The sequence below is a fragment of the Molothrus aeneus genome, chromosome 10, assembly GCF_037042795.1.
Source record: "Molothrus aeneus isolate 106 chromosome 10, BPBGC_Maene_1.0, whole genome shotgun sequence".
In the NCBI taxonomy this organism is placed as follows: Eukaryota; Metazoa; Chordata; class Aves; order Passeriformes; family Icteridae; genus Molothrus; species Molothrus aeneus.
Window position 1 is genome coordinate 8,945,944 of NC_089655.1, and position 144,179 is coordinate 9,090,122.

At 43.4% G+C, this 144,179-nt stretch overlaps 4 protein-coding genes across 5 annotated transcripts; 1 reads left to right on the forward strand and 3 right to left on the reverse strand.

Moving 5' to 3' along the window:
• Window positions 1–18,615: 18,615 nt before the first annotated feature.
• On the reverse strand, window positions 18,616–23,539 carry FAM124B (family with sequence similarity 124 member B). Its single transcript, XM_066556765.1, has 4 exons — window positions 23,453–23,539; window positions 21,218–22,527; window positions 19,268–19,742; window positions 18,616–18,877 (listed from the first exon to the last, which is right to left on the reverse strand). The coding sequence occupies exons 2-4, from the start codon at window positions 21,935–21,937 to the stop codon at window positions 18,819–18,821; spliced, it is 1,254 nt and encodes a 417-aa protein (XP_066412862.1). The 5' UTR covers window positions 21,938–22,527; window positions 23,453–23,539; the 3' UTR covers window positions 18,616–18,818.
• A 10,118-nt stretch (window positions 23,540–33,657) lies between these two features.
• CUL3 (cullin 3) lies at window positions 33,658–88,856 on the reverse strand. Its single transcript, XM_066556644.1, has 16 exons — window positions 88,701–88,856; window positions 70,047–70,244; window positions 62,649–62,762; window positions 56,078–56,238; window positions 55,085–55,199; window positions 53,583–53,811; window positions 51,801–51,946; window positions 48,767–48,943; window positions 47,563–47,733; window positions 46,088–46,195; window positions 42,807–42,931; window positions 42,344–42,440; window positions 41,263–41,397; window positions 36,137–36,323; window positions 35,254–35,399; window positions 33,658–34,651 (listed from the first exon to the last, which is right to left on the reverse strand). Exons 1-16 carry the CDS (start codon window positions 88,764–88,766, stop codon window positions 34,520–34,522), a joined length of 2,307 nt encoding a protein of 768 aa, XP_066412741.1. The 5' UTR covers window positions 88,767–88,856; the 3' UTR covers window positions 33,658–34,519.
• A 21,597-nt stretch (window positions 88,857–110,453) lies between these two features.
• On the forward strand, window positions 110,454–129,176 carry LOC136560802 (guanylate cyclase soluble subunit beta-2-like). Of its 2 annotated transcripts, none has more exons than XM_066556858.1 (16): window positions 110,454–110,497; window positions 111,927–112,000; window positions 112,983–113,077; window positions 113,270–113,430; window positions 113,840–113,939; window positions 115,063–115,283; window positions 115,372–115,477; window positions 117,147–117,250; window positions 118,747–118,963; window positions 120,525–120,845; window positions 121,565–121,713; window positions 123,911–124,057; window positions 124,342–124,496; window positions 125,943–126,157; window positions 126,246–126,368; window positions 127,058–129,176. In XM_066556858.1, the coding sequence occupies exons 1-16, from the start codon at window positions 110,495–110,497 to the stop codon at window positions 127,228–127,230; spliced, it is 2,364 nt and encodes a 787-aa protein (XP_066412955.1). In that variant the 5' UTR covers window positions 110,454–110,494; the 3' UTR covers window positions 127,231–129,176. The 2 variants fall into 2 exon arrangements, with proteins under 2 accessions (XP_066412955.1, XP_066412956.1); XM_066556859.1 differs by having other exon boundaries at window positions 127,079–129,176.
• A 567-nt stretch (window positions 129,177–129,743) lies between these two features.
• Window positions 129,744–136,014, reverse strand: CCDC195 (coiled-coil domain containing 195). Its single transcript, XM_066556828.1, has 3 exons — window positions 135,608–136,014; window positions 133,984–134,245; window positions 129,744–131,071 (listed from the first exon to the last, which is right to left on the reverse strand). The coding sequence occupies exons 1-3, from the start codon at window positions 135,864–135,866 to the stop codon at window positions 130,939–130,941; spliced, it is 654 nt and encodes a 217-aa protein (XP_066412925.1). The 5' UTR covers window positions 135,867–136,014; the 3' UTR covers window positions 129,744–130,938.
• Window positions 136,015–144,179: the final 8,165 nt, after the last annotated feature.

Here is a 144,179-nt window from a genome sequence, read left to right on the forward strand (position 1 = left end):
AACAAACAACTGCTTTGAAACCATAACTCCTGTGAAGTTTTAGGGACCTGATTTGCTCCTTACTGAAAAAAGTGTGAAAATTGGAATATTGACAGGAACATCAAGAGAGTTGAGATTCATTAGCATGAAGCTCACATCAAAAGCAAGGCACACACTGAGATAAATGCCCTCGGAGGCCAAGCCACAGAAGGTGCAGCTCACGCAGGATGCGCTGGTCACTGCAGAGGCCACTCCATCAGCTGGTGTGCCACAGCAGAGGTGATGAGCTGGCTCATTGTTCCTGCTAAATTATGCATGCTGGATTGGGGAGGGAGGGGGGAGGGCTGGGGTCAGGAGTGAAATCAGAAATCATTCCAGTTCCTCGTGTGCCAGATCACTGGAAACGGCTCCATAGCTGCTGCTGGCAGCAAGGCAGGGCACACACAGGCTGTGCAGGCAGGCACTCCCCACCACAGGAATTCCCCTGTGACTGCCCTGCTGATCAACAGTAGGGATGGATCAGAATGATGCATCAGTGTCCTCTGCAGTGAGCTGGAGAAAGTCCTCTGTGTTAATCCCACATTATCACAGGGATCCAGAATTGCCTGGCTTAATCAGGAACGAGCAAACGCTTTGGGGCCCAGCAGAGCAGAGCTCCCACTGAGCAGCAGGAGTCTGCCTGAACCCGGCTGGGCACCAGGGGGAGGAGGACTGAGTTCTCCTGTCATTTAGCATCTTCACATCAAAGTGTGTGAGGAAAAGGCACACAGGAAGGCTGGGCTGGCTCCTCCTCTGCCCAGCCATAGTGGAGTGTTGGGAAAGCTTCAAAGATGTGTGCTGGAGGGAAAAACACAAACAACCCATATACTTTATACATATATATGATGTTGCTCTGACTTATAAAAATGCATGAGTGTTCAAACCCTTGAAACAGCCTGACAGACAGGCTCTCACTTCCCAGCCATCCCTAGCTCTGTGCTGAGGGATGCAGGGATTGCCATACTGAACTGGATATTCCAGTTCCTCTCAACAACAGCCCAATATAGATTTCAAGGCATTTGCTTATTTTAATTCATATGCAAGTCCATCCCACAATGGAAATTCTTCCTTTTGGAGATGCTTATCTGGTGGCTGGGTGTTTAGTCTTAAAAGGACAGAGTCCCAGAGGAGCTGTTCCCAAATGCCTGGGATGCAGTGGCTCCCAGCAGCCCAGGTGCTATGAGCAGGCTGGGTGGCAGGCCACAGGAGCTGTGGAAAGCCATTTGGTGACTTCCCACCCCTTTTCCCAGCCCCACACGGTGCTGGCACTCTGTTTGCTAGCAGGCCTGGGCAGCACAGCTGCAGAAGGTGCTGGCAGAGGTGGAGCACCAGCCCTGGCAAAGCAGCCCTGCACCCTGGGCTGCTGGCACAGCAGGGATGCCCATGGATCACCCACAGCAGGAGCTCACTCGGGCCCTGGGAATCCTGCCAGCAGCCCCAGGAGCTCTGCTCACCCCTGGGCATCTGTGACAGCAGCTGAGTGCTCCTTATCAGTGCTGGGAGATAGGGCAGGATGAGAGCAGAATAACAAAAGCCCTGAAACGTGATTTATGGAGGAAAAAATAAACTTAGTATTAGTTTCCAATGGCATTTAAGTTTGAGAGGCCAGCCAAAGCTTCATTTTTTTTTACAAAAAAAAAATCTACTTGACTGAAATACTCTTTCCTACAGGGATTTCTCTGTGTTGTGCTTAGGCAGTGCTATAACAATAAACAGGCATCCTTGCCTTAAGGGACTGCAGATACTGCCAAAGCAGGCAACATTTTAAACCTACAATAACCTTTCTCTAATTGCAGAAGTCAAGCCAGACAGCCCAAACAGGCACAGAGCTGGGAGAGCACTTCAAGGAAGAGTGACACAGCATGGGCTTTCACCCAGGCACTGCTGCCAACTGGCTTAGAGAGAAACTTTACATCACCCTAAAGCCCAGAGACTGCCTTCAAAAAACTAACTGGCTCCTCAAATGCACATACAGCTAATGGTCTGTGAACTGAAGCCAATGTGTCATTTCCCAGCCTCCCCAACAAGTGGTGGGGACCAAGGGGAACATGGAGATGCAGCCCCTGACATAGAGACAAATGTTTCTGCACTGAGCCCCAGGGAATGCTTGGGGGAACCAGAGGAAGGGGTTCCTCTGGCCCACAGCACACAGGCTGAGAGCTGCTACCATTATGCCAGGAAGCAAGGAGGTAAATGACTCTTTCTAATCAGTCCTCCCCTGAGAACTGAGGTTAGCAGGAACTGGGCATGCTGGGGAAGCTGCTCAGCTTTGCTCCTTAGTTGCTTTTCACTGATAAAGATCCATGGTAGCTCATTGAGCATCAGCCTGTTATGGGGTCACTAATGGTTCCAGTACAGCCTCTGGAATATTTTAACTGGGTTGGAGAGGGATCAAAAGTCTCTAAGTAGGCTGATCCAAACAGTGGCATTGAATGCATTGAATGCATTGACAGAGCCCAGGAGCAAGGCCCTGTGGCTGGGAGGAGACCTGGGCTCCCTTCAGCTCCCCAGCAGCACTGGGGTGAGACCAGGCACAAAATCCAGCCCACTCCAAGCCTTCCTTCCCGAAGCCTTCATGGGGCTGTGGACCAAGGCCCTTTCCCCCGGCTCACACACTAGAGGGGCTCAGACACTTAATTGTAAACCTAGTCAATTTTTACAGTTATTGTTTATGAGCTAAGAAAATTTAATGTGAAATCCTACATTGTTGGGGTTTTTAAAATAAATTAAATTGAGAGCAGCCTCCCCCCAGCCTGGTCCACAGCACTTTCCTCAGTGATGCTCAGTTGGAAGGATCTGGAACTCATCACCACACCATCTGCTCTCTCTGCCAGGTGATCAATCATCCTGAAAGTTTAAACACCCACATTGCCTACTCTATTATAGTGCTCAAATCCACCTATTTTAAACAGTGGAAGGGAGGACATGCTGTCCCCTCATGGCACAGCAGTCAAGCCCCACATTCCATGCCTGCCAAGCTATAAAACCCCAATGTTTCCTACTTTTCACACTCAGCACTGAGACAGGGAATGTCCTTAGGATGGACAGACAGAGCTCTGTGTGACACCACCCTGTAACAAGGCTGCAGGAGCATCCCAACACATCCCTGAGGAGGGATGAGCGCTCCCCAAACCCACCTTCCCTCTGCCCACAGGCACAAACTTTGCTGGGAGTAAAGAGCAAAACCAATGCCTCATCCTGCTCTGGTGATCAGCTCTGGAGGTGCACAGAGGGCTCCTTCTCCATAGGACACAGGTAAATTCAGAAACCAGTGAAACCAGTGAAATCCATCCCCCCTCTGCTAGGAGCAGGTACAAGGCTGGCCCAGACCTACCACCTTCATCCATCCCTAAGGGACAGTGATGAGTCTACAGGAAAAGTGTGTGGAAACTCATTTTCCTCGTGCTGTCTGCAGGAATTGCACAAGGTGGGTGTTTTGGGCCACAGGAAATCACTGCCTGAGAAGAGGAGTGGCCCCCAGTGTCACTGAGGTTGGCTTTGCCCTTCCCTGCCTGGCTCAGGGCACAGGCTGGGTGCTGCCAAGGGAGGTGGCAGAGACCCCAGCTCTGCTCCCCCTTGGGTCCCCCTGCCCTGTACAGCACTTTGTGCCTCAGAAGCATCACTGTCCTGTTGGGGTGGGGCTGTGCAGAGCAGAACCCAGCAGAGCCTGCCAGGAGAGCAGCAGGCAGCCTTGCAATACTGCTGGCTCCTCTGGCAACTGCAGCACAAGGCTCCTGTGCTCTGGACTTGGGACACGGTGTGCAAGGCACCAGGGCAGGCACTGCTGTGTGGAACTCCAGGAAATGCCACAAAGCCTTTACTGCCACGTCTGCTCCTAGCAGATCATTACACCCAGACTATTGACAGAGATCAACTGAATGCAGAGCTTCTTACAATGACCCCAGATGACACATGCTGTCACCCCTGGCTTAGAACAAATCCTGGTCAAAAAGTCTCTGTTTGTCCAGATTGGCAACAAACTGTTTGTTTTCTTAAGCAAGAACACCAGGTAGTGCACAAATTCATGATTCATTCTTCACCACAAAGATCTCCACCCCAGGTTTGTGTAACACACAAACCTGACTTACTGAGCCTCTAAAACCTTTTCCTCAGCTTACCTGGAGACACCAGCCAGCTTCACTGTGCTGATCTTCATCTACCAAGAGAAACAGCTGGAGCAGCTGAGGGCTCTGCTCATCACTTCACAGTTCCAGCTCCTGAATGTGGCTCTCCCATGTTGGAAATGGGAGCTGCAGCTGTGCAGGCTGCAATTCCAGAAAACAGGTGGAGGTTCAAAAAAGCAACTCTAAATTGTCTCTATTGGCACTCGATGGGAAAGGAAGTGATTTATGGCACTGTTATGGAGGGCATGTGCAGTACCTAAGAGTTTCCAGGCACACTTACAGACAAGCCTTCCCTAACTCCCACGAGCCTTGCTGTGATAGGGACAAAATAAGAAAATGGAGTGGCCAGGGGAGGAAGTAGAATAAAGTTGAAATATATGAGGATTTTCTAGAGGAGTATGAGATTTAGGGAATTTAGGGGAAAATTAGGCATTGAAGTTTTGTACTAAAACATCCTGGCTTTTCAGTGAAGATATCCAAGGGGCACCTGCACATTGAACAATTGCCAAAGGGACACTGAGCCATACTGTCACTTCAGAGAGGCCACTGTAGGCACCACAGGATCCATGATAACAGAATAAATCTGATAGATGCAGTGTCCAGCCCAGACCTTTGAGCCTCCATCCAGCTGAGGTTCTCTCAGTCCCAGCCATCAGACAGGACAGGACAGAACAGAACAGAACAGAACAGAGATGAATCCAAGCCTGGGTGTGAACCCCCCTTCAGAGCCACTTCACCTGCCAGAGCATTGCTAGGCAGAAAAGGATTTCCAGAAACACTCACCTGAGTAATAACTCACTGTCACTGGGAGCCAAAGGTGGCAATTGTCCCTGTGCCACTGACCAGCCAACCCTGCTATTCTCAGTTAGAAATGACAAGGACAGCCCACAAGACCTGCTGCCTCAGGACTTCACCCACAAGTTCCCCATGGAACTTGTCTTGAAGACAGGTTTCATGAAGAAAAAGGCTTTTTTGAGCTAACAAAGCCACATGAGGGTAGGCCAAGACTGATAATTAAAACTCTGGCAAATGATCCCAAAATTAAAAACTCAGTTAACGTGTGTGCTTTGGGAAAGAACACAAAGGGCCAGGATTTAATTTTCCTTAAGTCAGCACACAAAATAATTGGCTAATGACAGAGACACAGCGGTGCCCACTGAGATTTCTCTGGAAAGGAGAGGAAGATAAATGTATTCAAGACAGAAGTAGTGTGAGCTAAGGTGTTTTAATTCTCTCCTTCCCCATCCCCAGGTTTCACTCAGTGTCACTCACAGTGCTGGGTTTTTACCAATGTCTACATCTGACACATTTTCAAAGCCCAGAAGTGAACAGCATTTAAAACACAGAGCAAGCTGCTTGAAAGAGCTTCCCAACATTTATACAAACAACCTGGGGCCTTTGAAAACATCTCAAAGCCCCCGTGTCCCACAGAGACCCTCCCTCCGAGGGGGGAGCTCTGCCTTTGGCCCTGAGCACAGGAAAAGGCTGAGCTGCTGCAGCAGAGGTTGGTCACATCTGCCTGAACATCTGGTGGCCATCAGCGCTCCAGGCGGGCGGTGTGATCCCAGCCCTGGGCTGCTGCCATCTCTTGCTAATGGACAACGTACAGGCTCGTCATATGCTGGGCTGTTTGTTGGATTCTCCTCCTGTTTCCATGGGTTTCCTTTCCCAACAGCCATGTTGCAGGAGGAGCAGTAATCACATCCAGCAGACAGCTCCCCAGACACCCCGTGCGTACACGGCTCTGTCAGCAGCGGTGGCACTGCCACCCACCCTGCAGGGACAGCTCCACCTCGGCCTGGGAACACTGCTGCTCAGCCTGGGCCAGTCCAGGCTGTTTGCAGCGCTCTCAATCAGCTCCAAGTGCCAATCACAGCGAAATGCTTATAGAGTTTGCAATTATAAAGAAAATGTAGGCTGGCAATTGCATGTCCATCCCTGGCAGCAGGGATGCCCTCTCACCCCTTGAAACCCAGGCATTTTTGTCAGAAGTGCCTTCTCTGAGGCAGCCACGCTGGAAAATCCTTGGCCAGAAATGTGTGAATTAGTCAGGAGCTCTGTGAGTAACAGGAAGGGAGGTCTCAGACCAGATGAGTGCTGCCTCGTCACTCGGGCTCCATGGAAAATGAGAATGGCTTTATTCATCCTGCCACTCACTGCAGGAGCACGTTTCCCCTGCAAGGCTGGGGGTGGTGTGGCCTCAGGGATGTGTCTGGGCAGTGCCCAGCCTGGGGACACCATGGATACTGCCATGGGCCAAATGGGGAACAGGAGCTGTCCTCATGCTGTGTCACCACACACTCACAACGCGCGGAGGAACAGGAGATTTCTGCTCCTGGGAGACAGAGAGGAGCTGATTTAGTGCAGCTGCATGGGTGACAGCCCCACAGCCAGCTGTTGTCAATAAGAGAGCAGCCCTGCCAGTGGGCACTGGATACCTCATGGGCTGCCATGGCTCCAGCAGCTCAGCCTGTGCCAGCACTGCTCCAGAGCAGAGAGCAGCACAGGGCACTGGGCTCCTCAGCTGTGAGAGCCTGCAGAGCCCAGCAGAGCCCCCATCACACCTCTGGGGAGCTGCATGGGGCAGGCCCCACCACCCCACACAGAGCAGAAGAGCCAACCATTCCCAAAGCCCTCAGAGAGGCACCTGAGGCTGACCTGGGTCTCTGAGCAGCCTTGCTGTGCACCACAGGCTCCTTCAGAGCCTTTGCACTGAGCCTGAAGGGATTCAGAGCAGAAATACTTGAGCACACACTTTCCTGAATCAAGGTCCCAGCTCCAGATTGTTTCTCTGTGTTCAAACAACCAGGTTAATAAATCAAAATAAGGTCTCAGAAGAGTCGTGTTCAAAAAGGATTAAAAACATCAGTGTTTTTGCCAGAAATAGTAGGCTCAGACACAGGGTTTGACCCCTCTTCTGCTGAACACACAGAAAACATCTGCTTTGTCAAGCAAAACTATGGAGTAAACTGGATCAAGGTGATTCTGACCATGTTTGTGGTTTCTGAAATCCTTTCTTCAGATGGGTAACAAGCTAATTCATATCCAAGTGTTACAAAGTCATGATATGCATCAATTTTATGGGGGAGCTTTTATGCTTCTAGGTAACAAAGCAATCTACAAAATGTTTAAAAGAGCACAAGACAGAGAATAGAAGCATTTCCATGGCACAGTGTGAGGCCCTCCATTGTTTGTTAGATTTAATGCACAAATAGAATAAAAAAGGAAGTCATGCTGACAAACGAGCAAGTTTATGCCTGTTCAGCACTAGACACTAAAATTCCAGTATTCACCCATCCCAGAGCAATATCACCAGCAAGTCACTGCCCCACTAAATCAGAAACATAGCAGAATTGTGGGGCATAGCACTGCCCCACTAAATTCACAAACAAAGCAGAAGACCCAGCTCTTGCCAAGAGAACTCACACTGACAAAAGCACATTGGGGCTGATTTAGGCACAAAGGTCACCAAATCCCACTGAAACCAGGTACCTCCACCCAAGGTTCTCTTCACCACTGCCTTTGCCCTAAGTTGTCGAATATCCCATAAAATCTGACTTGGAGGTACTGACCTCAGTGGGCTAAGAGAAGCAGTATTTGTTTAGCTTCTCCCTGACCCAGGTGAGGCTTTGGAAGGGTGTCTGATGCCACATTTCCCTGGCTCCTGTGAGGTGCCTGCCCGCATGGCCCATTTGGGGCAGAGACTGGGGCAGCTCCTCTGCCCCGCCGGGAGAGCACAGCCTTCTGCAAGGTGGGGGGCTACACTCAGAGCTTAGCACCACTGAGATCTTAGCACCCTGGGGAACACTCTTGGGAGAGATTGAAACAATCACGGGCACACCAAGCAGAGCAGAACATTGGAGCTAAAATTGGGTTGTTAGAGCAGCCTCAGCAATGCCCTGTGTGTCCCTGAGCCTGCAGAGCCCCAGCAATGCCCTGTGTGTCCCTGAGCCTGCAGGATGAGCCCTGCTCCTGAGCCCTGCAGAGCCCCAGCAATGCCCTGTGTGTCCCTGAGCCTGCAGAGCCCCAGCAATGCCCTGTGTGTCCCTGCAGGATGAACCCTGCTCCTGAGCCCTGCCCAGCATGGCTGGCCTGGCTACACCAGCCAAGGGTGTGGGCAGGAGGGAAAGGGTGGCTTCAGGCTATCACTGACAGCTCCTAATTTCAGTGATTATTTACACAGCCAGCCATCTCCTGGACTCACCTTGCCTTTGGTACCGTGATGACACAGCTAAGCCACTTTGAAATGGTATGAGGTACTCCCATGTTTTAACTAGAACACTCTCATAACTGTTTAGCTCTTGGCTTCCCTCACTCAGTCAGGAGCACTTCTTACAGCACTGGGCCACCTTCCAGGCATAACATCTACCAAAGGTACTGAGTATGTCCCAGTTTTTCTCAGAAAACAGCCCAGAGCAAAGTGACTGCAATACAGCAAGTGCAGGAGAGAACCAGCAGTGAGGAGTCAAATACTAATTAAAACCAAACTGGGAAAAGAGCAAACCAAAACTGCCTAATCTCCGACCCCAGGAGAAAATTATTGCGAGCAACAAACAAAATCACTTCCAGTCATGCTTTGCAGAACCAGCAGTACACAACTCTGCAGGGCAGCAACATGTGAGCAGGGCCAGCCTCAATGTTTCCAACACCCAGGGCTGCTGGACCTGCTTTCTGTCCCTGGCACAGGCTGGCAATGAGCACTGCCCACCTGCACACTGAGAAGGGAACCCATGGGCGGGCATGGGGCTCACCTGAAGCACAAGGCAAACCTCTGCAGATGTGTGACCTCTGAGAGGCAGCACCAGCCACACCTTGGCTGACTGACCCAAGCCACAGCAAAGAGCCCTCAGGACCTGGAATCCAAGGCATGCACAGCGCACAAGTGGAACAGCCACTTCTTGTCCAGGGGAAGGGTGGAAATTGCATGCTGTGAAGGACTTCATTTCCAAGCACAATCAATGCTCCTGCAAAGTAGGACCATCCTCTCCCCAAGATTTTCCAGCAGCCTGGAGTAGTGAGCATGTCCAAAGACATGGGGGGAAAAAAAGACAAGAGTGGTTCAATTAATATAAACATGTATGGAAAATGGAAATAAAACCAGTCATTAATTATTTCTGTTCCCACTACGCACATCCCTCCAAGATACCCTGTTGTCTGTGAGTGCCCAGATTCCCCAAGAAGGGCATTAACTTTAGCCTAGCTGGCCTCTCAACTCCTACTTCAGATGGAAGAAAGACACACTGAATATCTCACCACTGCTCCAAGCAAGAGCCACGTCTTCACTGCCACCCAAAGGCCCCTTCTCCTCCTGCAGATATGCAAAGGCTTCCCTCCCTTCCACCCACCACTGACCAGCCTCCACAGAGCCATTCTCAGCCCCCAGCATCTCCAAATAAAGGCATCACCATTGTTTCAACACATCCCTGACAAAGAGGAGTGCTAAAAACTGAAACAGGGAGTGATGGTGCAGCACAAGAAAACAGAGAATCCAGCCTGAATACCTGAGATCACTGCAGTTTTTACATAGGCCATAACTCTGCATTCATCCTCTTCCTACTTGTCCTCATCTTTCTTTCTAAACAATAATGGGTTGTGTTTGTTTTTTTCCAAATAATAGACAGGGTTCCAACCTCTGGATGCCTGTTCAGGTGTAGAGTCTTGGTGTGCTGTTGAATTTATGTTAAGCCAGCTCATTACCACTGAACAATGGCCTGTGAATTGGCTATTGCTCAAAGAAATCACTTATCAAGGCCATGTCTACCAAAACAAACTGTTAGTGCAAAGTTTTGAAGTGTATGAAAGAAGGATAAAGGAAGAAGGATGTCGCTTTTAATCTGTAAGATTAGGAGATGAGAGATCTGTTTTTTGTTAAAGGGAGTCTCCCTGTGATGTTAGGCAAGCTATACAAAATCCCTGTATTTTCATTTCCTTCTGAATAAAATGAGAATAATACTATTTTCCTATCCAGTGGAGAGGTTTGGATAACTTCAGCCCTAATGCTCTCAATGCCAACCATCAAAATGTCTGTGAAGCGTGAGGTGAAAGAAAAAACAACTCAGCCAACCACATCTGATTGACTGAATTTTTAAACTCAAATGAATTGACTTTCATCCAACTTCCAAAACCCAAACCAACTCCACACGATTAGGCTAAGAATAAGCATGAGGAATGGCACTCTGCAGGGTAATTTTCTGCAGAGGCTGGGAGCCCTGGGAGAGGGGCAGGGATGGGAGCAGCTCCTCAGCCGTGACCGGGCTGTGACAATCTCATTAATTTGGTGCGGCGGCTCCGCGTCCCAGGGGCGTCTGGAGCTCGCTGCTCACCCTGCCAGCCCCAGCTCTGCCCTCACCACAGCCTGGTGGCTTCTGTGGCATCAAATGTAGCTCTGCACCCGGGAGCAGCCCCACTGATGGCTGTCTTGCCCTCCAGAGCAGGCTGGGGCCTGCATCGCTCCAGCGGGAACGGCTGTGAGTGTCCCTGATGGAGGAACCAGGGGTCCTCAGAGCGGCTGTGCTGTGTCCCTGATGGATGAGCCAGGTGTTCTCAGGAGGGGCTGTGCAGTGTCCCCCCTGGATGAGCCAGGGGTTCTGAGGAGAAGCCACGCTTGGAGCTGGGCCCCGTGAGCTGCAGACGTGCATTGGTAACACCCTGGGCACACCTGGCTGGGGAGGGGATGTGGTCACTCCTCTGACACCTTGCTGGACCCAAGGCCAAGTGCATCCTCAGATTTCTGGGGAAATAACTGCAGTGCTTCCTGCATGTTTTGCCAAAGGACACAGCCCAGACCCCGCTGCCTCTGGAGCCAGATCCCCCTTCTCCATGACATGGCGCAGCTGGAGCTGCCAGCCACTGCTGGGAGAAAGGGCTTTCAATCACTAAAAGGGAGAAAAAGAACAGAAAAAAAATCACTTCAAGCTTGGCAAAGCTTTGTGGTAAATTTTCAGTGTTTCTCCCACACAACCTCTGCATCAGCAAGGTTATTATTATTGTTATCACAATTCAAGATTACAGACAAATAGCTTTTAGAACATACAACGGGTGACTGCTTTCAAAACCCATCCAAAATGTCAGTGTTTAAAAGGGGCTGCTGCATGCCCAAAACATCTCCTTTCCCATTACCAGCAGCAACCCTGTGCAATCCTCCATAAAGTAAAACCACATGCTGGAGCATTAATGATAATGGATGGACAGGCTGAGGCTGCCAGTGTGCATTGCTGGGTGTAGGTCAAGCAAGACAGAGCACAAAACAGACACAGATAGAACAAATGCTTTCAAATAATCACCCTCTGAGCAGTAACCATGTGTTGAATCAAAACCATGATAGATCCTCTTGCAGACAAATCCTACCTAGAGAAACAACTGAGAAACACAGACAAGTTTCTAGGTGGCCACCAGGTGTGGGCAGCCAGCACTGCCATCCTCATCCACCTCTCAGAGGCCCAGGGTGTCCATGGTGGGTGTGGAGGAAGGAGATCTCCATTCAACCTTTGCAATACTTGCAAAGTATTTTCATTGTCAGCACAGCTTCCCTCACAAACTGCTCAAACCCAGGCTCTGGTGACGAGCCTGCTCTGAGGATTGTCATTGCTCCTGCCATAAAAACACAGCAGAACACAGGAAATACAGGAGTCCATCAGATCTCACAGCTACACCAGAATCAAGGAAAGCTCAAATTAAACCTGGACAAAAATCCCATCCTGCTCTGGTTTTGGTGAATTGTGTGCACTCCAGGTGCAGCAAGCCCCAGGGGCACCTTGCCAGGCAGCCCCCACCCTCCCTGGGGAGCACAGCCCATGGCAGCACCACCTTGCAGGCTCACCAGGGATGCTCTGAGTCACCAGGGGGGTGGAAGTGGTCTCCACACTTCAAAAGGCCCCAGAACATGCTCTCATTAATCAAACAGCTGAAAATAAAACCCAGCAGCCAGATGAGTGGGGCAAGGGCTGTGAATCTGCAAGACATTAGAATAAAGTGTTTTATGGGTTTTCCTGCCTTCCTCTCCTCCCTGTTGTTTTTCTGGCTGGAGGCTCCAGGTTTTCTCTGAGCACAGCTCTCTACATGCCCCATGAGTGGAAGTGACCCAGCTGGTGCCAGCAGCCTGGCTGGTGCTGTGGGGGCTGCTGGCCTGGCCTGGCCTGGCAGCTCCCACTCTGGGACCTGAATGCCAGGAGCTCCCTGCTCCCAGCACCTGAGTGCTGCCTCTGGGTCACACAGGCTGCTGCCTTGGTGTGCTGCACTCCCCAGCAGGATCAGAGGAGACAGGCTGTGCCAGCAGCAGCACAGGGAGCAGCAGGAGCCCTTCCTCCTGCCCTGCTGCATGGCGAGGGACCAGCGCCAGCCCCTGGCATGTCCTCCCACAGCACCCTGCTCCTGGCAGCCCCTCCACCTGAGCCTGTACTGCACCTCTGGCCCCCACACACCTCCTGCTGCCACCTCTGCCTTGGCAGCAATTCCCTCTGTCCAGAACAAACACCACACAGGGCACAGATGGAGCAGGAGGGTCCTTCAGGATGCCCATGGCACAGAACCTGCCCTACCAATGCCAGCAAAGTACAAACCAAGTGCAAGCTCTCAGAGCAAGAGATGCCTGGGAACAGGGGCTGAGGGGTGCCTTGAGTGGGGAGGCACAGGGACAGCCCAGGGCTGGGCTTGTTCACAGCTCAGCTCCATGGCAAGCAGAGGCAGGGACACAGAGCCCTGGGTGCTGATGAAGGCAGGCAAAGCCAGCACACTGCCACAGGAAGAATTAAATGCTGGGGAGGCTTCTGGCCTGTCATCACTTAGAACTTGTAAATACAACAGTGGTTATGACCAGAGCTGAACAATGAGACTGGAAAGCAGAAGTCTCCACTGAGGCAATTGCTGAATCCAAGCAGCTGAGAGAAGTAAAAGATTTGCTCTTCCCTACCAGAACGTGCTTGGCCTCCCATGGCACCTGCCTGGTCTGCTTTGACACTTTGTGCCAGGGGCTGCAGGGAGAGGTGGCTGAGCTGCTCCAGAGGGTGTCAGGGAGCTGCACCTCAGGGTGGCCACACTTCCAAGCTTGTGAGAAATCTAAACCTCCTGAAATCTGGTTTCACTCCAGCTTGCAAAAAAAGCTAACACTTGTGAAATTTCTCATGACACAGAATGACTTTCCCATCTAGAAAGAATATCTGGTAAACATCAGCGTGAGGCATTTCTGCAATCAGCTGTTCTCTCCACAAAGCCCAGTAGCTCCAAATTAAAACAAGATGAGAAAACCACAGTCAAATTCTCAGGGAAACTCTGCTCTCATCCTACCCCTTCCTCTGGTGTCCCAGCTCACACAGGCTGCCTGGAAACCCTCACAGCTTGTCTTAGTTGTAGATTTTGGTTGTAGATTTTGGAAAGCTGGGAGCCCAGTGCCCTCCTCAGTGTGAAACCACTGAACCTGCCAGTGAAAGCAGCTGGTGGCCAAAGCACCCACCCAGGGCAGTGGGGAGCCAGTGGGACCCTCAGTGGAGCCCAGACAGTGTCACTGCTCCAGCAAGGCACTCCTGGTGGTGGCAGGAGCAGCCTCGTCAGTCACCTTCCAACCACTCACCTTTGGAGAGTGCAGCAACAGCTTGAAGAGCTGGCTGGAGGCCACACAGCATCCACCATGCCCAGCGGACAAGGAAGCCCCCAGGGAAGTAGAATATCAGTGCCATGAAGTGCTGCATTTCATCTAAGGTTTCACAACACCCATTTATTCATGCCAGTTTTGTGCAGCCACCCCAGTGACCATTTCCAGTTCCCAGAGCACTGCATCCAGAGGAAGCTGCTGCTGGTGCTGCTCCCAGCACATCTGGGCATCCTGAGAGGACACTCCTGTCTAACACAGCCAACAAATAAGGGAGGGACAGGAACACAACCAAGGTCTGCTTGCTTAGTTCTGCTGCCAGACTGGAAATAAAACTTCCAGCCACTGGAATGGCCAAAATACATTCCCTTTGTGCTCACTGCACACTCAGAATCCTTTGTGTTATACGGGGAGGTTCCTTTAGTATAATCTCATTTTTTAAAAATTGTTTTAATTGAGAATCCCTGGGGCATTTTAAGCCAACTCTGGTAAAGCAAAAGCAAAACCACAAACCACACTTCCACTTCAACCATGCACTGGTGAAGCTTCAGGTTCAAAAAGCAGCAAGGGGCCAGGATGGCTCAGGTGCCTGCCCAGCACCTGTGAGTGAACTGCTCACACAGTCTCTCCTTGCCAGGAGCTGAGCAGGGATCAGGATGGGCTCTGATGGCCTGGGCTCCCAGTCCAGGCACTCCTGGGAGGGCCATGAGCACGGCAGGGGCTGATCCAGCCCTCCTGTGTCTGCAGCCCCTGACCAAGCAGCAGCAGCACACCCAGCAGGGCCATGCCAGCCCCCAGCACGGTGGCACAAGGGCACAAGGGACAGTGCTGGAAGGGCTGGGAGGCTGGCAATGCCTCACCACGCCTCCATCTCTCACACCACTCCCAGGAGAGCAGCAGTGAGCCAAACCTAAGGCAGGAGCACAACCAGGAACTTTCTCCTCTTTCTCCCAACCAAGGTGCTGAAACCCAGCGAGGCCAACAGGCAGGAGGCTACTTCAGAGCAAGCATCTTTCACCTCCAGTCAGCTGTCAGGGTATCTCACATCCTCTCTTCCAGTTTTGGGAAGGGAGGCTCAATCTCCACCAGCTAGCAGCCCCAGCAGCTCCTGCCTGCTCCTGCCTTCCAGGCTGCACCCTGTGAGGCTTCCTCTGAGCCTGAGATGCTGCTGGAGATGATCCCAATTAAAGAAGTGAGGCTGTCACAACTTCAGTTGCACGAGGGAGATGAGAAAATGAACAGTGTCACTGAGTGTCTGCAGGAACAAATTTACAAACCTAATCACCTCCCAGCATAGCCAGGCTGCCAGTGCCTGAAGAGGGGTGATAGGGGAGAAGAAAGCTTTTGGGACTCTTAAAGAATATAAATTCCCCCTAATAGGAATTGGATCTGTCCCTGCCTGTAATCAGCAGCAAAACTGGGATCCTGAACTGGAATATTAATACAAGTGCTCAATGGGAGATGAAAACCTCTCAAAACCTCTCTCAAATAAAAAGAATTAAACATCAGAAACACAGCACAGCAAACTGCAATGCAGTTGTGTTGTCGGGAGGAGCCTGCTGAAAGGGGAGGCTGAGAAATTCAATGGAAGATGAAACTGCCCCCTGGCAGTGCCTGGGACACCAGATCCATTCTGAATGCACACTGACTTCACACTCCAGATACCCTCCCAAACTTGGGTGTGATCCCCGTTTCTCTTTTAAAAATAGGGTAATTGAATTTTTAGTACAGATTGACCCTCTGCATCCTAAAGAAGACAAATACCTGGGAACAGGAAAGAAGCTCCTAGTGTAACATTTGCTGTGTTTTGTATTCTGTATTTCTGCTGTTAGGGTTTGGGGGTGGGGAACATCTCTGACACTTCAGTGGGGTACCAAGTATCTGGGGTGTTCAATTTAGGATATTGCATTGCAAATGAGCAACTTGTCCTGGAAATAAACTTGATGGGGAGCACCTCAGACACACTGGAGCACAGCTGGGCTGGGGGAGCTGCTGCTGCAGATAGCAGTGCAGAGAAATGCCTTTCTGACACTTAATATTCCTTCATCTGGTCGTTTTAAAGAAATCTTCTCTGATAACCAAATACTCTGATCTTTAATGTGATTAATCCGATTATATCCATGTGTGTGGGTGATAAATGATGACCAAAGCTCTTTCAAATAAAAAGGTTAACTGAATTTTAGTAGGTAATTGTTATAGAGTTAAAAAGGCTAAATTATTCTGATTATGCCAGCCTGTAAAATAATCCAAGGAAAAGACTAAAAAAATATGACTTATGCCAAAAACTTATAGAGGCTAAAAGCTACTGCTTGTCCCTTTTGAATGTTTGCTTAGATACATTATGTTGAGGCATATATAGATGGAAGTATGGAAAAAATAGTGCATTGTTTATCAAGAATAGGATCAGTTCTATAATGACACCTCCTGTTTGTGCCATTGGTACTCGTAAGATGGATAAAAAATGAGTTTTGTTTAACCTCACGTTTTGTCATAGAAATTTTAGCGAAATCTTTCATGTTCGCTGTCTCTTTCCAAGAGCGATTCTCAGGCAGATTTTAAGCAGCGAATGATGAATGATGAATGATGAGTGATCTCATCACGAGTGAGGGCCACAGGGGGGGAAGGATGCCGTGTGCGGGCAGCAGGCGGAGCTGCTGTGGCAGGGACAGCCCGACCTGCCCAGCGCAGCCGCCACACACGGGGACAACAGGAACCCAGCAAACCTGACTGCCATTACAGCAATGGTAACACCAATGGCACGGACAGTGACAATAACAGCAATCATCTGGAAAGAAGGGACAGTAGAGGAGGCGACCACCACTGCCCCAGCCCTGCACAGGTGGGCACCGATTACACACAGCCCAGGCACGGGCTGGGGCTGCCACACTCATCTTCAGCAAAAGAGACAATTTCTGGTTTGTGTTCCCATCACAAACATGAGATTTCTGAAACATCTGCTCACCCCACCAAGCGGCTGCAAGGCTTTGTTTGTACTGGGTGCAGAGCAGGGCAGCAACACGGGTGAAGAGAAGGGAAGTCCCAGCCCAGCCCCACAGTGTAAATCTGGGCAGCTCGGCTGTGCTCACAGAACTGCCTCAGGATCTACCGAGGCCTTCATGAAAGCTGAATTTGGCCCGGAGTTGAGGAAAAAGTGCTTTCAGCATTTGCTTCCCTGAAAGAATCAAGGCTGCCAGCTTCTTTTTAGCATGAGGCCGAGCCTGTGCTCTCACTGACCATGGCAGGGGTTTCCTGGCTGCCTGCCCACACCGTGCCAGAGTGGGGAGCAAGGGAGCCCCCCTGGCTGGGTGCTCGTATCCAGGCATCAGGGGGTGCTCCCGCTGCTCCCGGGCGACTCATCCCTCAGAAACACCACTGTGCTCGCTTCAGAGGAGACCAAATACACAGCTGCTGTTTCCAGGGGCTAAACAAAAAAAGCAACAGCACTCACCCCTTCAGGTTGTGTTAAAGTGACCCCAGAGCAAGTTCTCCTGCTTCTTGTGAGCCCAGTGTCACGGCTTGCTCTCTCAGCACACACCCGGCTCCTGCAAGGACAGATTTCCTCCCTCCATCACCCAGACTGTGCCAGGGACCCAGGAAAAAAGCCTTTCCGTTCAGATGGGACTGCTTATCACCATCCCCCATGGGTACATGGCAGCATCTGTGCCCCCTCTGGGGTCACCCCGTGGCTCACAGGAGTCTCAGGGCCATGTCCCCACTCCTGGCATGGCACTGCCTGGCACAAAGCAGAATCCCACCATCCCCAAAGAAACACACAGCTCAAAATTAGAATCTCAGTTAGAGGGTGTTAATCACTGCTGCCCACCTTGGCTGCTGTCCATCAAAGGAACCAGCAGCTCAGCACCCACAGCACCACGGCCCCAGTGGTCACAGCTGTTCCCACCAGAGCGAGTCCTTTATACCAAGCTCAACACACACCAAAGGTAAAAATCCAGTGAATGAACTGGCCTGTTCTGTAGGTTTTGGCCCCCAAATTGAAGGGTTCGTGAGAATTACTTGGCAGGGCAGAACCAGCTGGAAGGGCCCAGAGCAGGGACTTCCCTATATCCCCTCCAGAATTCAGATATATTTAAGGGAGAAAATACCTCTTTGTTGTACTGTTTGGAAGGTAAGTATCCCTAGATATGGCTCTTCTTTGAATAATTTCACTCCTCCTTCATATTCTTCACATCTATTTCCCGCTGAGATTTATTTAATCCTACTTGAGTAAGAAAACTGATCAAGATGGGAGTTATTTCAGCATCTGTTGATGCTGAATCATGACTTCATTTCTCCTGTCCTTTTTACTCTTGAGGATTTAGCAATTCCCTCCAAGATTCTCAACTTCTCTTGTCTTCTGTTAATTAAAAACCAGCTAGGATTGCCAGCTAATTGCACACTGGTTTATAACAAAGCCTGGCCTGTTGCTGTGTTTATTTTAAGTGTCAAATGAATAGGCAGCAGCAGGTTTTACTGGCACTTCTCTTCAAGTGTGTGGTTTTTGCATGTACTGTGCTGAGCTGGGAAAAAGGTCTCACTAGAAATATTTATCGAGAAATATTTAAAAGATTATTCTTATGTTTAAAATCTTGCATAAAACTGACAACACTGATAGATTTTAAATACCAAAAAAGGAAAACCAGCATGACCACAGTGACCATGCCACGAGCTTGTTCCAGTGTGTCCTAGCAAGGGACAGGGAGTCCCCATGGCTGGGGGCATCCAGCTGCTTGGGCAGCTCAGCCGAGCTGCACCTTCAAAACCCATCTGAAGTTGTCACTGCCTATTTTTAGCATCTTAGAACAGCTGTAGGAGTCACATGGCTTATTCCTATTCATTACACAACATACCTCTCACCTATTGTGCATTAAAAAACAAAACCAAAGCAACAACTTTCTGTAAATACAGTGTTATTTTTTTTTTGCTGCAGCCTTTTAAGCATCTTTCCATGGAAATTCAGTGTCTGCCTCAGTGACCCCTAGTGGGATGTCACAGGACAGAGGTACACCCTGAGCAGCAGCAGCAGTCACAGCACATCCCAAAGCGCTCCGCTGTCCTTTGCCAAGCATGAGTCCATCAAGCACGTTTGGTTTCGGTCATATATAGAATTCCTGCTCCTCGTCCGCTGCTGGCGGGGCCGGGCTGGCCCGCGGTGCTGGCGGGGGGCAGCCCGGGGCTCCGTGCGGGGCTCTGTCCGTCCGGGCCGGGGCTCCGTGCGCGGCTCCGTCGCTCCGGGCCGGGGCTCCGTCGCTCCGGGCCGGGGCTCCGTCGCTCCGGGCCGGGGCTCCGTCGCTCCGGGCCGGGGCTCCGTCGCTCCGGGCCGGGGCTCCGTCGCTCCGGGCCGGGGCTCCGTCGCTCCGGGCCGGGGCTCCGTCGCTCCGGGCCGGGGCTCCGTCGCTCCGGGCCGGGGCTCCGTCGCTCCGGGCCGGGGCTCCGTGCGGGGCTCTGTCCGTCCGGGCCGGGGCTCCGTGCGGGGCTCTGTCCGTCCGGGCCGGGGCTCCGTGCGCGGCTCCGTCGCTCCGGGCCGGGGCTCGCAGCGCCGAGCCGGGCAGGGCAGCCCCGGCTCCGGGGTCCGTCAGCGGCCGGAGGCTGCTCCGCAGGGCCCCGGGGAACAGGCTCAGCGGGCGGCGGCCGCTCCGCACGGCCAGCCCGGTGTCCACGTCGGTCTCGGTTCCCCGCTGCCCGCGGCTGTCGGCCGGAGCAGCCCGCAGGCCCCTGCCCGCCTGCCCGCGCAGCGACAGCGCTGCCCAGCCCTGCTGCGGTGCTGCCGCACCGGGAGCAGAGCGCAGGGGCCTCTGGAGGTCACTGCCCGCCCGCTCACAGCCGGGGGCGGCTTCACTTGGGGCACATTTGGTTTTACCCTTCGGAGCTCTGACCTCCTGGCTCCTCCGCCCAGGATCACCCTGTTTTACAGCGAGAGGGGCTGGCACACAGTCCTGCGGGATTCTTCCACTGCCTGTACTGTCATGCTGCTGGGAAAGCCCGATGTTTGTCTCGAGGGTCCTGGAGCTGCTTTGAACCTGTTGAAAATTAGAGAGAAGCCGGTTATCGCACATTTCTAGCTTGAGTAACGATGATGCTCTCTGTGCTGGGGTCACCTGCAGCCTGACTCGGCACACATGGGGAAGTCCCTGCCGAAGGAGACTGTGGATACAAAAAATCCACATGCATTCCAGGGGAAACTCGATAGTAAAGGAGAGCCACTGCCAGTTACCCCAAAGGGCTTCAGGGAGGAATAACAATTCCATGTGGAGTCTGTGAGCAGAGCCTGGGATTTAGTTTGCAATATGGCAGGAGGTCAGGCCAGGGGGTAAATTGCAGGTACTCAAAAGAAAGATATACAGTAGGGGCTGAAGAGTTGCAGAATAAAGCACTAGGCTGCCAGCCTGCTCTCTGGAGCTTGGACACAAGATACATCCTTGAGTTCAAGTGGCTTACACCTTCCTTTGCAAGGAGCACAGTGCAGCATGGTCACATCCCCAAAAAAGCTTCCAATTTTCCTGCCAGTGAATTCATGTACATCTGTCAGCTCAAAGACCTTGTATCTACAGAGGAAGAGCCACAGAGTAATTTAGGAAGGGAGCTCTGGAGGTCACCTGGCCCAGTCCCCTGCTCCAGTAGGACCAACTTCAAAGCTATGTGTAGACACCCAGGGCCTTGACCACTCCAAAAGGGTGGAAACCAGTTTATAAATTGATATTGATTGAGGCGGCAAGGGCTGCCCTAAGATTAGTGTTCAGAGCAGCACAAAAATAGGCGGAACCAAGTAATTAACTTTACCTCTAACAGAGAACTTCTGGGAGGAAAAAGCCAGGTCAAATAATTTAAAATCCAAATTACAAGAAAAACAACCAGAGGTGGGAGGGGTTATTAGAATAACCCAAACTTCCATTCTACTCACATGTGTAATTCTCACTACATATGATCTCAGCACAGACTTTGTCCTTGGTTTTTTTTTTTTTTAAATTTATATTCATATAACCTCTGGACTGCACACTTAAACAGAAAAGGCAGAGATTTCCTAGGACACAGGTCTTTGTCACTTTTGTCACCTTCAACTCACTTGTGATCTCACAACCTCAATTGCAGGCAGTGCTGTATCAACATTACACTTACAAAGCTTCTGGTTTTGGATGCCAAAAATCTGCTTTGAAAAACATTTATACAGCAATGATTTATCAGAAAAAGATTAGGCTGCTACAATCATTTTTTTGAGGCAGAGGAGGGAAGATGTTAAACTAGTGAACTAGTGTGCCCTAGAAAACATCAATAATCTGCATTTCAGGCAAGCAGTAATGATGTTAATTTAACTGTATAAAAACATTCCAAAGATCAGTGCTTATATTTATCAACAGCATCACAGCACCGGCAGACACCGATTACTGCATTCACAAATTCGAAAGAAAACATGAACAAACAAAATCATAATTTCCATTTTGAACCAGTCCTGCTTCACTTGGAAACAAGTAGATAAAAGAGTCCCACAGACACATACCTTGAGCAGAATTGTATTTCCTTCATAGTCCTGTGTTTGCCACCTGGTGCTGCTGATGGGCACGCAGGGGTTGGGCAGGAGGGGCACCAGCTGCCCGATCTCCTGCACCTTGAACTGCAGGGCCGCCGAGTCGGGGGGCTCGGCCGTCACCCCGATGGGCAGCTGCTTCAGGCACAGCTGCACGGCCACGTGTGGGCTGGAGTGCAGCACAAACACACACAGGGTGCCCCTCTGCACAGTGCCTTCCTTCTGCAGGATCAGCTCGTAGAGCCTCACTGCATCCTCGTAGTTGTCGAAGCTGCAGTGGAGGGTGACGCGCAGGATCTCGGGGCCGTGGCGCACCCGCCTGATGCCCCACACGGGCAGCTGCTCCTCCAGCCCATAGAATTCCTGCTGGGATGGGGCACAGCGGGAATTGGCAAACTGGGCACGCTGGTACCGCCAGGGAGGGCGCTGGAACTGCTCGTGCACCTGGAAGATGCGTTCTTCTCCCAAGTCCTCGTGCAGGAAAAGGAGGATGGATATTCCAGGAAAGCTGCAGCTCCTCCTGTGGTATCTCTCGTAGTATCTCAGCGGAGGAACTCGCTCTGACACCAGGAAAAGGCGAATGTCCAGGCAGAGCCACTCCAGAAGCCGATCCAGAGTTTGCTGCAGAGGGAATGAGCGTCCCAAATGGGTGAGGAGATGCACAGTCATCAGACACTCTGCTCCATCATCCATCGCAAACACTCCAGGCAAAAAATTAAACCAGACAAATTGGTGCCTTCCTTTTACTCTGCCTGGGGAACACAAGGGTGGACTCTGAGCCTTGCAGAGAATGAGTCTGGACTCCTACAGGCTTTGCAGTGACCAGATGAAACAGGTGGGTGAGCACAGTGTGCCCCAGAGGGGCCAGGTGCAGAGTGACAAGGCTTTAAGCGAGCGGTCCCAGGTCACATCCCAGCAGAGCTCGGCTCAAGGCTCACTCCCAGCTCTGGAGCTCTGGGCACTGAGTACCTGTTACCCAAGTGTCCAGGAGCAGCACTGCATCCTCCTGCTCCTGCCGTTCACAACAGGGACAGCAGAGTCACAAGCAGCGATTTCCCAGGGTGAGGCGATGCCCACTTGTCTCCCGGCAGTGGAAGTGTGGAAGTGGCTGCTCCGGACCCAGCCCAGTCCCACCGGTGCAATCACTGCCTTTTGCAAAGCCCATGTGGCACTCGTGGCTGAAGCCCTCAGCAAATTTCCTTGTAGTCAGCAGGCTGGCTTTGGCTCATTGTAAAATGCCTGTGATCTCTGTGAGTCCCACCCTTCTGGGGCACACAGATAAGCTGTTCTTTGAAAACAAGGAAGGAAAACAAAATAACAAAAGAAAAAACCCAACCGTGTGAATATGACAGATAACAATAAGGGCAGATATAAATCAGGAAAGAGGAGCTTTGGGAAAAAGCCTAGACTCCCAGTTACACCCTTCTCAACACAGGTAACTTCCTGCCTAACTGGAAACCAGGTCCTGGGTTATTGTACATAGCCCACTAAAGCTGGGTACCAGGCTTTCCATTCTCAGTGCCCTCTTTGCTTCTTTTTCCTCCTTTACTTTTTTTTCCCCTGAGATACCCATGTACTCAGCAGCCTTAGGCAAAGTCCAAGGGATTTTTTCTTGCTCCTTGGGTTTACATATTGGTACTTAGCTTACTGCATAAGCTGCAATAGGAATGCTGAAAATACACTGCTTTCCAGCTCTCTTCTAGTGTGAATAATAAATCACACTGTCCCTTCATCCCCCCATTTGCCAGCCCAGCAGCAGCACAATACAGGTCAAGCCAAACCCACTTCCTGTACAGAGCTGCCCCCACTGTAGCCAGTATTTAAATCAAAACTGGGGCCTCTGGTGATCTGTCCAGCTCCATCTAATTAAGAGCAGCACCTCTCTCTCTGCTGACATGCGAGCTTCCCTCCAAACAGCCAAGCACACAAAGCAGTGGTTCACTGTTAAGAAATTCCAGCATCAATAAGTCAATTAATTGTTCAAAATTCAGAACATTTTTTTTTATAACATGACACTAACTTTATATTCTAATAAGTAAAATCTCCAAGGTCTAAAGGTATAAGCAGCAGTGCCTTGGTTTCCTTTAGGGAGATCTCTCTCACGGTAGAAACACACATTCATGCTTTAAAAGATACACTGACACCTATGTACAATAAAAATTAAAAAGACTGTCTAGAAAATGAGGAAAAAGATTATTTTGCACCCACCTGCAACACTTCGAGCAAGTAACTGCTGTTGGGAGGGAGACAAAAAACAAAATCCAGCCTTCAGACAATTGCAGGAAGAGAGTGAAGAGTGCAAGTGCTGAAAACATTAAAATGCTCTAGATGAGCTCTGAACAACACAATTTCACTAAAATATGGAAAAGGAAATGATTCATCAACTCCTTGCTACAGGGCAGGGGCAGGCAGTCATCTGCCTTCCTGCCTGTGAAGAACAGGGGAATTTGCCTGTACAGGAAAACACTGAAACACAAAAAAAAACCTGAACAAAGTCAATTCATCAGGCTTGGGTTGTGGCTGGAAGCTGCTCCCTTGAGCAGGGTCCCCTATTCCCACCCCAGGTGAAGATCCTTGGGCTGCTACAGCACCCCAGCCCCACTGCCCCCTCCCTGGGAGCAGGACCCCCACTCCTGCCCTGCAAACTGCTCCTCCCTCTCAGGGCCCTGAGGAGGAGCCAGGGCAGGCTCTCTTCGTGCAGAGCCATCACTGCTGCCTTGGCAGCTCTCACCCCAGCCCTGCTCCAATCTGCTGGAAAATCTGGTGGGCAGCTGCAGCTCTGGGGTGAAGGTGACAGAGGATAGGGGCTGGGAATTCTTGCAGAGCAAGTGGAGAGCAAGGGCTGGTTAGGGAATGATGCAGAAACCTCAGCCCTCTCCAGCTCCTGCTGTGGCCAGGGGGAGCCAAATTGTTTTCCAGATGGGTAGGTGCCTCCCACAGAGGCTGCTGAAAGTATGCAGCATCTCTCCTGTTTTTACAACAGCCAAAAACCTGAGCCTTACTCACAAAAAGGGCTAAATCTTGAATCCCCCACTGTATTTCTTCTGTGCTTGCTGGGGTGAGACAGGGAAACAGTCACAGCTCTGAAACTCTACCTGATGAAGCTGTCTGGAGAACAGCTTTAGGTCTGGCTCTCAGCTCCCCAGCAGCTCTGGCTCAGGAGCACCCACCAATCCTCCTGCAAGGAGCACGAGAGGAGCTGAAGCTCAGCCTTTGCCTGACCCTCTCCCTCAGAGGAGGGCAGCCCCACCACCCAGCCAAACCCTCCTGTTCCTCTTCCCCTTGCTCTGACAACTCAATATCCTTGGGGAAAGGCTCAAACCAGGCTCCTCAGCCTCGGACAAGGGTGTCCTCATGCCCTCCCTTTGTGTCCAATCCCCAAGCCTTGGGATAAAGCCTGGGTGCATTGGCCCTCACTGCTGCAGCTGCTGAGCTAAGAGCCTCCATCCACTGCTGGGCTCAGGGGAACAGGGATGGCTGCCACCAGAACAGTGCTGGCTTTTGCTGGGTCATCTGAGAAAAGCAAAGTGCTGATTTCACTCTGATCCCTGAATGGAATGAGTCCTTGCCTTCCTCTCTGCCTCCCCTTCCCCCAGCTTCCCAGTCTGTCTGCCAAACAGAATAGCACATTTTTCACAGTGACCTACTGACTGCGCCAAGAAAGATCTCTTCAAGAGATTAGAAAAATATAGCAGGTCAATGGTACATGAAAAGTGGCTGTGCTGAGGGGAGAAGGGGTGAACAATGCTGATATGGGACTCAAAAAAATCAGGGCCCCATTCCCAGCTGGCAGTGACTGGTAACACAGCAGAACATAGAGGGAGCTGCGGGGGCACTCCAGCTGTGTGCAAGAGCAGGACAAATAGGAGCGGGCACTAATGCAGACACTGGTAAGCCATGCTAAATTAAAGTCCAAACATAAACAAGTAATAAACACTTTATGGTATGAAACCTTAGAGAATACTGTCTGCTCTAAATCTAAAATTCTACAGTGGAAAGGCTTTTAATTAATTTAATTTAAAATTCCTTTTCATAATCAATTCCTGAGTTGTGCCTAGTCATCTGCACGGTTCCAAAGGGCAAAGAGCCCTTAGCTCCAGCTGACACCACCAAAACTGATGATGCATCACAGGATTTAATAAGTTCAGAGCAACATCTGTAAGGAAGGTACTTTACAAAGATTATTAGAATGTAATTAACTGGAGAGAGACTGAGTATGTATTACCTAAGCACCTTGGGAGAAGGCCTCATTAAATACATGACTCAGGCTTCCTAATTTCTTTTAAAAACTTTTTTTTTTTTACACCAATCTCAAGCTCTGCCTATAACAAGGACAAAACTACTAAATTAACCTGCTAGATGACAGTTATATACAGCATACACAGTACTGAGATAAAAACCAAGATTAAGACCTTACTTGAATACAAAACTCTTTTCAGAGGTTGTCTCTGGCTTCAAACCCTGTGACTCCAATCCATCACCACTTTGGAGGAACTAAAGACCCAATAACCAAAAGACCAAAACCCCATCTAGCCTACTGCATTTATTTAAGTAGACTTCTTTCCCAAGGTATTCTTATTTCTTATTTTTAGCAAGCTATCAGAAAGTAGTGATCCAGCAAGAGTCTGTCAGCAGGTGATGCAGGCTTTGGGGCAAGGGCAAGGCTGAAAGCAGCACTGAGACACAGAGATGAGCTTCCCAGTAGTAACAAACATGCTGCAGAAAGGCACTGCGTGGCCTTGGCTGGTTGTCATACTCAACTCTCACCAGGTGATGTGTGCTCAGCCAGTTACAGGGCACTTGCAGACAGTTCCATTTTTCCTCAGTTTTCAGTTTGTCTAAAATATTTTTTAAAAAAGCCAAGACACTCCATGCACCCAAACCAAGACCCACTAAATGTAATGAGCCAGTTGGAGGTTATAGCAGGAACAAGTATTTATAACAAAGATCAGAGGAGGGGTCAGGTTGGAAGGGATCTCCATGGGACATCGGGTCCAACCTCCCTGCTCAGGCAGGGCCAGCCCAGAGCACATGGCATAGGATTGGGTCCAGACTGTTCTGGAATATCTCCAGTGAGGGGAGACTCCACACCCTCTCTGGGCAACCTGATCCAGTGAAGTTCTTCCTCACATTCAGGTGCAACTTCCCGGGCATCAGTTTCTGCCATTGCCTCTTGTCCTATTGCTTCACACCACAGAGCACAGCCTGGTCCATTCTCTGGACACCCTCCCTCCAGTCTCTTATAGACACTGATTTGATCCCCTCTCAGCCTTCCTGAGACTGAACAAGCCCAACTCTCTCAGCTTTTCCTGTGGTGTCCTGACTTTGAAGAGGCAGCTTTTAGCACTGACCCAAGATGGCATCTCCAGGATCCCTCTGCCACATCCCCAGTGTCACCCTTCCACAGGTCAGAGTGGGACAAGGGGGAGGTCAGCCTGCTACGTGTGAATTTAAGTGCCCAGCTCCAGAGACTCATTTCTGAAAGATTGAACCCAGCAATGTTTATATACATTACACCTCAATTAAAAATCATCCAGAAAAAGAAAACAGGCAGATCTGAGCAAACCCAAGACTTGCAGGGCCCAGTGAAATGTTTAATCAGCTCTCATTTGGCATTGTTGAAGGGCACTCAGAGCAGCATTCTTGGAAGGCCAGCAGCAGCCCGGCTGTGACTGCTCCCTGCCGAGTGCTAATAAGGGCGAGTCCCCAGGAGGCGCTGACCCCGCCAGCCAGGCCAGCTCCAGCTCAAGGAACAAGTCAGACCCACGCACTCTGAAAGCTTCTAATTACTCCCTTTCCTGAAGACAGCCTTCCTGAGATACAGAATAATACACCCAAACTTCTAATTAAAAGAGTCTTGGCCTGGATCCCACATTATTCTGGAATTGCAGATTTGCATAATTAAGTTGATACCAAATGCTGTGACAGACAAGCTGCAGGAGATTATTAGCCTCATCTTTAACAGAATTTCAAAAGAAGCAAGATCCAAACAGCCAACAAATATTAGCAGAAGTGGCTCTCAAGGTCTAGGAAACTCAGACTTTACTGGGATCTGGTAACTTTACAAAGGAAAATGTGCACATGAACTCAAAAGCCATTGTAAGGCACCACCAGGCTCTAATGTAGCATCACTCTGAGGACTCCAGGACTTCTTATTGTGAATTTTTCCTCCCAAAACCAGGACTGCTAAAATGACTGCTATTCATAAACAGAGGCTGGAAGTTGCACCTTCTGGTGGATGCCCCTTTTCTCCCTCCAGTTTTACTCAGGCAAACAGGAGCACAGGGCTCTCCAGACAACTTCCTTGTCCTGCCTACAGCTAGTCCAGGTCAGCAGTTCCAGGACTGGGGAGGTGAAACAGGCCTTTCCCTCCTGGGCAGCAATTTGGTTCTTGCTCTAGGACAAACTGCTGAGAGCAGGCAGACTGTCAGCTGGCTGCAGACCCAGGCAGATACTGATGTGAGGTACAATCACACCATATTTGCAAGATTTTCTTTGCAGGTAAAAAATGTGGAAAAAAACCCCTCAGAGATTGTGTTTGAGAAGCCCAGAACCACCAGCCTAAACCTCAGTGGCTTAGAGTGGAATGGGACAGAGTGCACCTACCAGTCTGTGAACTTCTCTAAAAAAGCTGGGCTGTCCTTGAAAAACTTGGCTTAATTTAAAAGATTGTAAAAATAGAGACATTCACATGATCATATTTCCTTAAAGCAAGGACTAATGCTGCGGCTTTCTTTCCACATATTGGATAAATACAGTGTGGTCAAAAATGAGGCTTCAAGTACTAACCTAATGAGAACAAATAGCTGAGATTAAAAACAAGAGGATAAAAATACCTAAAACATAAAACACGATCCTAACAGCCCACCTGGACAGGAAGCATGATTGTCCTTGGGCAACAAGACCACATCCATGGATTTTTCAGAGCACACTTTTTACTACAGCTAAAGTGCAGAAGATGCCAAAGAAGCTAAAGATGCTAAAAAGTACAGAAACAGAGTGATTTGAAAACCTGGAGCCTATCTCCTATCCTTTGTGATAGTATTTTCACTCTTTTCTACTATTCACCAATTTCTAAAAAGCTAATTTTTCTGTTGCTCTTCCTTTTATGATGCCATTATTACCCCAGCAGATTGAGAATAAATATTATTCCATGTTGATATCATCTGTATCACAACCATCAGACAAGAGCAGAGTGGTGCAGTTTCAGACATTACTCCCTCACCTGTGTTCAAAAAAGACCAGCAGTTTCATTTGAATCACAAGAACTTATACTTGCCTCTTTGTGCAACTTGCATCCCTGGAGGAACACAATCCCCAGCTTCATCCAAGAGTGCAATGAGCAGCAATCTCTCCAAGGGAAGAGGCAGCTGAGCTGTCTCTTCATGGAGCACCCAGGGCTCAGTCATGCAGCCTGGGGCTTGGGATGAATTCCTGCAGGTGTCACAGGCGAGTTTCCCAGCTCAGGCTGGATCACCAGTCACACACCAGCACTGGAGCTGTCACCCTGCTGGCATTAGCACTGCTCATCCAGCAGAGCAGTCAGCAGCAGACCAGCACCTGTGGTGAACACACCAGAGCAGGGCTCTTACAAGAGCTCAGTGCTGAAGGATCCAGCAGGTGACATTGACTGGTGTGTTGGTGCTGCCCCTGCTTTCACACTCCCCTCTGGGTACCACACCAGCACTGACCAGCTGCTCACTGCTGCCTGGGGAGCCAGCTGCAGTGTCATTCTGCCCAGTGCAGCACTTCATAGCAAGAACCTCTATACAACTGAAAAATCACAGTTCATGATCAAATTTCATCACTCAAAGAACATGACACGTGCACAGGAAATACCCTGTTTCCAAGATTTCAGGTAATACTCTTTTTGGGGGAGCTAAATCCTCTGATTTCCACAATACCTGTTTCCTTTTAAAGGTAATGACCAGTGAGCCCACGTCCTGTCACAGTGTGTAACTGCAGACTGACTGCTGGAACAACAGAGCTCAAGACACCAGGATTTCAGCCTTAGACAGGGTTGTTAGTATTTTTCTGTTCATTTCTTGAAACCACTCCAAGTTCAGGATGTGCAAGACTCTCAGTACATGCTAAGTCTCATAAGTCACGCCAGCTGTGCCATACTTATCTAAAGAAGTGGTTACAGCAAGGAAGAAATAAATAATAAATATATTTATCACTGTCAACTAATCCACATCCTTCTGTGGCCTGTGGAAATCTCAAAAGGTCTTCAGCTCTTAAGAAACATGTTCAAGAAATAAAATGTGGCATCATAACTTAAAAAGGTGTCCCATGACTAGATTAAAAAGCCATGATTTTCAGATTCAATTTACAGATGTGTTTCGTTTCATCATCTGACACCGTGTATGTAACTCTCAGTCCTCATTCACCTCAAACATTTCTTGCACATGGGAATTTGCTTTTCCTGCCAGTCCATGCTATTCCAAAACACATTCTTAAAAGTTTTGAGACACAAACTGCAGGAGCAGCTGGTTAAAGACGCTGCTGGGTGTTTAACAGAGCTTCAGTCAAGGAAAGCAGAGGGTGGGAAGGTACCCAGGACGCCCTATGAGACAGGAGGCAGTGGGGTCCCTGCCCGGGGCACAGCTCCGGATGTTCGCAGCAGGTCTGCTCTGCACTCCCCACATCCCAGGAACACACAATGGCATGCTCTAAGTGCCCCAGGCTGCCCAAAGCCACCAGCACGGGTAACCTCTTACACATGGTGAGCACAAGTTACTGAAGCTGCCTTTTGCACCCCTCTGCCCTGTGACATCCAGCACTACCTCAAACATGTTTTACCCCAGCTCTGTCGCTCCCCCCAGAGATTCACCTTCCTCCCCGCAGGGCAGCCTGAGCGACGACAGCAAACAGCCCTTGGGAGCAAACACACCTCCCTCTGCTGCCCTGAGCATCCCCCACCTTTGCTTCAGCTCCTGCCACACCAAATACCACTGCTCTGACAGGGTTTGAAGGAGATGGCACGCAAATGAAGTGAAACACAGCAGCACAGTGTTCACAGAGGAGGAAGAGAGGAGCTCTTAAGATCCAAGGATTCCTCTGTTGTATCTGGAATAAAAGTTTTAAACTGCAGGAGAAAGATTAACAAAACATCACTGCTATATGTTCAAATGTTACTTCTTTTCCTACCCTGTGTTCATCTCAAAGCTACTGCATGCATTAGCTCCCATGGACTTACTCCCCGTGAAAGCTCCAGTTTTGGAGAAGAAAGGAAGGAAGCAAAGAGCAGAAGTGAAGTTGTTTATACAGTTGACACATACTGATGCCAGCTCAACAGGACTCTGCTGGGGCAAGAGGTCCAGCCATGTCCATGCAGTTACACCCAACCACAGCTAAAAGATTCAGAATATTAAATGCAGTTTGGGGGCACAATCTATGAACACTTCCCTGCACAGTGAAGGACAGAAAAGTGGGTGAACTATTATCCTGTACCTTTATCCAGCTTTCAGCTGGATATGTAAGTTCTGCATCATACAATCTTTTCAAATGAACATTCCAGAGGACCAAGGAACCATTAAACTTAAACTTTGGACTGAGCACAATGGTTATTGCATTTACTGTCCAAGCTATCAAAATGAGAGTTTCAACAGAAATTCACCTTTGTCCCAGACACACACAAGATGATGCCAGCTATGCACATTATTTAGTCCAGTTCTAGGCTGTCAAACCAACCCTTGCTCTAAAGGGCTCCGTGGAAGGGGGAGCTCAGGATCAGAGCGCAGCTCCCCCTAAGCACCACGAGGAACAAAGCAGAGCCAAAGGGTTGGATTGAGCTATAGAGGTTCTGGCCAGTTTTGGACATGCAGAGGCCACAAGTAGTTCCAGTTTTTGATACTTCTGAAAAGACTGGAACCCCATCTCTGTGCAAGCTTATCCCCACAAATCAGCATTATGAAAGGCTCTATTATCATATGTGTATATATATATATATATATATACAAGTGCCACCCATCAGGTACTACACAATTTGATTGCAATACATGGGAATAAAAATACTTCAACCACCCAGCATATTTAGTGCAAAGCTTCTGTTTCCACAGGGTGAGGGAAAGTAAATCTGACACCAGTGGCTGATTCTAAATGAGCAGTGGCAAGTAGAACAAATTGTGTTACATTGGAAGCTTCAGGGTCAACAGAGCAAAGTTTGTCTTTGGAAAAGAGGAAAGACATTGCATTCAGGAGTAGTTTAACATCACAGACTTGGTCTGCTTGGCATTCATTTATTCTGTGAATTGCCAGTGGGGAAACTGTATGGATTAATTCCAGGGGACACAAAGAGTAAACCAAAGCTGTAAAGGTAGCGAACATGGAAAAGAGCAAGAACTGCACCAGGGATCCATAGGATCATCACATTTGTTATGATGGTAAATGAGGAATACTCTAAATACTTTTAAATAAACTCATGTACAAGGAAAGTATATACCTACACTTCTTCACACAGCTATAAAACTCAAACCCTACTTCTAATTTTAAAAATTCCAAAGAACTAAACTCCATGTTTATTAAGTCTTGTTAATGCCTTTAGCTGCACATTAATGCAAAGAAACCAAACTTATTAATAATTGCACTCACACATGTAACTACAATCCTACTAATGATATTTTAACAAAATTACAAAGAAGCTTTAAGTAGAAATTAAGAAGGAACTGAAATTAGATAAGGCTTAGCAGAATTCTACTATAGATTGTAAATGAAATCCCAGATACAAACGTGTAAACATCAAACTCACCTTAAGCACAGTACTAGTGATGTCTTCTTGTCTCTTACTGGAACTTTCACGTTCTCCATTTTTCAATCCTCTACCTCATGTTCAATGGCCAAGGGCATATTTTTGAAATCTGACTTCAGCAGAAGTCTCTTCCTGAATAGTGTCTTCAAAATTCTATTAAAATGGAAACTATGCTCTTAATATTTTTTACTGAAAACAGCCATCACCACCTGCTGTTCTTCTGGCAAACACTCTTGCCCACACAGCTTTTAAAAAGACACTCTTCAACACCTAATTATACAGTCATTCACACAACATTCAGCCTCCCAAAAGCCACCAGAAGTAGGAAACTTCAGCTGATGTACAACAGAAGTACAGAGGCAATGCACAGGACAAAGACATCCTGTCCCAAATCACAACACTCATGTCTCTGTAAACTTTACAGGGAAAAGGACTTGAACTCATTTCTCCCTGCAAAGCACATGGGAAAACATTAATATGCAATATCACAACATTGATGCTAATAAAGAGTCCTTTATACATAAAAGAAAACCTTCATATTGGTACATGGAAGAGTAATTTACATTTTGAGGAAGATGTTTCTGATGACTTTAAACAAAATCAAAACCCCAGATCAGCTCCCTGTGTTTAGTACTGTTGTACTGGCTGTACAATGACCACATCTCTACTAAGATTTGCATACCCTGTGCAGAGACAAAGGTGTTTTAGTAACAGCCAGAAAACACCTTTTCAATAGGGCCAATGGTCCAGCTCTTTCCTTTGGGGCTAAATTCCTGATGGACAAGGCAAGAAAGTTCTTCAGCCACCACCTCCTTCTGCTGGTTCAAAAACTACTCTGTGGGTGTGTAGGTGTGTTGGGGGTGTGCAGTAAACTTAAAGCTTCATAAATAAAGCTTCCAAATAGTCAAAAATATCATCCTAATTCCAGTCCCTCTCTTTAGAAGAAATATCCTGCTCTTGAACAGCAGCCAGGACTTGTACCTTAACAGGCTGCAGAGGGCTAAAATTGTGGGGACACATTGTGAAAAACACCCTCCAGTCACACTGAAATGTTGCACCAGCACCATGCACTTGTTCAGCACAGCCCATCAAGAACTGCTCTGGCAGATGCTCTATAACCAAGCTTTTCTTTTTGCTTCATTTCCAGCTCTTCATATTAGAAAGCCCATCCCAACTAGATTTATCAAGATCTATGGGTGAAAGTAATATGAACCAAGACAAAAAATACTGTTTTGAATTAAAGCAGAAAAATAGTTATGCTGGGAAAGCAAAGAATATGTGCACTGGAATGTCGGTTTAATAAAAACTGCAGTACAATGCACACTCAAAAATTTCTAACTGTGAGAAGAATGATGCCACCAAACTGCTATTTTTAATCTATTTTTGCAGCATACTGTCAAGAAGAAAAAAAGTTTCAGGGTAAGAACTAAAAATTTCATTACAGTAACAATTTTTTATTGCATGTTTAAAATGCATTTTTAAAAACAAATAGTGCACGCTGGCTTCACTTTAATCTCCTGAAATATGCATTTATGATGGGAAGCCCTGGGGCTACAGCTCCATCTATGATGTTTATTAACAAAATATAATCCCAGTACATCCCCAGGGGACAGTATTTAATTCCAAAGATTGTCAACCCTGTACTCTAACACACTTGAATTAGTTGTTTGTGTACACTAAATCCATTTATTTTAAATTTATTTTGTCTACATTTAGTGAAATAAAAACATCGCCCTGTACAATCCACCATCAGCAGTGAGTACAACAGCAAAAATTATTATACAGTTTATACACACTAAAATCTTGTCCTTTTTCCTATAAAGAAACCAGAAAAAACCTAATCAATATAGAGTTTAATTTAGAAGAACTCAAATTACAGAAGGGAAAGCCAAAATTATTACGGTCTTTTCTGAGCCCCCAGAAGTTCCTGATTCATGTTGTTGGAACAGTGAGTGCAGCTGGAAGAGTGAAGCATGCTCAAGTTGTCTTCTTGGGTCTTCAAAAAATTAGCAAGTATTTAAATTAAACATGTCTAGTTAAAAAAAAAAACATTTGAAGCAGAGCAAGGTAAGTGGGAATTTTGCCTTACCACTTGTGGTTTCTTTTAAACCCAACTTATACAATGCGCGAAGTGCTAAGCAACACTACAGAAACACATTTACATCAACACTGAAGATCTGGGGAAATGAAATTCCAACAAATTTATTTTTTTAAATGAGCTGTATTTTCTAAAGTCATTTTTATTTCTCTGTTTTCATACAGTATTGAAAACAAACGCAGCACATTCACATTTTCCCGAAGAATTGTAAGGATGATCTCTACAGGGATAACGTTGAAAAGCCTGAAGCTCAATTAATTCATGTCAAAAACTCTCAAAAGGAGTAAAAGGCTTGATCTGAATGGTCTAGAACATGTACTGTAATTTAATAGAGAAGATGGTCGTCTTAATATTAATGATTTAAAAGAACTTCCCAGTTCATGCGAAGAGTATAGTCCAAGAATAAATCAAATTTTCTGAACGCATTTTATGCTACGTAAGTGTATACTTTGCGATCCTCAGGTGTTCGTGCCAAATATTCTCTCTCAATAAGTCCTTCAATACGTTTTTTAATAACAACTGGACTTGGTAAGAATCGGGCCTTCAGCTGCTGAGTTACCTAAAACAAAATAAAGCCAACAATATAAAATCACAGCGCAAGGAAGATCTTGATGTACCCTAACAGAACACAACAACCAGAAAAATGTATTAACACAGAGATGGTGACAGCTACAGAGCATAAAAAGCAGCTTGCAGACTTCTGACAGTGCCTCCACTTGCTTGCTCATGTTGGGGTATGATTCAAAGCTCCACAGAGGCATGGTCACAACCTGAGAATGCTCCCAGTTTCACAGCTCTGAGGGAGTTCAGGAGGGCAAAATGTGTCATGTCCTGGAGCTGTGTGAGCTTAGCAGTGAAAAGCAGCAGGACTGCTTCTCTGCTCAGTAACATGATCAAAGCCAAAAATAATGTAAAGCACACTGGTTTGCTTTTCAAGCAATTTAACATCCAAGCAGCACTAAAAGTAGGAAGGAAAATTAGATACACCCGTGAGTACATCCTAAAGTGAAGAGTAAGGATTTAGGTGTCTTCAGAGAGACATGGAGAAAAGAAAGGATGGGTTAAATACAGCATCCCTCAAAAGCCTTTCAGAATCATGTTAGTAAGAGCTGTGTAACTTTAATGAGATAATAGCAAAAGCAAAACTCAGTACCAGCATACCTCTGCTACTAGCACATTGTGTTGCATCTTCTTTCTAGATTTCATTATCCGAACTATAGCAGCTTCTATCTCATGTTTTCTGTCATCATCTACTTTCTGCCTTGTTTCTTTCCTTTCTGGATCAGATTCTCCTTGTTTGGCAGCAACTTAAAGAAAATAGAGAATGTAAATTATGTTAGCAAAATTAAAATGTGTTTCATTGTGTGTTAGCTTCACTATTTATTTCATCTAGACATCAAGTTATATTTTCCTGAGTTTTGACATTTTCAAAGTTGATTTTTTTTGTTTAAATGAAAAGCAGCCACAAGAACATACTAACACTTTCTGGCATATTTTGATAGCAACTGACAAGATAACAAACTGTTATTTAATTACGACTATGTTAAAATTTGAACAGTACTCAAATCTGCTTGCAGGCACAAGCACCAGCACTGCTATAAGCTAATGAAGTGGTTATTATACACTCAGCTTCCCTTATTTGTTAAACCCAAATCACTGCCCAAAACCATTATAAGCTACCTGGTACTTGAAAATGGCTGTTGTATCATGGGCTAAAAACATCACTCATTTCACTGAAGTACAGCAACTTATGAGGCAATTTTCCTATTTCTGAATCAATCAGTAGCATATTTTTCATTTTATTATTTAATTTGGATTTTATTTTTCTTTCAGTATTTCCTGTAAGAGATAATTACAAATTTTGTAAAGTAAAAGGCTTAACTGACTTCCATACTGTTCTTGGCATTTGAATTTTCATTTTGATGCAACTAATCACCAAGAAAAAAAAATTCTCTCCTTTTACCTCTATGGACATCAATCCTGCAAAAGATAATTTGAAGTTTTAGGGCAGACTGCAAGAGAGTAGAATATAAAGCTGACTTACCCGTCTGAATCTTGACTCTGTGTAGTTTCGATGTGAACTGATCATTCACTGTAAATATGTGACCATTTTCTATTTCTTTTGACTTGGGCTCTTTTGTGAGGACACGTTGTGTTGGTTTGCCACATGCAAGGGACTGTAGGGCTCTAACCAGTTCTCTTTCAGGGATATCAGTTTCTTGCTGAATTTCCTAAAGAAGAATACTTTGTTAGCTCATGGCTGTGGCAGAAGTTTGTGTGTTGCACACAACATCAGGGATTGCTTAAAGTAAAACTGTGATAGTTGTGGCACTTGAAAGGTCAGGACTCGTTCAGCAGCAAGGTCTCAGTGGGTACTGTGCAAAATGATCCACCTGGGTCAACACTCAGTGAATTCTGTCACATGAACAGTCACCACGAGCTGAAGGAGAAGAATGAATAGCCAGCTGTTCCATTTCCCTGTAACTTCTGAGAGGGCTGAAAGGATTTGTTAACTGTTTCCGGGGTTTGCTGAACAGGGCAAAACCAAACCTTCTGACTAACTCAGTGATGGAAAACATCCATGATGTTCATGACCATTCATGACCATTCCTGACCAAGAGATGCACAAATACTTTTGTGTTCAGCCGCGCTGCTAAAAGAGATCTTTACAAATGGAGCAAACAATGTCTGGTTTCACTGTAGCAGACAAATACCCTAGATCATCATACCTCCCTTCTGAATAGCTCCAACAATTTATTTACAGCCCAGATGCCTTTGGCTAGGACTGCTCCAGGTGAAATACAAAAAGAGCCCATTATAGTGCAGCAAATATATGAATTTTGAAGAAGACTGTAAAACGTGTACATAACCTGGTGTACCTCTGTCAGTGCTCTCAAGAGTCAGCTGAGAGATGGATGTTAGGCAAGTCAACAGTGGTCCTGAGCTAGTAAATAAATTACACTGGATGCAGAATGATGCCTTAATATGCTCTAGGAGAAGGCTAACTATGCTGCTCTCTCAGACCTTATGTGTTTCCTGAGCTCTCTTCAGTAAAAGTTCATTTCTTCTCATCTCTTTTCTTCCTATTTCTAGCCTGAGGAAACTGCAGACACTTCTGATTTCACATTCTTATTCAGACTCTTGAGGGGCTTGTAGGAGCTAAAGAGAAAAAACAAACCTTGCAGACAAGCAGCTGTCCCCAAGAGCTATCCCTTTCTCAGCTTCCCCAACTTTGGTTCCAAGGGCAGTATCAAGCCCTTTTGTCCCCATAAATTCCTGATTCTCGTGGCGCACAAGTCCATGTGATGACCTTAGCTTAAAAACAGTAACAACTCCAAGTGATCGAAATGCTAAGATCTGTAAAGAACTATAAACAACTTGTTAAAAGGTCTTTAAAGAGTGACCAGAAGAATCAAACTAAATTCTATCAAATAATGTTATTTCTTGAGTGTACTCAAGTTATTTCTTAAATCAACCCAGAAAAAACAGCCACTTTTCTGTCTTCAGGCACCACTGACAACATACAAGAAAAATGATTTGGATGTAGTGGCTTTGACTCAGACTTTAATCAAGAATTAGACTGCACCTCATGCACAGCACCTCACTACCAGCTCTCTGTGATGCCAAGACTCAGACAAAATGGGCATTATTTTTCACCTTTACACTACACACAGAGGTGGTGACTTTATGTGAAGCCACATAAAACTGTTTTTGACATAAGGTCAAGTGAACTGGAATGAGGTAAAAAGAATAAAATCACCCAGTCAAAAAAATAAAAAAATCAGGGGTTTTGGTACCTTCTGCTTATAGATGATTAAGAAATACTATAATGTTCCTAAGAGTATTCTTAGCATAATGCATTCAGAAATACTTATACCATTTGAAGTTGTGAATATCCACATATTTTAACTATTTCCTAGTATCAAATAATTTCTTCCCAAGTTGCTCATAGAAAGTTACTATTTCTTCCTTTGCTGCTTTATTTCAAACACGGTTGTCACATTCACACATTTTTTTCAGATTCAGTACAAAGTAGTATTAAAAAAAAAATCCCAAGAAGCTATAATCCTTTACATGGTCACAACAAAAAAACCTTACTGAAATGGACTGATCAGCACAAAATTTACCAAACCAAGGGAAGGTGCAAGATTTTAGAGCTTAGATAAATGAAAAGCCTTAAAGGCTACAAACGAAACCCAGCTTATTAATGATGTAATGCCAGTGACATGCAGGCTCCCAAACTTTGATTTTTGATCAACATTTAAATTAATCCTTTCAAAACTACATCAGTTCTACAAAGCCATATATACATACTCTGCTTTTAACAAAAGTGAAACAAAGAGCAAAAAGGAATTTGAGGGGGTTTCATGCCACCTATCCTTATATAAACCACTATTTGCTGTTGTACTTCACACTGAGCCATGAACACACTTGAACTATTTCACTTTTAGAATTTATGACCCAGCATTAAAGTAAGGACCACAAAGAATTGCACTGCAATATGCTGCCTCAGAAGGAGCCAAAAATTTCAAGCTGAATAAAAAAAATGCAGCTATGAATGTAAATGGGAATAACAGATGTTCCTGTGCTCTCTTTCCCTCAGCCTGCAGCATAATGTTTTCCTGAACATATTTTTATGTAGATATTTGATGTAGCAGTGAGAAATGTATACTTCTTCCTCATCTCCAAAAATGCCTTATTTTAAAAACCACATTAGATTTGTCCACAGGAGTAGTACTGATTACACAATCTCAGTGCTAAAATATTATCAAGTGATAGCTCTATCTGGGGGCTACAAAAGAAATCATTCCAGGTATGGAACTCTGACAGTTCTATACAAGAAAATAGATTATTAGAAGGAAAATGTGCAGGAAAAAAAAAAGGAAAATAATTTTATCATTTTTATAATAAAAAGTATTTTTAGTTTAATTTACAGACTGCAACTTGTCTGCCTTCCAGAGAATACAGCAAAAGAGGGAATTTCGTTTACAGTTCTAATATCTAGTTTACGGTTCTAATTTCTCATTTTTGTGGAATTATTCCACAACTTCTACTATGGTCACATCTGTATTTCCTGTTTGTTAAACATAAAGAATCATGCTTATTTCTGATGCCATTACAAAAAGTGAGTATCTCACCTTTTAAAATACTGAGCTGTAATGTAAATCAACTGAAAAATATGTTGAGTATAAGACTTGATTAGAAATTGAATTTGTAGAAAAAATTAGCATTCTTAGAAGGCCTGCATGAAGATTCTTCCTCTTCCACTTCAGAAGCATTAACCTACATCTATATGGCCAATAGCTATTTTGCATATACAAATAAAATGTTGCTGTGCAGGACTACAATAAATGTATACACTTTTTTGTGAAGAAATTTTTCTATGCAGCAATCTTTTAAGTTTCCATAGTATTTTATGGATAATTTTTGCATTATCAGTATCCCATTTTTTCCTCAATCACATGGCCTAATGGTTATTAGGATTATTATGACGATCTTATCAAGTTTGCAATTAATAATCACACTGAATGCAAAATAAAACGGCAAAGTCTGTTCAGCTGTGAAGGCAACTTCAGATGAATCTGTTGAGCTGTGAATCTGCAGAAACACTTTGTGTATCAGACAGTTTTAGGATACAGCAGCACACACAAGTCAGCTCACGTGCTCTGCTGCACTGAAAGCACTCATCTGACACAAGAGAGAAGGAATGGGTGTCCAGCACTCAGCAGTTCATCAGGGTGTCCAATAATCAATGAACAAAGATAAAATGCATTCTCCTCTGAAGTTTTCATAAGCTTTCCTGGCTGGGGTTAAAGACAGCTCCCACACACTTCACCAAAGAAACCAAAGAACACAAATATGCCTCCTTAACGTTTTAGTTCAAGTGGGACACAAAGCAAGAGCTTAAGAACTCCCAAACCAGAAATAAACAAAACATACAACCTAAAAGCAGATGGACATATTTCTCTATCACCTGGTCTTGGTAAAATAAAGTATAATTTAGAGCATGTATTAAAAACTGTATTTTTCACTGCTCTCCCAAGTGTTACTTATTCATATGTAGGTAAGGCTCTACTACTCATTAAGCTTTCAATTTGGTGGAAAAAGGCAGCTACCAGCCCAATTTCAAAATCAGCTTCAAGAAAAAAAGTGAGCTGTTAAGTTCCCCTCCTTGTTTTCACTCCCTCAAATATTCTGCAAAGTACTCAAAGCTGTAATGCTCCTGCAATGGATTTCATAACACACAGGACTTTGTGTTCTAAAATAATGTTCTAAATTATCAGTAGTGTATTAAAAGTCCCTTATCAAATCCTGCCTTCCTTAATCACTACTGAGACCATTTCAAAGAAACCTTCTTTATTAACAGGCTAGAAGCATGCCAAGTAAGCTGAAAACACAATCCAAACAAAAAGGCAGATGATTACTATGCATAGCACAGTCAAAAGCAGATGAGAAAACCTGGAAATCAACTGTTTCAAACTGCACCCATACTGCTTTTCAAGGCTGCCAATGCTCTCTCAAACAGAAGATAATGTCCAAAACAAAACTATCAATTTATCTAAACAATATAGTGCCCACACAACAAAGCACATGATCCTCCTCCTCTCCTTAAGCCTTCATCATCATCATCATCATCATCATCGTCATCGTCTCTTAGCTGACATTTCAGACTTTCCCAGCAACACCCCTCTAGTCTCCTTGTTAAGAATCTATCCAGACCCTTTTTCACTGTCCTTTCTGGCTGATCAGCTCAGAGAAGGGCTGGAAATTCTTTGATTCATTCTCCAAGCTCGGTCCAGCCTGCCAATTTTACTTATGTATCCAAGAAGCCAGGATACAAACCCTTCTCCACCCTTTGGCCTCTAAATCCAGCTTCTCAAAGACAAAATGAGGAAATGGAGCCACCTGCTGCATTTCAACTTCAGCTTTTCTACAGCTCAATGGCCTAGAACAACCACACTCACAATTCTCAAACATTTCTGAAACCTTCAGCTCCCGCATAATTTCCTCCCCAAGAACTGCTTCCCAGGTGCATTGCTAATGATCTGCTTGGCCTGATCCATACTCAAATAAAATGAGAGGCACCTGATCTTCAAATGCCTAACTCAAGAGGACAAGAAAGTGCCCAAACCAGTTACTTAGAATCAGGTGAGAAACCCACACACTTACCTCAAAAGTGTATTTTTCTCTGTTGTTAAATAGCATTAATATTGTCATCTGGAAAGTGGAGACTTGCAATATGTGCTTCCGTGTGTTTGAGCCAGTTACTTGGGCACCTCCTACACCGACTTCTGAGCCATCTTCCTATTTTAAAATTCCAAAACTACTGTTAGATTACTCTTCACTGAAAAGTGTTTTATCCTGGTAAGATGAAAATTTCATGTGAAACATTTCTCCAGGAGATCAGCCTACAGAAGTGACAGAAAGGCAAACACCTGGGGGCATGGCCAGGATGCTCCTCCAGCAGCTGCCTTACAATGCCAGGGAGATTGAGCTCCATACAGAGCCCAGGCCAGGCCATCTACAGCCACCAATCAAACACTGACCATTGCTAAGGATGGAGACTCCACCACCTCTGAGGCCCCTGTTCCATTACTTATCCACCCCCTTCAAGTTTTCTTAAGCTTACCTTTAAAGTTATCAACCTATTTACCCCACAGTAACAAAATTTCAACATCCTCACAAGTGCATGTTATTAATACTTTGTTGTAAGAATTTTGCTTTCAATTTGCAGCGCCTCCTACATCCCCAAGCATCATACCATTACTAGTTCCAGCTTAGCATTTTAGTACTGGTCTAATCACTATAAAATTCCTTTCTTGTACATATACAAATTAAGCATTGTACTTCTATAAACTCTGGTTTTGAAAAAATGTTGTCTACAGTGCACTCTGCATATAAAAAGCAGGCTAAACTTGGCTTATAAGTAACAAGTTTCTTTTCACTGACAGTCAAAAAAATCCAAACCGCTTAAACAGCTGAGGTCCCTTCAAGATCACATTTATTACTTTTCTACAAGTAAAAGATGATGCTGAGTGATGCAGTCAAATTAAATTCAGAGGGGAAAAAAAAGTCAAAGCAAAACTACTGCACAGAAAGAATCAGACTATAAGGCTGATGGAAGGCATCTTTTTCTTATTACATTCTCAATGGGTTTGCTTCTATTTTACAAAATTCTGAAGTTACAAAAAAATTGCATTTGCTTACTTGTAACAAGAGATACAATATTTATATAATCTTGATTCTCTACCTTTTTAACAGGCCCATAGAAAGTGGCATTGAGATCTGCAGAACCCATGTGATGCTGGAGTGTCAGCTGTCGCCCACTGTGTTTGGCTAAATAAAACCTGTAATAGAATTGAAATGAAAACAATATATAGCTCACATTTTGTATTGAAGAGAAAATAAATTTAAAAAGTTACATAGCCTTTTGGAGCTATTGAGGACATTCTGAAAACTTTTTTGCCTTTTCAAAACATTAACTTGTGTCAGAATTTTATTTAAAAATCTCTCAAAACCTCAGGCATCATAATACAAGTATTGCATTCTCCAATTTTTACATAAGCTGAAAAAGAACAGTTTGCCAGCACATCTTTAACAGTAAAGCTGTTAAAGCATTAAAAAAAAATCTGTGCAGGTAAAAAAAATTTGTACAGGTAAATTTAGAAAGTTTCTTCGTAAACCTCTACCTAAAAATCTGCAGTAATACATACCTTCTAAATATTTCAAAAGCATGTCTGGGAGCTGGAGGGATGTTGCACTTTGGTGTGGCTGACTGGGTAGGCCAGTAACCTGTTGTGAGGACACGCACTGTGAGATCAACACCTCCTAGTGAGACCTAGGGGTAATTGGAAGAAAACACACTATTTTAAAACAAGACCATGTTTCACCACTTTGTATCAGTGTAAAATATTTAGAATTTTGTCTAGCTACAAAAGAATTAGACATATCTGTAAACATTCTTTTTACAAAACCAGACAAATACATTGATTCATCACTATCAGAATAGATGGTACAGCAAAAATCCTCTACATTATTCCCCTCTGGCATTTAAGAGCACACAGAATTGAACAAAAGGAATTCTTAATCAAGAACTAAGTGTGTGTGATCATAAACAGAACTTGTGATACGTACAACAAATCTTTGTAAATGGGTTTTTTGATGACATGCAATAAAGCTGGGTTGCATGAAATGTGTCAGTTTCAAAATAACTCTTTCTAAATGTACTCTCTGGAAGAAGGGAGGAGATACTGCTTATCTAATATTGAACCATAGGGAGCTTATCTCTGGACTGCAATGCCAACAGTGACTCACTTTTGCACAGCCCACCTACTCCCTTTCCCTAAGGACAGCCATGACTCTGAATATTCAGCACTGGTGAGGAAACATTCCCCAGCTCAAGTGCTGATCTATAAAGATGTGTTCGTAGATGATAAAGGTCTGGCTACCAGTGATACATAATCCTCATTAGGTATCCCAACTAAGCTGAGCATTATTAAGCTTAAAATGGACTACTTTCAGCTTTAGGAGGTAGAACCAATACCTTCAAAGAACACACATTATGGGCAAAAAAACCCAAAGCAAACAATATTCAACTTACATAAATCCACTACACAGAAATAGAACACATTATGTTTTAGAAGGTCAAAAACTGCTACCTGAACTCTAACTTTCACTATCCAATAGCAGAGCAGCATTTCCATGCACTACAGAAGAGTTTTTTGTATTGTGTGTACTGAAAGTCTGTGTGCACCAACCAGCTTGTGCCCAGGAAACTTCTGACAAACCTCAGCAAGTTTCAACAGTTTTCTTCCTCCAGACAAAGTGTGGAAAAAGGCCATCAGTGCAGACAGAAAGATACAGAAAATATATTTATCTGGAACCGAAACATTTGAGCTGAGATGGCAACAATTTCCCAAAAATTTTTGGTCTTTGCCAGACCAGAACAGAGCACTAATTCAGAATGTCTCCCATCCTACATGATAAGCACTAAGCAGTTGGTAACACAAAAAAATTTGGCAGCACTTTATTTTACAAGATGTCTTTTCAGCATGAAAATGGTATGAACTAGTGGAAAGTACCCTGAAGTGACCCAGTCTTTACAGAACCCCAAGAAGTGTTCCAGGATCACAGTTACAGAAATTTCTCAATCTCTAAGCCTGGACTTCCCCTGGTGCTGAGCTTTCCACTTTCTGAGAGCAAATCAATCATCTACACAGCCCTTGGCACTGCCTGTATCTCAGGATAGAGGATCCAGAAGGAAACTTTGCAGGTGGGATTACTGTGAGAAAAGCAGATGCCTGACACCTCTAGGAGGCACTGTACACATTCAAGGTACTGAAACTGTTTAAAAAGGAGCAGAACAAACTATTTAATAAAAAACACAGTATCACCAGCAATTTAACAATAACAAAATCCCCCAAATCTTCCTGCATTTCCTGAATAGTACTTCTGGAAATTTCATTAAAAGGCCACGATTAGGCTGACCACAAGGAAACCATCACATAAACTGCTGGTATCTTGCCAAGAGAAAGAAGTAGTTTTAAATAAAGCCTAACAGAACATCTGTTAACATTTTAAATTCATCTTCTTAGCTGTATATAGTTAAAAAGAAGATAGAGATATCATTTATTAACTCATTTATTTTAAGATTGTCGTGTATATGAATCTTTAAGCACAACCCCCTCTTTCCCTACGTGTCCAAGCCTGCCATGCTACCAAAAAAGGGGAATACTCCAACAAATTTTTATTGAAATTTATATTACAAGCATTCCAGAAGCAAAACATGACTAGCCTCTAAAGCAGAGAAACCAAACAAACCAGTAGTAAAGCTGCCTGTCCAAAACCACCTTTATCCAATTCCTCTCCATCCTTTTCTGAATCCCCTTAGAGAACATGCTGTTCTCCCACTCATGATGAGTCACAGAATGCTGATGAGGAGGATTTCAGCCAACTGCTTCAAGACAACAAAGACTTCGTATCACCTTGCACAACCAGGGACACTGGACAGAGTTTATCCATGAAAATATTCCTGGCATCCAGACTTCTGAAACTGACCCAAACAGGTTCATGTACTGACCCTACTTACCTGCACACAGGGAACTACTTGGCTGTTTATTATATACTATTAAGTGTTACTGAGCATCAGTACAAAAAAAATAATGTTTTAGAGAAAGTAAACTGATATCTCAAAAAGAATGATGTCTCCCTAAAATACTCCAGGAGCCTACTCTTACAAGGCGGTGTAATTTTTCTAATTAAACAACTAAATCAATATTTGACAATTTGCAAGAAAACTTCAAAAACTAAATTTTGACATCTGCAATAAAATAGCAGTTTTAACAAAGGCATTGATTGTGCCAGGAAAGCTCAACTTGAGATGGTGTGCTTTGCAAATACCTGCAGCATGCAGCATTTTTCTTGCTCTTAGCAAGAAATACACATCACAACTGACCATTAACCTTGAAGAATGGGAGGCTTTTCTGAGAAATACTCAGGGGCACAATACTGGGGTGGGCACAGCTGGGGGGACGGGCACAGCTGGCAGCCGGGGGGCGGGCACGCGGGCACAGCTGGCAGCCGGGGGGCGGGCACAGCTGGACAGGCACAGCTGGGGGGTACGGGCACAGATGGGGGGTACGGGCACAGCTGGCAGCCGGGGGGCGGGCACAGGGCGCCCCCTGGCGGTGCCGCCCGGCAGAGCCGCTGAGCCGCGCAGCCACGGCCCAGCCTTTTGGACACACAGATTTTATGGAATGGAACTGGCACTTCTTGAGCTGTGGATGGAAGTCCCAGCTGACTCTGGCATTTCAGGAAATGCTGATACACTTTATAAGATAAGGCACACAGTGGAAAAAGGACCAAGCTGCACAAGCTGACCAAGTCCTCAGCACACACATTTTCCAGCAAATGAAGAAGCACAAGCACAAGAATGGACACAGCTGCAGGGTTTGTACTGAAGCAAAAGATCAAGCACACAGACCCCAGCACTTACCCCTGTTGCCTGAAGATGTTGCCTGAACTCATCCATCGTTGTGTTTGAGATGCTCATGTCCCTGAACATTCCTTCCAGTTTCGACGTGAATTGACATCCACATTCAGTCTAAAACCACAAAATCATTTGTTGTACCAGCACTATGATAACAAAGCTTCTGACAGGCAAACTGCAAGACTAAAGTTAGCTTATAAATCCCCAAAATTACATTTCTGTACTTTTGGTTACTGGAATTTCCATTTGCATTACATTCAGCTCTCAGAAAAGACTCCTACCTTGTACAAAGATCTAACCCTACACAGATCTTGCTTTCCTTCTCTTTTCTCCATTATTGTATTTATGTCTTAGATTTCTATATCATATTAAAAAAACTGTGAAAGCTTATCAAATCAAGACATGCACTTTCACCTGCTTTTAGCACAATTCTGTAAAGGGGAATGACCCTATTTATATCACAAGGAAACCTCTGTTGTCCTGGGAGTGTTTTATTTTGAAGGCTGACTGCAGACTACCCAGCAAGATTCCTAGGCCTTGTGAGAATCAGGAACACCTGCACACGGACAGATGTGCACAGGCAGGACTGTGTGCCCATTTCTAACACATACTGGGAACAGATGGGAAAGGAAGCCTGCTAGATTCAGCATCCTGACCACTCTGCAGCTCTGTAAGAAAAGAGGGCACCTTATGTGCACTGATTCATCTTGCAAATGCATGTGTGCCCTGTGCTTTCTGAATCACCAGGCTCAAAGTGGTGGAGAGGTAATTGAGAAGGAATTAATACTGAGAAATTTGGAGAAATCTGATACAAACAGGCTTGGCTCACTGATAGAATACGAAGTTCAAAAATAAGCAGCAGTGCAGTTTTAGGATCCCTCTGCTTCAGAAGTGCTCTAATTCTTTGTCATGCAACTTGAGAAGAAGCTGCAATAGAACTTTGTTTAAGGTCTGTTCAACTTTAGGCTTTACATTCTTCTCCATCTCGTGGTCTATTTAATCAGTATTTACTCAGCTAAGGAAAATGTGTTTCTAAAGACTGATATGAAGGTTTTTTTTTTTCAAACCACTTAATCAAAAAGGAATTGAGCACTATCACCAGTCTGCTGATGGAGACAACTAAAAAACAACAATACAAGCAGTAACAAAACTGTACTGCAAATAATGGAAAATCCAGGACAAAACATAGTCTTCAAATTCAGTCACTGCAGTTCTCCTATTATTTAAAAACTTGGAAAAAAAATTGTTTTCTAGGTTGCACTCTCATCACAGGGGCTTTTCAGTACTTCCTTCCTTTATTTCCATGAAAATATTTGAAAAATCTTTTGTAGTTTCTGTCGGGGCTTTCAAAATCTGCTCTGTATTTAGCAGCCATTAAGATTATGTTATCTGTATGTCTCATGTAAAACCAGAAGGAACCATATTTATGGAAAACAAAAAAAGAAAGAAACCCCCCTAAAATTATACAAGTACTGTCTTACCTTTAATTTGGAGATCATATTTTTCTCAGAGTCATCTGAAACACTCTTATTTGTGAGAAGCCTTCTTGCCAAGTGCTGCTTGTAATAGCGTTCAAAAACATCTTTCTCTTGCATAAACCTGAATAAAACCATTGCCTTATCCAATATAGTTTCTACTTCTTGCTCTGTTAGCTGTAAAAGAAATAATTTGCTGGTTTTAATCTTCCAGCACAAGTGTCTTACACAACCTAAGTACTTCAAATAATTCACAGCAGCAGATGGTCTAACAGTAGCCAACAAAACTGGTCCAATATATGATTGACAGCTTAAAGAACAGCACTAACTCAATAAAGTGGAGTAAGAAATAGATCTAAAATGAAGGGAAAGGCAAGAGCAAGGGAAAAGGGAAACAATGACTGAGTAGAATTTGATAAATACAGTAAAAGTTCCTGGATAAGTTTAAAACAGCATGAGGGAAATCAGTATTAGGAGTAGAAAAGTTCATTTGGAATGAAAGCTTTTTACTGTTAAGACATCTTTTGCAAAGCCTGCCTAGTGCCACACAAATAAAACGATTATTTGTTTTATAAAAAAACAAGATTTACTATTTGATTCCCAATGTCTTAGTTGTATGCTCTAATACTAAGTTTTATTTAGAGTAACTGAAGCCTCAGCTGAACCATCCTGTCCAGTCTGGATTCTGTACCTCAGAAAATGTCATGAAAGAAGCTAAGACTGAAGGCAACAGATGTACTCAGAATGAGAACACAGATATGGTAACAGTTCTCTGGTATGTAAAACCAGTAAAAAGCAGCAAAGACAAACCCTTTTCTCTAACCAAATTAATTTTCAAAAGATATTATGAGATAATGAGCATAGCTGCCAAACTATAAATATACTTAAGGAAATTATACATAAGGTTTGAAAAGAAGAGAGCTGCAGAATCTACCACAACCTAATTGTTTTTTGAGACAGTATCTGCTATAAGTAGTTCAGGTATGCTGCTTCAGAGAGTGGTGACAAGCCACAAAGACTTCCTTATGCCTGATTTTTCTGTAAGTTTAGATCTAAAGTGTTATGAGCTCAGACATGTTACATACACCTTTTTAAGGTAAAATTATAATTTCTCTTAATATAAAAATAATTCTGCAAAAAGCAGCTTAGTTTAATTCCATCCAAGTTGACAGCACAAAAAGCATGATATTTTGAGCTGATTTATACTTACCCCCTTGACTCCCTTTTTCAGCTTATCATCAATAAATAATGAGAGGTACTCTGGAGACCTGGAGTTGAGGTTGAGGAAGTACTCAAAGTCACCCGCAATCGTCTGCTTGAAGAGCCGGTCGTTATTGAAAGACTCCTGGAGGAAGCGATCAAACCTACTCTTCAAGTCCAGCAAACCCTGTCAAAAATGAGAAGAAAGCAAAACCATTTTCACTGATGTGAAGCTGTAAGCTGGGAAACAATAATAATAGATGAGGCTATAGAGAAAACCAGATCTACAGTCAGAGGTTCTGCAATGCTCTCTGTTCAGAATTGTTAGAAAGTATCTGAAATGTCATTTGCCTTTTCAAATTTCTATTGCTGCCATGAATCTCTTATAGAAGCAATTTTCACATAAACCGGCTAAAATATTGGTGTCAAACACTGGTGCAGTTTGTTATAATACACTTCTCAGATTAAGAAAGCTTTTTAAACACCCTTGTTAAACAGGTTGACTTCCTGTGTTTTTGAATCAACAACTTAAAGGAGTATTTGTTGCACTCATTAAGCCTTTTCTATTTCAAACAACACAGACAAAGTCAGTATCATAAACAGCATATGGGAAAGCTGAGGCTAAGCACCCATTAAGTGCATCCCTAGAGCTACTGAACAAGTTTGAGGAGAAAACACACTGCAACAACAGGCCTAAACTTGTCAGTGTTTGTTTCCCTCTAATTTAATCCAGGGACATGTTCTGCATTATTCAGTTGTGTGTTTCTTGCTGATCATTAGGAGTCACTGGGAGCATATGAAAATTAGATACATGCATTAGGGTCCTGAACTGAACTGCCTCCTCTGAACTAAACCATTGGACTCTCAGCATCATTTTTAGATCTCCACTCAAGGTTAAAGAAACTGCAGCTAGAAGGGGGAAGCATCTTAAAATCACCTGAGCACCTTGCTAAGTAAATATGATACACACAGGTTTTAACTGCGACAGCATTTGGCAGGCAGGGGGAGAGAATTTCACTTGAGTTAGATTTGTCATGGACAACCACTGCCTGCAAAAACTCTTTAACTTAAATGATATTTACGTCTTCAGGTTCTTAAGAAATTATTCATATGAGGTTACTTAAAGAAGCCATTCAAGAATTACTCAAAGAAGTAGTAATATTTCTTAGGAACTCACCATCTCACTTAAAGGAATGATCTTTAGACAGGCTAATTAATGCGTATTAGAAATTTTAAATTCAAAGTAAATCCCACTATCTCTCTGTTTACCAAGGTTAGCTCATGTCTCCTCTCCAGGAGTACACCATCTGAACAACCTGGTGTTAAACAGGAGAAACTGTTAGTACCTTGAATTACAAAAGCATTTCAACATCCCTTCAAACTATTATACAAAGTTTTAAATCTAATCCCCTGGCAATGCTGTTGCAAGCATCTCACCAATTATGCTCAGGGTGATGTCATGTTGTGGAAGCAGTGCTGAGCTATGAGGGAGTTTTTTTCTTGATGATTTATTGCAGCCTCCATGTCTGTCTCCTTAGTGCTATTGTCCTTGACAGATTCACATGAACATGGCTGAGATGAAAGGAGCAAGATGCTTTCTCAATTCATAGATACTCCTCTCTGCTTCCATCCCCTCAGTGGAAGTGGTGGATAAACCATTCTGGGGGTTTTTCAGTCTGAATGTCAGTCCCTGCCCCAGGATATCCTCATGAGATGCTGGAGTCCATACTGAGGGGCTGAGCTCTGCCAAAGCACATGGGCAAGTCTTCCTCAGCCTCATTTTGCCTTCCACCTTTGTGACAGGAAACCTTGATACTATCTTTATAATTAAGTTTTTAGATCTGTCTTTCTCACTTAAATTTTTTATGATACCTCTTTAGGCCCATCAGGAACTAAAATTACTTCAAAGTAATCCAGACCCTTATTTTTCACATAATTTGCACACATTCCCCTTCCCCTGTTTTATTTTTTTCTAAATCACACCACCACAAATGTAAGAGTCCTTAATCATTAAAGCCAATAAATTTTCAAGGGCATTCTCTCTTCTTTTTACCAGGCCTTGAAGAGGTGATTATTGTGCAAGCCTGGTAAGAAGTTTGCTTCAGCATTGCCAGAAAATTAATGATCCAATCAAAAATGTTTTTATACTCAAATGGCTTCTTCAAAGAGTAACCAGTTCTAGCACAGTTATTGTCTTCAAACAAAACAGCAGATTGACAGACATACATTAAATGTTTCTCATGAAGAACAGACACAAGGACTTGAACCACACATTTTAAAAAAATGCAATGTTTAATGAATACACACTTTCACAAGAAATATAAAACATCTTCCAGCTATAGAAACACAGCTTTAAGGTTCAATAAACTCTAAAGTTTTATATGCAAATTTCAAACCTTCTTCTCAGAGACAATGGAAGAGAAAAGATGACAAATAATTCTGAAGCATATTTTGTGATCTTGATAAATTAATGGTACACATCACTTAGTGAGAGAGAACAAGAAAGAACACTCACATCTTTTAACATGCAGAGCTGTTCTGTTTCTTATGGAGACAGAGAATGGAATGAGTAATTTGTTATGACTTGTAAACACATTCACCTCTCAGTCACAGCTAAGCTTGCCATGAAATATTGTCATGTGATTTTTGCCTCAATAAACACTGATAGCTAATGTTACATAAAATTAAACAAAGTGGACACTATAAAGCTATTTGTCAGCAGACATACAACCCACTCTGAAGGCATAGCATTTAGGGAAATCCAAGAAGTTTCCAGCAGTTAGATAATTAGGCTGAGTAAGCTGTTTATTAAAAGCAAGTACTAAAAGCACAAAAACTTAGTATGTGCTTTCTAACCAATTTTACTGAAAGTTCTAAACATGTCTGAAGATTCAGAGAATGTACATTAAAAAACATTTATAAATGTAGCTTATTAATAACAGCCCCTTTTGAATCAATACTAAGGTACACCTTATAAATTGTGTATGGTGAACTGCTAACGTGTGGGATGTGGGAAAGAAAAGGAAGTTCAAGTATTTCACTACCTGAATGTAGTCAACTGGATTCTTTCCTTCTCCCTCTTCAGAAACCAGTGCTTTGCCTTGCTCTCTCAGGTATGAGCTCATGCACTCACACATTGTCTTCAGACCATTTGGCACACGGCTGAACAGCTTGTACATGCAAGCAAGGTCTGCAAGGAAGAATGAGAGATTATTCAGGACACCTCTGTGTGTTACACTTCTGTAACTCATTCATCTCAGAGCTAAAGCTGACAGTTGAAGTTCAGCCTCTTGAGCCACAGAAAGCATCCTGTAACAGCTCAGGCACCACATTCTTCTGATCTCCTCTTTGCTTTAGCTGCTGACTGCAGCAGCATCAAAATGAAAATCAGAGACTGTATTCAATTATTCTAGGTTGTCTGCAGCAGGGAACCTGTCATTGCTGACCTCCAGGACAGCAAAAAATGATGCTAATTCTAAAGGATAGTGAACCTATTAGACCTTCAGCAAGATTATGCTTTCTAGGGGTATTTAAGAAGTAGCTTCCAAGATTATCATTCCCAAAATCAAGCATTGCATCCAACTTTTTTTTTTTTGAAAGCAAGTTAAACCAAATAGGACAGCACTAATGAGATGCTTGTTTCTGTATTAAAAGCAAAAACTGGTAAAAACTCAGAGTTGAATTTATATTTGTCTTAAAGCCAGTCATACACTTTTACATTACTGTGTTTCATCCACCTAAAATAATGAGAAGTGGCTTAGGTTGAACACTGCTTTCCAAAAGAACAATCCATCCTTGTACCTTGGTGAAAAATCTCATCTTCACAAAGCAGCATTTCCACTCTACTAGTTAATTGAATCAAACCAAGGCCTATAAAAGTTAAACAAAATCCTGTATTTTATGAATACCCTGCAATATCCTTGCACTCTCAGCCTGAAGGTTATCTAAACTGGATATTAAAGAAGAAAGTTTTAAGTATAGTATTATCACTTTCTTTTTAAACAGAGTAATTCTTTTTTACAGCTAGGAAATGTGCTCACTTTGTGCTCTATCACCTAGTAATTGTGAAGCTGCTTTAATGAACAAAGGCCATTAATCTGAGTAGCAAAGCTGTTCCCCATTTCTCATGGCTTTAGAGTGAGCACTGATTTCTAAATATAGATATACTACAATCCCTCTCTTCATTATGCTGCTTTAGAAACTTAGGTTCTATTTCCATAATATTTTCATTCAGTCACTCTGTCCCACATTAACCTCTATTAGGGAAAAGCAAATCGAGCCAAGCCCTTCTGTTTCAACCACTTCAATAAGCTGCTTCTTATCCTCAGAAAGAGCCAACTCCTTTCTGCAACAACATCCCCTCCCCAAGAATTGGCCCTGCAATGCTTCTGTTTAAGTCTTTTACACAAGTACTTTTAAAATAGCTGCCTGTGGGCCAAAAAATTGTGATGCATTTTCACAAATACATATTAGAGGAATGGAAATAATAAAATAAAATGGCTCATGGTCAACTGCTGACAAAAACCACTAGAGTAGTATTCAATATTCAATTCAATAGTATTCAATAGTATCTCATATTTCTCATGAGATACTTGGTTTACCAAAAAACTACCTGTATCTGGTACTAAACAGAAACAAGTTAAGTGTATGGGCTCTGTTTTAAGAGCCATTTAATAGTCACTGAATATTCTCAGATGTTTGTGAAACAGTTACTAAATGTTTCCATGATTACACAGAAACACAGATGTTAAACTTGACTTATCCCATGTTTAAAAACAATAAGCAGTATCAGAAGCATTTGTGTCTCACAAATGATGCAGTCTTACCTTCTGTCTTCCCATTTTTCAGCATATGAACTAGCCCAGAGTTCTCCATTTCCACTATAGTTTTCATATGCTTGGAAATAAGCTCCCTCTCAACAACTTTCACAATGGGTTCTTCTGTTGATTTATCCAGACAGTGCATCACCCGTTCTATTTCTTCATTAATTCTAGCTTCTACTTTCTTTATATATACAGAAGCACTGTTTTCAGCTAAAAATTTCTGACTTTCCATCTGTGATTAAGACAAAGTAATACTTTAGATTTTTTTGTAAAGGGTAAAAAGAAAACATGTCAGATCAGCATTTATAAGCAAGTTTAAATCAAACACAGCACGTTCAACACATCAAAGATTCACATACACACTTAACATAAAATAAAGATTCTATTATACTAAATGTGTTACATAAGGGGGTACATGCAATATAAACAATGTGTTTTTCATAGTAAAACAACCCAAGCCAACTTAGTTTCCAGTTACCAACTACAGTTTTAGCCACAGGTTCAAAGAAAACAAAGATGGGGAAAGGAAAGAATCAAAAATTCCTTCCAAATACCAGTTGATGGCAGTTCTCCTTATTCTCATTAGCAACAATGCTGAGCACATTATTTCATGTCAAATTGTTTTTATTCCTACTGGTCACCAGAATCTTTGGAGAAAAGATGTCTTATTTTTCAGGCAAAGCTAAGTAATAGAACTTAAATGAAAGTAATTATTTTTCTTAATTTTATATAAACACCAATGAAAAACAGAACACTGACATTTAAATGGCTGTGCAACATATGCTTCTATTTTTCTAGGAAGTTAGGAGATTAGAGCATAAGACAATTGATCCTGCATAAGAAATGGGACACTCACAAATTACCTTATCTAGATATTTTTAACATGATTTTAATTCTATCAATTTCCAGCAATAGATGACCATGATTACACTCAACAAGCACTTAACTGGCTTTCCTCCTCCAAGTATCTTACAAAAAAACCCTCAGAAAATATTTGGAATGTATTATTTGGTGGTTGATGAACAACTGGAGAGCCACTTGGATATGCTTAGTTCCTTGACTTGGTTTATTTCATTACAAAAAAACCCTCACAAATGTGGAAACTATGAAGGTATCAAAGTTTCCTCAAAGGCAGTTTGACAGGTTTCCAAGCCTGAAACATTTTGAACCTTTCATGCTACTGGCATTTCAAAAAGACTGTGGGGCAAAGCAGATCTAGATTAAGTTACATGAAATAATCTAAAGCAGGCACAAGATTAGCATGATGATTACTGTACATGTCATTGGCACCCATAGCTCAAAACTTCATTCAAATTATGCTAATTCTGTAAAATCTTGGTTACTTTTCCTGGCAAAGTTACTGATTATTTTTCTTATTTCATTTAATGGAGATGGACATACTCATCAAAAAAGCAACAAGTATGTAAAGTACCACCAAATCTGACAGTTCAGAGATCTGAGAGTTATAAGAGCATTCCAAATATGATATTAGAATATTGCTGTACCTGAAAAAATTCTGCAGACATCTCCAAAAATGGAGCCTCAAAGTCTTCTTCATAGACTGACCTTCCTTCAAGACCTAGAATCATTAACATCTGGCAAGCATTTCTTATTGCGCCTCTGCCAAAAAGTAAGTTGTTAACAACTTGAGAAATCTACATGGATGTAAGACAGAGTACACAGCAGAATAACAACTCATAAGACAACATTAACTTTAATAAAATGTAGCAATAGAAAGTCCATTCTAATCTGTTTGGTACATGGCATTTTCAGGAACACTACACAAGCACAGTCTTTTGGTTTTGTTCAAAACTAAAGAGCTGACAATGTTTATTAAGTATTTTAAATGCAATGACAGGGACAAACAGCTCAAGTTCCACTAATCCATAAAATTATGAAGAATATATATGAATATATAGGAAATACAACCCAAAATAGTACTTCAAAGAAACCTGCACACATACGTCAGAACTGAGCAACTGCAACTTCAAAACAACTGCACATGTGGAAGTTGCTATGCAAAGTCTGAGGTTTTTGGATGGCTGGCTGTTTAAAACAAAACCAATCACACAAAAATCTAAAAAAATGAAAAAACCACAGCTGAACACAAAATAAATGCCACCAAAATTCAAATGTATCAGCAAGTTAATGAAAACAAAAGAACTGCATCTAGAAAAAGATTCCACTTTCTGGCAGTAGGGGACAATACACAGTTGTAGCTGGGGAGTCTTTCTTTTCCTGAATTGCATGTTGGGCAATCTTAGTCACAGAAATGCAGGCAGAGTAGCAAGGAAAATATTGAAAATGGTATTAACAAGCTTCCCTGTTTACCATTATGCTAAAATACAATACACAAAGAAATGTTACTCCAGAATTGAAGAAATTTTAGTCACACATGTGATCTTAAATAATCAATTACTTGTGCATGTTCTTGAGTCACTCTTTATAAACTGACAGCTATTATTTACAACAAAAGACTCCACTTACAAACATCTTACCTGTCTACAACTTCTCCTTTCCTCTCTCTTGCAATCATATCCAGCAGAGTTTGCCTCAGGTGATCCCTGATGCAGCCATAACGTACAACCTGATCTCGAAAAATGATCAGGCCCAAGTTGTAGACGTTCTCCACATTGTTCTGCTGCACATACACCCGGTCCTGCAGCAAGGGCATGAACAGCAATAAAACTGTGAATTCACTGCAGCAATGCTATTCAAAAATGCAAGACATTGATTGCTTCTCCACGTTGGAAATATGACCAAATGTATCTCTTCTCTCAACAGAAAGAAATTATGTATACCCTTCAAAATTCAAAATCAGTCCCATTATCCAAAACTTCATTTACACTGGAAGTTTTATTTGGCTTAAGAGTATAAGCACAGCATTTATGACTAAAGCAAGCCATAGCACATCTACAGCCTTCCCACATTTTAGTCTGGGTGCAGAGGAGTCTCCAAGCACTGACTAAATGCATAGCACTATTTGCAAGAGGTTTTACTTACCTACTCAAACCCTTCCATCTCTTTCTGATCTTTTAAGAAAAATAATTTAACTTCCCCCTCCCCTCTATGCATCTTCCTACCACTCCTTTTAGGCAAGAGATATTCAATATTCAGTGAAATTTCCTGAAATAGCATCATTAGATAAAGAGCAACAAATATAGAGCCAAAACAAAAAGAGTTACAATCAAAATCTTTATGGATTAGTACTGCAAAATTTTACATAAGACTTCTGTAGCCATCCCTCCCTCCACCTCCCCAAATCCATTTTCATTCCACTTGAGCAATATTTCAAAACTTTGTTATGTTTCATTATAATCTCACCCATACACCACCTCCTCCTCAAAAAAAGAAGAGGGAGAGAAGAAAATATTTTTTACATTTCCATGTATGTTTAAATTCTATCTCCTAATATAATCTCTATCTATGGGAAGGATCAAGCTCCTCAACTACCCATTTTTATGCACCTACATTTAAAAGCCAACACTGATCCTCAGATCAGCATTTTTAAGAATGCACTGTCCAAAATCCATCGTACAGATTTGACTGAGAGTGCTAAGCAGCCCCCGAGTCTCTTACTGCTACCCAAAGAAATGCTCCAAGCATTTCTTAAGCATCAGGACAATGACATTAGAAAAAACTAGGAGTTTTGTACCCACTCACAAATCTGACTAGGATGAAGTTTTGTAAGAATGTAGCTATAACAAAAACAATAATACTAAAAAAGAATCAAATTCTATAAAGGTTGATGGTTAATTTATGAAAATGAGTATAAAGATTAGCTTCTCCACCGGTTCCATCACTATCGTGATGGAATTAAAGAGTAAAGCTACTCAACACAGAATTAAAGAGTAAAGCTACTCAAACACCTGGAAAATGAAAGCATCACAAGAACAAATGTTATGCTTCAGACTATGGAAAAAATATTCCAAAATTGCAAGTTTGCATAAATTCCACAATTTCAAAAAACAAGAAGGAAGAGACACCCCAGCATTTAGCACCTGTATTCACATGGCAAAATTACTCCATGACTAATTATATGCCAGATTGCCACTTGGTGACCAGAGGAAAGCAAAAGACTGGGTTCAGCAATTAATGTGTGATTTCCCACTCTCTGCCTTCAGACAGGCAGCCCTGAATTTAAATGAAAAAACAAAATGGGAACATGTCAGATATGCCCCCTCTGTGGCTCCTGAAGCAAGCTCAGCTGTCTCAAAGCACAGCATTTACTAATTGCTCTCATGAAGTCAGTTCAGAGATGTGTGGTGGGCTAAGTCTTTGCAATAGGTTACTTTTGCTTTTCTGTTTTTAGAAACAGGGTTGTTTATTTCACTTCCTTATTTACACACATCAAGAACAGAAGTAAATGCGATTCTCAAGTAAAACAAACTTAAAATACATTTTTGAAGAGATGAAAGAGCAAATTAAAATGTAGTGTCTAATGCTATAACTTGAATAGAAAAGAATATAACTATTATTTCAAAAAAATATTCAGGCCTCTGAAGCACAGGCAACAGGGTATCTAAAAGGATTAAAGCCATGGCCATGACTCATCTGCATAGCTTCTGTTGTGGCAGTGCTGAACACTGCCATTGTGGAAGAGTGACTCCTCTCAGTTTATCAGCAGCCTCTATAGTAAGCCAGACCTCTCAACAATACCCAAACCAGAGCAGCAAGATTAGCATTTCTGATCCTGCTGATTTGCTCACCCTTGGTAACAGATCACATTTGCTGGAAGCTCTCCCAGTCTAAAAAAGAAAATCCCAGAGAGCCCTCTTTGGGAGCAGGTTTGACTGACAAGGCTCCACACTACTGAACAGAAATCACTTCCCATGGGGAGAAGTAGTGGGTGCTTAAAGGTAGGAGTAACTTTCAGGAGACAAGGATGGAGTTTCAGACAGCAATTACTGATGAATCACAATCCTGCTTACACTCCACATTTTACCCATCTCTACATGGATGCACTACCTGGATGATGGAGCAGCCTTCAGACACCCTTGTGTATACAGTAAGTGTCTCTGAGCCTAGTTCTGGAAATAAAAACAACACTTCTCTCTATTACCTTGTGTGTAAGCCATGGACAATGAGAGTCATTTGTCAAAATGCCCATATCCAACCTGTCAGTGCTGGCCTTAAAAAAGACACCAGCTCTGTGCACAGCAAGATGAGAAGGGAATGCTCTGCCCTCTGAAAAATCCACAGCTGTATCTGCAGGAGCAATTGTTCACTTCTGACAGTGTGTAACTGGCACTACCCATAGGCCTGTAATGCAGCCAGGGGTGTGACTGCTGCACTTGCATACCTGAAATTGCTTTAAATTTAGCAAGCACAAGTAATAGAGACACCACAGAATCCAGTTTAACCCAGTTTCCATCTGACATTCTAAGAATACAGACATCCACACTGCTTGGAGAAAAGCCCAAACAACTCCACCTGCATTGCTCCCATTCCATACACAGCTAAATAAAGCCCACTGTAGGCATGTGTACCTGCACTGCCACTGTGAGGCTGAATTCCAGATATGCCCAAATCTTAGTACCTGATTTGACTCAGCAAAGATGTGAGCACATGACTGCTTCAGCGCCTCACTGCTTGTCACAGACAGTGCCAGAATTTACAGTGTATTACATCTACTCTGGCACCAATTACTGCAGCCTAAACATGTAAAAAGGAAGAGAGCTTGTGTTATATCAAACAAAATTCAGTGGAACTACATAAACTTGAAATTCAATCAGGGAACCTGGAATGTCTCAAAATAATCAAGACAAAACTTGCACAATAAGTGCAAAAGATTGCAAAAACCTCATCCTACACCTGCAACAGAAATGAAAGCAACAGACTTTTACCAAAGAGCAATCACAAGAGACAAGGCAATACACATTTTTAAAAGCATAACTATAAGGCAAACTTGAGAGTGTCTTGTGGAGGATGTTCTGCACGAACAATGAAATCCTGCCATAATCTCAAACAGCAAGTGTTCTAGTCATTAAGCACCATAATGCACAAATCCCTCTGTACAAAACACATAGCTTCCTAAAAAAGATTTGTTTGTATTGATTTTTATTTTAAAAATGGAAAAATTAAACAAAGGAAAGAAATTAGGGTGGCTTGAAAAGGTGTTTGTTTTGACTTAAATCATATGGCAGCTAATGGGTGAAACAAAGTTGGAAAAAAACCGTGGCATTAAAACAGATACAATTTAGTTTAAGATGTTCAAGATGTAAAATCACTCGGCTGAAGCAGGAATTCAAGAGAGTAAGACCAGAATTCAGGAGGGTACTAAATGTTTGACTTTCACTGATGTCACAGTGTGGCCTGTTGGGCAATAGGTACATTTCCTGAAACTGATGTGTAATCAAGATGGCCTACAAAACAAGAGAAGGATTGGGTCATGCTTTACTTACAAACATAAGATAATTGCAGGTACTTCTCCTGCTAGAACACAAGCATATTAATTTACAATGCCAGGTGACTCAGGTTATACAGTGTTTGGTGCTGTTTTTAGATAAAGTATTTTTAATGTCAGTTATATTAGATTTGCTTGAATAGAAGTGTAAAAATTATTTCTGACATAAGCATATCATTATAAACCTCTGTGTCAGGGAGACTCAACATCAGAAAGTAAAATTTTATTTTATAAAATTCTTGAAAATTGTTTCTTTGAAAAGCAGTCAGGTCTGATCTTTCACAGGTGCTTTATAATTCTGTGGTACTGGCAGTTTTCCCAAACTTTTTGAATGAACACATGTTCAAGACAGGGATGTTTTTACTCTTAGTCTTTTGTGAATGAAGAAAATTATGTCTGACTCAAGAAGACAACCAAGTGACAAAGGTGAAACTTCAAATCTTTTGAAGTAGTCCTGTTTTAAATCATTGATTATTCTTGAATTTGTAACCAAACATGTATTACTGACAATTTGTCTTATGTCCATCTAAGTCAAAGGAGGGAGACTGCCCATTGTATTAGACCTTCACACTAGATAGTTCTACCTAATAAAAATTAAAATTATAACTATGAACCCCACATTACATTACAGAGGTTTAACAAACAAACATCAGTGCCTCTAAGTTTATATAAGCATTTTGAAAGAAAATTTTGTTCTATTTTTACTACTATACTATAAATATATTTTATTGTGGATAGTTTTTTTTCTGTTTCTGTGGTACAAGGGGAAAAAAAAATCTGTGGGAGTCAAATAATTAGTCAAGCAGAGGGCTCAACTGAACACCCACTTGAAATAATTAGGAACTATCAACAGCACACAGAAGGCTACATAGTCCAGAGGTATTCAAGCTTATTTATTATCCTGTTTTCAATCTAAAAGACAGCCAATGAAGTTCAATTTACACTTGAAGGAATGCTGCAGCTTTCCTTCTCCTGGAATCTTGGTGGAAAAGAGAAGGCTGGCTGAATGTTTGAACAGCACTCTCAGGCTTCAAAACAAAGTCAAGGCATTGCTCTTCTGACTGCAAATAATACTCAGGTAAAGCTCTCCTGCTCCCCCAAGAGTGGTAACTGAAGCAGGCAACCCTTCCTCAAAGAGAAAAGGTTTTGGCCTTTAATATACTGGTCAAGCCACTAAAACAAGGAAAGCTTATAAGCTTGTAAGTTTTCTCTGCCACTGTTTGAAAGATCAGAAATTTATTGATTTTAAGAGCAGCAGATAACATTGCATTATCCATTACTTTGGACCATCCAGCACCTCTTGTGCTGAAATAATATATAATATTGGGTTAAAACACAACAGCTGCTCCCCCAGAAAGCTCTGGATTCCATCTTCTAACCTTTCTGAAAATTCACCACTACCTTTGGTAGATTAATCTAATCATTAGATATTCTTGATTATACCTAGATGCAGCTAGCAGCATCTATTTATTTGTACTTGTCCTTCACAAACAAATTAGGGAGTCCAGGATCTCTCACAGCAAGGACAGTACATCTTGAAAACAATCTGTCCATCTTCCTTTTGGCACGCAAATCATTCAGTGTCACTGATGGCATGTTATCCAGCACTCTGTTTTTTTGATATGTGGCCTTTTCCCTACTGAAATAAACCAACTCCTCCAACATAAGGCCAGTAAATCAATTAAAAATAATTGTTTGTTATTCTGTGATTACTTCAAATTCTTTAACTTGTAGTAGCTTATTGACCAAAGATGACTTCACAGCTAATACAAACACGGTCAATGTCACAGCAGGAGATCTTTAACAGCTACAAGACAAGATCTTAACTCCTGTTGTTTAGCAGATAGAGTACAATTCCAGTTCATCTGCTTTTTGGACCAAGAAAGTCCATTATTGTCTGTCCTTCACTGACAAGTACTGCATCAATTATTCTATTTAGGATACTTTGGAGGGGAAAAAAAAATTACACAAAAAACACAGCATCTCAACACTTCCTTCTGAAGTCAAAACCTTTGTCTAGAAGCTAAGCAAAAATATTCTCTTGCATCCTAAAACAGCCTCAATTTCCAATATTATGGGAATTTTAAAGCATAACACAATCCAGACACAAAAATGTTAGGCCCTCTCTCTTAAAAAAACCCCTCTGTTCTGTTGGCTATAGGTGAGAAATGACAAGCATGCAACCAAAAATCACATTCTATGTACACTGCTTAATCTTCTACACAAGTTTTTCATGAATAGCAAAGGATCCAACTGCAATGTAACATTCTGCACACACTACACCTAAGCAAAGTTATCCTCTTTGAATCCTAAAGCTTAAAGAACAACCACACTTGTCTGAGGAGGCTTTACACCATAGTGCTTTCCAGAGTAAGAAAACACCACTACCTGAACTAACATCTATAATCTGCCAGAATGGGTCTGACTGGCTTATTTTTTAAGAACTGCAAAGTTCAAACATTTTTAGATCAATTTTTCAGGTGATGATGAGATAACCCAAAACACAAATCCAATTACAATTTGTCAAACACCTGTAGCAGTCTTGCATGCACACAGAAAATTGAAAATAAGGGACAGAGAGTAGTTGTTGGAAGAAGACTGGTAAGCATGGTAAGAGGACAATTTACTACACTGTGAAATGTGTGAAATAGCAGAATACCCACCATATACATCAGGATGTCTCTAATCATCACCATTGCTGTTTGATGATCATTCCATGCTTGGTTTAGTGTTTGTAGAAAATTGTTATTCAAGGAGTTTAACACATCTTCTCGCACCTGAAGTGAAAAACAAAAAAGATATATTGCCATAAACTCAAGTCAGTTTCTCCTGGAGCGTTTAAATCTTAAACTTAGCTTCAGCACAAGAATTCTTGCTCTTCCATGGACCTGAATTTTACAGGTTCTTACTTTTCCAGGGTGCTGACTATCCCTACCTCATATTTCCCTTCTGTGGAAAAATAAGTAAGAAAAATTATGCTAGAAAAAGAGAAACAAAATAAAGATGGGTTTTAAATTTCAAAGGAATTCCTGGAGTTTCAAATGTTAAAAATAGTCTTTGACGACTCCTCATAGCTTTCATTTCCTGTGTTATAATGTTTCAATTGCTGGTAATTTTACTATCACAAGTCATTTCAGAATATTGGGTAGCAGCAGTTAATGCTACAAACAGGAACAAGTACAGGTGGAAAATCAGCCATGATGACATTTAGAGAGACAAGCTGAGATAGCACAAAGATACAGCAAACAACAGTTCTGAAAGGAAGCAATTGCTTGGTAAAGATCAGACTTTTACATTAATACCAACAACAAGACTTAATAGAAAAAAAGTCATATTCGTTTTTTATGAAAGTATTTGCTATTTGCAATTTGCAAGTTAATCTTTCTCATCAACTTCAGATTTTATGCCTCTTTGCCACTACCCTCTCTACTAATAAAAAAGCCCATCCAGTTTCATATTTTGATTTTTTCCAATAGGCATATACTGCAGTGCTCAAACTTGAAACTAATGTACCTGTGAGAATGTAAAAAAGTTGTTCCAGAGTTAATAAAATGTGGGAATTGACTTTTTACATAACATGTAAAATATATTCTGCCCTCTTTTGTAACCAAACAGGATGTTCACATTCATTGATTTGGACTGATATCTGTCTGATAGTGTAAATTTCAGTACAGAGATCCAAACAGGAAAACAAAACACACAGGCCAGGCAGTCACAAGCTGCAGCAACATCTCATGCACTCACCTGACAGGCTGCACTCTGTCATTCCAGTTTTATGAAGTTATTAGGCCAAACCAGGGTAACAGAGTCCTGTCTGCCACACTACTGTACACAGTCACAAACTCAAATGAGCAAACCAGAGACACAGTGTGGAACATCATCCAACACAATGGTCTTACAGAGAAGAGGGACAACGGAGAAAAGGAGAGGAATGAAGGAGCAGGAGGAGAAAGAGAAGAGGGAGGAAGGAAGAGGGGAAACTTATCCCAATAATATTCACTTTGTTACTGCATCTAGGCAATATAGGTATGCATAGGTTGTTCAAAGCTTTCTTACATCTTCAAACACCTACTCTGCACACCTGAGCAAGGCCTCTCCTCCTTGCTTTTGGAAAACATAATATGCAGTTATGAACACTGCTTAACTGCATCATTCTTTCTGATCATGATCATCATTTACCCTTTGGTCTCCCAAATGTGTGCTCTGTTGTCACCCAGTCCAGGTAGTTTTTAGTCAAAACATAACTACACACTAAAACTTCAGCAGACATACTTGTAAGAATATGCAGAATCTCCCAGAACAAGAGAAACACACATGACATGGTTGCTTTCACTTCTTTGGTCAGTATGGAAAAGCTTTATAAACATTATTTGGTAGTTCATCCACACTGATAAAATTTATCAAAGCATGATTAGATCATAAGCACAAATAACCAAGGGTAGTTACTGACCAATTTTATGACACCCTTTACTTTGACAACACAGAGGCAGTGTGCCCTTGTAACTGCACACATCCCACATCCCTCACACTAACCCTGCTGGGCCAGCCAGTCACCTAGAAGGGGGTGGACACCTGCCACCAGGTAGCAGTGACAACTTGCTTCCAAGCAGACATTGGCACGTTCTGCAATAGTGGCACCTCTGCTCCACATGGTGTGCCACGTGGATTTCTGGAAATGGGCCTGAAACTCAGAAATGGGTGCTGTACAACAGAGCTACCTTCAGAGTTTCCCTGTGAAGCTCCTCAATGACATTCTTCTAGGCTTATTTGAAACTGCAGAAGAGGCTTGGAAAGCCATGCTTTCAGCTGCTACAAAAGCCAACCAAACTACTGCCAAGCAAATTATCATTTACAGCAACTTTATAGTTAACAAGTGTTCAACACATTCCTTGTATGGGCCATGAATTCAGCAAAACTACAGTGAAACTGCTATAATGCACAAAGCATCTCAGCCATGCAAAGGTGCAGAGTCACACCACTTTGGCAGAATAAATGATCTCAAGTAAAAAATGTGCATACTCACACTCTTTGAACAAAGAGGACACACAGCTGCTGCTCTGCCACAGCCTTAGAAAATTTCAAACCTTAAAGATTTTTATCAGCAGAATGTTACTTAGAATTAGCTGAGCTTGTGGTGATTTCTGTGACAGTATTTGCAGTTACGAAGTAAACTGCAGGGAATGCCAGCTTAAATGAGACTGTCCATATACAGAGGGACTTGAAAATAAATTAGCAACTTTGTAATATATGTAAGGTCTTCTGATAGTTACAAGGATGACATTTTGTGTATAACTTCAGGCCCAACTGTGTTTTCTACTGGATACAGGTCTTCAGGAAATTCAGAAACTTTCCCCCAATAAGAGTAATTTGTTGGCATAAGCTTTCAATACCTTTAAATAACTCTTGATTAATTGTACATAAAGAAGACTTATGGCCTACTATTTCTATCTTACAGTGCCTGGCCTGATGCAGCAGCACAAATAGTTCAATTATGTAATTTCCACTACTGTAAGGACAGCCAGAACATCCTGAGGGGAGGAGCAGTACAGAACAGCACTTTCTGAACCAAGGCCTCAAGCTCTCAGAACTTTTATTATAGTGTTTCTTTTAGAAAAATCCAAGTAGTCTAAAAGAAAGTATTCTAAAATCTTAGGAGTCCCAAGTAGGTTAATGGATTGACTACCAGAAATGTCTGTTCATCCCTGCAGCTGCTATCCTATTGCTAAAAGGAAAAAACAAACACTGAAGAATACTGGGGATTCTCAACGTTACGTACTTTCGAGCAATTCCCTCACATCCTTTTGCCCTCCACATAATAGCAGACTTGCTCAAGATCATCTGAAAACATCATTAAGAAAATATAAAGACAGATAACACTCATATATTGCCAGTCAGGCTCACTCTAATGCTCAGTAGATAATTTGCCTCCTACACAACTTCTACTGTCATTCCTCCCTATTTCATTGATATTATGGAAATAATTTCAAACTCCCTGATGGAGATGACTCTCATCTCTCCCTTTTCTCTGCAACACTAAGACAGCAAATTTTAAAGCTTGCAAAGGACCCCAGACATAACTTTCTAAGTCCCAGAGCAGACATATTTCTTTCAGCCTATACCTGCACTGAGCAGCTCTGTGCCCTCCTGAGCAAAGGTGCTCTCACTGCCTGTACTGTTACTGACACAGCAGGTACTGGACAGACCCCTGAGGGGCAGCTGTCACTGCTGGCCATCAGGACTCTGAGCCACTGACCACCCAACCAATTTCTTATCCATTGAACTCCACTTATTGAATCGTCCTCTTTCCAATTTAGTCACAAGGTTATGGGGGACCATGTGGAAACCTTTACAGACATCCAGAGAAATGACATCTGTAGCTCCTCCCTTGTTCACTCCTTCATAGAAGGCCACTGGGTTGGCCAGGCAGGACTCATCCTTGGTGAAACTGTGCTGGCTGTCCCAAATCACCTCCCTGTCCTCCATTTACCTTAGCATAGCTCCTAGGAGGATCTGCTCCACGATTCTCCCAGACACAGAGGTGAGGCTGACAGGTTGGAGTTCCCAGGGTGCTCCTTTCTACACTTCTGAAGGATGGGTACAAAAAAAAAACAAACCCTTTCCCAGCCACCTGGAACTTCCCCTGGCTGCCATGACTTCTCAAGTATCATGGAGAGTGGCTTGGCCACTACATCAGCCAATTCCCCCAGGATTCTGGGATGCCCCTTATTGGGCCCCACTGACTTATACATAAAACAAACATTAAAAATATTATCTTGTAAACTTTCAAACTTTAACTTGTTTTTATTGTAACACAAATGATTTAGAGAGCTGTAAACTAAGCTCTGTGTGTTTTAAAAACACTTAACAACCTTTGTGTGATGTAATAACAGACTAGGCTTGAGAAGTGTGAAGGAGGGCCATCCACATCAAGCTACAAGATTGTCAGTGGGCAAGAAAGGCAGAAATTAGTGAAGTATCAGAGGAACAGGAATTAAATACTTGAATCAAGATGAAAGGTTTCAGTACTTTCAAAATTCAACAGTATTTTTAAATAGCTCTACACGTACCATACTTAAATAATGATGTCAATACACAGGTAAAGACAAGTCTCAGCATGTTCTTACCCTGTAGTAAAAACAAGGTAGCTCAAGAGAGCTGACTCGTCTCAGTGATGCTTACTACAGCCTTTATCCCACAGCCAGAACAGGCTGATTTAGAACTGCAAACTATTGGGGTCTGCAAGTCTGAAACCAACCACTCTTGACAATAACTTGCTTGCACACACCTTGTATTGATCATATTTGCAACTATTATTTTATTTACAATTAAGCTGTCAAGACAGTGCATTGTACTGTTTTCTTGTTGAGAAGTTAAATACTTTCTCATTAGTGTTTGATTGCTAATTAAATGCTGAATAAGCACAACTTTCACCTGGCAATTAAATTAGCATAAATCATAAATACAGCTCTTAACCATGCCTCACCAAAAATGAAGGCATGCTTTCTGAGCTTTCATACTATTTGTAAAAACAACTGAAACTATACAATGCCTTCACCTAGTCTCTTAATCTATTCCTAATTTAGCAGCATGACTGGAATACCACAAGAATGCAGCTTTTTCTAAAAAGATAACCTGGAGATGTGGGCAGCAAATGACAGTTATGGCTCAAGGATTACTGCAGTTTCAAATTTGGAGTAGGCTCCTCAGCAATGCTCCCTGAACTGAGTAGAGTTCTTCAGTAAAATCTATTCATCTGTGAACATTTCCATTTTTATAAAAGTTAAAGAATTTAATGAACAATATTTCAGTTGGAAAAACCCCCTCTTCTAAATTCTACCATTCACCACTGAATCTCTGAATAGAAGTTTTACAAAGACTTGTGATAATTTATCATTCATTAGCTACTTAAAATTTACCAGAGAATTGCTCTTGGAAATAGACAGTGAACATAAAAGATTTTACTAAAATTTCTATGAAAAAATGTGAGATTAAACAAAACTCATTTTTTTTATCTTACAAGTACTAATGGCTCAAACAGAAGATGTCATTATAGAACTGATTTATTCTTGATAAACAATGCACTATTTTTTCCATGCTTCCATCTATATATGCCTCAAGATAATTTGTCTAAGCAAACATTCAAAAGGGACAAGCAGTAGCTTTTAGCCTCTATAAGTTTTTGTTATTTTTCAGAAATTTTTGGCGTAAGTCATATTTTTTTAGTCTTTTCCTTGGATTATTTACAGGCTGGCATGATCAGAATAATTTAGCCTTTTTAACTCTATAGCAATTAACTACTAAAACTCAGTTAACCTTTTTATTTGAAAAAGCTTTGGTCATCATTTATCACCCACACACATGGATATAATCGGATTAATCACATTAAAGATCAGAATATTTGGTCATTGGAGAAGATGTTATTTAAAGGACCAGATACAGGAGCATTAGGTGTCAGAAAGGCATTTCTCTGCACTGCTATCTGTGCAGCCCTCTCAGCCTCTGCACTGAAATTACAAACTCAGAACTTTCTGCTCTTTTGTCAGCCTGCCACAATCAGCACTTCAGAATAATTAATTCTGCAAATGCGTAGTTTTTAATATGCAAAATAGCTAGGAACTAAGATAAGTGGCAAAATACCTAGGAACAAAGATAAAAAGACACCCATCAAGTTAAACCAGGATAAACTAAAGCCTAGGAATAATAAAAGTTTAGTGTCACGATTATTAAGTGCATAGACATACAAGAACAAGGCAAAAAAAAGCCTCAGCCATTTGCCACATTTTATATGAATAGTACAGATTATGAATGCACAGATAATGAAACCAGAAGTTTTTGAGAGTCACAGATGTGCTACAATTATAGAAAAGAACTGCAAATTATTTAACCACTTCAGAGAGGATGTCTCCTCTGGTGCACACAGTAAAAAAAACCCCACACTGAAAGCAGTTTTAGACTATACTTATCTGGATCACACCTTTGAAAACTAGGATTTTAGAAAAGAAATAACACATTTCTCTGCCACAGCAGTAACTCCACTTAGAACACACAAAAAAAAGTCCCCAAGCATCCTGCATTATTTAGCCATAAATCTCCCATCCATTCTCTGCAATTCAGCTAGAAATAATCATCCAAGACACATGATGGTATCTGACTTTCCTTTTCAGATCTTGTAAAAACAGGACAAAAATCTGATACTCCATCTGAAGCATGGCCAGAACATGGGCTCAAAGTAGACATGTACCTCTCTGCTATGGATGCTACCATGAGGAGTAGGCAGGCAGCTCCCATAGGCTTAGAATCCTATTGCCATGAAATATTATCTGGAGTCCTAAAAAGTGACTTCCTACTTTTTCCACTTACATATTTATTAATCAATTCTAAACTTCTCTCAAAGACTAAAGAAGTGGTTCCATGGTTTAACACAAGACCTGAAGATTCCTTTTCTCTGATGACAGATCTTCAGAAAGTTTCTACATGTCATTTTGACTGACCTACATGGTTTTGCAAAGGCTGACATGGCAGAATGTGAGCTACTCAGGACTTCTGCTATTGCTGAGCTGTTGTTTTTGAACAGTGCCTACTGCCTCTTTAAAGAGCATAATCCCAGCACAACTGTCTCATTAACCTGGGAATTAGTTCATTAACCTATAGAAAACAAGTTCTTACATTGCTATTTACTTGCTCCACAGATGAAAAAAAGTGACTGGCAAACAAGACAAAATGTGGCCTAAGAAAGTCACAAAATGGACCAAAAATGACACAAACTGTTAAAAAAAATTATCAGCTCTTAACAGTTATTCTTCAAAAAAAAAAAAGTTGTTTCCTGTTACACTCTTTCAAGTGCTTCCTATGGTCTGCCTTCCATCAGTAATTTACCAGAAACAGTACCAGGAACATAAAATCATCTGAGCTTGATGTTAGCTCTATGCTACCATTTTTGAGAGAAGTTACCCAACTGCAACACAAGGTAACATAATAAAATCAGATTTTCTGTCATTTAAATAACTGTTCAGAATTCTTTCACATAAGACACATCTATTTTAATTCACAAATGGACAAACCTTATTTATTAGATGCTCAGTGACCACTTCTCTTAGTCCAGTGTAGAGTTTTTCACCATGTTTATGCAACACCATTGTATAAGCATTTCTATACAGCTCCTCAAAACTGAGACCACTATTGTTCTTACGCTGAATCTCTTGGATTGCATTTTTCAGAAGATCCCAAATGCTGTTCACATATTTCTCATCCATAGTCATCTGTAAAAATAAAACATTACGTTATTGTTTTGAACAAAAAAAAGAATATAGATAATATGAGGTAATTGCTCTGCCCCATCTTGTTGATTCCATTATCACAAGATTTCTCAAACTTCATCCAAAAAAACTCCAGTATTTATGAGACTAGTACAGATTTCAAGAAAATTGTAATTTGCAAAAGTTTAATGCTTTCTTTGTTTCTGAACTGCAAATGCCCAGAGTCCAACCCCTGCAGGGGTGGACAGGCAGGTAATCGTGGACAAAAGTCTCTTGCCCACTCTTCCTACACAGGTTAACAGTGATAGATGGTTAACTCCCATTCCATATTAACACATTATTTGGCACCTCATAAATTGTACTGCAATACTCATCTGCTTTACCAGACCTGTACAACAAAAGATAATGATGTCTGACACAGATTTAGGAAACTTGGTCATCTGCTTGAGCTAACTAGGGATAACAGCTAAAGAATTACATACCTACAACACTGTACCTACAATTTAAATAATTATAGGTACCACTGAAAACCCACAAATGCCCCACATAAACACCTGCATTGAACATATTCCCTCTGCACAAATACAATTAAATACCTTTCTAAATGACATGTACCAAGCACTAAGCATCTGCTTGGTCTGTTATTCAGATGCTATAAACTTCACCAAATACACAGAAAGAAGGTGTAAAAAAAAGATTCAGAGAAAGAGAAAAACTCTTATAAGAAATAGTCTCAACACAACAGCAAACTTCTATCTAGTACCTAGTGTGAATCATCTCACACTTGTGCTTTACCAATGCAAAGGTGCTTCAATATATGATGTTTTATAGATAAAGCAGTATCTGGGATTGAAAGTAAGCATAGCAAAAAAATATCAGATTCCAGTATTGCTTAAAATCTGTGATTCAGCTAAGTTTTATCACCCAAATAAAAAAAAACCAAACCAAACACTTTTAAATGGAACCAATTTCATTTAAAGTTAAGTTTGGTTTAGTTTATACAAAATCAGGAACAGATTTAGCATTTTATAGCTACAGAAAAGGGCTGAAGAGAGAAGGGAAAAAAGCTGCTATTCCCAGAATTACTATGGGAAGTGAAAATATCCCAGAGTCTATCAAAACTGTCAAAGTAGTCTTGAAAATAGGAACTGAAAATATTAAAAGAGTAAAGAACAATGGTATGACACTATAGAGAAAAATCACAACCAGTGCTAATCCACCTCTCCTCCTCCTTCCAACACAACCTACTATGTGAACAGAGGAAAGATATGAAGACTAGATTTGACTGCATTTGTAATCAAATGCAATTATTTAGCAGAATTTTTTTTACTCCAAGTATATTTTTACATGTATTTTTAAAATATCCTATCAAGTTTTCTAGGCATGATAAATAACAATACAGCTCACAATAAAGAGAAGCCATTCACTGCCTTGGGAGGGAATGGGCTGCTGAATAAAATGAAAACAAGACATACAATCTTCTATCCTGTGCATCTTTTGGAGTTTTGGTTAAATACAAGGATTTCCATAATAAAAATAACCTTTTAGTTACTTTTTCCACTTCTCTGATACAAGATCCACTTGACTACTATACTCTATGTACCCCAAACTTAAGATGTGCCATTATATATCTAAAAGCAAAAACAAAATAAAATCACAAACATGTTGAAAAATTTGCAGCTCCCTATCCCCCAAATGCAAAGCCTCAAAGTAACAGAGGAATGGTGGATGGAATGTCACAGGTCCCTCCACACTTCCTTTTTCTGCTATGCACAGCATTGAAAGGTCAGTAATTTTGTTCTTCATTTGCATTTGCTACATTGGTGCTCCTTCAGGGAAGTTATTTTCTACAGCCTTCCTGAACCAGCAATTTCACAAGTACTGATAATGAAGGCAACTATTTAGATTGCAGACAGCAATCCAAGTAAAAGCTTTTCAGCTTTCCTTTCACAAACCCGAGGTTTTGTTTTCAAACAAAGGAGAGGCTCTCCCTGCTAATTAAAAAACTCTCAGCCAACACAACCTTTTTATCTCAACTGCAATTTAATTGCACTTGTATTCTGAGCAAAGGTATGATCTGTGTAAACCAGGCAAATCACTGGGCACCAGTGTGCAGAAGTATTACAGTGCTCCTGTTTCTGGGCTGGTCACAGGGAACATCTCAGTACATTACATACAGAGATAAAGCAGCACATGTGGTAATTCAGATTCCTTCAGCAGAAAGCTAAAAGCAAACTGTTAATTCTTGTGCTTTTAATCCAAATGCTATAAAATAGAAGGAATGATTGCAACATTATTTGCTCCAAAGTCCCTGAATACAAACAAGAACACAAAGCTTTCTGCCACTTAACAATTGACACAACACGAGCTACTCTGACAGCACAAGAAAGGTCAATAGAATGCAATTTTAAGGAGTACACATCTCCACGAGGTAAATATTTGAAAAAGTACTATAAAATTATCTTATTACCTTTTAGGATTAAGCATTAAAAACTCTGCTTTTCAACCAGCTTCTTATTTTGTTTCTGACTCAGATTAACATCAGTGAGGTTTTATGGGAACAGGTTTGCTCAAGTTCTAGAATATCATGTTAGAAGAGCACTGTCTTCCAAAAAGATCTAGCATAGCTAACTTGTTTGCAGCACTGTTTTCTAACAAAGCAAAGACTCCTAATACTTTAAATAATCCCATTCTATTTGGCAGTAAGTTGCTGCAGTAAAGTGTGAGCAAAAATGTACAATTTCCTCCCTGCTGCTGAAAAGTTGTTTAGCATTTGAGCAGAAGAGATCTTCCTGTCTTCTCAAGGGTATGTAAGAATTGCAATGACTAAATCAATTCTTGGATTATTTAACTCACAGGTTCATGTCTTTCCATCCCATTCCTTAAGTCAGGCTTGTAGGCAGATTTAAAAATCCAAACAAAAAACCAGTAAGTAAGTTGTTGATGCTATTAGAACACTGGCATTTTTCAGAATTCTCTACAAAAGCATCTCTGACAACAGAACTGCAATCCTAATCCCCCAGTCTGACCCACCAATGAAGATTTATGCAACTCTCTAGATCCCTAGCAACAAAGTCTGTAAGAGATCTTCTTCCACAAACACAGGATCAGAGCCAAGATGCTTTTCCCAGATTTCTTCTAATGGTTATATTTTAGAACTAAAATCCACAGTTAGAATGCAGTTGCCTTGCTTGTGTCTTTGTATTCTCGCAGATTTAAGCAGAACGCAGAGTGCTGCTTCTGCTGGTCTTTGAAAAAAACCACACAGGTTTGGAAAGGCTTTCAGAAGCAAAATCCCAGTAATTTCAGTAGTGTCTACACCCAGATTCACCAAGATAGCAAGAAGCCAGTGTCCAAGCAGAGGAAACGTGTTAATGTACTCATGCTTATCTGAACATTACCTTTCTTGGGGAATGGGAAAGCGACCAAGTCTGTTATTGGCAGGAGAGAGAGCTGTTTATAAGAAGCCGCTGCTTGGAAAACTTCCACACACTGCTGCCCAAATGCTGATGATTCAAAGATGCAACTCGAGCACAAACATCTGAACTCAGAGTGTAACACAAGTACATCTTGAGGAAATTAGACTAAAATGTCAGTGTACATGAAAGTACAGTCATTTCACAATAAAGAGACTACAAAGGACCCGAAAGATCCTTTATTCCACAGTGTGGGATCAGATACAGCCAAGCCCCTTCCTCTAACAATGTTTGTCAACCCTATTAAAATCATCAAGTCAAATAAATAATCACTGCCAGCAATCTATTGCTGTTATCACCTGTAAAGCAGGTAAAGCTGGCAACAATCCTGAAGTCTTCTCCCTCCTAGAAGCTTACAGCACCACCTGTTCCAAGTAACCTACCACAGCATTCAATCAGAATGAGCAAACAGCTCAATTCCTGTTATTTTCTGATCAACATGTAACTTCATACAAAATGTTATCAGCCCCCTTCTAGACATGTAGTTCAAGGACAAGTGCAACATCCCATCTCTAGGGGAGGGAACAGCCCCAGGCATTAATGCCTGCTGGGGCAAATGGCTGGAAAGCACATTTGGCAGGAAAGAACCCAAGGCTCTTGGTGGACATCAAGCTGATGACTAACCCATGGGCCCTTAAGGCAAGGAAAACTAATGGCATCCTAGGCTGCAAATGGAAGAGCTGCCAGCAGGCCAAGGGCTTTATCAGCCCTGGAAAGCCACATGTAGAGCACTGTGCCCAGTTCTGGGTTCCCCAGTACAAGAGAGACACTAACACACTGGAGACAGTCCAGTGAAAGGCCACTAACAAACCTCTGGAGCACCTCTCATAGGAAGGACAGAGTCAGCCTCTAGAGCCAGCCTAGAGAAACCCTGCAGGAATCAAATCAGTTATGTAAAATCCAAAGGGAGGGTGTACTGAAGAGGGAACCCCCTCTGCACTGGTGCAAGTGACAAGAGCAGATCACCAGGCACAAACACAGGAGATTCCTCATGATCATCACGAAAACTTTTTTGTTATGTGGGGGACCAAGTGCTGGCATAGGTTGCCCAGAGAGGCTGCAGAGTTCTCCATCTTTAGGGACATTCAGAAGCCACATGGATACAGTCCTGAGCGACCAGCTCTAGGTGACCCTGCTTGAGCAGGAGCAGTGGGGCAGGACAGGATGACTTCCCAAAGTGCCTTCCAGCCTTAACCACTGGGTGATCTGGTGACACACATCACAGCTGGAGGCTGAGGAAGCTGGAAAACCAGGGCTCCCTGGAAATGTGACCTTTTCAAACTGCCCGTACCAGTCTTCCAGTGGAAATGCATTGTACGGTAACAAAGGCGAGCAACAAAATACTTGAGGTCACCAGTGGTACCTGGTGTTTGCTCCCTAGCTTCTACCAACTACAGTCAAAAAAATCCACTAAAGCTCCCAGATTCAGGAACATCCAACATATCTGTTGCTGGAAATCCAGATTACTTTGCAAAGAAATAAATATTTTGGGGTATAATTTCCATTCTATTTACTTTAACTTCTACAACAGTTTCCTCTGAACACAACTTCACATTCGTCATCTTTTAACTTGTCATCATCTTGCCCTTAACACTGCACAGCACACTCCTCTTATATAACCATGCTTGAAATGCTGTGAATTGCAAGGAAAAATTACAGAAGTAAAAACTGCTAAGAGCCTGCTGAAATCTTGATAGTTTATAGCAGCTTTAAGTAGCTATTTAGTCTTCTTAACAAGAGGGGGTTAAGAAAGCAGCAAGGAAGAGGTAAGCAGATGTCCTACAGTGCGTTATCAGGAGGATCCCCAGAATTCCACCAGCAGCAACAGGGCACACAAACCAGTACTCTCAAGATTAGTGACCAGACACAGCTTCCTAACCTTCATGCAGAAGAAATTTCTAGACAAGTTCTAGAAAGTTCACACAAAGATCTCAGACCAAACTTGCTAAATCTCAGGAGTTTTAATAGACTGTCAAGACATTTGCAGGACATTTTTAGTCTCAAAAATATTACAAACACTGCTACTCAGTTTTTCTACAGCACAGCTGGAGAGTGTTTACCATGATTCTACACATTAGCAGGTGAAACACATCCGTCTGGAAGTGATTACTGCAGAACAAGGCTTCTCAAAGTTTTCAAAAAAAGCAACCATCTGCCTCATTCCTTCCCATGACATCCTTCACATGTCTAATACCACAGCGCACTGGGACAAGAACCAAGTGGAATTACAGAATACAGGTGTTTATGCTCTCTACCTTGAAGGAAGTGAGTGGATACCAACAATTAAAGTCAGTTACCAGTGCTGGGAGTAACATTTGCACCTAATAACTGCCACCTATTCTCACTCCCCCATTTCCTATCCCTCGCAGAAAAAATGAGATGGGTCCAGCTGCTGTCATCTAAAACTGCCACCACAGGGGCACAGTCCTTGAGGACAAGGAGATTGTCACCAACACTGTCCCTTCCACTGCAAGACAGGGCATTCATCAAGATGCTGTTAAATAGTCCGTCACACAGTAACTCAGTATCCTGAGCCTGGATCCTTCATTCTGGATGAAGTTTGGCTGAGGTTATCCAGAAAAGGGCAAGAGCTGCACATTTCCTGCCTCAGAACCTAATCACTATTTGAATTTTTATAAACCCTTTGAATATTGTTAATTTAAAAGACAAGAATTTACAATGACAGAGATACATTGTCTAGCATTTGCTCCAAGAATATCTTTGAAAAATGGCATATTAAGATATGGAACTACATTTTTTTCAACTACAGAACAGATAAAATGTACTTCTATGAATGTCAAATGGAGAGTTCAATGTCCACACTTTTCTGAGTTCTTAAGTTTTCCTCACCATGTAACAATGAGTACATCTGGAAGAGGATGCATGGGCTACACACACTCTCCCACCAATAAAAACAATTGATCTCTGAACAACCACAACAAACAAAGTTCCACAAAGTTCCTCAACTGTGTTATCTGAACAGGTTGGCTGTGACACACAAAAGCATGACTGAAGGCTAAGAGAAGGAGCATGAAGAAAGTAAGGGGCACCCTGTCTCACTGCTCTTCTCCTGCATCTGGGCTATACATCTTAGGACATCTGTCAAGAGTCACAGGGAAGTCCTAGAAATGCTCTACCAAAACTGTCCTGATAAGTAGGACACCTTTTGCTCCTAGGTGACCTTTAGCAACAATCAAAGATGACAATACAGTATTATCCCCATCTCCTAAGGAGTGTCAGGAAATGCCTATTACAGTATTATACTCCCTCAGAGGGTGTGTGTGGTGGGGGGGGAATCAATGCCTATAACATGCTTATGACAACTGCCAGTTGTCATTTACAAGATTAAATACTGACACAATTTTTAATATCTGTGTTTTGTTCTTCACTCTTCCCCTGATATTCAAGCATTGCCCTTGTTTGGGTGGGCAAACCCTACACTAAACTTCTCCAGATTCCTCCTGCAAGGAATATTCCCAGCCTGCACCATGTTCCAGGCTCAGCAGGTGAGTAACCAGTGCTGAGAGAAATCCTCTGAAGGCCAAGGGAAGAATCAACTCTGGTCTCACCCTCAGAAAGGCTCGAGCCTCTGCTGGCAGGGCTCCCTGACAATACTCAATCAGGGACAGAAATGCAGAAATTGCCATATCCACCTCTCCTTCCCAGGCTTTGCTCAGCAGAAGCAAGCAGAACATGCAATGAAATCAAAGGAGAGTCCTCCTTCTCAACAAACATCCAAGAGCTGCAGTGTTTTAGAGGAAACCCTTTTCTTCTCCACTTGGCTTGGATGGGTTCTGCAGCACTGAAAGGCCGTTCTGCCAGCACGGAGCAGTTGGGTTAAGCAGCCCCAAAAGTGATGGCTCCTAAAAAGCAGGAGTCACTCCTGCACCATGACTGACACACCTGGTTCACCTCCAAGGCATTGTCTCAGAGCATGCTGGGCTCCTCACAACACAAGGGCTGCTCTGGGCTAGGAGCTTGAAGAGGAAGGGTTGGCTGGCTGGTTTTGAGCTTTACAGCAAAATGCAATATGCTCCAAGAACTTCCTTTTCTAGTAAATCCCAGGAAAAAGGATTTGTTTCTTCTCTCAAAATGTAACACCTGCCTGCATTATAGCTAGGTCTGACAGGAGTTTCACTACACAACAGCAAAATTTAACAGACTAGATGAAAAGTTTAAAAGAAGTCTTTATTAGAACATGCAATACTGCAGCAACAGTTTTGACATGTTTAGGCAACCGAACAAAATTAAGGATCAGATACTCATTTATCTGTCATATTTTAGGAACCAATTCAGAAGGATGAGACTAATCTTGAACTACCAACATACCTCTCTCACTCTAGATTTCAACTTCCATTTAATACAGTTTCTTTGTTTTTCCCAAATGCCCTTCCTCATCTTTAGTCTTGCAAATCTATGGAACATAAAATGCTGAAGGGGAGAAAACAGAACAACAACTCCCAAACACCTGCTTCATCTGAACTGAGACTATGAACTATGCAATTTTGAGCAGCCATCACTTACCAGATAAACACAAGGCAAAAGATAATCATAAAGTTTGTTTCATTTCTTTAAAAAATGCAAGAAACAGAGACATTCTGAAGAGGCAAACAAACTGAAACATGAAGTTACACAGTGATGATTCTGTGAACAAAGACAACTTTCTTCTTACAGGCCTTTGCACACTTTCCCAACACTATCTCACATAATAATGGGCAACTACAAACTGTGATACTCCCCAAAAATCAACTTATGGGTTCACTTTGCAATTTATGATGCTCAACTTACAAAAGGCTCCTTCAGGCACTTTATTACTACAGATAAAAAAGAACTCTTATTAATACAGACAAAGGCAGAATACTGCTAGTCTGTGTGGGCCAGTGAAAAATGAATGCAGTCTCATTTTTCATCCATTTATTGGTGTATATATATGGATTCACACAGACTAGTCTTCAAGGCTCTCTCTAAAATCTCTATCAGCAGGTTAAGTAACAGCAGGGGATAAGTTGGGAGCACCTGCATCTGTGATCATTTATACCAAGCTTAACTATGTCTCTTCCTCACTCATCTGCCTTGCTACTCATTTCCCACAAGACCCAAATTGCTTGAAATAAGCATATGCTTTATTCAGCATGGATTAATGGATGTTGTCCTCCAAAAGGGCTGGATACTGAGGAAAAGCAAAGCAAACACACCAAAATAAACTTATTTTCAACATAAACTTTCTAAGGTGCTACTATTTACACTTAAGACTTTATTCTACAGTTGCATGCTTTGCCCAAAGAAGACATCAGAATAATATTTAATTAAAATACAGAAATTCAAGTTTTTAAATAACATTTTTTTCTCTAGCACGTGCAGACAAATGTAAATGCCTTTCCAATATCAAAAGGCATTCACTGTGAATGAGTAAATCTCCCCTGCCATGATGCAAGCTTTTGCCCACCTGACATTATGAAACTTATTTTTTTTAACGTTGTATTTAAAAGAAAACAATTAATTGGTGTTGTTCAAGCTTCTAGAAGAACTGAACTGCTAAGAGGCTAAATCTAGAAAGTTCTAGCTCAAAAGACAGTTGTCACTGATACAGAATGGAAATGCTTAAACAGCCAAAAGTGACATTATTAACCAAGGCTCTTTTCAAAAACATTCAGTGACACTTCTACAGTACCTGAAAACAGAGGAGGATTATAAAACGCCTGCAATGAAAGGACTGATTTCCCAAGAGCACTTCAAACTAACGAGGGTAAAGCAGAGCTGTCTATACTGCTGTATATACACTCTCCATATACACTATATACTGCTACATGCTGTCTACACTCTTCTCTGCAAACTCAGAGCTGAAGTCCAGATCTAAGCCACAGTTCACAAAGTGTGATCTTTCCCTTTTAGCTTTGGAAATTACCAGAAGCATTTTCAGACCTGAAGTAAGTTGTGGACTAGTTTTAGTAGATGTACTGTCACTTATGGTGCAGATAACACGTGAGGGAAAATAAAGAGTGTATTGTGTCAGGATTGCTTAACTCAAGAAAAATCCATTCTGAATGAAACAGAGGAAGAAATACAAGGATTTGGCACCAAAGATCTATCTACTTCCTCTGTCCTACCCAAAAGAATAAAAATTGTTATCAGTATTTTGAAAACTAATGAGACCTTTAGAGTCCTCCTGACTACTTCAGAAGTAGTAATCCTAAAACAACTTTCCTCAAACTAAAACTATGGAAAAAAATGTAAAAGGTTCGTGTAACAGGAGGAATTATGTTCCTGAAAGAAATAAAATAGCTTTGTTTCTACGCTAAACAAAGTTGGTGTTAAAAGAAAATATTTGAACCTAATAAGAACAGCAGACTATTGAACAAAGAAAATCTGGATTTCTGGCAGTGAATCATTCCTCTCACTTGTCAGTAGGATCCTGGAGGTCTGTAAGTGTGGGGAGGCACAGGTACAACTCAGCTGTGTGTCTGCAGCTGTCAAACAGGCTCTTGGCAAAGGTGAAATGACAAGACTGCAAACAGTGGCACAAAATATATAAATTACTGGGAATGCCTTTTCCCATTTACGAACAGGGCCAAATCCTAAAAATTTCATTCAAGCCATTTAGCATCCTACTGCAATAAAAGCTTGTAAGAGCCAAGGACAAAACCTGAGGATGGCATGACTGTGAGCAAACTACATAAATGACACTCACCTGCAAACTTCCTCAAAGCTGCTTACTTGGGATAAGGGGCCACGTGCAGGCTCTTACACTGCAGGAGGAGGAAGGTGGCTCCTTCCTCTTCCACTGGAGTTACTTCCAATTTACCAAAGACTTGAAAGCAGAAAGGGAAGGTGTTTATTTACATATAACCTAACAAGATTTACTAGTAAAGACTGAAGATAGCTGGAAATCTCAAATTTCAGTGGGATTTAGGTCCCTGACTCTCTTAATTTCTTTTTACAACAGTGGAAGCTCAGCACTCAGGTGAGGAGCAGCAGGTTGTCCTGAGACTGCCATACTTGACAACAGGTCACTGTCAGCAGAAGCAGCATCACTATACCCCAGACTGCTCAGATCATTCCTAACTCTAAATTAACAGAAATATTGCTTTTAACCTAGTCAGAACAGACTAAAACTTTGATTCAGTATGTGATCGTATCTCCATTTAGTTTTAAGACCATCTTACTCAACAAGCACTACAAAGTAGAAATAAAAAGTCTTAATTTAATAAGGGATTAAATTTATCAATTTTTTTTGGTAAATCTTTTATATTGGTAACTTCTATAATATGAACATTATAATAACCTTAAATAATGACAGATGCTGCATGCCTCAATCCCAGTTAGGAAGTGCCAAAGGAAAGAGCAATGCTGTTCTGCCCATCCCTACCTCCTGTGGAAGGCACTGAGTCTCCTCAGGGGTATCATCTCTCCAAGAGAAAAAATCTATTAGTTCATTAACTTTCCACCTTTGATGACCTGAATTCAGAAAGCTTCCCTGAACCACAAATAGCCCATTCCTCACCTACTCAACACTGAAGGCAAATCCCACAGGAATTGTTTCTAGCTTTTTTCAATTAACCTACAAGTAGCTCAGTATTTTACAATTGTCCAAAAATCAAGACTACGTAAAGAGGAAATCTGTGAAATACACAGCAGCTTATACAGATTGCAGACACATTTCCTGTAGTCATTTCAAAACAAGGAACACAATGAATGATGAGGGGGATGAAGGAAGAGAGGGAGATGGTGGGGCTGAAGGGCTTTGAGGGGTTTTGGGGGCTTGATGAAAACTCCTCCTCCATAATAACAGCAGCAGAACAATTTGAGAACTTGCATAGGAACAGAAAGAGAAAATTTTATGGTAAACAGAGGCCAACACAGGATGATTCTTTTTTCCTCCTCAGCTTCAGGTAGGAGAAAGAAGACACAATTAATAAACCTCTTATAAATTTACAGATCATCAATACCACTGTGTCCTGACAATAACCTCTCTCTGGGGCATTTCTGTACCACATGGAGCAAACTCCATGATCAGATGCACAGATCAGCAGTGCCTGCAACACTTAAGACTAGCACTGAAATTTTTGCAAAAGAAAAAAATTCACAACTATACAGAAAATTAAATCCATGTATGTAATATATAAAAACAGGTCTACTCAGATGCTATCAACACTTTAAAAACAAAACTAGTGTGGAAGTAAAATGTTTATTTCAACAAAGATCCTTCACTTACAAAACGTAAGAAAAAGACATCACAGCCTATGCTCAGACCACATGCAATCTAAGAAATTCATGTTATGAATTTATTATATAAGCTTGTCCAATTTTGTATCATTCACATGTATAATTTATTGCCTTAATTTATGTTTATTCTCATTAGCATTAAACAAAAATTGTCTTTTCCACAAATGCACCTCATTCATAACCATACACCAATAAAGCCAGTTATCTGCTCACATTTTGCATAGTATTCTACCTTATTTAAACTACAAGCAAGACAGTTTCAGCCCTCAAACACTGATTTTATACACAGCTAATTAAAGAATTGAGGCCACTCCACTGCAAACACCATTCACACATAAGTGTTTATTACAGTTTTGTCCTCCTTGCAGCACTCATGCATTAAGTGCACTTTTTACCTTTCTAAAATGTTGAAGTCAATATGGAAGTTCTTTTGTTAAGCCATTTAACAGTATTTACTTATGCTGAGATGCCAGTACCTGCACTTTCAGAAAAGAAACATCAGTCATTTAAAAATTCTACTGGCTTTAACTGACCTCAGAAAAATAAAATAATCATGTGATTAAAAGTGTGCCTGGTTGTGCTGGAGTTTCTACAATGCTACTTTCCTGCTCTGTGTTTCCACATAACCTGACTCAGAATGAAAAGCATGACCTTACTTCTCAAGAGCTGCTTTTCCACTTGTACAGCTACTAGAAATCAAAGATAAGATCCAGTGAGCATATGTACAAGGTCAAGAACCTATCACAGACTGTAACACAATCACTGTTTTATGAATGGACTCACTCAAACTATCTTAAGAAAAATCTGTCCCAGTCTATCACAAAATGTTTTCACCACATACAGAGACATTGACACTGCACATCAGTCGTGGTGATGGAAATTTAAAAGCACCTGCAAAGCCCAAGACCTCAGAATACCTGCTTGAAATTCTGAAAAAATAGGGTCACTTATGCTGTGTGTACCTGTCCAGAACAGATTAAAAGGAAAATTTTGAGAAATTCTACTATCTTTTACAGAAAAAAGCCCAATTTTATGTTACATACCACTATTACAATTATTCATGTAGAATATCAAAAACTATCAATTTTATAGCTACTCTCATAGAGTTCTTTTACCTATCACTACCAGGGAAAATTAGTAATCCCTGTTTAATAATGCATTACTATACAACTTGAGTGAAGAACCCTAATGAAGCCACTTGAAAAAGCTCAGATTGAATTGGCAGTATAAAAATCCTAACAGATCACTTCAGCTTTAGTCTTGCAGTCCTGTGCAAAATCAAGCAAATTTCAAATACAGGAAGATTCATAAATGGCACTGCTCCTTCCTGAGCCATGCAAAGGCACTGGCTCAAAACTCTATGCCAACACAAATGATGATTGCTCAGAACTTATAGCCCAGTTAACAAGGAAAAACAAGAAAATTTGTAACTGAAACCTAAACACCTACAGAACTGAGGAATGCTAACGAGATGTTAACAAAAACTAAATGATAATATGCACCATGTGTTACAAATAAAACAACCAAATAAAAACCCACCTACAACAAACTACTCAGACTGCCCTGGAATTAGTGCTCTCACCTTTTAAAAATTCTAAATGTATTATCAGGACATTCAGTTTGCTCACAGCATTTCCTTAAAAAAAAAATAAATTGTGAAAACTGGAAGGATTTCATAAGCTTAACTGTCCAGTAAGCAAGTATTTCCATGTTTTTCTCAATTTGCACAAACCCCCTTCCTTTGAATGTTTTAGTGTTTTGATCTGTTTTATTCCTAGTTTTTAAGCCTACCAAATTTCAGGTTCTGAATGTGAGCTCATGACTGTGAATGCTACATGGGTCTATCTAACATGCTCTCATAAATATGTCTGAGAACACAAAGTAATCAAGATTCACAAGCCAAGCATGTAAAGCATGGAGTTAACCAGGTGATCTCACAGCACTTGGTATGTTCACATTATTTTATTCAGAGCAGAAAAAGCCTGCAGTAAACCACCCCCCATTCCACTCTTTTCCCACGTTCCCTGCCTCTCCCTGCTCTCCCCAACACCTCACACAAGCTCTGAGGGTTACAAGCCACAGCAGATCCTCACGTACTGCTTACATAACCTGAATGCTTCAAAATTTAACCACACTTCAGTGGTTTTTCTAGGGGCTATCTGCTCTAAGATGCTCAAGATGGACCAAATTTACACCAACTTCTGGAACTGATAGATCTTCATGCTGTAGGCTGAAGCATAAATTTAACAAACCTCATCTCAACTTGCATCATCAATTCCCCAAGACTCAAAACAAACCACAGAAGCAGTTGGTGCTCCCTGAAAAAAAAAAGCCTTCTGCCTACACAAAGCCTAGAACAAGTGGCTGTTAGATGGAGGAGAAAGGAGTGCTGGCAATGAAAATATGAGTCTTAATACTTTCTCATGGAAGAGCTGGAGTTATTTACTTCTAAGTTTATGTAACTTTCTTCAAGGAAGAAGTCACATCAATCAATAAACAGTTGAAGGAAACCAAAGGTTGTCTGTCTTTCTGCACAAGATTGATCAAAATGAGAATTTCCTCGGGCACAAGTATTTCAAATAAAACTAGTCAGAAGCTTCCACATTTTTAAAGACTTGTTCTACTGCAAGTGCACACGTAGAATCTCTCTCTAAATGCTGTGCAGAACTCATAACGTAACTGTGTAACACTGATCCACCAAAATAGTTCTGAGAACAGGCAACACACTACTTTGTAGCACTGCTCTGGAATTGAAAGATATCTCTGCAGGAAAGGAAAATTATTGGAAGCATTCAAAAAAAACCCCTCCAACTGTAATGATCAAACCCAATAAGCTACAGTGGGTCATGCTGGCTTTCAGAAAGATCTGTCCAACCAATTTTATGGTGACACCTGCATTGAGAGAAGAATGAGCTCTTGCAAAAAAGTTCATTCAACACAGCTTAATGTTGCTTGTTTAAATTTTGAAAACTGATTCCCAAAATGCTTTCTGAATTCCTACATTCTAAATATTTCTCTAAGAAATGTCAATTTTTTTTTACTATGTACAACTTTCCCGTCAAAATACATTTAAGGCTACAGTTTTCCACTAGCTAACCAGTCACAGCAAAACAGCTCAAATACACTTACAAAAAACATAATTTATACATTCTAGACCTCCCTTACAGAAATCACATCTCTTCAAAAGTTTTAAGTGCAAACCTACCATTTTTGGCAGCATTTTTGACAGATCAACTAAATCATCTTAAAATCAGATTTGCTGCAAACTTGAGAGCTTTGAAAGTATTCCTGCAGCCAGCAGTAATGGGCTCACTGAGAGTTAAGGAGTGACAGCCAATTTGAGACCCTGAGAGCACCTTTAAATCTGGAAGAAAACAACTCCCAACACTTCAAAACAGGTGCAATTAATGTTCTGTAGATGTATCAAACCTGCATTTTCATATAATGCACATGACATCAGTAGACCACTGCACTCTTCCAAATAATTTTAAAAAACCTAACTTACTAACTGCAGTCAACGCACATCATGGACAATTACATGAATTTCTGAAATATTGTTATTTTTAGCATCCATATTCATATCTGTTGCAGTGTGCCTGAATTTGAAACACCAAAGTTTGAAGACTGCTTGAGAAAAAGGAACCTTCTGTCTTTTGAAAGCCCTCTTGCACTGTTCCATCTCTGGCTTTTACATCACCCTGAATGCTGTCTGGATAGACCTTAGGTAAATGTGGAACAGCTACATTTTATGGAGGTGTTAAAAGTACCAGAAGTGGAAAGTAGCACAGTGGAAGTCTTCTGTGATGGTACATAAGGATAACTGCACAAGCTTAACCTCATGAGTTTGCTTTCCTGAATATACAACAAACTGTCTCAGAAATTTATTTCTGTTGTTTGAAATATGCTCAAGTCTGAAGTCTCAGAGAATGCATCCTCATCTGGATTACCTCGAATACAAAGATTATCACCGTCTTTAAGTCAGGATGAACACGAGAAGGCAAAGTTCTTTATAGTAAGATAGTTTATAAATTAGCAAAGAACAACTGGTGAAACATACAGAGAAACGTTCTTCTCAGTTATTTTTGATTACTCTACAACCCATTTGTGTACAAGCAAAACAGTGTGCCCCATGCCACTGCCCCTGAGGTACGAAAAAGCACATCACAGCACACACCAGGAGCTACCAAATCTTAATGGATACTTGGGAAGACAGATAATGTGGCATCAACTACAAGAATAAAAAAAAATCTAGAATGAAACTAACTCCTAAGTAATAGGATCTCCAGGTAGAAGACTGGTGCTTTTCCAATGTTTTGGTCCACTTCTATCAAATTTTTCATAAGGTAGAAAAGGTAAACTTTGGTAATGTTTGGCAAATTACTATTTCTCAATTCCTTTAGCTATTATTAAACATAATAACAGAAGTATGATGAACATTATAAAAATGTAAAATATTAAAAAAACCCAGAACCTGCATGAAGGAAGTTATGCTAATAATGCTATGCTCCAGGAACACCACCATTCCAATTTGGCTGTTTCTAGCCTAATGTAATAGTAAATAGCTACCTCCATGCAAGAAGCAAACCAATCTAAAACAGAAAGACCTCCTGAGGAAAGATGATCAATAAGAAGACAAATTGAAGCAGCCTACAAAACCACCTCTGGAGGCACTCTTAATTGAGAGCCAAAGAGCAGAACCACCACATTTGGGACAAAGGAACCGGGGTCCATAGCTGCTGCATGAGTACCACATTTTCTAAACACAGACTCTACTCCCCACGAAAATGCAGCTCATTGACACAAACAATCCCACTGCAGTCTCTAGCACCAAGTCATTTCCTGGACCAAGCTTCACAACCACTTAGGCATACACAAAATGTGTGCTAAGATTTTTACATCAACAGCTGCTGACTTCTGCAATTAACAAAGGGAAACCCCTCCAAATCTCTCAACAAAGTACATCTTCTTTTCTATAAACACTTTATCAACAGGATTGTCAACAAAATGTCTTAGGTAAAAAAAAAAATATCTGAGGGGACACCTGGAATGTTGCTATCAACAGATGTCCCCATACAGTTAAGGCCTTGATGACTTGTGACTTACTGAGTTATTTTAGGAAGAAGACACTTTGTTTTTCACATTTTAACCTAGATATTCTTTAAGCAACTGAAAAGAAAGACAATGCTAGTAAAAACAGTTTTAAAAAACTTGACAATATTTAACTTTATGTAACAACAGGGCTCCATTAGAGTATTTCTCACCCCTACAAAACAAATTTCACAAACAGAAGAGGTGAAATATACAGACTTCAGTTTATCACATTGCCAAGTCTGCCTTTGTTGTCTGACCCATAGCTACATATTCTTCCCAGTTGGAATATATGAATCTGTTTATCAAATTAAAAGACTGCTATCTTAGGTGCAGCTTGTTACAAGACATACACGTTGCTTTTGTCATGGTTTATTTTTGTACAGGTTTCCCTAGTGCTTGTTAGTAAAACCATGGCCACATGGCAGGAAGTCTCCTTTACTTCTACAATCCAAAACTGACATTCTTGGAAAAGGCTTTTTAAAGAAATAAATGAAATATGGAGATGAAAAACCTATCATCAGCTAAAATTCCTGATCTCATAGCCCACTTTTTCCTTATACCACTAAAGGCAACTATCAGTGATTAAAAGTAGAGGAAAGAGTAAAACAGTGTAACTCAGATTGCTGTAAAGCTGGCTGCTGAGACTATAAAGAATCTTCTAATTTCATCAGCAAGAGTTTGGATGAAGCAAATATATTGATATATGCCTTGCCAGTGAAATGAGATAAACAGGTATGTCCAGTTTCTCTATAAAGGCACAGCACATTAGTTCTACACCACTGCCTACTGGGATCAGACAGAGCATTGAAAAGTTCACACTAAACCTGAAAAGCCAACGCTAAGCCTTAAAAGCCAGAGACTCAACTAAGTATCTTCTTTTTAACACACACCCCGCTGCACACACACACACACGCTTCCTGGTCATCCTCCGGCAGCCCGAACCTTTCCTATTCCTCTCGTTCCCCAACGCCATTACTCGTGCTGTAGTTGTTATTCTGTTGTAAGCTTTAATTGAACCGACTGTCAAAACACAGCAGCGTTATGGCACTTCAAATTAATAATCTGGCTCCTTCCCCTCTGTAACTCAAAGCTAAGGAACGCTCAGGACTCTAGCGAACCTGCAGAAGTTACCTATGCCTACATGTTTATAGTAGCACCTTCTGAACAGCTGGCATTGTGCCACCTAAATTTTATAATCGTACGACTTAGAGCCTCTTCTACGGAGCGGAGAGATAAATTCAGCAAGAGGAAACTCCGCAGAAGACATAAATAAATATTCCCCCCCTCACCTTCCGGGGCTAACTGATTTTGTTGATGAAGGCGCATAACCTTCGGCTCCCTCTTTGAGGCCTTTTCCTTGAAAACAAAGAAATCGGTGCCCACTGCCCCCCTCCCCACTGCCGTCCGTGGATTTTCATAATTGATTTGTTTGATGAGGGAGGCGATAATCGCAGGGACCAGTTCCTCCGCCTCCCACTCTCCGTGCGGCACCGCTTCCCCGAGGAGCGCCTTCCGCACGCTCGCCCCGGGGGCCGCGCCGGGCCGGGGGTGCCCAGGCCGGCTGACAGCTCCAGGTCCCCCCGCTGCCCGCGGCCCCGCCGCACAGCGCGGCCCACGGGGCGCCGGGGCCTGCGGAGGCCGCTCGGCCCGGCCCGGGGCCGGTACTCACGGGGAAGGCGCGGATCCGCATCTTGGTGTCCTTCCGGCTGCCCGTCCCCTTGCTCAGGTTCGACATCTTCGGGGCCGGCGGCGCCTCCGGCGCGGGGCGGCAGAGCCGGGGGACGCGCGGCGGGGCGGTGGACCCGGGAACGGGGCCGGGGGAGGCCGCTGGCGACCTTCGCTGCGAGTGCGGCCCCCGGGGGGGCGCGGAGGGCGCGGGGGCCGGGCCGACCGGGCCGGGCCGGGCGGGAGAGGCGGCGGCGCGGGCCCCTCGCTCCGCTGGCGGCGCTTCCTTCAGCCTCCGCCGCGATGGCGGACAAACATCGCTCACTGCGCAGGGCCGGGCGCCCCCCCTTCCCTTCCTTCCCTTCTCTTCCTTCCCTTGCTCTCGTTCCCTTCCTTCCCTCCCCTCCCACCGCCCGGCACACTCGGATCCGGCCGCGGCGGGGCGGGGGCGGCGGGAGGGCCGGGGGCGGGGGCGGAGGGGGACCTCGCCGCTCTCGCGAGCTTTCCGCCGCTCTCGCGAGACGTCCCGTCTCCGGCGGGCCGACACGGCCGCGGCGGGCGGGGAGTGGAGGGCGGGGAAGGCGCGCGGGCGGGGAGGGCGCCGCTGATTGGCGGAAAGCAGCGCCGCGCGAGGGGGGCGGGGCCAAGGCGGGCGGGCGGTGCGTCCCGTGAGGGGCGGCGGGGCCGCGGCTGCCCGGGAGGGGTCCGTGTACCGCCGGTGCCACGGGAGCAGGGAATCGCGGTGTCACGGCATCTTCGGAGGCGGAAGAGAGCTGTAAAATCATGCAGTCCAACCGGCCACTCACCCGTAGCCCCTGAGTAACTGAACCACATCACCCAGCGCCAGACCCAGACGCCTCTTAAACACCTCCAGGAATGGCGACTCCACCACCTGCTCCACATCCCACTCGTCGGGCTTGTGGCAGTTGTTTTATTAGCTTTAAAGCACAGGTTTTGGTGGCACTACAGGGTTGTGCCAGTGGGCCTCGCAGCTGCTGCAGCCCCGCGGGCAGACGGGGCACGGCAGCACCTGCCCCCTGCCTGGTACCTGCTGTCAGCCCGGTGTCAGCCCGGTGTCAGCCTGGTGTCAGCCTGGTGTCAGCCTGGCACCGCGGCCCTTTTCCTATTCCCTGCCCTTGGAAAGCTCCCGGCTGCCAGTGCTGCCCCTGTGAGTGAATCGTGCCAGCGGCAGGCGAGTCCCGCCGCACAGTGCCGTGATGCAAGGCAGGTGTATTCAGCGATGCTCTGTGTCTGTGCAGTTCCAGGTGTATTCAGCAATGCTCTGTGTCTGCACAGTGCCAGTTGTATTCATTGATGCTCCCTGCCTGCACAGTGCCAGGTGTATTCACCGATGCTCTGTGTCTGTGCAGTGCCAGGTGTATTCACCAATGCTCTGTGTCGCAGTGCGTGCTTGGGAAATGAGGGTGCCACCTGAGGCAACGCTTACCATGTGCCCAGAGTTAAATATAGGTCGTTCAGCCAAGGGCAGTTGCTGTAGAATGGTTAGAAAATGTCAGATTCTGGAAGTTAACAGAGGGGCACTTCTGGAAGTTAGGCTGGTCAGCCAGAAAGAATCTAGGTCCCAGATGCCAGGGGGCTGACTGAAAAGTTAGTGGGTTTTGAAGTGAAATGTGCGTCAAAACATGTCTTGCTCAAGATTCCCCAAAGGAAGGAGGTGGCATGGCCAGGAAGAGAATTTCTCTGGGGTGACTCTTGAACTGGACTCTGAATACCACGGCATTGTGTGATGCACATTTTGCACTCCATCATCAGTGTTTTCCACACTGCACCTGTTCACAGGGCACAGAAACAGCTTTCCTTCTCTGCGCTATTTTGCCTTCTGTCCCAGTGATTTCACCAGTTTTGTCTCTTGGAGTTGGTTACAAACACTTCCTCTTGGAACTATGCATGTTCATATATGACATATTTTTTTAATCTCCTAATCAGAATTAAGTATATACGCCTAGAGTAGGTGTTATATAAGAGCAACACAATAAACAATGATTGCAACATGACTATGCAATAGGAACCAGTCCTTTTCAAAATTACAGTATAGTCAAAATGCAGATCAAAGATGAGAAGGGAAAGATTACTGGTTGTTAATATGAAGAATATGGCTTACACATTGTTTCAAAATAATTTCAATGTAATTTCTCCTCCTAAGTATTTTCTTTGCCAAATGAGGATAACCTCTTATGTTAATGCAGGTTTTTTCCCAGTCCATAACAGTTAGGATAAAATAATTTGAAAATGTTTGACTCTTGAAAAAACAGTTTGCAGAACTAAAATGAAAGTAAATTTATACTAAAACACAGATTTTTTTTTTTCATTTTGAAAATGCTGCAAGAACTCTTTTCAATAAATTTAGTGCACTTTTCAAAACCCAAAACTTTCCCCACAAACCATTTTTGAAGATCTGGCATTTCTTCTTTCAAGAAAGAAAAAAACCCCAACTTTTGCTGTCCCCAGTACTGCAGAGAGTTTTGGATTAACTTCTCTGATGATTGCTTCTGTGCTTCCAGAAGCCTTATGCTTATGGCAGCCCTGGACAACCAGCCTCTTTGCCTTCTAAGTTAATGTACATTTTTTATCTAAAAGTAGAAGAGTGCTGACTCACCCTCAGACACTGTTCAGGCTGGCACATAACACCCAACAAAAAATAAAATATTCTCCTACTAAGTAATCTCTATTCTCACATCAAAGAGCTTTCTTTTACACAGGAGTTTATAGCTACCACACACTAGCTCAAGTGTAATGATAGCTCTAATTTTATTACTAAATGCCTGAATTTGGAGCCTGAGCCTTCTCTTCGTGCAGATTTATGGCCCAGTGTGTCACATCTGCTAGCACAGATTCCTCTGGAGCTCCTTCTTTCATGTCTGAGCTCTGTTCTGTGGCTGTCCAAGGTGCAGACAATTACCATCTTTAGTGCAAATTTTCTATTTCCATACATAATATCCAAAAGGAGGTTTCACTATAAGTTACCCTTTAAGCTTACACAGGGAACTAACTGAGATGTTTGTTAAGTGCTTATAGTGTTGATCCCAGGTGGGTCTAACCAGAAGGAGGACAGGCAGGTGGAGGAGGACAGATCAGCACAGGAAGCGTGATGCACCCTGTGGCTTCCCAGGTCACCCCAGCTGTGTCCCAAACCTCTCATGTCCTTCTGTGGTCCAGCCACGAGGGAATGGTTCTTGTGCACAGGAGGGTCACCCCTGTTGGAATGTGAGCGTTGAGCAGCCTTAAACCCAGCTTACAGCAACCACAACATGCAGAGCTATGAACAGCCCCAGAACCATTTACCCCAGTGCAGAGAACAGCTCAGCATGCTCCTAAGAAGTCATTTACAGTTTGGGTTTTATGTTTTCCTGAAGTCCTATCAGTCCTCTGATTTCAGATACTGCTGATCTCACTAAATGACAGGGGACATTGCTTAGGTGCCTGCCAGTCCACACAGAATATCTCCACCTGAATAACACATCACCTCCTTGCTGTCAGCACCAGAAGGATGGCCCTTTGCATTGACCTGGATGTCTTGAAGGTCACAGCAAATCTTTAATTATTTAAATACTGGGTTTATAGTCTGATCTACATCTTAACATACAATTTTAATCATGTGAAGGGCATCAGAAATTTTAGAAGAATGTAAAGAGCACATTATATTGGAATTGATCTAAATTTACATTTTTATAATTAGGCCTCTAGGCAGAACATCGCTTATGCTAACTTCCAGAAAAATATTCAATATATACCTGTGCAAATACGATTTCTTTATTTCAAATCATGACTTTGGCTTGGTAAGGCTTAATTGTGTTTCACCAAAGCCAAGAACTGTGACTTTTTTTTTTAAGTAATCATCTGTTCCAAGGAATCATACATGCATATTCTCAGGTCTTCCTTATGCAGGGGTGAGGGATTGAAATACAAAAACATAAAGAAAGAAAAGTATTTCTATCACAGAATGACCACATCCTGGTCTGCAGAGCACTAAATGCCTGACTGCAGACTCAGGGACAAACATTGCAGGGCTTGAACTCACTGTAAGGTAGAAAAAAAAATTTCCTTGTGTGGTGGGAAAAAGTGAGATCCCTCCCTATAAAGCCCAGATTCAGAAGGAGGGCTCTGCCCACCCCAAATCTTTTTATTTTTTTCACTTTTTTTTCCTGTGAGTGCCTGGATCGGTTTGCACGCAATGGTTGCTTTCACATTTGCATAATTGATACATGACACACTAACCATATACAAGACAGTTCAAGCATCCTATGAATGAACCACAGACTGGCTTTTAACTGATTATATTGAGGATTCTGCCAAAAGCAGAATCTTATTCTAAGTCACTGAAAGAACAAAAAAAAAAAAGCTCAGGACAACCTGATAAATGTATACTTGTAATGCCTTAATTCCTTTCCTGCAAATCACAACCAACTGACTGATTTGTGTTCAGGATTCCTAGATTTCAGTAGGTACAGGGACAATAGCTTCCTGTAGAAACAGGATCAATATTTAGAAATATGATTTACCAGGATGGTATTACATTTCTCTTTGAAGAAACAGAACAATTTCAAGGCATAACGTTTCACATTATTGTTTCTCTATCCATTTAGAGACTTTTTTTCCCTTTCATGTATGTCCTGGATGAAGGAAAACCTTTTTTTTTATCTTCCTCAATCACTATTTCAGAGAAGTTTAGGCAGAGGTATAATTCACTGTAATAAAGCTACTTGCATTTCAGGTAGATCTGTAAGTTTGGAGTTGGTTTTTTTTCTCCCTTATTTCTTCCTTTTCTGGAATAACATACAAAATACTTTGTTTCCTTTAACAAGGATCACAGTTGGGTTTTATTTTTTGTTTTGTTTGGGGTCTATTTTGACATGGTAGGGGTGGCTGAGAGGCCTGGGGGTGCAGTGAAAGGCTGTGGAGTGGCAAGACAAGAAGGAAAACAAGCAGCATAAAGTTACTTGCTTGCTCACTCATGGAAACTTGTAGTTTGGAATATTTAGCTAGGATGTGTTTAAATTTAATTTCTGTTGCATTTAAATGCCACCACAAACACAGTAAATGCTAAAATATGACAGTCTAAATAACTCAAAGTTTCAAAATTAAAACTGACTAAATTACTTTCAAATATTTTTGCAAGCAGGAAGAGATGTGGAGGTACTGTCTCAACCCTGTTTTCTCTGTTCCTGCCCTGACTGACAGGCAGAGCCCTTGCTGCTGGGCACAGCTGAAGGCAGGCTGGCCCTCAGAGCTCTGTGCATGGCTTTGAGCAGCAGCAGCAGCAGCAGCACAGGCTCAGCAGCACTGGTTGCACAAGACCTGCCTGCAGTGCCGGCCGGCTCACAGTGGGCTGTTTACAGCACGGTGCTGAGCATGGGCAGGAGGAGATGATGAGGCTGCTGTAATGAGCACATCATGTAGTGGCACATTTCAAAAACAGGTCTAACCAGACAATGCACATAACAACCAAAATTAATGCTGTCCAAACAGCACTGGCTTCCCTTTCAGTACCTGACCCACTTCAAGTTCGTTGGAATAACACTGAAGTCCTTAACAGGCTAAGTCAAGTGTCAGTTCCAGTGCAAACTGCCATCTCTGATGCAGGTCGTTGGCAGTGATCTTGCACAATGTGACTGCAGAAGACACGAGCAAACCATGGCCTGTAATTCCTGTAGTTTCCCAGCACTGCAGCTTCCCTGATGGCAGCAATCCACACCCTGCCTGGTCTGTGTCAAGCAGGGGCTGCAGCAGCACTGTGGGTCAGTGTGTCTGTGTGTCTGTGTGTCCTTGCTGCAACAGGAGAGGCTGTCCCATCGGGAACAGGCAGGCTCCTGGCATACTGCCCCAGCTTTGAGCTGTGAAACCACTGCTTCACTCTCGAGGGCAGAGTGTAAACAGACTTCCAGGAGTGTGACAGGAGATGTAGTTGGAGCACATTGTTTGTGCAAGGCTCACATTAGAAAAAAAAAATCATGCTACAGAGTTCCAGCCAAGGGTGAAAGCTGCCGTGGTGCGGTCAGACAGATGGTTCAGTGTTGCAGTAGTTCAGGTTCAGATATCTTCCCTATCACATCACAACAATCTGCTCTTAAGAGGTGAACAAATGTGAATATATTGTGTCAGAAGAGAGCCTCAAAGAGCCAGATGCTTCAAAACACTCGAGGCAACCTTTCAGGAAAAAAAAAACCAACCTGTTTTCTGTGACAAACCACAGAAGAAAATACTGCGCACCAACCCAAGTCAAATTTAAAAAGCGGCACCAGTACCATCATACCACACAAACACCTACCAAAAGGTTAGGGGTAACTTGTTCTTGGTGCATAAAGCACCCACCTGGGAAAGTGGTTTCTGAGAGTACTGCCATTTAAATCTAGTAGGAAAAGAGAGCCCGACAAATAGCTTGGAAACTGAAGCAAGATCAAAACAATGCAACACCAAAGACAATTATTCCTTACAACTATTTACTTACATATGTGACAGATGCCTCATTATTCAACCTGTCAAATGAAGCTTAGTAACCTGCTAAATACCAAGTCAGACTCCAAATGGGGTGAATTCTGTCAGGAGTAGCCACTAATGCCACATTCTTCCAGAACCTCTGGATTTAGTCACTTCAGTAGTAATAGCAGCAGCAGCTCTTGGCATCATCTGCAGATACAGGTGTGTAATGTAGACTTTTGGGAGCATTTATCTGCTGCTTTGTGTGGCACAGACAGGGCTGATGGAGAATGTCTGAGATAGCTGACAAATCTTTCTTCTTACGAGATCTAGTGTCTTAGTACCAATTCAGTTTCTGTGGGACTGGAAGAAGTTACTTTGATGCTTGAGGGAAAAACACGTTTCACATTTTTCATGGTTACATTCACCAGAGATTACTTTATTTGTGGCTGTTGCTGACTTTCACACCTCAGTTATTCTGACGTTTCCTGTTTGATAAGTGACAGAGAATTGCTTGTCTTGCATACTTAAAATGCCTGTACATTTGTGGCCTTTTCACATTCTCTAAACCTAGGTAAAACTCTAGGTTTCCCACATGTACATTTCTTCTAAAATGTACACATTGTTCCAAAAGTTACTTTTGCATGAGAGAAGGCTCTACCCAGGTGCAGTTTGCATCCTTTGCAGGTCCTTTACACTGCCACAACAGGCCTTGTGCTGTCAAGTGACTAATGTTCAGTCTCACATCATGCATTTAGTGGCCAAGCAGCTGTGCCAGTTTAAGATGTGACCAACATTCAGGTGTTTGTCATCACTCTGCAGCAGCTGTACAGTCAACACAGAGTATAAAAAGTGACATGAAAAAATCAGTGTTTAAATTCCAGCAGAAAAGTCAGGTAGGTGAACTCACATCACTCCTACCAGCACTTACTAACCTGCTGTCTTTGCACTAAAACCCATGATGAGTGCCCAGATGATTTATTCTGACATCTCAGCTGTACCAGGAAGAAGGTAATTTTCAGCTTACGGCTGGAGATGGACATCTTCAAGTGCCACAAAGCCATTTCTACAGTGACCATGTGACTGAAGCCTCAGAAAACAGTCATTATGTTACAGACAGCTGGTAAACATCCTCTTCCAGACCTGGTTTTGCAGGCTAAAGATGCCAGGCATCCGGAATGGGCATTCCCAGAAACCAGGGCTCTCCCTGGAATGAACTGGAATTGTGCTGCAGTTTTCCTGATCTGCCTGACACAAAGCATGCTGGTTAGTCAAGCCTGCCTTTTGCAGCAGTTTGATCTAACCCACCAGAACTTGCCTGGAACAGAGTAGTTAGCGAGCATTAATTGCCCTGGTTACACCTTTTTGGCAGAGTTGTGCTGTTGGTAACTCCTGGTTGTGATGAAAATGCAAAACTGGGGACAGAGAGACTAAGATTTCAGAAAAGGGGTTTGCAAAATGGGAATGGCACATGACCATCGAGTAGTCAAGTAAATTGAGTAGTACAACTGTCCATTTTTTTTCTAGTTCTGATTAAAAAATACAAAACATCAATGATAAACACAACTGTCTTACGGCCCTTAAACAGCTCTCAAATCACAAGGTTGAGTTCAATGCAAGAAATGATCTTTTAATAGCTTTTATTCCATGACAGTGAATTGAGACAAGATGCCTCTTTAAACCACAAGATTATTGCTACTATCTTCACTACACTGTCATCTGAGAGGCAACAAACAGTACTTTTATCTGGCACTAGACAAGCACAAAAAATAGACAATTTCTGCAAAAAGATTTGCAAATCATGCAGATATGGGAAAGGTTATGGGAAAGGTGTGGCAGGAAGGAAGATGTGTTTTCAGGAATGGGATTATGGTCCTTGGCCTTACAGTCTGAAAGAAGACTTGAAGAAATGGAGAAAAAAAAAAAGATCACATAGTAGATAAACTGAACCTGGTGTGAACATGCATGAGATCACCTTGGTGTGCATCTGTCTCTTGTACAGAGTCCGGTGGGTTTGGCAAAGCAGGCCCACGTGTGCTGAGCCTGGCTTTTGGAGCAGTCATGACGTGGATGCAAGGTAAGAAAACAACTTTGGATTCCAATGTGTTATTTATTTGATCTTGGAGAAGTACCTAAATAAATAATCTCCTCCTGAGAAAGAATGGTATGTTGGTAGTGCAGACCCATTCCCATGAAATTGCTACAGTTTCTCAAGACATTAAAAGACAAAGTTCAGAAAAAAGAAGAGTTACATACACCTAAATAAAAATCTATATGCAAGACCATCTTCCTTGGATGGATGTATCGGATGCATGGCAAAATTTTCCTAATATAAATACAATGTATCAAGAAAAGTTCATTGGTACTGATGTACTTTATACAAGCCTCCTGTGCTGGTAAAAAGATAATAAATATTTGATCAAACAGTGACTCCTTTTCAAGGTGATGCTCAGGTTGGCAATCACATTTCTTTGTGTCTCTCTCAGACCCAAATTCTTTCAAGGGATTGAAATCAGCTGTGGCCATATCTCAAGGCTTATTTGGCTCCAGCTTCATGGCTAGGGGATGTTTTATTCATGTCATTACTAAAATCACTACTTCAATTTAAAATGCTGTCAGACAGTCTGCAGGTTCTGCCCATAGAGGATAAGCCAAGCAATATTCCTCAAATGAGCTGTATTGCACATAGCACTCTTGAAAATCAATTTTTATTGCATATACCATTGATATTTCTTAATTTGAGCAAACAGCAAGTTCAATACCACTGTAAAAAATGTGACTCTGTAAAGCACTTCTAGTTTAGTATGGAGAGAGAATACTAGTAGTAATGCTAAGACAGACAATAATAATTATTTCTAGGAGATATTTTTCTTCTTCTATTATTTCTAGGAGATATTTTTCCTCTTCTCTGTTTAATGGGGTCCTTCCAATATCTAACTGGGAGTGGAGGGATTAAAAAAAAATTCTACAAATTTCTTAACCATAATTTCCCTCACCAACTTTTCTGGTTCTTCTAATTGAGAAATTACAACAGCTAGGAATAGGCACATGTTATTATCAGAGACCTTTTGCAACTGGTAACATGGATCCAGTTATATGCTTCATTACTTTCTATTGGTTTCTATATGAGTGTAGTATTAAAAAACCCTAAAAAGGACACGAAAACACAAAAAAACCCCAATTTTCTGGCATTTTTAAAACGTTACAAATTCATTTTTTTGTCAACATTAATACAAATTTCCTTCTATTTTACTTTAAAGGCCATTTTAAGGGATATTTCTGATGTCTGCAGTATGCAGGACAACTGTGTGTATGCATATTTATTGGAAACCCCATCAATCCACCTGTCTTTAAATAGGCTCTTAATTAACTTGCAAGGGTTTGGGTTCACATTAGCTAAAGACCCTCAGAAATTCTCCTCCTCAAAGATTTCCAATTTTATTTTATTTTTTAAGCGAAGCAGGCATCTTAGCAGAACATGAATTTAACAAATGTGTGTATTAATGAAGTGAATGTGGGATGAATGTTAATTGCAAACCTTGTCTCTAGTACCAGATTGTTCAGGAAAATAGAAGTAAGTAAATTCAAGGGTAGTCTTGAGGTGCTTTAGAAATAACAGGAACAACACTTGTGCTATTTTAGCCATTTTGTTGTTGAAATGCTATGACTGTTTAGCAACTCCTAGACATCAGGCAACAGCTCAGCAAACCCAGGTTTGCAGATTTCTTCAAACCAGGAACGTCAAAGAGTTTTCTTCTGCCAAATTAGACAAAGTCAGCCAAATGGAAAGGTGTAAATCCTGTCCTCTTGAGCCCTGAGCATCTCTAGCCCCCTTCAGGGCCTGGCAGAGGTCGAAGCTGTCAGCTCTCAGCAGCTGTAAAGAGCATGGGGCATAATGCCAGCTTTTAAATTAAACAAACAAAAATACTTTTCTTGTTGACTTTTAAAGGCATGTATATTTCTTTCACACTTAGTGCTCAGTACATGGTCTTATTTAAGTGAGTGGCTGGAAAAGTACCGAGGACTTTTATATGCTTTCATTGCCAAAAGGAAGACTGCAGGATTTTTGAATGCAGGATCTAGGAAGAATCCCCCGCTCCATCTCTGGGCCAGCTGGACTATTAGGAGTTGGGAGTATTTTTGACCAGATTGGAAAGTCCTAAAGGTCATTTCACAAGCCCCATCAATCAGCCTAATGCTGGGCCAGTTGCCATAGCAGAAACATGTTTAAAGAATTTTTGATTAGTTAAAAGGGCGATCCATTTAATTGTAGATTTTTACCCAGAAAGAGTGACATGTGTTTGTTTTTTAATTTATTTTATTAATTTTAATATTTTTTTAAATTTAATGCTGCTTTCACATTGCAGAACTACCCTGAATTAAAGGATTTGTCCTAATGAATGGAAATTTCTTATGCAAATACAAATGTTACCCTTAATAAAATATTCCAAACGCTTCTTCACCATGGGTAAGAGAAAATATATATAAATGCTTTTCCAAAAGGGGGAGAGAACTGATGAAAAGTGACTCTCTTACTGGAATTTTGCATAAGGTATAGCTGGTACATCATATACAGGAGTGGTGTTGTTATTTAGCACACACACGTGGGTTGCAGTAAATGCAGTGCTGGGCTGTGGAAAGAGTGACATACAGTGCTTACTAACAAGAAAATATGTTCAGTTGCCTATGAGAAGAAATGCTATGATATTCTAGAGTTGCTTTTTTCCCTACAGCTTCCCAGATGTTGGAAAGCATCCAGAAAGAAGAGAGTAACTTCAAAGTCTGACTCTGTGTACCTTCTGCCAAACTTCAAAAATCCTCATATGATATGAAGAGGGCTAAATAGCTGAAAAAAACATGTGGTGGAACAGGTGCAATTCTTTCCATGGGGAACATAAATTTTCTCGTTTCCAGAGCACAAACCATTAGCACTCTCTGTCTCTCTCTTCACGTCCTTTTCCATTTCTTGTCTCTTTCCTAGTTACTCCTCTCCAAAAAACCCCAACCAAGCCAGCCTTCCCTACATGTAAATCTACACCACACCAGTCAGTCCTTTACATAACTCTGCCAAGCTATTTCCACACATTTCAGCACTAGCTTGTGATATTATTTTTAGGCTTTTTCTTTCTCGTTGAAACTCTTTGCACCAGCATCTGGGACTCCTCCTCCAGAGCAAGCTTCCAGAGCCACCATTGTGAAACTGCTGCAGCACTGAATGCAACCAGAGCAAGGCAGAAGGCTTGCATTCCTTGCTGCAGAGGTGTTACTGGCCCTGATGTCTTGCTTTACAAACATTTATATTGTTTACAGAGACATATATGTATATTTCTTCTCAGAGGGGAAGGACCTCCCTACTCATTCATAGCATTGTACATATCACCAACACATATCTTGAGGAGGCCTTCTAAACCTGAAGGTCAAACATTTAATTAAAAATTACTATGCCTTTCAGGCCTCCTTGCACATGAGATCCATGGGAGCCCAGTTGCTGTGTGTGGTGAGGCAGTGCCAGGCTGGCTTTCGGGTGCACAGTCAGACCCATTGCTGGCAGGAAATTCATCCAGGGTCCAGCTTCTGAAGCCATAAGGAAAAAAAGTATCTACTTTTGGTTGGCAGGAATGTAATGATTCAAGCAAGATTTGTACTCACAGTGTTTTCTTCTCAGTATTACACAGGGGGAGGAATGCAGAGGACTTTGCTCTGTGTTTTAATGAAGACTTGCAGCGGAATTTTTCATTCAATGATTTTTTACCGGCCTACAAGAATGACTTGGCTTGAAGGATTCGGTGTCCAAACACACAGATTACCCAATGCAATCTATTATTTCCCTGGTGTTCATTAGTCCCAGTCCTGTGAATCAAGAGCTCTGTTGGGTAATCCTGCATGCATTCTGATGACATGCATGGATTCACAGGATTCTTCAGGATTACTTTATGTACCAAGTGCTCTCATACTGCATGGCTGTTGGATAGCTCTGCCTTGTCTTCCCTTCTTTTAAAACTGTGCAAGGAAATACTTGCAATACAGAGAAGACACAGGAATCACAGAAACAATCCTGAATGTGGGATGGATTTTCAGACCATCATGTCAAAGGCATTACTTGTCAGAAGAGCCCAAAGCCTGGGCAGTTTCCATGACAGCAGTGACCTTACTGCTTGTGGCCAGTCTCTGTTTTGGCATCAGAATATTCCATTGCTTTTCCCATCTCTTTTCCCCAAAGCATGGAAACCAAGGCATATGGTTGAGGATGTTAGCCTATGTTAGAAAAACAGCCTCAAAAGGTACTCTAATATTTCTTACCCAATTAACAATTCTCTCACTTTCAGGCATGGAAGCAGGAAATGTTATCTTCTCTTTAATCCCATTAAAGAGATCACTCTTCCATGTGAGAAAAGAGGTGTTGCCTAGATCCCTGGCAAGTTTCATAAATAAAACACCATTAGAAATTTTGGTAGCTGGATGTTGCCATAGGGCAAACAAGGAATTAAACTGTTGGCTTATGAGCAGCAAATGGAAGTCTGGGGAGCAGTGGAAGCCCATGTAACTTAGACTCTGTCATCTTAATGGCCAATCCTTGAAAATCCTTGTCACTAGAGATTTGGGTTGGTTTTACCTGTGATATTCATTCCTGCATCTCTGCATCCAGCTGCAGGTAAGACTCTAGTAACTAGCCTGTACATGTTACTGGACAGCAGGATTATTGTTGTTTTTAATGTATTACACCATCAGGCAAGCTGTTAGGACAGAACAGCTGTACAAGTTGGTGCTAGCCTCCTCCAATTAACTGCATGGTGGTTCTGCTTCTCACTTAGAAGCTCACATCTCACCACCTATGCATTTGTATTTGCTTATTTCAGCTAATAAACTGGGTCCAGAGTACAGGTCTGATGGCCAGCAGCTCTGGAGTTACATGCTGGATCATCAGCCCCATTTCCCATTGCACATTGCACTGCTCCTCTGTTTTCCCCCTGGGAAAATGTGGACATCACCATTCCCCTGCATTCCAAGCACCACTTGTGCAAGGCTTTGAAGAGAGACACAGCATACTCTGGTATCTGATGTTGACTTTATAAAGTGCTCACACCCATCAAACACGGATAAAATTAACATTTAAGAGCTAATTCACAAATTAGTTTAAATCTATTTCTCACAAACACTGTCAGTGTCAAAGAACTGAGGTCCTCCAGGTCCTTCAGGCCATTCACCTGCCTGGCAGTCTTTCCCTGCAGCTCACACATACTCTGATGGCCACACTGTGCAGCACAGATTTTCCTAGTCAAGGTTCAACAGGAGCTGGTTTGTTTGCATTGCAGTGCTTCAGAAACACCCTGCTTTGCCTTCCCCACAAGGCTACTCTGTCAGAGTAAGGAAAAGAAGGGAGAAAAGCAACGGAAAGTAGCAAAGCAGTATGAAAGGAGGGGAGCAAAGCCCCAGCATGCTCCTTGAGGGGCTACAGGCACTGCTGTGTATGCTGCAGGGAAGACAAATTGCTCCTGCATGCTTTGAAATGGTTCCATGCACACAAACACACTGCAGCATGCTTGCTGGCCACACAGACACATGCAGGGCTTTGCTGAGCCCTGTAACTCCATGCAGCCAGAGACAGCACTGCACCTCTGAGCTGTAGTTGGTGCTGCAGTGGAGCTCCTGTTTCCATGTGCACACATCATCCCACTGCACAGATTCCACAGCCAGCTCCCACACTCACTCGTGTCCCTCCGCCTCCATGGAAGAGCAGGATTTGGATTCTCCTTCTTTCAGCAGGGAAATCCAGTCCTGGTCCCGACAAAAAATGGAGCAAAGCTGGCATTCACACAGCAGTAAGAAGTTAGCTGTACTTGCAAACTGTGTTTGTAAAGGCCAGTGATGTCCAGATTTGGGCAGCTCTCTGCTACACCCATGGTGAGGTCAGTGCCAGTTTCCCAGTGTGTGACACTGGAGGATGGCACACCATACATCTGTTGTCTGCTTCTGATCCTCCTGGTGGCCCAGAGATGAGCACCAGCAATTCATTTTGCTTCTTGGACAGATCTCACACTCTTTGGCAAGTTCTTTGTTCTTCATCTGTCTGGGGCAAAACTAGTTCAAGCAGCCTAGATAGGGGTGCAGATACAGGTTCTTATTCTAAAAAAAAAAAAAATAGCCTTTCAACACAGCTGCTCCCTAGACTCAGAGACACACTATAAAAAACAGTTTTGATGAAACCAAGATTGTTCAAGTCAAGAAAGGAAAGCACTGGTTTTGGCAAAACAAATTATCAGAGGAAAAATCAATCTCAAGGGAAATGCTGGAGATCTCAAATAGTTGTAACCCCACATTTACATTAAAACACTCAAAAATCTCAATTTTAGTATATCTAGTGTTCATATCAGTGCAATACAAAGCACAAAATCAAAACCAGAATAAAGACCACTATTGTCCCCAAATTAATCCATATTGCTATTAGATGTCCACAGCAGAGGTCAGAAAGGTGCAGTGCATTTTTGGTAGCTAGCCTAAGCTAGAAAGACTTTTTTTATTATTGCTAGTTTACAGAAAGGTATTTTCTGTTCTTGAGGATGAGTGTAACTAGCTGCAGCAGAAGTCAGAGCAATAACTGAAACTGTGTGGTGAACCTTTTTAAACATCTAATGCTGGCTGGTTTGGCTCTATTGTTTTGATTGGAGAGGGAGGGAAGGACCTTCCTGCATTCCAATATAAATCAAATACAAATACACAGGGAAGTCAGAAGACAGAATAATCATCAGCAAGCACCAGAGGGATCATTTCTCAGGTTTTCTTGGTAGTATAGATTTTAGCTCTTGTCTTCTCTGCTCAGCTGCTCAACACACTGGGCCTTTCAAGTTTGTTCATTGCTGGTTGGATGGAAGTGGGTGGTTTAAGGCTAAAAGGAAAATGACAGAGATTATGGGGTAATTCTCTGAAGGGACTTGCCGGGGTGACAGCCACTCCCCCATCACACAACCCAGCTGCCCTCCAAGTACAAATGTCTGGCTAGTCAGGTGCTGGTTAGATCAGCACCAACACCTCCAGTTTCGAAAGCAGAGATCAGAAAGGAGATTGTAGTTGTAGGCAGAGACAGAGGAAACACAGAGCTACCTCCAACTACTTCTTACTAGTTGCTCTCAGCTAGTCTGTGAGCTTCTGCTCCCCTCAGCTCACCTACCAGACACAGGTGTGTCACTTTAATTGTCCAGCTAAGCCCTTACCCCTTGTAGAGCCCATTACAAAAAATAAAGCTGCTCTAACATCCAGCAAGCACTTGCCATCTTCCTCACTCCTGATCACAGCATTTCTCCCTGTGCAGGAGGAATGGGAACCACCATGCCTTCGTGCCTTTAAAAACCAAGCTGACACACACTGGTCACAGAGGCAGCACTTCATGCTTTCAGTCTTCCTTTTCCTTTCACTTCAATAGAATTTACATTTCTTTCTTAGAACTTGAATTTTTTAAAGTCATTAACCATTCTGGCTTTAAGATTTATAAACTCCTGGCTAAGAGCCCTGCTACTTGACAAATCAACAGGGTTTCCTTATAGCTTCAGCCTTTGGATCCCTCTTGTATTACCATCACAGATCTCCACTTGGATTTTCCAGCAGAGTCTACTACTCCCTATTTAGCATTCATACTAAATTAATAATTTTGGAGTTGTTTTTTGTATACTTCCTCCTTTTCGTAAAGTGCTTTGCTGTCAAAGCTCAGGTCCAATTCTTCTTGGGGATCATGGGAGCTGCTGTCCTCTGGGAAGTCAGAGCTAAAGATGTAGAACAGCTTGTCCCTAGTGACAGAAAAGGATATTAAACTTCACCTTTGCATAGAATGGATTCAAGTATTTTTCAAAGGTACCCCATGGGATATAGTTCACAGATTTAGTTCAAACAAGGAAAGCTAGAATAAACATGTATTTGCTAATAATGGTATGAGAAATCTAAGCTTGCTGTATAATTAATATTATTGCAAAATGTTACTTGGAGGAGTACAAGCAACAAGGAAGCAGATTGTTACCTCTGAAGTACCAAGAGAGCATCAGTGGTAGGTGGTTCACTGGGAGAGGATAGCCAAGCAGAAAGCTCACTGGATCATCACATACCCAGTAAGATTTGCTGTTTTACAGTTGGAGGTCATAATGCCCACAGGCACGGGAAACCTGGGCCCACCTTTTAATCACAAACCCCAGATATTTATTATGCCACAATGGAGGATATCTAGATTGTAATTTCCAAAAGTAAAGGACCAATCTCTCACAATAACAAAGACAAATAAAGCTACAGCCAGGATTTACCATTTGTTGGTTTTACTTTATCAGTGAAATGCTGCTAAAGTGCTTTGAACTGGGCCTTTGGAGATTTTGAGTTACATGGCAGATGATTGGTGACATTATATTAAATATATATATGAATATTCCAGGAAAGGCCCTCTCTTCCAATCACAGGGGAGGGACACTGGTGAGGTGGAAGGGAAATACACCACAGAGCCCTCAGATACTCCCTGTTTAGCAGCACCTCCTGCACAGGCTGGTACTGCACTATTTCTTCATTTGGCACAGGCACCTTGTCATTTGGAGTTACATTTCCAAAGGAGCAAGATGCCAGAGAGTGACCAAACAGCTCCACAGACTCCTGTGCTGGAGCTAGGAGGCTGGAGTACAATACAGATACAATAGCAAAGCACCAAAGATTGATGAGCCTCACCTTTTCCCCATTTTTGCATTATTCTTGACTGCATTCTTCCAGTCTCCTGGATAGCTGTGCCATCTGTGAGCTGCAGCTGAAAGGAGCCCGGCCCAGGCACTTGAGACAAGTGATTCTTTGTAGCTCATTGCTACAGTGATGGTACAGCTGGAACCAATTTCATTAACTAGCAATCAGAGGGGGAAAATACAAGCAATGAGCCATTTTCTGTGCAGAAAACAAAGATATCAGATGCTAGCTCTTGAATGTGAGTAGCCATACAAGAAGTGAGAGAAAGAAAATACCCAGAGGAATGTGCACAAAGACTTTAACCAGAAAGTTTCATGCAAATGTACCTCCAGGGACTGTTTCTCCTTGGCATGAGACATTTCCAGGGATACAGGCCTGACTGCCATGGATCAGAGGAGTGCTGAGGAAGGGAAACCTCAGGGGATCACACACAGGGAGAGCAGAGCTCCATGGCAGCAGACATGGAGAGCCAGGGGAGAGGGAGCTATGCCACTGACCATCCAGCCCTTAGAGGAATTAATTTCCTCAGTTCCCTCCCCATCTGCATGCTCAAAAGCACCTGTGGATAGGTTTTGGACCTGAGCTGGTGGCTTTTTCCAACTTAATTCCCCACTAAAATATTATTGATGGCCTCCTATCTCCAGCTCAGCTTAACAGACAACCGGAGGAGCTGGGATTTTGAAAGCTTTCTTGAGGACAAAGCCTGCACTCGTGCAGTTTCACTGCTGTTGAGTTAGTCTGCATTAATGTCACTTAAATTTTGCCCAGGGTCTTTAATAAGAATTCAAATATAACTGCTGGGGGTTTAAAATATGTGTTTTGAAAATTGGAGCCATCCAAACTATGCAGGACAGCACATCTCCAGTGTTTATTTTTATTCCTGATCTAGACTCTGCATCAGCTGTCTTCATGGTTTGGTAGTGTGAAGTACTGGAAGCCTACCAATGCATATATATATATATATATATAAAACTTCCCTTTTGGTTTGCAGCAGTAGAAGGACAGATTCTTTTTCACTTTGAGTCACTAAAAAGTCACTGTGCAGGCTAATTTAAGACAAATGTGAACACATGATATCTGAACAACGGATGTGAGGCTGTGTTTGAAGGAAGTATGCTGAAAAGCCCTGCATCCTTAGGGGTCTTGGGTAGGAGACAGTGCTGGCAACCACTTGCAGAAAGGATTCTGTTACTGCTGTGGTATTTTGGGCTCCAGGGTGCAACATTTAGAATGTGCTCTGCTCAGACAGTCATGGAAGGAGCCCCTCCACCATGGCAACTCACATCTGACTTTGCATTGTTGGTAATGATCACACAGCAGAGAGAAAAAGAAGAAAAAGGGGGATGGCCTTGCATACGCAGACCATGACGGTCTATGACTGCATTCTCCAAGGCTGTAACCAGGAGTTATAAATTGCTATATTGCCTATTTTCACCTCTCATCTAATTGAAGAAACTGTGTATACAGCTTTGCAGATGGCCCATTTATTTTGCTGAACTACCAAGGCCTCAAGGATTCTGTTTAGAACTAACTGGGTACAAGCACAACAAAGGCCAGGGGAAATTGGCTCTTGAAAGCATCAATTGTCAGGTATGGATGAACATATTTTTTGCAAGGTCACAGCAACCTCCCTTCTGAATTAATGAACCTTTTGCCACAAAGGCAGAAAAAATTTAAGACACACTTCCTCACAAACTGCCAGGAATGTTGCAGAAGTTTACAGAATTTCACAGAGCACAGTCCTCAGGCTGCTGTTTGGATATCAGGAGGAAGGAATGTCTATGTGCAGGTGCAGCCCCTGGAGGACTTTTCAGACACACTTCACCTGAAGGTATCCTGTGGCCTTTGCAAGAGGCTCAGCCTCTCAGGAGAACTCCAGTGTGCAGCTCTGTCTGAGCCTATGCCTACCCAACCTGTGTGCTCTGGGAAGCAAGAAACCCTCTGAAAGCAAAGCCATCCTGCCCCAGCCTCCCCTCCACATCCCCAGACATACCTGCGCTGCTGCAGCAAGGGGCAGGTTGGGCCAGTGCCAGATCTCTGCAATGAGGGCCAGAATAGGCTGGGAGACCTGAATGGGCTGTGCCAAGAGAGACCAGAGTCACCATCCCCAGAGCACAGCAACAGATTGGAAAGGGGAGTATTGTTTCCTTCATTTCACACAGAGTGGGCAGAGATACAGAAACATGTTGGATGTTGTCTTTGGTTACAGACTGGGGGTTATACACAGAAATAACTGCTGATTTCAAAATTCTAGGAAGTGTTGATTACATTGTGCCAAAGGAATAAAGAATCCCTAGTGACACCAGAAGTATATTATAATTTTTTTACCTCTTGGTTTCTGTTCTTTTACTTGGAAGGTTTCTGTTCTCTCACTTGAGATGACCGAGGACACATTATGGACGAGGGGCTGTGAAGGATGAGCAGCCTAATGACCCACAAAAACCAATCCTGACTTGAATATTCTTTATCCAGATTTCTCTCATAATCACAAACAGACCAGAAAAAACAAATAGAATCAATTCACTAACCAAAGAATCCAATGAAACAATCTCCTGTAGGTAAACAATCTCCAAACACATTCCACATGTGAGCACAACACAGGAGAAGCAAATGAGATAATATTTTTTTTCCTTTTTCTCTGAGGTTTCTCAGCTTCCCAGGAGAAAAATACTGGGCAAAGGGATTATTTCAGAGAATGTGACTGCCATATATAGGTACTAATGTGAGTTTTGGATAACTTACCTGAATTGCATCTCCAAATATTTTTGATAGTTGCTAATCTTTGCTACTAAAATCACTGTGTTGCTTATTTAGATGTCATACAAGGAGAAAAAGAAAAGATGCTAAAGCACTAGAAGAGAGGATACTAAAGTTCTTGCTGTAATTGCAAATCTCACCAGTGACTCAAGTTTTACAAACCTTAAAATGAGTTTCATTTCTGTATAGTATAAATTAATTTAGACATGGCAGGCAGTAAGCATACCTATACAATTGTTAGATGACATGGTGTTTATTCCCCTCAGGTACTGCTGGCTGGCTGGGCTGTGGGGCTCAGTCTGTGGGTCCAGGACCACCTCTTGCCCTGCAGCAGGCAGGGGTGCTCCTAAGAATCAGAGCAGGGAGAGAAAACCAGGAGATAGGAGCTAGGCCATCTGTTGTGCTGGGCAATGCTAGCTCCAACAGGTGCGTGTTTGAACAAATATTTGCTATTGTCCAGGAAATACACAGGGTTTGTGTACATGTTTCTGTGCTAAACTAGTGCTCTGCACACAGCTCTGGGAATACAGCAGGGCACAGACTTTTGTCAGTTCTCTTCCCCTGGGCATGGCTCTGACCAGGCTTTGGCTCATGAGGCAGCATTTGAGAAGAGACACAGGTCTCTTAGTGAGGTCACTGGTGGTGTGGGACAGAAAGGCTGGGGGGAGTTTAGAGGAGGCTGTGGGAGGGCAGAGACAGCACAGGGCTGATGGGAAGGCTGTGATAGCCAAAATTTCAGCAGTTCTGTAGCCTGGTGGAGGGCTTTGGCCCACATTTTGATTGTCTGCTGAACACAGCAATGGAGGGCTGAGGATCAATGACAGAGCCATGAGCACAGTGCCTTAGAATTACCACACCAAGAGCAAACCCCTCCCTGCCAGACAGGCACAGAGCCCTGGCTCAATGCACAGACCCCTGCAGCATCCCACAACCCTGCAGCAGACAGCAGCAATGAGGTGGTGGCACAGGGCTTCAGCATTCACTGCCTCTGCCAGTTTGGCTGATGGAGGACAGAAGCTCATCTTTATCAAGGGGAGAGGGGTTTTCCCCAAATAGTTCCTCATTGTGTTCCTTCAGGACTCTCAAACCACTCAAATCTCTCACTCTACAAATAATTATTTAAAAAATAAACCTAGGAAATGAGATAACTCTGCCAAGCACCAAACCCCATGAATTCATTGCACCTAACACCAATCACTGTTCCTGTTAACATCCCTGCTGCTGTCCTTCCCTCTGAGACAGGCTGGGTGGCTGCAGACACAGCCTGGATGATGGCAGCCACATGCAGGGAGCTTCACCTCCCGCTTCTTGTCAGGCCTCTGGCAGCAACTCCCGGCTCAGAAGCAGTCGAATGGAAAGTGCTGCTTCTCCCCACAAACCTCCTGTCCTGGGGTAGGGGTGGCTATCGACTCCACCATTCCTGCATCTGCTCTGCTAAGGGCAGTTTTAAGAAACCCTTGGCAAGAAATCTCCTCCGCTCTTATCACGCTCCCGGCTCCCTGTCCTCCGGAGGTTGGCATCCGCTGATCCCGGCCGTGCCCGCAGCGTCCGGCCGGGGCTCAGCAGCGGCCAGCGGGCCGGGGACCTGCCGTGGGCGATGCCGCGGCCCCGGGATGCTCCTCGGCATCGCTCGGAATTCCCGACACAGCCGCAGCTGCGGGGAGCGTGTCTCTCCTGCGGAGAGCAGCCGGGCCCGCGGGGGGACCGGCACCGGAACCGCAGCGCTCGGGGCCGCTCCGAGCGCCGGCCGCGCGTCCCTGACCGCGGCCACCGAGCGCTACCGAGCGCTACCGAGCGCTACCGGGTGTCACCGCCGCGGGCCAGCGCGGCGGGGCCGGGCCTGGCCGGGCCGCCGCCCCCCGGGCCGGCAGCGGGAGGCGCGGCGGGACCGGCGGCAGCGGCAGGATGGTGAGCGGGCCGGCGGGGCGGGCCGGGACACACAGACAGACACAGACAGACAGATCCTGGCAGGGACCGACAGATAGACAGGTAGCCCTTGCTGGAGACAGATATGCGGACAGGTAGCTCCTGTCGTGCGCAAACAGCTGCGGCCGGGGACACACAGGCAGCCCCTGCTAGGGACCGATGGACAGACAGACAGACAGGCAGCCCCTGCCGGGGACGCACTGACAGACAGACGGGCAGCCCCTGCTGGGGACGGACGGACAGACAGACGGGCAGCCCCTGCTGGGGACGGACGGACAGACAGACAGACGGGCAGCCCCTGCCGCTGGCCCCCAGCCCGAGAGCCGGGGCTGAGCGCCGTGCCGGGCAGGCTGCGAGGCACTCGGGCGCACCGAGCGGGGCTGTTGCGCTCTGTTTCCCGGGCCGCTCTCCCGGCGCTGCCCCGGTCCCAGCGGGGCTGGCGGTGCGGACGCGGCAGCGCCGCTCGGCCGGGTCCCCGCGGCTGCCGCAGCCGGGCCGGGATGCTGTGCCCGGGCCGCAGCCGTGCCGGGATGCTGTGTCCATGCCGGGATGCTGTGCCCCGGCCGGGATGCTGTGTCCATACAGGGATGCTGTGTCCATGCCGGGATGCCTGTGCCCGGGCTGGGATGCTGTGTCCATGCCGGGATGCTGTGCCTCGGCCGGGATGCTGTGTCCATACAGGGATGCTGTGTCCATGCCGGGATGCTGTGTCCATACAGGGATGCTGTGTCCATGCCGGGATGCTGTGTCCATACAGGGATGCTGTGTCCATACAGGGATGCTGTGCCCCGGCCGGGATGCTGTGTCCATACAGGGACGCTGTGTCCATGCCGGGATGCTGTGCCCGTGCCGGGATGCTGTGTCCATGCCGGGATGCTGTGTCCATGCTGGGATGCTGTGTCCATGCCGGGATGCTGTGTCTGGGCCGGGATGCTGTGTCCATACAGGGATGCTGTGTCCATACAGGGACGCTGTGTCCATGCCGGGATGCTGTGTCCATACAGGGACGCTGTGTCCATGCCGGGATGCTGTGTCCATACAGGGACGCTGTGTCCATGCCGGGATGCTGTGTCCATGCCGGGATGCTGTGCCCGGGCCGCAGCTCCCAGCTCCGGCCGCAGCCACACAGGGCACCCCCGGCCGGCCCGGCCTCAGCCCTTGCCTGCGAAACACCGCTGAGTGCGTGCTCTCCCGGGCTGAGTGCTTGTGAAACGCTGAGAGAAACTCTGCGCTGTTTACTGAGAGATATAATGGCTGTCCAACATTACTTTCTCTTTAGGCCGTCATGCATTATTACTTCTCTTGCAATATAAAATTAGCAAAGGAATCTGAAATACAAAAAGGTGGAGTGTTGGGGCAGCATTTGAAAAACCAGTACATCTTTTCCATGTTCATATATTTGCTTTTGCAGTATGGATTTATAAACACGTGCCTGAAGTCTTTGGTGGTTGAAAAGTATGGTGAAGAAACATGGGAAAAATTAAGGTAATGTGTTCCCAATAAATGTAGTGCATTGAAAGAAGGTGCTCAGGAATTCAGCAGCAGGGGATATAATTTCTTATTGGTAAATGGTAGCTGATGTATCTCAAGTAGTAATTAGGATTAACTAAAAGGGCAAAAGCAAGAGTTTCTTGCCTTGTAACACTTCATCCTCTGATACTAATTTGTCCCAATTAATTTGTCATATCAGATAATTAAAGATGACATTTAGTCTTATAGACAATTTTGCAATAGACTTGCTGACTCACATGACAATATTGAGAAGTAATTACACTAAAAAGATGTCATCCTTAATATAAAGTCAGTTTAATTCCAGTACTCAGAAAAGCAGCTAAATCATAGAATCATAGATCATCTGGTTCCAATCCCCTTGCCATGAGCAGGGAACCTGCCACTAGACCAGATTGCTCAAAGTCCCATTCAATCTGGCCTTGTTATCATCTCTGGTTTTGTCTTTTTTTGTCTTTTATGAGCTATATGGATTTCCAAAATACATAAATGATACTTTGATGCCATATAATCCATCCATGATATATTATCATCCATTGAAGCCAATATAAAAAAAATCAGCAGGTTTGGGGAGCCCCAAGAGCTATTGTGGCTATTGTGTCCACATGAAACAACAAACCAGTAGACCAGAAGACAAAATAAGACTCCACTTGCTCTAGCACCCCACAGTATGATGTCCTAACCCTTGAAAGAGTTTACTGTAATACCATAATGTGAAATAGCAGAAATGGTGAGGTGAACACCACCATTCAGCCATGTTAAAGCAATTTAATTAATTTAAAGCACTTTAATATTAAACTTATATCATTAAGTGAAGTGGTGTGTTCCAATACAATGCTTGAGGGAGGTTGAGGAGTGCATTCACAGCAAACAGTCCTTAAGACATGCCAGTTGGGTCACCCAAGCATGTTGTATTCACAGCACTGCTGAGACAAGGATATTGTCTTCTCTGTTGTAGGCTGCAGGCTGGAGTCCAGGATTCTTTCTTGACTTTTGAGGTTTACAAAGATGAGATCACAATGCAGCTTGTCGACAAAGCCTGCAAAGTATTAGGTATGTTTAGCATGCCTCAAAAATGGATCAGCCTGGGTCAGGCCTGAGACTGCAGCCCAGCTTTTGTCTCCTGTGCCCTTGGGAATGCCTTCCCTCTGTTGCAAATTTTCTGCCTTCAGTCTTAATCCACCTGACAGCATTGCAAGAACTTCCAAACCCTTCTTATTCCTTAAGGTATCTTTATTTTGCCAGGTGTCCCTGCTGACATTGTTCTGAGGGAGTTTGGAAAGTATTTCTTTGAATTCTGTAAGCGCTCAGGCTACGACCACATGCTGAGGACACTGGGTGGAAATCTCTATGAGTTCATAGAGAACCTGGATGCACTGCACAGCTACCTGTCCCTTTCTTACCAGGCAAGTCTGATAGTAACTGCTGAGCAGGTATGGATGGATGGACTGCCAGAGTGCATAACACAAGGAACAGCATCTCATAGGTGTGAATAAATAATCACCAAAGCATGTTCTCTTCTGCTATGTTCTGAAACAGATTACTCCAAATGTTAGGATAATTTCTAAAAATTATTGGTTTTGAATAGTCCTCAACATAGGTATTATTTACTACATTTGCTCTAATGCATAGCAGATTCTTCTTCACAGGTGAGAATATTTAATTTTCTGGTTTTTAGCTTATTTATATTAAAGTTTATGTTATAAAGGCATGAGATGCTTTTGTACTAGTAGAATTCATCAGTCTACTTTCTGAAAAAGTAGACTTTTCCAGAAAAAAAGATGCTGAAGTTTGGTTTTGTTTTTTTTTCCTCAGGAGATGAATGCACCATCTTTTAGAGTAGAAAAGAATGAAGATGGGTCAATGCATTTACATTACTATTCAGACAGAAGAGGTCTGTGCCATATTGTGCCAGGTAATGAGACTTAATGCAGAGTACAGATCAGTGCAATATACATACAGGGTAATCATATATTTGCAGGTGCACTCAGAGTTCAGTATCTTTTTTCAGCTGAGGCCGGGCCATGGAGTTGAAGCCTGGTAGAGTTCAGTGTCCAGACTCTGAACTCAGTATTTCCCTAATGCCTGATCCCTCCTAGCTCCCAGTAAATTTCATCAAAAGTTGATGAAATTTTGGGTATGACAACCCAGGCCATAAAAGTCCATCCTTGCTATAGAATTTCCTCCCTGGAAGAAGAAGTCAAGTTCATGGTGTGTGTTGTGTCTAACTGTTTACTAATTCTCTGTGGCTCGTGCTTTATAAATTCCCGTGAAGTAGAAATTCCAGTTGAGTTGAAGACATTCATCCACCCTGTAGTACATCCAATCTGTGAAACTCCTACTGAGCCCTGCTCCAAACTGAATCTTTTACCAGCATTTATCAGCATCTCCAGAGCTGTGCTTGTGCAAGCATTAGAGAGCTCTAGGTCTGTAAGAGATGACCATATTCATTTCTTTCATAAATGATGGTGAATTTAGAAGTTCATCAAAACTTCCCTTGTTGTCAAAACTTATTTGATATTGAAAGCACAGAATTATTTGTAATTTCAGACAGAGCTTTTGATGTAATTTTGATGTCCAGTATTTTGCCTAATACCTGACCAGAAATGAGAGAACTCTTTGTGCATCTGCATGAAAGATATTTCCTTCCTTTCAAAGTACAGTACTCTTCAATGACTGAAATAGATTGTATAGCACAATCTCTTTAGACTCCCTGCATTCTTTGGGTTGATGGGAATTCATATTTTTGCTCTATGGCTACTTGAACACATTCTTCAGATATCCTGCTGAGCTGCTCCTGGTGAAAACCAACATTTATCCTCAGCCAAGGCAAAAGCAGCAGCAACTTTGAAGCTGACCTCCTAGGAGCATACTCTCATCATGGCAGCTGCAGCAAGGATGACACATGTTGCTTTCTTCTTCCAGAGTTCTTTGGGAAAGTGATTTCTGAAACAGTGAAATTCCACTGGGGGCCCTCTAAAAGGGGAATTTAAAAGGTTTTGTTCTTGGCAATACCTTGTCTTTTGTTTCCCCTTCAGGAATCATCGGTGCAGCAGCCCTGGATTTTTTTAACATTGAGATTTCAATGAAAATAGTCAATCAAACAGAAGAAGAAGAAAGAACTGGGAAAAAGGAACATATTGTTTTTCTTGTCACTCAAAACCCTCTATTTCCGTGCAAGGAAAGAAATGAATTTTCTTCCTCATCTCAATGTCTTGCTGACTCTGAAAAACAAATTGAGAACCAACTGAATAAAGAGGTATTTTTAATATTCATTATCACCATGTTACTGAAATATATTTAAAATAAAAACACCCTTGAATTTCCCTTTGGATTTATTTCAACAGGACCTTGAAAGAGCCAAGAATGCAAATGGAGACAGAGGAAACTCTGTTTGTCCTGTTAAAAAAAGTCACTGGAAAACATTAAGAGGGATAATCACATTAGGAAAAGGTGAGAGATCATTCAGAGGGAGCTCATCACCATTTGAGTCTCTTCAGCTAGAAAGTCCCCATCCCCACCCACCCATCCATTTTGAAGTTACCATTTATATTTCCTCTGCAACTTTTCAAAATGTTTCTGGTTAAGTTTCTTTCAGTTTGACATTGATGATCAAAGAAAAATTGCAGATAATAAGCATGCTTAGTAATGACAGATACTTAAGTGGAATATGACCTGTCACTTTTGTCTCTTAAACAGGGCTTTCATCTGAAAAGTGTTCTTCTGTAAAATGCCATTGTGTGGTGAATTTGATTCTTCATTCTTATGTCACTCGGTTTAGGATGCTGAATTTAAAAGTGTGTTTTTTAGCTTGGTAGATACTACTCCTTTCCAAAATTATCAACTGTAGTAAATTTTGAAAGCCAAATTACATCCTCCACTACCAAAAGTCTACTGCTAATCTCTAAATCTCTGTTCTTGCCTCTATGTATTAGATGTTTATTTATGTTTATAAAATGGAAAGAATTTTTCAGTTAGGATCTTTTGATTCCCCAAAAGGAATGAGAATCTAGCTCAGCACTGCCAAGATGTCTGCATTCTGGGATGAGTGAAAAATTGAACCTGGTATCACCTGGTGCAGTGTCACATGCATTACAAGGGCAGATATACTAAGTAAGAAATGAATATATATTCAAAATAAAATTTTAGACTAGCATTATTAATAAAAAAATATAATTCTTTAGGAATAAGTTGGAGTTATCAAGAGCCAAACTTTGATAAATTAAAATCCCACACTGACTTCCCCTGAAGCAGTAAGAGGTCTAAAAGCTAGGTTCTAGGTTTGCAATAATTTGCACCAATTTCCTGAGTGACTTGAACATTTGTTCTCAGCAGAAGTTACTGGAGTAACTGTCATAGCCACCTTCAGGGGGAAAGAGATCACTGGAAGTAATCATCTTTTTGATTCTGCTGGGTTACTGGGAATCCAAGTATATGCCATGAAGATCAAGGGTTTTGGGTGCCTCACTCAAAAGATGAGCTCTTTTGATATTTTACCCACTGTATTCCTTTTACAAGAATATCTGCTAGTAAGAACAAACTACTCTGTAGATTTGTGACCATTCTGTAAAAAATTTCAGGGTAAGTAAACTAGAAACCAAACAGTAATTCTATCTCTGTGCTATGGACATTGTACATATGGTTTATTGTACAGGAGATTAAAACTCAGATCACACTGGGTATTTTTCTCTTAGTGTTCCTTAGTAGCTGGCAAAGTGTATTAAATCCACTGGCAAAGTGTATTAAATCCACTTCTGTGCACGTTTTTATGGGATGTGCCTGTGTTATATTGCTATGGCATCTGCAGATTCATAGAGAAATAACATCTAGTTGTTCATCTGTTTTTATTTTTTCAATCTAATTTCATGCATCTAGTGCTCTATGTTTTTTGTGTGCTTAAGTTTTAAACACTCAGCCGACTCACATTAGTTGCTGATCAGCTGTGGATTACACTGCAGAGCATTTAGCACAGATGGGGGCACATTTCTGGGCCCACACACTCTTTACTTTGTCTTCACTCACTATGATACACGATCCTGTCTCACTGAGGGATAAAAAGTCATGCTGATTGGTTTTATGAAGTGCAGCCTGATTTTAAAACAACACATTTATCTCACCACAGGTAAGCTCCTGAGAGGATTTGATCCTGTTTATCCCAAGAGCCTCTGGATTGACACAAAAACATTTTGCAATGGACTTCCTTTTCATATGGTTTTTGACAAAGAGGTAGGACAAGCATGTGGGCAGGGCTCTTAGTTTGCATAAACCTCAGAGTAATTTCCCTTTGTTTAGACTGTCCTACAGTTCCCTGCTGCACATGCTCTGTGTGCAGTGTACACTCACTCACAGGATTTGCAGAAATACTCCGTACAGAGACATGCTCTCTAGCACTGCCGATAGGAATCTCCTTTGAATTCATTGAGTTTCCCATGTCTGAAACATCTGCAGATATGCTAGCAAGGTTTATTGCAGCAGTCTATCTGTCACCAAATAGTGAGCAGAATTTTTTGAGGTTTCTGGTCACCTTCCTGTCCCTGCATACACCAGAGCCATGTCCCATCCTTTAAAATGCCTTTGCATTTACAGTTTCCCTCTCTCCTCCCAGTTACTGATCTGTCCCACGGCTGGGAGGGCTTTGCTGGCAGCTGAGGCTCCATGTGCTTGCTGAGTCTGCTCCTACCTGCTTCTGCTGGGAAAGCCCAGCCACCTCCTGCACGAGGCAGCCCCTCTGGGACCCCAAAATCTCTGTACCTTCTGGGGCAGCATTGAGTCTCCTCTGCTGTGCTCACCCCCTCTGCAGCCCCTTGGCAGGGCTGTCCTCTGGCTGCTCACCTGGGTTCCCACCAAGGTACAGCTCCTCCTGCTCTGAACCCTGTGGAGAGAATATTGGCTTAAACAGGAGCAAAGAAAGGAGAAGCTGAGGATGGGACAGCAGAAGAACCCTGAATATATTTCCCTCAAGGAACATGTTTTGGCATTGTGCTGATCGAGATAGCAGAACATATAATCTGCTTCATGCCACTGCCCATGTCAGCCAAAATACAGACTCTTAAACCTTTAACCTTAAACCTAAACCTTTCTTTTACTGGCCTGAAAAGAAGGCCAGTATGCATAATTTAATAAAATTACTAGTGTGCAAAGAAGAAAAGTCCTACACCCACTACTGGTAGCCAGGTCAGAGCTTCAATAACCAATGACAAGCAGAGAAGAACATTTCTGCAGAATTTAAGAGCTCATGTATGGTCAGCAGAGTAAAGGAAAATGACTGAACCTTTACACTTCCTTAAGAGAAAGTAACCCATGGCATCTATTAGAAAATTAATATTTGCCAAGGCATTTTATGCCACAGTTATTTTCATTTTGGAATACAAGGCACTCCAGTATCTCAAATTTTCTCCTGCAAAATTCTCAAATTTTCTCCTGTAAGGCTGTTTGTGAGGCCTACAGAAATGCAAGCAGGGATAATAGCAGGTATCTTTGGGGGATTTTCACAATTGACAGGGAGGAGCATCTTAATAACAGTATGCCTTTCTTGGGGCTTTGTCTTGCTATGAAGGGGATGCATTCAGGGCTGTGTAGCACTACACTGACAAGATAGAAACTTTGCCCAGAAATAAGCCATGTGCTCTAGAAAGGCTAAGTCTGGAAATGTTATGAACAATTGCTTGGTCTGAATCCAAAGGGACATGAATTGTAACATTTGTCCATGTTTTCTTTTTAAGCTCAAAGTGAAGCAAGCTGGGGTGAGCATTCAAAAGATTGTACCTGGCCTTCAGACCATGGGCATCTGCTTGGATCAGTATTTCAGGATCGTTCACCCAGAAGTGCCCTTCACCATCTCCAGCATTCAGAAATTCATCAACAGCCAATTTGTGTTCCAGACTAGAAGAGAGATGATGCCTGAGTCATGGAAAGAGCGGCCAATGCTAGAGCTGAGAGGTACTTCAGTGTTTGAGTAGCCTAAGTGCTGATATTAAATCAGGAATCAGGCTGAGGTGCATTCCTGACCTCACTCCACTCCTAGAAATAGCCTTTGGCCAGTGAGGAGATTAGATGGTTCTGTTTAGACAAGCAGTAGATGCTTGTACACAAATTCTGCTATCACCTCACCAGATTTTGAAGGCTTTCACTCAGAAGCAACGACTCTGCTCCTATTTGAAAGGCTTAGAAACATGGTGATTTTTCTGATGCTGCAAAACCCACATGTAGATACATGGTTTGTTCTTAATTTATGCCTTTGAGGGGAGTTATTTGCTACTGGCTGGGTTTCCAATGTGATTAAAAATAGATTAGTTCCCTGTGCTTTTATTTTTTGTGGCACATTTTCAGGTTCTGTCTTCACACACCCCCCCAAAGCCACGTAAGAGAGTTTACCAGTTAAAATTATCCCAGCAAAAAAAAAAATACTGTATTTTCTTTATTTTTACTGAGAGGACTGAATATGGGATGGTCCTCTGCTTGGTGTAATTAACTATAGTGGCATTTGGTTTAATTGTTCTGTGACTTCAGTTTTTTCTTTTATGAGCTATGCTATATGACCTAATTTTCTCTTGTCTCCTTTCACCTTGATGTAATGAGTGTCAAATCTTGTTTTCCTGGGATTCAGAAAAAGATTGAGGGTTTAGGGACAACCTTGAAAAAAGTAATGCTACCAAAACAAGGAACTTTGACCAGTCATGAGTACAATTATACTTTCTCTTATGTTCTAGGGGTTAGTTCACATGTATTTCTGATGTTTCAATCCTCTTAGTTTTAAAGCTGTTCATCCAGTAGCCCTGGGGATGATGTGAAGGAGAAAGAAAGAAATAGGAATTTCTAGATTGTTGTTTAGAAAACAACGATACTTATGAAGTAAGATGGCAACAACAACAACAACAATAGTAATAATAATAATACCTCAACCAAAACTCAAAAAACTAGATTCCCCACCAAAAATCCCTTTTACCTTTCAGGCATTTTTGTTACTGCTTATTTAGATTATGTCAGTAACTGAAAGCTCTAATTTCCAGGGAGGAAAGTGCCACTGACTTTACTGGGACACAAACTATGCACTGTGAAATTAAACTTCAAATGTTTTGCTTAATCACCGTGAGTCTCAGTTCCCCTGTGCATGATTCTGACTGACTGGCTTTGGGAACAGCCTGAGAATTAGGAGGAGAGGAGGGGAAAATGCAGAGAGGAGCAGAAAGGAGAGGGGAGATGTTGTGAGCACTGGGGTTCCTCATGAGAAGGAGGGAATTGAATCCTGGTTGGGCTCTGCCCAGTCCCTGCAACACCTGAGGGAGTGACTGCTTCCTGGGTTCCAAAATTTTGTTTGCCCAGTGTGGCTCCTCTCAGCAAGTTCACCTCGAATTCCTAGGAAATAAATTCCTGTGATCATTCAGACCCTACAGAAACCCCCTGACCTTAGAGCTCATCCCCTAGCACTACCAGCAGTAATGCAGAGCACCCTGTGAAAGGCCACCCTGCTGAAAAGCCTTGCCACCCCTGTTTCCCCCAGGGCAGATGATGTGGATGGAGCCCCTGCAGTGCATGCTGTACCTGTGCTCGCCCCTGCTGCGCACGCTGCACGAGCTGGAGGAGCGGCAGATGCACATCGCGGACATCGCGCCCCACGACGTCACCAGGGACCTGATTCTCCTCAACCAGCAGAGACTGGCAGAGATGGAGCTCTCCAGCCAGCTGGAGAGGAAGAAGGAGGAGCTGAGGATCCTGTCCAAGCACCTGGAGGAGGAGAAGAAGAAGACTGAAGCTCTGCTCTATGCCATGCTGCCCCAGCACGTGGCCAACCAGCTGAAAGAGGGGAAGAGAGTTGAGGCAGGTGAATGAACAGGGTGCATTTGGGCTGTGTGATTTGTACAGTGGGGATGGGGATAGAGAGACTGGGGTGCTGGCACAGCCCCTTTGCCACTGCATTGGGGTCCATTCTCTACTTGATGACATCCATGTGTAGGAGGATGATCACAGACCTTTAATTTCACTGATAATAAAAATTAGGCTGTTCTTTCAAAGAAAGCTTTGGAAGCTCTTTGCCAAAATTGTTTCTAAGGTGGTGAAAGGTGGTAGTGCTGCCCATTCAGTGAACAAAATTCAGTGTTTCAGCAGTAATCTGAGATTTTGGTTTTAACATAAATATACAGGAAAACGAGGGCTCAGGAGTGAAGGGAGTAAAGAAAGAGGACTTTGCTAGAAAATTCTCTTAGTACCTTTATGCTATTTATAAATGTAGGATCATGATGATTCCCATTGTTATTAAGGGTAGCAATAATATGCCTAAATTCCCTTTAGTAAGCACATATATGAAATCAGAGATAAAGAGTTAAGTGTTTCCTCTATATGGTGCATTCAGATGTTTGGGTTGTTTGAGATGTGCAATTACCCTGTATTGATACATTCTTACTCTGACACCTCTCCTTCATCTCAGTACCTGGGTGAGGTTATTACAACTGAGAGGCCATAGAATGATCTTTACAAGCAAGCCTCAAACAGATCCTGTGACTGTGCAGCCATGACAAACACCACTGCTCTTTGTGCCCACAGGAGAGTTCAAGGAGTGCACTATATTGTTCAGTGATGTGGTGACCTTTACCAACATTTGTGCCCAGTGTGAGCCTATTCAGATAGTTCTCATGTTAAATTCAATGTACCTGAGGTTTGACAGACTGACCACAGTGCATGATGTGTACAAGGTAGGTACTGATCAAAAAAAGCTGCAGAAAGTTTTGCTGGGCTTTTTTTGTTTGTTTGGGTTTTTGTTGTTTTGTTTTTTCTTTGTTTTGTTTTAAAGTACTTAAATCCTCTTCACCACAGCATAATTGTTGGATAAACCATAAAATATTACCTATTTGTAGTGGCCACACAAACTGAAAAACAGGAAGAAGTGCACATTATTGGACAGGAACACAACTTCTATCATAGGCTAAGGACTCTTTCCACAATGCAAATAACAGAATGGCTCTCCTTTCATATATATTTCTCTCTCCCTCCTTTCTCAAATGCCTATCCAAGATGAATAATTTGTCTAGTTCTTTTATTTGTACCTCTTCTAAATAGGTCACTTTATCATTGTCTCTTTTGGTGGGAAATAGCATTTTAGACAATACCCAGACAATGGGTAGACTTCTGTTTCATGGAAATCTTCAGCAATGGTATCCTCTCCTGCAAACCCCCACAGAGCATCAATTAGACCTAGAGGGTGCATGTGGTCTCCAAACTGTGCTGGAAAGATCAGAGCCCTGGCTGGCCTACAATAATAGTGCTATCAACACTTCCAGAGGTACCAGATTTGATGTGCTGAAGAACAGTTCCTAAATTTCTGTCTGTCCTCAGCTCATTAAATATTTAGGAAGGCAGAAATAGTAAAGGGTGAAATCCAAATCTCATTTATTCTTTGCTCAGGCAAGATTTGCAGTTCATCCCACAATAAATTGTACTGGGAAATCAGAAGCATTTCTTCCTTGGCAAGGAATCTGTATTCAATAATTGAAGAATCCAGGATGTGGCCCATGGATTTCAGGATGAATTAACATCATATTCCATCTAAATCATCCATCAAAAGTAAATGATCTGTCACTATAATAATGTCCTTTTGAAGTCTGTATATAACTCCTATTAATATTGAAGGCAGTTACTGGGGTACAGAGAGCAAGGATGAGATTACTATTGCAGGGAATTGGGAAAGCAATGAAATAGTGACATTGATCAAACAAACTTGGCCCAAGCTTATAAACATCAGAAGTTATGAATAAGTCTTTTTAAATTAAATCTTCTGCTATGGCTGAAAAATAATTAGGGTATCTATTTGCATTAGTAGCTTTTTACAGTTGCTTTTAATTTGTTATAGTTGTTTTTAATTTGGCATCACTGTGGCTTTGGCTGTCTGATAGAAGGCATGGACAGGAACACATTCTTTGAGATTGAAGTGAGGGACTGTTTTAAGTCACTGTTTGTTAATGAACAAACCCAAATATTAAATTATGTTTCCACTCTCCCATTGGTGTTAATTTTTAAGAAAGCAAATTAGTCTAATCTAAAAGATCTCTTTTTTTATGGATGATAAATGGGCCAGTGAAACCTCATAAGAGCAGTTTAGAAAATGTCATTACCATGTACCAGGCTTTTACAGTGGAACATTTAAGAATTCTCTTTTTTAAACAGGTCTGCTCTATTCCTAGCAAAATTTCTGTTACAGGAACAAAATCCAAAGTATTTCTCAGGTACTTTAGCATTAATTTCAGGGAGACTGGGTGCCTGAAGGAGGACAAATCCTTCAGCATTTGTCTCAGAGACTGCATCTGTTGTGGGAAAACAGCTGGTTGTAGGGAAGGATGCTCCCAAACTGTTTAGCTCACACTCTGTTCTGTGAGATCCTTGAGACTGGAGGTTCCTTAATTTTGTGTGAATCCCTTAATCATAATCGACAGTGAATGGGCTCCCTCGCTGTATTGTGACTTTTAAAAAAATAAATCTCTCTCAAACAAGAAATGCACTTTTAGCACTAATTGTGAATTAGAGCTAATTAACAGCACTCATCTATCAGGTAACCTCTGGCTCAGGAGGCTGTGCCTCAGGCCATATCCCCAGGGAAGGAGGAAGGCAAACAGCCTGGCACTGGCACAGCAGCCCTTTCTCCTTGGGGTCTCTCACTCTGATATCTAAAGTGGCTCAAGTGAGCAGGGACACAATGCCATGGAATTTTTAGTGTGGAGTGAAGGAGAGAATCTCCATCTCAAGGAAACTCATGTGTGCTAAAGCTTTTCAGTGATTGGAAGCATCTTTTAAGAGAAAGGGGGAGTTGGTGCAGATGAGAAGAGCCCTGAAGAGCAGAACAGAAACCTGAGTGAGATGCACCTGGCGTGCTCATGTGCTTGTCCCTCTCAATTAAAGGTGGAGACGATTGGAGACGCCTACATGGTGGTGGGGGGGGTCCCTGTGCCTGTGCCCACTCACGCAGAGAGAGTTGCTAATTTTGCCTTGGGCATGATAATGGCAGCCAAAGGAGTACAGAACCCAGTTTCTGGAAATCCTATCCAAGTAAGTCAACACAAAGGTGCATGTGTGTCTCCCTGTCTGCTTCTTGTGCTGAGCTTCTGCTTAATGTATTGCAGCAGCAGCTCAAAGAGCTGCTTCTGACTCCTCTTTGGCTTGGGGCAAGGCCCATGAGGGCACATTTCCATGAGGAGCCTGTCCCTGTGCATATTTGATATCATACTGGCACCCAGTGTCGTGTTGAGATGAACTTTTCGGTGTCTGCACAGCGTTAAGAAAGATGTTAAATAACAAGTGACATTTTTGGGGGGTGTTTTATCTTTGTAAAGATTCGAGTTGGGATCCATACAGGTCCTGTCCTGGCGGGGGTTGTGGGAGAAAAGATGCCTCGTTACTGCTTGTTTGGAGACACGGTGAACATCGCCTCCCGCATGGAGAGCCACGGCGTCCCCAGCAAAATCCACCTGAGCTCCAGTGCCTACCAGTGAGTGACCCTGAGGGAAACCTCACCTGCTCAAATCCATGCTCAAATCCACTGCCCTGGCACTGCACCTTTCAGTGGAGATGGTGCTTAGTCACTCCTTTTAGCAGCTTGTAAAGGGAAGTCACTGCTTGTAAAGAACCTTATGTTTTTCCTACTTATTCCAAATATACTTACATATAGAAGCAGAGGTTTGAGAGTCTCCATGCTAGACAGCAAAATATTAAAAAAAAAAGAAAGTGATAACTTATTTGGAAACACTGATAAATTGATGTAGGTGCTAGAAAGACAGAACATCTAGAACATTTAATAACAAAAGGTTTAAAATCTCTCTGATTGAGCACCATAATTTGTAGTGAAACAGTTTCATTTACACTTACTAAGGACTAACTTCATAAACAGCTATCCTCTTCATGCTGTAATTTACTTTCCAGAAACTCATGTTTGATAAAAATTAATACTGCATTTCCAAGAACTTTACGTATGCATAAAATCTGTATGCCAGAGTGGAAGCAAAGACAAACTACAAAGGAAGGAGTACAACAACATTGTCTGGGCACACAGGAATGATGTTGGGAAAATGAGAGCTCAGCTGGCATTGAAATGGCAAACAAAGTTCAAAGGCAGTCAGAGGAGCTCTGCAAGTTAGAATATAAATAGAAACATGGACCTGCTGTGGCAGGTGATTTAGTGACAGTGTCCTGAAGAAAGGCTGAGTTACTCAAGGCCTCTCTTGCTTTGGCCTTCACTGATGAGATCTTCAAGGTCCCTGCACCAAGAGTGAGGGTTCAAGGAGTAGGTGAACTATGAGTACTGGAAGAGGATCAGAGCAGGGGTCTTTTGAGAGATCTCAATCTACAGAAATGCACAGGAGCAGAAGGGATCTGAGGTAATGAGAGCTGGGTGGTGGCACTGCTGGCTGTCAGCACTGGAGCAGCTGAGGAAAGCTACAGCTGTATGGAAAAATGGCAAGGGGACATGGTGAAACTGCAGGCTGATCAGCCTCATGCCAGTCCCAGAGAAAATCAAATGGCCATTTCTGGATACATGAAAAAGGCAATTGGGAATAGCAAGTCTGGATGTAAAATAAATGAGTCAATCATGCTTGACAGACCTGATTGCCTTCTCTGATGGAATGACTGGGGATAATTCTGTCTAGCTGATATTGGCTGCCTCAGTGCTTCATTTCTATTTACTGGTAAATAAGAACCCTCCAGCCTACTGAAGTATTTGACTATATAATCCATTAGTTTTTGATCAGGCTGTATGTGTAATGCTATGAAAGCACAGCAGGCTTGAATAAACAGTTGAAACAAATCCTCAGTTGTTCACAAATTGAGACTCTTTTCCCAAGACTGTTGTGATTTGATCACTCAGCTCTTTGAAATCATCAGTGTCATTTTTACTTGTCTTGAATTTTCATGTGTCATTTTGCTTCTGATACTTTAGGTGCCTAAAATACAAGAATTTTGAGATTACTGAAAGAGGAGAAATAGAAGTAAAAGGCAAAGGGAAAATGCACACATACTTCCTCATTAGAAATAAATCTGCAACTGAGAATGAGATCATGGGAAGGCCAATGAAAGATTTAGATTCTGGCCATGAATCTGTTCAGTCCTTTCCAGAAGGCAAGACTGAAACTATACCGAGTTCTCATCAACCAGGTAGAGTCAGCTCAACACATATTTTCCTCCTTGAACAAATGAACAATAATACAATCCAATTAAATGTCCTTTTGTATTCTTCTTTCAGCTACTCAGACTCAGCAAAAGAAGGACCAGACCCCAACTGTTGCAATGAAGTATGTTGATGGCCCCACAGATGCACAAAACAGCCTCAAAAGAAGGAATCAGATGAAAGCTGGAGGTTTAACAGGTAGTTATTTAGTTACCATCTCACAAAGACCACAGAGCTAGGAAGTAACTGAGGCTTAATCTTGCAAGTACTTCATATTCATCTTCTAAATAACCATAGTTTTGTCAAGCCAGAAATTCATGCTAACATTTACACATTACCCTTCTGCACAATCGTTAGGGCCAGACAACTTTCACCTCTGGAGCAATCCCAGGTGTTGGTTGGCATTAGTGAGAGAGAAGCTGGCAGAGCTGCCAAACCCCAGAACCCCTCTGGGAGTGCAAATAGAATGGATAAACATTAGACAGCTCTTCACAGGGCAGACCCATGAACTGTTCATGTACACAGCTTTTCCTAGGAAAGATGTAGTTATGGGGCAGCCTTGCCAACTCAAGAGAGACCTCAGTCCTGCCTGCTGCAGGAGTCAGGAGGATTTATTGCCATGCTCATGTTCTGTGACCAAAGTTCATTCTCCTTTGAAGTAGCTGATACTGAGATAACAGATTTGATGCCATAACAACCTAATCTAATGCAGCAAGTCTTGTAGTTCTATTTATGTGCTTTGTGGATTTTAAACAGACTAAATATGTTGTCCCTAATTACTAGAAAATATTTTACTGCCTTCCCTCCCACCTGCTTAGATGTGGTGGTTAATCTCGTATGTGGTGTGCTGACAAACAGAAACCTCTCTGGTCCTTCAAAACTCACAGTGCAGGAGTGTTTCCTTTCAGGCAAAACTTGTGATTCCAAAAGCGATGGGAGTCTCCATGGCAACCAGCATGCAGATGATGGTCCTCGTCCTCCAAACCAGGGGAGAGTCAAACCTGCTGCTGAAGAGCCACAGAATAGAAATGTTCGCTCCAATTTTTGCACTTTACTCTAAGTTTCTTACTTTTACATTAAACAGAGAAATTTTATTATGATTTTGTGCATTTTGCTGTTATGGGACTGATTTTGTATATGAGTACCACATGATTTTGTAAAAAAAAAAAAAAAGTAAAAAGATATTTCATCACAGTTTTCAGTAAAAATAAAACAGCGGAGGAAATTTTTTTAATCCATTTACATGGGCCATATAATATTTCCAGTAGAGAAAGAAATCCTTGCAGGATGCTTTGAAGATGCATTTTCAGCCTGTGCCACATCTTTGAATATCCTTGTGTAAAAATCATGTGTTAGTATCTGATGCAGCAATCGAGAAAGAGGTGACTCATCCAGCTAGAAATATTCCTACTCAAATGAGCACTTGCCATAAAAGAAACATTCCCTGAAGTGACCATCTGTCTTGACTCCAGCACAGCCAACAACTTCCCCATGTAAGGTTAGCAGCATTCCTCCTATGTTTTAACTGCAATAACAGCTTAATTTCCTGACAAATCTTTGGTTGGGTCAAGGCATTATGAAGTAGAAGTGCAGAATAGATCTAAAACAACCTGTATTTTTTGCATCCTGAAGAGAGAATAACGTGTACTTGATAGCAGCCAACAGTAGAAAAGAGCACCTGTGATCTCTGAGCCAGCCATACATACTGTGCATAGAAGGACATGGAAATGCTGGAGTTACAAAGCATCAGATTTGTCACAACACTGAAGGACTGTTCAAGGCCTACAACCTACCTGAGATCTTCAAATAAGTTTCAAGTTTATTTCTCATTTTTTCACCCCAGCTAGACCAAAACAAAGCCCCAAAACAACAAAGATTCTGGACTGCAGGAGGAGACTGTCAGTGCTGGAATTAATGTTGCTAGCATCATTGAAAACAACAGCATTAGAGATCAACATTACCTGGTATCAGAGGCTGCTCAACTGAAATACTTCCATGCTGACATATTCTTAGATTAGGTCTGATCAGAAACAGGAGAGAAAAATTGAAGCTCATTTGTCAGGGATTTCAAAGAGAGGAGCAAAAATACAATGGATATAAAGGTTGTAGACAATTTGGTGCATCATAAATTGTGCTCTCACTCCTATAAATGGAGCTTGGACTAAGTGGGTGACTTTGACAGAAGATGTGCCCTGCACACTGATTTATTACCTTTGGCTGTGGATTCATCGACTAAGGATGCAGGCATGAGACCAATGTGAACTCTGGGCTGGAACTCACTGGACAAGGTGATAAAGTTACTCCTCTCTGACAGTCTGGAGCATCACATTTCCACCTCTGTGTCTGCAGGAGGAGCAAGGCTCTTTAAACACCAGACAGAGAGCAAAGACTGATGAAAGGCATCTCCTCCTCTTTATAGTATAGCCAGATGAAATTTCACCTGGTTAGAGGTTTTTTTTTTTCCAAATCTCTGAGACAGGAGCTGGGCAGCTCAGTCTGCAGCAGCAATTAGTGCAATTATTCCAGCAGAGGAGGATGCACAGAGTGAAACCATTGGTGCTGTTCTCCACTAAAGAGGTGTTCCAGGGGTTTGCCAGGTGTGGTCCCATGCAATGAACACCTGTTAGCTTTTGGAGCACCTCACAAGCACAGGCTCTGGCTTAGCTTCCTCCAGAAGAGATCCATTGAACACTTGCTTTGCTCAAGCCTGCCCTTCTTGCTCTGAACAATCTATGGGTGTTTAATGTTGGAATGTTTTAATTGCCAGTAAGTGCTCCATGGTAAGTTACTTCATGCTGTCCTGTGGTAAAAATGGTGTGCTCAGTGGTTTCTCTGTGGCATCTGCTACAATCTGGTTCTCCTTGAGGTGCAGAGCTGGGTCAAATCTGCACAGCTGCTTCTAAACATGAATGTGCCTGTGCATCATCATGTGTTCTTAAATCTGTAGGCACTTCTAAAGACTGCAAAAATATAATTCAAAAATAAATCTTTTCATTAATATACCAACTGCCTTTTGTCAGTGATTCCTTTGATTCCTGTCCCTCTTTTCCCTTCCACCTTTTCTATTCTCCCTTTCCTCTAGGCCTACAAAAGTGCTCAGTCTTTGTGTCAGTCACATATCTACAGTGAATTGACACAAAAAGGGTGGGAGAAAGAAATTCCCACCACTGCTTCATGGAAACTGAGGCTTAGAGAAATTAAAAGTTGAAACTTTTGAAAGCTTCCTAAAGCATATGGATTCCCAAATCCCATTAAATCTGGTGTTAAAACCCTAACTGCAATAGTTTAGGTACCTTAAAGGTCCAGGGGCCAGATTTTTCAAAGACTTTTGTTACTTTCCTGAGGGAAAACAACTGGATTTAGGTGCTTAATTGAACACATATGCAGTGTTTAATTCCCACAAATGATGCTTTCCTTAAAACATTTATAAAGCACTTCCCTGTAAAGCCTTCTAAAATGGGCTGTTTAGTAAACTTTCCAAACTGGAACCTTGTTTGCATTAATTCATTACTTCTGACATTACAATGCAACTCTGTATGGATCCAAGCTGAACATAAAAATGCACAAATAAAATAGCAGTGAAAAATTGAAATTATTACTTCAGTAGTGAGAATATATTAAAACCACACTTGAATATAAAAAACTATGGTGAAATTCCAAATGAAAAAGGAAACACACAATTTCATAGAAGTAGACAACATCATGGAAATTCCAGAGGGTTTTTTTTCCTACTAAGTCTCTGCTTCCCCCTTAGAAAACTCAAGACTTTAAGAGGAGACAATGAGATGAAAATCTTCCTTAAAGTGATCTGTACAAACATCTACTATTCATGTATTCTTCATACAATATTCAATCATCAGTGCTTCCTGTACAGAAAAAAATAGCAGTGTGCAGTATTTTGATTCCATAAATAGTTGTAATCAAAATAAACACATGGAATGATATCTTCACTTATGTGATTAGACTAACAAGCACTGCTAATTTTTTGCAAGCTGTCTGTAGTTCTATCTCACAGTTTTGTTACACTTGCTTGCTCAGAACAATGGTTTTTGGTCTGCGCTGTGCTGAGAAGCCATTCCTAAAAAATTCTGATATTCAGAGTTCTTCCTATTTTGACTTGGTGTCCAGCCTTCAGTCTCCAGCTGGATGAGCACACCATGTGAGAAGATTTGTAGTCATATTTTCAAACCAATAAGCACTTTGCCCTGTGCTCTGTTAGAAGTGAACCCCCAAAGGACATAAACTCATTGCCAAGCTTTACAGAAATTCAGGGCAACATTACCTGACACTGTAATATCTCCTTAACTTTGCTGTATTAGTGAAGTCTGAAAGTTTTATCTACAGAGAAAACCTCCCAGGCTCTTTGATAGTTCTTATTTTGTCATTTGCATCAGACACCTTTCTGTCAAGGGAATCAGCAAACACAAATGGTGACACAGTTTCTGCTTTTTGTGACAAACACACCAAACCTGGCTTCAGCACCCTGTTCTCATGAGTCCTGAGGTAAGGGGTCCTTGAATGCATTGCACAGGAGCACTGTGTGGAGGCACCTTTGCTTTGTGTGGTGCCATCCCAGTGTCTGGGATTCCAGCTGCTTGGTTGTGGTTCCATTTCCATGCTGAACACCAGGCCAGTGACCCAAACCACGGCTGGGTGATGCTCTGTGGGCATCCTGCCAAAACGATTTGCAGGAGAGGAACCTGACACTCAGCTATCATTTAAGGGCAATTGATCTCAGGAATCAATGGGCCTTTAAAAATTCACCAGCTCACATATCCTTTTCAGTGATGGTCATCAGTTGTTTCATGCTCTGATTCTGTGGGCTTTTGAGAGAGCCTTGCTTTTCAGCAAATGATGACATATCTGTTGGTAAGAGGAAACTCACAGCCTTCACTTTACCCCTGGAGAAAAAAAGAGAAATCATTATGAGGATTACAAATGTATAAAACATACAGAGAAAGTAAAAAAAACCAAAACCAAAACACCAACCTGACTGAGGAAAAAGTAAATGCTTTCAACTCTTACAGGAATTCATGCCATTCACATGGCCATCCCAAAGGACCAGGCACGGTGCTCTCTGCTGGAAGCATCTGCCTTTTTCCATCGAGTCTCACATCTCCCTGACCTGTGTGTGCAAAGCTGTGTGTGCACAGAACCCTGGGGGTGCATGTGCACCCACAGAGACCCTTCAGTAATTTTAGTATAATGGCTCTGAAAAGAGTTCTCAGCCTCTCTTATCCTGGATTTAAATATTTAATGGGGTTTTTTCATTCACCAAACACAGTGGGAATCCTTTGGTAAAAATAATACTTTAGCATATATGAATTAAAATATTTTAGATGTGCAAATTAGAGATGATCTGTTAGCAGTGCTGGTTTTTTATTACTTGGGTGCAATGGCACTCTATAAAAATTCAAGGTGATACTTCTAGAGAGTTAATTTTAAAGCAAAAATATTCACATCACATACAGGATTATAGTTTTGGAGCAAAATGTGAGGAAGCTACAATAAACTAAGAATAGGAAAACCCAACATGAAGCAGCATGCTGAAATTCATCCTTGTAAAAAATTAAGCTTAATAAGCTTGCTGAACTAATTGCTGGAAATTACCTTACTGGTGAAAAGCTGCGATGGGTGTCTGTGTCAGACATTTGAGTATATAATGGAAGCATCCCCCATTAAGACCATAAAGCATTCTAGGTGGCTTTTTTGGGTGTAAGAAACACAAAGCTTTGTGTTTCAGGGTACCACCCAGCCTGCTGAGGGGGTGAGGTGAGAAACTCTTCCCACAGCCCCTTCTCCTCCTGCAGGCAGCAGGGAGTGCCCTGAGCCACTGCTCAGGCTGACAAGGCAGCTCCAAGGGCAGCCATCAAACCATCACTGCTGCCTCTGGTCACGGGGCACCCAGCAGCTCCCCAGGCACTCCATGGAACAGATCTGGGCTGCAGCTTCGGCTGCTCTGAAAGCTCTTTCCCCTCGTGAGCCAGCAGCAGGATTTGCCATTGCCATCCCAGGCCTGCCCGTGCTTGCCTCCACGCACACCTCCCACATGAGCTGGCTCCAGGGCAAAGCCCCTGTGGAAACCCAGGGCACTGGGATATTTCTGTCTGCTCTGGGGTGCCCTGACCCCCAGGGGAGCACTGACTTTGACCCTCATTCGTGGAGAAAGTTTCCCAGACTTCAGGATAAACTAGAATCCACAAAAGTGTGAAATAAAGTATAGAGAGCAGTACAGGTGTATCACTTTGTAAGAAATTTAGGTTTTGGGATTTTTAGTGTGTTGTGGGTGGCAGCAAGATGGAGGGCACAGGGTATGGTCCTGGGTTACTTCTTCTTCCTTCTTCTTCATGGGTTTGGGTGGCATTTTGTAATTGGGCAGAAAAGTCTGCATTGGAGCTCTTTGGGATCAGTTATTGGGTTAAAAGGGAAGATAATCCAGGTGTCAGTTCTTAATTGGATAGTTTAGTCTTAAAAGACCTTGGAACAAGAGACTGTTGGCCATTTTGTGCCTTCTAATGAAAAGCTGCCAAACTCACAGCAGTGAGACTGTTTTACTGATGAGAAATAATAAACACCTGAGTCCAAACATGAATTACTGTCTCAAGTGCCTTCAATCCAGACCCAGGGAAACCCACAACTGGGACCCCCACAACCCCCAAAGTGTCCATGTGCACCCAGAGCCAGCAGGGCATGCACAGAAACCCAGAGTTACAGGGTCAGGGTGATTTGCAAAGCGATACCAGTTCCCTGCCAGGGACTAAATTTAGGTGTCCAACTGCTGTAAAACGCCTGACCCTGAAATGTCCTTACAGGAAGACCCAGGTGCCTCTGAAAGCTTGACCTTGCTGTCCCCTGCAGCCTCTCAGAGAGGAGCTGGGCCCCAAATCAGCTTTGCACAGGGAGTGCAAGGGGCTGGGCACTGGTCTGCTCTGAGGATTTAGGGGGACAGAGCTAAAGCTGTTGTGCCATGCACGGGCACCTCCACACAGGTGACACAGCCACAGTGTCAGCCCCAGGGTGGCCACTGGAGTCCTGTCCCAGCACATGCAGGGGCAGGCAGGCAGAGCCTTGGGCTTCTCCCTGCTCAAACATCTGCTTTGAGGGTATTTGGATGATTGCCCTTCTGAGCCCAGCATGATTGGGCTGAACCCAGGAATCAGCATGAATTCCCAAGGTACCAGCTACAGGATGTGGCTGGGCTATCGTACATCACAGTCCCACTGCTGCTGGTTCTACCTGTGGTTCTTGTCCTGTGATGGAAAGCTTCTCATCAATGAGCAGAGACACTCAGGGCTGGTCCAGCAGCCATTTCACTTAATTCAGGCTACTTTTTTCGAGGCTGAAAACATTAACTTGTAATGCTTCAGTTACAGGGGAAATATGATACAATACATCTAAATCCATGAGCCACAGCAATCTCACTTCTAAAGGTACAGTGCAGAGTTCCTTGGTATTTCTGTACTTTTTGTTCAAAGTTTAAAAATCCCTTTCAAGCTTAGCTTGTCAGAACATCACATCAATCTGCAAAACTCTGCCTGGCTTTAAGAGAGCAAAGATTTCAACCCCCTTCTCTCTCCCTCAGCCTCTCCTTTCCATGACAAATTTAACCAGCTCCCACTGCCAAACCTCATGCAGTGCAGGGGGGAGCACAACTCCCTCAAAAGAGGTCTCCAGTCTGCTCAGGGCCCATCCACATTCAAACAACTGTTTTGCTGATAGCATACTAAAACCCAGAGCAAAATCCATATATCTAATGAGGTGAAACCCGTGGCCAGCCCAGGCAGGTGGTGCTGTGGAGGCAAACCAAACCTACTGGCACCTGTAGACACGCTCCTGAAACAGCTGCACGCTGCTGGGCTGGCTGCAGGAGACACAGCTGGCTGGTGATTTCCCAGGCCCTTCCTCCTGCTCCCTGCTGAGCTGTGCTGCAGCAGGAGGGGCTGGAGGCTGGGCACTGCCTGGCACCTCCAGGAGCCCCATGCTGGGAGGCTCCCTGCCAGCCCGGTGGGACCTGGTGCTGGAAGGAGCAGGAGCTGGGGAGGCAGTGGGGTAGCGTCTCACAGTCATGGCAGTATCTGAGGAGCAGAGAAAAAAGCAGAGATACAAACAATATTAATACGATTAATAATAATGACAATTCAGATTTCCTCAATGTATTTTTGAAAAGTGACTTCATGTGTGCAGATAGTGCTAGAACAAGGGGGAACAGTTCTCAGCTAAAAGAGGGGACATGAGAGTTCAGCAGGTGAGGCACTGGCACAGGTTGCCCAGAGAAGCTGTGGTTGCCTCATCCCTGGAAGTGTTCAAGGCCAGGATGGATGGGTCTTTGAGCAGGTTGGTCTGGTGGAAGGTGTCCCTGCCAATAGCAGGAGTGTTTGAACTAGATGATATTTAAGGTCCCTTCCAACTCCAAATGATCTACCATTCTATTTTTAATCACTTTTTTGGGGCTCAAAACCATTTTGTATGTGGTGAAGCTGAGAAGCAGAGGATGCCAGACAAACCCCTTGCCCTAGAAAGCAGCTGGAGAGGAAGATCCACAGGGTTAGAAAGCACTTTTCATAGCTTTCCCCTTGCCAAAAGGCCATGGAGCTGCTCCCAAACTGATGACATCCCTAGCCACCAGCAGCCCCTTCAGGCTGGTAACCTGGCCACGGGGTCAGTGGGATTGGCAGCAAGCACTGCTCATCAGAGCACCCCTCTGGCTGCATGGAAATCCACCCGTGCTGCTCAGCCTCTCATCTTCTTCCTTCACACAGATTTGTCTCCATGAAAACTTGCAGGGCCATTTCTCCAATACTTCTCACCAAGCCACATTTTGCTCTGATTCCTGCTTCATTAATTCCTCCAGAAGTCCCAACCAGACTTCTATAACTGAGGAACATTTCCATTTTTCCCCTCTGATAAAGTTGTGAAGAGAATGTATTCCTATATATTGACCCCTCTCTGCCTCAACAAGAACAAACTGCGTTGTCTGCAAAAATAAACTGCACATCTGGCGTGATGTATGCAGCCAACCCGTTATTTTTTGTAGCATTTTCCTCATCTTTGACTAAGGCAGGATGGGTTATGGCATGGTTACGAGTGTTGGCCCTTTTCTGCCTGGAACAGAGAGGGGACAGGCATGGAGAGGAGACTCCATGCCTGTGAAAACCTGAAGCAGAAAGTCAAATTCTGCTTAAGCAAACCAAACTCTTTGAGTTGAATCCTTTGTTTGAGCAGCAGTAAAATGCTCCACTGAGCTCAGCTGGGAGGGTGGAGTGCAGCACCCTGCAAAGCCCACAGAGCCAGGCACGCAGTGCTGTGGGTTTGCTGTGAGCACAGAATGGGGCCAGGGCTCTTCCATGGAGTCAACCAGAAGGCAGCTGGCAGCTCATCCCCCTTCCCTGCGGGCACATCCCGCCCGGGCAGCGCCAGCACAGCCCCCTCGCCGGTACCTGTCTGCTCCCTGGGCGCTGGAGCGGCCGCGGCGCCTCCCTGCAGGGATGCTGAGGATGCCGGGGATGCCGCCGGTCCCTCGGCACCACGGGCGGGCTCCCATCTCCCCGCACCGCCGCTCGCATCTCCCGGTGCCGGCAGCGCTGCGTGCCCGCAGCCCCGCAGCTCTCCCTTCAGGGCCCTGTTTTCCCTCTCCAGCTTGTTGATTTGGGAGCGCATCTTGCGGATGAGCTGCAGCAGGTGCGGGTTCCCCTCCATGCTCCCCTGCCCCTCGGAGCCGCTGCCCGGCCCGGGCGGACCCTGCCCTTAAAGCCCCGGCGCAGCGCGGGTCAGATCCCGGCCCTGGGGGGCTGGACCGAGCTGCCAAGGCATGGCCATCATTTATTCATGTGGGGCTCGCGTTTCAGGGCAGAGATGGCCCCTCCCGCCGCACAAATCTCGGTCAGCCCCAGCGGAAACCCGCCCGCCCCTCGGGCTTCTCATTTCCTTTGGTCTGCCCAAAAAGCCCAGTGGTCATCTCCATGGCACAGAGAGAGAGGATTTTTTGTAAACTCAGTGGGGTCCAAGGCGTGTGCTTACCCTGCCAGCTCCTGGATGCTGCAGGGAACCATGCTGGGTGCCTCTTAGCCATGGCACACTTGCAGGCTGCAGATTTTGGTGGGTGCATCTTCAGTGAGCCTGCCTGAGCCTACTGCAGACACCTCTAACTGTGTGGGGTTTGCTACAAAACACCTCAACTTTGCTGGACAGCAATTCATCTCTTCCCTAGCACAGGGTGATTTAAGCTTTTTTGCTCAGTGTATCTGGAATTCCAATTCCAGAATTAGTAATTTCTCTCAGGAAAATTAAATTTCGAAATGAAAGCTGATACGGTGCAAGAGCCCTGCTATTAACAGCACGTGCCAGCAGCTGTGATGGACAGCAGGAACACCAAAGCTCTCCTGGAAGGCTGCAGCAGGGCCTGGGCCCTCTGTGGGCACCCAGGGAGAGTCACTGGAGTGGAGCTTTGGCACCAGCACCCAGGAGAGTAACAAGAGACAGACCGGGCATGATTCTTGCATTAGCAAGAGAAACACAATCCCCCTGCATTTCTGTCATCATCTAGTCCCTAAAGCCATCTTTCTTCTGGCAGTAAGATGCAAAAACCTGGGGAGCAGTCTTCCCATTCCCCAAGACCTACTTCAAAATACAGAGCTGAGAATGCCAGAAAGTCAGCAGGGAAGCAATTTAACACACCTTCTGCTTTGAGGTCCTTCACTTCCCAATAGCTCAACAGTGACTCAGGAATAACAGAGAGGAAAAAAACCATTTCATCTGTGTGCATTTCCCCACTCTGCTGCTGGAGGGTGAGGGAAGAAAGGAAAACTGTTGTGAGATACTTCAAACATGAGATGACTCAGTCTTTGTTTTTCCAGAGGTGTCAGAAGGGCTGTGGGTCTATGGGGAGGTGCTGCTGGCCAGCATCAGCCCTGCTGTCACCTCCTGGGAGCCTCTCCAGAGGGCTCTGCATGGTTCAGTCTGCAGGCAGAGAGGTGAAAGGAACGTGAGTTCTCAGGCTGCAGATGCAGCCCACAGCACCCATGCATTTTTCTTGGGTCTGCACCCAGGCTTAAGTAACAGTGCAGGTACCCCTGTGCTGGGATAACGTGCAGGGAGCATTATGGGCCTATTTCTCCAGCAAGCAGATCAGGCACTGAGCAGTGACAGCACCCATGTGTAATTATAACATTGCTGCTGACCCTGCAGCTGGCAGGTGTGGCTGGGCAGGGGACAGTGACCAGCTCAGCAATTAGCTTACCCCAGCTGTAGCTGCAGCTATCTCCTCTCATCCCATGCCTGCTGCTCCTCTGGAACCAGACTGGAGCAGGCACAGACCTTTTGATGTACCAGAAGCATCTGAGCAAATGACTTTTGTCTTGTAGCCCTGTACAGCTGCCCCTGCTGAAAGGGCCAGATGACTCAGGAGTTTTGGACAGTGAAAACCTGGCAAAGCTGTCCCTTTGCCACTGGGCTGACCAGTGTGTTCCCTGAAAGCAGAAAGAGCTCCGTGCACCCAACATTGTTTTTTGTAAATTCAGAGGGGTCCAAGACGTGTGCTTACCCTGGATGCTGCTGCTCTGTGTGCCATGGAGGGAAGCATGCTGGGTGCCTCTTAGCCATGGCACACTTGCAGGCTGCAGATTTTGGTGAGTGCATCTTCAGTGAGCCTGCCTGAGCCTACTACAGACACCTCTAACTGTGTGGGGTTTGCTATAAAACACCTCAGCTTTAACAAAAGGGGCAATTTCTCACACCTGAGATGCTTCAGCAAGTTATCCTTGGCAGGATATGGACCCAGGCAAAATTGTTTTTACATTCAGTCATATCCAAAGCTCTTGCTAGGAGCCCCATAGCAATATCTCTGTATGGCTGCTGGTGCATGTGCTCTGTCTCAGTGCACTGTACAAACTGCATACCGAATTTCTGCAGCAGAAAGCCTGCAAACCAAACAGAGAACTTGTGGAGCATCTTCTTCCAAAGCATGGGGAGCTCAGCTCGTTGTTCTGCCCCTGCCCAGCAGGGTGACATGCAGCAGCTCTGTGTGTGTGTGTGTGTGTGCAGGGTGACATGCAGCAGCAGCTCTGTGTGTGTGTGTGTGCAGGGTGACATGCAGCAGCAGCTCTGTGTGTGTGTGTGTGCAGGGTGACATGCAGCAGCTCTGTGTGTGTGTGTGTGTGTGTGCAGGGTGACATGCAGCAGCTCTGTGTGTGTGTGTGTGTGCAGGGTGACATGCAGCAGCAGCTCTCTGTGTGTGTGTGTGTGTGTGCAGGGTGACATGCAGCAGCAGCTCTGTGTGTGTGTGTGTGTGTGCAGGGTGACATGCAGCAGCAGCTCTGTGTGTGTGTGTGTGCAGGGTGACATGCAGCAGCAGCTCTGTGTGTGTGTGTGTGCAGGGTGACATGCAGCAGCTCTGTGTGTGTGTGTGCAGGGTGACATGCAGCAGCAGCTCTCTGTGTGTGTGTGTGTGTGTGCAGGGTGACATGCAGCAGCAGCTCTGTGTGTGTGTGCAGGGTGACATGCAGCAGCTCTGTGTGTGTGCAGGGTGACATGCAGCAGCTCTGTGTGTGTGTGTGCAGGGTGACATGCAGCAGCAGCTCTCTGTGTGTGTGTGTGTGTGTGCAGGGTGACATGCAGCAGCAGCTCTGTGTGTGTGTGTGCAGGGTGACATGCAGCAGCAGCTCTGTGTGTGTGTGTGCAGGGTGACATGCAGCAGCAGCTCTCTGTGTGTGTGTGTGTGTGTGCAGGGTGACATGCAGCAGCTCTGTGTGTGTGTGTGTGTGCAGGGTGACATGCAGCAGCAGCTCTGTGTGTGTGTGTGCAGGGTGACATGCAGCAGCTCTGTGTGTGTGTGTGCAGGGTGACATGCAGCAGCTCTGTGTGTGTGTGTGCAGGGTGACATGCAGCAGCAGCTCTGTGTGTGTGTGTGTGTGCAGGGTGACATGCAGCAGCAGCTCTGTGTGTGTGTGTGTGCAGGGTGACATGCAGCAGCAGCTCTGTGTGTGTGTGTGTGCAGGGTGACATGCAGCAGTAGCTCTGTGTGTGTGTGCAGGGTGACATGCAGCAGCAGCTCTCTGTGTGTGTGCAGGGTGACATGCAGCAGCAGCTCTGTGTGTGTGTGCAGGGTGACATGCAGCAGCAGCTCTGTGTGTGTGTGTGTGCAGGGTGACATGCAGCAGCTCTGTGTGTGTGTGTGTGTGCAGGGTGACATTCAGCAGCTCTGTGTGTGTGTGTGTGCAGGGTGACATGCAGCAGCTCTCTGTGTGTGTGTGCAGGGTGACATGCAGCAGCAGCTCTGTGTGTGTGTGTGTGCAGGGTGACATGCAGCAGCAGCTCTGTGTGTGTGTGCAGGGTGACATGCAGCAGCAGCTCTGTGTGTGTGTGCAGGGTGACATGCAGCAGCAGCTCTGTGTGTGTGTGCAGGGTGACATGCAGCAGCAGCTCTGTGTGTGTGTGCAGGGTGACATGCAGCAGCAGCTCTGTGTGTGTGTGCAGGGTGACATGAAGCAGCAGCTCTGTGTGTGTGTGTGTGTGCAGGGTGACATGCAGCAGCTCTGTGTGTGTGTGTGTGTGTGCAGGGTGACATGCAGCAGCAGCTCTGTGTGTGTGTGCAGGGTGACATGCAGTAGCTCTGTGTGTGTGTGCAGGGTGACATGCAGTAGCTCTGTGTGTGTGTGCAGGGTGACATGCAGCAGCAGCTCTGTGTGTGTGTGTGCAGGGTGACATGCAGCAGCTCTGTGTGTGTGTGTGTGTGCAGGGTGACATGCAGCAGCTCTCTGTGTGTGTGTGCAGGGTGACATGCAGCAGCAGCTCTCTGTGTGTGTGTGCAGGGTGACATGCAGCAGCAGCTCTCTGTGTGTGTGTGCAGGGTGACATGCAGCAGCTCTGTGTGTGTGTGTGCAGGGTGACATGCAGCAGCAGCTGTGTGTGTGTGTGCAGGGTGACATGCAGCAGCTCTCTGTGTGTGTGTGCAGGGTGACATGCAGCAGCTCTCTGTGTGTGTGTGCAGGGTGACATGCAGTAGCTCTGTGTGTGTGTGCAGGGTGACATGCAGCAGCAGCTCTCTGTGTGTGTGTGTGCAGGGTGACATGCAGCAGCAGCTCTGTGTGTGTGTGTGTGTGCAGGGTGACATGCAGCAGCAGCTCTGTGCGTGTGCATGGCTGCTGCAGGGGCTCCCTGGGGAAGGGACAGAGTGCAAACTGCCACCAGCAGGAAGCAGCACCTGCACAGCCAGCACCACTGCTGAACAGCTTTTGTAGCTGTCTCACTTGCCAAATCCCTCTTGCTCCCCTGACCTAGGTGAGATAAAGTCAAAAAGGACTCCTTGCTACTCTAGCACAATGATTTTTTTTTAGCTTACCACAACATTTTGTCCTGGACAATCCACCAGCAGCAGGTGTGTGGATGTTTTCTGCGACATGCTGCAGCTGGAGGTGTGTCCTGCCTCCCAGTGGCATGGGAGTCCCTGTGCAAAAAGACAGAGCCTCCCTTTCCTGGGGCTAAACCCGACCAACAGAGCACAAATAGTGACATTGCAGCTCCAGCAGCAGTGCCTCAGGCTTTCACCTGGGCAATCAGCTAATTACTCACTGACCAGATTCTTTACAGGGCTGTTTGGAGCAACCCCAGTTTTAGCTATGGGGGTACCTCCCCTCCTCTGAGCTGGCACCACTCTGTAGCCAAACAGAGGAACCTGGAGGCCCATTTTGGTACATTATACAAATGCTGAAAAATACCCATTCTTATTCTGAAAAGTGTGGCTTTTGGGTCTTGCCTATTGCACAGCTGAAACCTGCTATTCCTAAGCCCCTTCCGAAGGACAAGGGGGAGAGCAAAAAAATGCACTTGCTTACTTTTAACAAAAAATAACAATATTTATATAACCTTTACCTTTTTAACAGGCCCATAGAAAGCGGCATGGAGATCTGCAGAACCCACGCACGTGTCACCTATGTACATTTTCAGAGCAGAACCCATGCACAGGTCACCTATGTACATTTTCAGAGCAGAACCCATGCACAGGTCACCTATGTACATTTTCAGAGTGCTCCCAGCAGAGAGACAGTGACCCAGGGGCTCGGCAGGACCAGCCCAGGAGGGAACTACGAGGCTGCAGGATGCTCTGTCCTGGCATGGAAGTGGCAGTGCTCCACTGAGTGGGATGGGGACATGGAACAGGGGGACACGGGGCATGGGCCAGGGGCTGCCTTTGGGCACAGACAGGAGCAGCAGCACTCAGGGGAAAGAGGCAGAGCCCATGGAATCCCCCAGCCTCACGTGTAGCCGGGAGTGAGCGGGCAAACCTGGCCTCGCCTCCCTCTCATGATTAATTAAACTAATTAAACACTCCCTCTCAGCCACAGCTGAGTGGGGACTCGCTCATAGCCTGCACAGCAAGGCAGTTGTGGGGAATGAGCTCCACAACCTCCTAGAAACAAGATGGCAAAAATCAATTATATGTGTAAAGCATTCTCAGGTTTCGACATCTCATTAGGTAATGATGGCAAAAGTTATCTGATGAGCCTGTTAAATGGTAATTGTTTAACTTATTAATGTCTGCTAAGCATCCTTTTCCTTTTACAAGGACCATTTGCCTGACTGTGCCTTAACTCCCACATGTACACAGAAAATCCCACATGTCCCAGATTAAATGAAGCTTTGATTTTGAGCATTCGAGGTTCCTGAAAGGGGTCTGAATTCCAGCAGGGGATGCTCAACACTTTTGAAAAACGAAGCTTAACCTGAAAATGTGAAATAGAAACACCAAGATACATGAGTCACATCTGAAAACCTTGGTTTTGGACTGGGCTGGCATGAAGTTTGGCTACAGAAACATTTCAAACTTTTAAGAGGGCACTTTAGGTGTCTGTGTTGAATTTCCAAGGCTCTGTCCCTTTAAATGGATCCTCAAGTTAGTGTGGAATAATCAGAATTAGTCTCTTTTATGCCAGCCCCCTGCAAGCACAACATATGTTGCAGGGTACAAACCCATGCCTCATGCAAGACAATCTTTATGCTCAGCTGGAGATTTTCATAATGAGGAGCTCACAACTGGGCCCAAATTTACCTGCACAGAGCAATAGCTTTCAAAGTAAAACAAGCCCTCAGTCATGGGAGAGAGCATCATGGTTACAGAGCACAAAATACATCCTAAAATTATTATGATTTATAATAATAATTAAAAAAAAACAATAATAATAATTTATTACTCTTTCTTTTCTCAAGCAAAACACCCCATATAAAGCATGAATATATTTGAAACCCAGCAGCTATAAGGTATCTCACCACAGGCAATCTGTGCAATGACATCTAAATCAGAACTACAGACAACATCACATGGCATTTGCAGGTCACAAAAACCCATCACAGTGTAAGGAACACCCTCACAGCTGTCCCTTACAAAAAGTGAGTGACTACAGCTCACTGAAGCAGCACGTGGGGAGCATAGCTTAAAAAACACTCCAAAAATTCAGCTTCTGTAAGATGAGGAGTGGTTCATAGGAAAAAAGGAAACTGCTGCTATTCAGATATAAGATGCTCTAGTGAGTTATGAAAAACCTCAACCTGGACAGAGATGTCAATAATTATGATTGCACTTTTGCGTTACTGAGAATTTTCTAAAATTGCCTGTACATTACCAACTCAATGAAACATTACAAACTATGCACATATCTTGTGTAGGCTATAACTCCAAGATTAAAGAGTAATGCACTCATTACTCTGACTCCCACCTGACTGTGCCTCAGAGATGCTCTTGAAGGCCCAGGACATGGCCAGGGCTGATGCCAAACCTCTCTTGGGTACGGCTTCCATGAGGGACAGCAGCACCTCCTCCCACTGCGCCATCAGCCAGAACTGTTTGGGTGTTGTCATCTTATTGCAAAAGTTCCATACCTTCTGGGTGATTTCTCATGGGCATCCCCTCACAGCACTGACTCCTTCTTCTTCACAGCTCAACCAACAAACTCCAGCTCTCTCTTCACCCAGCTCACCCACTCTTTTGTGGCACTCGTCTTATTGGACACAGCTGTGGCCTATTAAGGGCAGGCCTGTTCCTAATCTTTGGTGATTGGTACAGCTGCAGCTCCTCAGGTGTGAGACTGCCTTCTGCACCATCTTTATTTTCTTACATCCTATCCCCCCACATTTGAGTGCCAGTGTTTTTGCATCTTGAGGCTATAGTGAGAAATACACACACCATTTACTGACTAGGAGGCTCTCCCAGATGAGCTCTTTACCATCCTCCTTAAAACCACTCAATACTCTCTTGGCCTGATAATCTACATGCTGTGGCAGCTTTCCCCTAACACTGCTGGTTTCACTGTACTTTTACTTTTTCCCATCTCCAAATGCTCCAACACATGCCTGGAAGGTAGGAAAGTTACTTGATATTTTCCATAGCTAATATTTCACCAAGGAACTGTGCTGGATTGTTCTTGAAAAGAACAATAACGTTCTCATTTCCTCCCCCAGCTGCCCAGCGAGCTGATGGCTGCCCAGAGCTGCTCTCTGTGGACTGCAAACAAAAACAGGCTGGAAGGGCCCGTGTGGGCACCCAGGCTGGGGTCTGCATGCTCTGCCACTGGCCATGAGCCCACCCTGGGCTGTCAGGGCTGGCTCAGCCCCAGGGACCAGCCTTGTTTGGAAGAGAACAAACTCTGCACGTCCCTGATTTAAGTAATTTTGAAACAAAAGCATCAATTTGGCATTTCCCAAAATTTCCCCTGCTTTTTCCAACTAAGATTGGTTATTCTGTTCAGTTTTAATTAGCAAATAATTTCAGTTGTGTTTCCCAGTAGGAAGGGTTCTGTGTTTGAAGTCGAGGAGAGGCCAGCCCAGAAGGAGGCAGTGGAGCAGAGCTGTGAGAACGGCCCCTGCACAGGCTTTGTGAGGAGGCAGGGGATTACAGCCCTTGGCCCCTGTGATCCAGGGTCCCAGCCTTGGCAGCTCGGACCCTGCCCTGCTCCAGCACCTCTGACCCTGGGAAGTCCTGAGCCCCTGTCCCCAGCTCTGTGTTCACACTTGGACCTCCCA

Coding starts and splice junctions, on each gene's coding strand:
- FAM124B (XM_066556765.1), bottom strand. CDS start 21,937: ATGGATGATGGAGCAGAGTGTCTGATGACTGTGCATCTCCTCACCCAT. Junction 19,743..21,217: donor GAAATACAATTCTGCTCAAG/GTATGTGTCTGT, acceptor AATTTTCAACAG/GTTCAAAGCAGCTCCAGGAC. Junction 18,878..19,267: donor AGCCGGGGCTGCCCTGCCCG/GCTCGGCGCTGC, acceptor GCCCCCCGCCAG/CACCGCGGGCCAGCCCGGCC.
- CUL3 (XM_066556644.1), bottom strand. CDS start 88,766: ATGTCGAACCTGAGCAAGGGGACGGGCAGCCGGAAGGACACCAAGATG. Junction 46,196..47,562: donor ATATGATCTCCAAATTAAAG/GTAAGACAGTAC, acceptor TTGTGGTTTTAG/ACTGAATGTGGATGTCAATT. Junction 42,932..46,087: donor AACATCTTCAGGCAACAGGG/GTAAGTGCTGGG, acceptor AATTACCCCTAG/GTCTCACTAGGAGGTGTTGA.
- LOC136560802 (XM_066556858.1), top strand. Junction 117,251..118,746: donor ATATGGTTTTTGACAAAGAG/GTAGGACAAGCA, acceptor TTTCTTTTTAAG/CTCAAAGTGAAGCAAGCTGG. Junction 126,158..126,245: donor ACCGAGTTCTCATCAACCAG/GTAGAGTCAGCT, acceptor TTCTTCTTTCAG/CTACTCAGACTCAGCAAAAG.
- CCDC195 (XM_066556828.1), bottom strand. CDS start 135,866: ATGGAGGGGAACCCGCACCTGCTGCAGCTCATCCGCAAGATGCGCTCC. Junction 134,246..135,607: donor AGCGCCCAGGGAGCAGACAG/GTACCGGCGAGG, acceptor TCTGCTCCTCAG/ATACTGCCATGACTGTGAGA. Junction 131,072..133,983: donor GAGCGTGTCTACAGGTGCCA/GTAGGTTTGGTT, acceptor TTTTTTCTCCAG/GGGTAAAGTGAAGGCTGTGA.